Source organism: Equus caballus, chromosome 28 (genome assembly GCF_041296265.1).
Source record: "Equus caballus isolate H_3958 breed thoroughbred chromosome 28, TB-T2T, whole genome shotgun sequence".
NCBI lineage: Eukaryota > Metazoa > Chordata > Mammalia > Perissodactyla > Equidae > Equus > Equus caballus.
Window position 1 is genome coordinate 20,124,889 of NC_091711.1, and position 144,179 is coordinate 20,269,067.

Consider the following 144,179-nt stretch of genomic DNA (forward strand, 5'->3'; position numbering starts at 1 on the left):
ATAGGAAAACATGAGTCCATACTTTTTGATGAAGGATAAGATATCACCAGTCTCAAAGTAACTCCCCATAGAATACTTATTAGTGACATAGAATACTTCACATTCTACAGTGAAGAATTGTGGTAGCCACCACCTTAACCAAGTGATCAGAGAGCATGAACAGTAATGGACAAACTGAACTATGTGTCACTTGTTAGGATACAATGAGAAGAGCACAGTGTCTCTTCCCTAATGTTCTTGCCAAAGATGCATAACCTGAATCTGATGATAAGGAAACATTGGGAAAACCAAAATTTAGAGTCATCCTACAAAATACATGGCCCGTAACTTTCAAAAATGCCAAGGTTCTGAAAGTCAAGGAAAGGCTGAGGAACTGTTCAAGATTTAGGAATCTAAGGAGACATGACACACATGTAAAGTGTGATTCTGAACTGGATCGTCTGCTCTTAAGGATAGTGCTGGGACAACTGAGAAAACTGAATGGATTAGATAGTACTGGTGCATCAATATTTATTCCCTGATTTTAATGGTTACATTGTGGTTTCGTAGAAGAATGTCCTTGTTTATAGGAATTATACACTATATTAGTTTTCTAGAATTGCTGAATTAAATTACTACAAACTGGGTGGTTTAAGACCCAGTTTAAAAAAAATTATTCTTTCAGTTTTGGAGGCCACAAGTCCAAAGCCAAGACTTTAGTAGTGTTGGCTCCTTCTGGAGGTTCTGAGGGAGAATCTGTTCCATGCCCCACTCCCCTCAGCTTCCGGTGGCTCCCACAATCCTTGGTGTTTCTTGGTTTATAGATGCGTCACACCTATCTCTACTTCCATCTTCACTTGAGTTTTCCCTGTGTCTCTTCTTTGTATCTGTGTATCTTAAATCTCCCTCTCCTTTCTCTTATAATAACACTAGCAATTGGGTTTGGCTTCATCCTAAATCCAGAATGATCCCACCTCAAGATCCTTCACTTAATTACATCCACAAAGACTCTATTTCCAAATAAGCACGATCACAGGTACCAGGGGTTAGGACTTGGACAAATCTTTTAGGGGGGAGTCACTATTCAAACCTCTACACACACTAAAGTATTCTGAGGTGATCAGATCATCATGCTGGCAACTTATTCTCAAATGGTTTAGTAAAAATGTTCTTTGTTATTGTACTTGTTAGTACAATTGTAATTTGTTAGTAAGTTGAGGCTGTTGAAAAATTTAAAAAATTAGAAACAAAGGAATAAGTTTTGTTGACTTAGTTTAGTGGTAAACAGGGCAGATTAGAGTGAGAGTGTCTGGGTTTGAGCTCCACCGCTTACGTCACCGTGTGAATTTGGCTAGTTCACTTCACCCACTTCAACCTCAGTTCCTTTATCTACAAAATGGGGATGGTAGTACTTACTTCATAAATTTGTGAGGATTAATTGAGACAGCAGTCGTAAAGAGCGTAGCAAAGTGTTTGCCACCTAGTAAACAGTTAATAAAAGTTAGTTATTGTTATCATCACTATTGTCATCAACAACATTAAAATGATCTAACATTTACAGAATAACTGAAGGTCAGAGATGTGATTTCAGTGTGATTCAAAATTCCTAAACTTAGCAGGCCAGTAAGACTTGCCCTTCCTATACTAGTTTACTAAAACCATACTTTCTTGCTTTCTTCTTGTAGTTGCAATTAATTGTGTCATGCCTTTAAGCACTGAATTTGTGGGATTTTGACCTTTAAATGTCTTAATCTGGGGCTGGTCCCGTGGCTGAATGGTTAAGTTCGCGTATTCTACTTCAGCGGCCCAGGGTTTCACCGGTTTGGATCCTGGGCGCGGACCTAGCACCGCTCATCAGGCCATGCTGAGGCGGCGTCCCACATGCCACAACTAGAAGGACCCACAAGTGAAATATATACAGCTATGTACTGGGGGAGAAGAAGGAAAAATAAAATCTTTAAAAAAAAAGTCTTAATCTAGCCGTCTAAAGATTTGGAGATTTTCAGAAGTCCTGCTTTACGATTACGATTAGCTAAGTGTCTCTGTCTCTGTGGGTTGTTGCATCATTTAGGTGTGTATTCAGCTACAAGTAACATAAAGCAAAGCTAGAATGGCTAAAACCAACAGAGAATTTCATTTGTTTCAATAGCAAGTCAAGAAGTAGGTAGCCCAAGGCTAGCGAGGCAGTTCACTGATATCAGCAAGGACCATCCTGGGCGTGTTAGCTTCTGTTCTTTATTGTCTCATAGTCACAAGATGGTTACCTTATATTGAGGTTCTATATCTACTCTACAGTCAAGAAGAGAGGAGCACAAACAGATGAAGGGGCCACACCATCTGAGTCTGTCTTTTACTCTTTTTAATCAAGGGAGTAAATTTTCCCAGAAACTTCTATCCACCAGACCTTCCTTACATCACCTCAGTCAGAAGTGGGTTACATGACGCCACAGAGATAAATGACTGTGGGCTGAGGGAGGGGGGAGAGGGAAGGCATTACTGTAATTAATTCAGATCATTTATGATTCATCGTTCAGAACTGGGACAGGGATTAACTTTCCCAGTAGACAATCCTTGGCATGTTAGCTGAATATACCAGGGTTCTATTTGCAGGGAAGAAGAGGAGGGGCAATGTATGTGTGTAGGCCATGGATGGTTGCTGTCATAATTAGCCATGGCCCTTTGCCAATCTTCACAGATGAAATCTCACCCTTTAAAAATGTAGCGCATCAATATATCACAGGATCCTTCTGAAAAACTCAACCTGAGATACATTAGTAAAATATGGCTCTAATTTGTTTAACATTTAAGCAATTATGAGCTATACAGAGAATTTTTTTTGTATAGTGTTAGCATATTTTGCAGATACGAATATAAAATAGGAGCACATAGAACCCTTTTCTATCGAAGATGGGCTAAAAACTATTGAAATAACCCCAGATTGAGGTTAAAAACTCTCAATGCTGAAAAGAAGGAAAAGTCTAAGATGAAATACAATCTAAAGTCCTTAAGGGGTGGAGGAGGTCATATTTCCGTCATCCTGATCTGGGAAAGACCTAAAATAAGTAGAATACAAATCCAAAAACTATACATCAACATGACCTTATAGAGATCATCTAGTCTTGCTCCCTCTTTGCGGATATGAAAGGACTGAACCCCAGAGATAAAAGGTTAGATATGTTTCCAGAGGTTGCACAATTGTTAGGGGAGGTCTAGATCTCAGACTTCCTGACCTCAATCTAGTGTCCTTTTATCTGTATCCCTCTGAGCCAACGATCTGGAAAAAGCAATGTGTAGTGAGTCATCTTGATTCCTGTTGTAAAGAGAAGAGAAAGGAAGCTAGAGAAATTCCCTGGAGAGTCTAACCTCCCAGCTAAGATGAGAGGACCAGAGCTGAAGTATTTAGATATCACAAACAGAGAGAGAAATAATATAACTATGAACATTTGGTTTTATGTAACCAGCAAGTTATTAAACCTCTAAACTTGTTCTCTCTCTCTCAACATATATTTATTGAGCACCTCTTTTCTATCTGGCACAATGGGATATAAAGTGAAGTCCTACCTTCTGTACAGACTAGGTTTTAAAATCTGCTTCTAGATTGTACATATGATCACAAAGAGTCAAAATTACGGCTCACAGTCTACTACGAATCAACTATCTTACCATAAGTCCAAGTCAGCTAGTTTTTCCTCCAAAGTTAGAATCAATTTCTGATCTCTCAGATCAGCACTAGATGAAAAGTTGGCTTTGGTTTAGGGCCCATGAGTTTTGTCAAATGTCTGTCTTTACACACTCAAGTCACACTCATTGTTGTGAGACACTCACACAGTGGAACAGATAGAGATCAAGGCAGATTTTGAGAATTAAACAGCAATGTCCAACCTCCTATCTCAAATTCAATCTAAAGCCTGGCTCACACTGTGAAAATCTCTATTTTTCAGCCTTTTTTTCTTTTAAATTCTTTTGAATAGAACATATATGTTAAATGTGTATACACTCCACACTGCTAAATAGAAAGTAGTGTGTATATAACTATGCAAATATAGAATTACAACTCAGTAGCTTACAAGTTGCTAAAAATGAACATCAATTTAGATCTGGAGTGGGAAGGCATAATAAGCAATTTGCAAATGAAGGATTGCTTAGAAGTCTATGGTGAAAGATAATCATTTATTAGAAGAGAATTAACGAGGAGCATCTCTCCCCTGCCAAGTGTTTTATATATCTTCTTTTAAGCCTCATAAGAATCTCATGAGGTAACTTCATTACCCCCAGTTAACAAAAAAATGGAACCAATTCAAGAACTTCTCCAAGATCATACAGTTGGTAAGTGGTGGAGCCAAGATTTGAACTCAGTTTTGTATGACTCTGAAATCTATGTTCTGGAGATGACAGGATCCTATTCCCCAACAAGACAGCACAGCTTAAGATCCAATGCCTGACATTCCTGTCTTTATACAGCGGCATGAAAGAAGCCTCGTTCCTGGTCTTCAGCCAGGAGTAGCTCATTAAGGGCCTCCTGAGCAACTGGTATGTTTTAACTTGAGGACACTGAGCATATCTCCTTATTCTAGCATTCCTGTTACAATACTTAGCGACAAATTTGTAGCCCATCTCTAACAAGGTCAAGGATCTATTCTACACATTTTTTGTTCAAATCTCACTCTTACCTTCATGTTAACTGTTCTTTCATTCTATACCTTGTCTCATTTTCAAATGCAATTATTTTGTTAGTTTATTTTATTGCATTGTTATGAAGTTAATTGCTTTAAGTCCTGCCTATAACAAGGCATGATATAAAGAACAAAATAAAAATCCAAATATATGGGGCCCACCTGGTGGCATAGCGGTTAAGTTCGCACTGCCGGCTTTGGTGGCCCAGGGTTCGTCAGTTCAGATCCCGGGCATGGATCTGTGCACCGCTTGTCAAACCATGCTGTGGCAGGTGTCTCACGTATAAAATAGAAGAAGATGGGCACAGATGTTAGCTCAGGGCCAGTCTTCCTCCGCAAAAAGGAGGAAAAGTGGCAGATGTTAGCTCAAGGCCAATCTTCCTTCAGGAAAAAAAAACACTCAAGTATAAGCTCATTCACAATCAGAGCATGACTTTAAGAATGAGGGATTAACTTTAAAATAATAAACTCATAAGCTATAGAAATGTTTGTAGCATAATTATACTTACCATTTTCTTCATTCTTGTTAATGTTAACCAAGCATTTACCTGTTATGTGTAAGGAAGGGGTGAACTAAGAAGGAAGGGAAATTTCGTCTATTTATAGGAATGGATATCCTTCTTCTTTTTTGTTTTACAACCAGTTATATTTGTTGTATGTCAGGCATTATACTATGCCTGGGGGTAGAAAGACGAATAAGACACATTCTCTACCCATAGTTATAGATAATTGCCATAAAGAGTGATTAGTGTTATAACAGACACTTGTAAAGACCTTCTGAGATTAATGCAGTAGAATGACTGAAAGCTTAGCCTTTAATGTCTGACAGATTTAAGATAGTTCTTCACTATATTATTTTCCTAGGGCTCCTGTAACAAATTACCCCAAACTGGGTGACTTAAGACCCAGAAATTTATTCTCTCACAGTTCTGGAGGCCAGAAACCTGAAATCAAAGCATTAGCAGAGTTGGTGTCTTCTGGACATTCCGAGGGAGAATCTATTCCACTCCTCTCTCCTAGTTTCTTGTGGCTCTGGGAATCCTTGACGTTCCTTGACTTGTAGATGCACTCCAATCTCTGCTTCCATTGTCATATGGCTTTCTTCCCTATGTATGTCTGTGTCTTCATATGGCCTTCTTCTAAGGGTCCCCCCTAAAATTACATCTGCAAAGACCCTATTTCCAAATAAGGCCATATTCTGAGGTTCTCAATGGACTTGAACTCTATGGAAACACTATTCAGCTCAGTACATTAACTTACTAGTTATGTGAGTTTAAACAAGAACTTAACTTCTGTATTCCTCATCTGTGAAATGGAGATGATCTCCTAAATTGTTAGGATATTTAAATAAAACATGTATAATATATTTAGTATATTGCTTGGCACAAGATAATTGCTGAATAAATGCTAGCTAGTAGTAATTTTGAGAACTATTGAGTTAGTTCTTCCTTTTAATGCTTTGTTAACTAGTATTTGAGAAGTGTACCAATTTAATTCTCCAAAGTCTATGATATTCCTCCAGCTGAATAGTTTAGATTACTCTGAAAACTTGGCTGTGGAAAATTGTTGTATGTTAGCAAGAACTCTCTGAGGAGTATTGGTGTGCCAAGTATTTCACAATCATAAGGATCAGAAATGCGAAAGTCACATATTGAAAATGTATGCATTTAGAAAGAGGTTACATAAGGTGATTTTTAGAAAGTGTATAACTATTTTCAACATCTCTAGCTTTAATTTACTTAAGCAATGACTCTTTTAGTCAATGTGATAAGGTTATACATGAGAGTCATTCTGATTTCCAAGACACAATTTCCTATTAAATCAAGAAAATTATTTCCTGAATACTTTAGTCTAATTTTTCGGTTGGTTTGTTTTTATTAGACCTTATTTTTTAGAGAATTTTTAGGTTCACAGCAATATTGAGAAGAAGATACAGAGATTTCCTATGTACTCCCTGTCTCCACACATGCCTTATTCCTCACTATCAACATCCTCCTCTGGAGTGGTACATTTGTTACAATTGATGAACCTACACATCATTATCATTGAAAGTCCATAGTTTACATTAGGGTTCACTCTTGGTGTTGTGTATTCTATGGGTTTGGACAAATTTGCAATAACATGTATCTACCTTGACAATATCATACAGAGTATTTTTGCTGTCCTGAAAATATTCTATGCTCTGCCTGTTCATCCCTCCTCCTCCAACTCCTGGAAACCACTCATCTTTTCACTGTCTGCATGGTTTTGCCTTTTCCAGAATGTCATAGTAGTTAAAATCATACAATATGTAGCCATTTCAGATTGGCTTCTTTCATTTAGCAATATACATTTAAGTTTCCTCCATGTCTTTTCACGTCTTCATAGCTCATTTCTTATTAGGGCTGAATAATATTCCAGTGTTTGGATACAACACAGTGTATTTTTCCATTCACACTGAAGGACATCTTGGTTGCTTCCAAGATTTGGCAATTAGGAATAAGCTGCTATAAAAATCAATGTGCAGGTTCTTTTGCAGACATAAGCTTTCAGCTCCTTTGGGTAGACACCAGGGAGAGTAATTGCTTGATTGTATGGTAAAATATGTTTTGTTTTGTAAGAAACTGCCAAACTGTCTTCCAAAGTGCTGTATTATTTTACATTCTTACCAGCAATGAATGAGACCCCTTGTTGTTCCACATCTTCACCAGCATTTAGTATTGTCAGTCTTCTGGATTTTGGCTATTCTAATAGGTGTGTAGTGATATCTCATTGTTGTTTTAATTTGCATTTCCTTGATGACATATGATTGGAACATCTTTTCATATGCTTATTTGCCATCTGTATATCTGTTTTGGTGAGGTATCTGTTCACATCTTGGGCCCATTTTTTAATCAAGTAGTTCATTTTCTTATTATTGAGTTTTAAGAGTTCTTTGCGTATCTTGGATAACATTCCTTCATCAGATGTGTCTTTTGCAAATATTTTCTCCCAGTCTATGGCTTGTTTTCTCATTCTCTTAACAATATCTATCCCAGTCCAGAAGTTTTTAATTTTAATCAAGTATAGCTTATCAATTATTTCTTTCATTGATTGAGCCTTTGATGTTGTATTTAAAAATTCATCACCATACCCATGATCATCCCGATTTTCTCTTATGTTATCTTCTGGGAGTTTTATAATTTTACATTTTACTCTTAGGTCTGTGATCCATTTTGAGTTAATCTCTGTGAAAGGTGTAAGATCTGTGTCTAGATTCATTTTTTTTGCATGTGGATATCCAGTTGTTCCAGCACCATTTATTGAAAAAACTATCTTTGATCCATTGTATTGACTTTGCTCCTTTGTCAAAGATCACTTGACTATATTTTATGTAGGTCTATTTATGGGCTGTCTGTTCTGTTCTATTGATCTATTTGTCTGTTCTTTCACCAATTATCACATTAGCTTTATCACTGTAGCTTTACAGCAAGTCTTGAAGTCGGATCGTGTCAGTCTTCCCACTTTGTTCTTCTCCTTCAATATTGAGTTGGCTATTCTGGGTCTTTTGCCTCTCCATATAAACTAAAGAATTAATTTGTTGATAGCTGCAAAATAATTTTCTGAGATTTTTCTTGGGATTGCATTGAATCTATAGATCACGCTGGGAAGAACTGATATTTTGACAATATTGAGTCTTCTCATCTATGAATGTGGAATATCTCTCCATTTGTTTAGTCCTTTTATTTCTTTCATCAGTTTGGTAGTTTTTCTCATATAGATCTTGTACATATGTAGTTAGATGTACACCTAAGCATTTAATTTTTATGTGTGCTACTGTAAATGTTATTGTATTTTTATTGTCAAATTCCACTTGTTCATTGCTGGTATATAGAAAAGTGATTGACTTTTGTGTAGGAATTAGAAGGTGGTCCCTTGGGAGGTAATTAGATCATGAAGGCAGAGCCCCCATGAATGAGGTTAATGCCCTTATAAGAGAGACTCCCACAGATCTCTCCTGCCCCTTTTGAGATTACAAGGAGAAGGCCATGTGCAAATCAGAAGGTAGTCCGCACCAGACACCAAATCTGCTGGTGCTTTGATCTTGGACTTCCCAGCCAAAAGAACTGTGAGAAATAAATTGCTGTTGTATATAAGCTACCTAGTGTCTGGTGTTTTGTTACAGCAGTCTACATGGACTAAGACGCTTGTATCCTATAACTTTTTTATAATTCCGTATTAGTCCAGGAGGTCAGTTTGCTTTTGGGAATTGATCTTATCTACCTAGGCTGATTAAGAAAAGAATAATAAATTAGAATTAATGTTTACTGAATGTCTACTATGTGCATGGTGTTGTTCTAGGCACTAGGGAGTGCATTAATAAAAATAGACAAATTCTCTACCCTCATAGTGTTTACTTTCTAGTGGAGAAGATAAATGTACAAATAAACCTGTAAGGTCTGGTAGTGATAAGTGTCATGAGAAGAAAAAGCAGGGAAGGGATTAAATGAGGAGACAGATATGCTCCTTGACATAGGTTGACCAGACAAGGCTTTATGGGGAGAATGTGACATTTCAGGAGAGTCACAAATGAAGTGAGGGAGCTTGCCATCCACATATCTGGGAAAGAGCATTCCACCAGAAGGGAGGAGCAAGATCAAATAGCCTGAGAGGAGAATTATTTGGAATGTTCTAGAAACAGCAAGAGGCTGGGACAGAGTATGCTAAGGTAGGGATGGAAGTGGGGTTAGATGGAATGGATTGGAGGAAATTACAGTGGAGATAGGGTCAGAGAAAAAGAATCTCGTAGTAGAAGTTATTGGAGGGTTGAAAGTAAGGGAGTGATTTTATATGCTTTACTTTTTAAATTTTCACAATACATAGTATCAATTGAATTTACATTATCAAGGAAAAAACTGTCATATAGTACACTGTTTATACTGTGATACAGATACTGCAATAAGAAATAAAATGACTGAAAATATGACCATAGGTTGAATGGGTCAGGTTAAAAAAATAAAAGAGTGAAGACAAAGTAAATTAGGAGACATTAAAAAATATATGAGGTTAATATAGAAGAGAAATAGAAATTGGAAACCGAAAGCTACTTATATCTGCTTTGTTAGGTTTTTGTTTTAAGCTACCATTTTATGAGTACTCACTATGCATGCACTCAATGGCCTGCTCACATCCTGGACCTAACCAGGGAAGGATTATTGGTCTTATTTTATATACATACATTAATTTATGTAATGGAGGAGTATTATTAGCTATTTCAAAGACAACGAAAGAGGCTCAGAGAGGTAAGGAACTTGATTGAGCTTACACAATTGTTAAGTGGCAGAGCAAACATTTTAATCAAGATTTGTCTGTTTCCAAAGTTCATGCTCTTTATTACCATCAATCTTCTTAAAAATTTATTTTTACAAAGCACCTTTCCTCCAAGAGGCATTTGAGTTATGCCCTCAAGATGCTGTTTATCCTTGTCCCAGGCATCACACCAAAGGCTCTTGTCCCCGTCAAATAGCTGCTATGCCCAGCACCTTTGCCGCACCTATCTATGAGGCTTTACCACCTTCCTTTATGGCCATCTCTCTGGCCAGGGAATTCAGTGTCCTCTCCACTGTCTCCTAAGCCTTTGGGGAAAACTTTTCATGATGAAACTAACCCTGCAGAAGAAACCTGTGTGTAAAGGAGACACGTTTCTCACGCCGTTGATGTTGGTCTCATATGAAAATAGACATCATTTCATTTCAAGCACATTGACCCAAAGATCCAGTAAAAGAAAGGAAAGACAGAGTGAGAAGAGACACAGTTACTACAAAACTAGGATTCTTCTTAGTGCAATCCCTTTGTACAAGTTTATACTGTATCCAGTTTCCATCATTTCCCTTTTGGTTGTCATCTCCCACTCTGTCCCTTCACTTGTTGATCTGTCAGAAACTTTTTTCATCAAGAATGTTAACACTTTTTTTTTACCCTGACTTCTAATAATTTTTCAACAACCATGATTAATTTTTGTATGTATGAATCATTTAATATTCTAGGTCTATTTCCTTGATCTATTTAACATTAATAACTATCTCCTCTAACCACTCACATGTCTATCTACACCTCTAATATCTTGAATCCTAAGATTTCTCTCTCTAAATGAATCCTCCACTTCTTCTCCTTTCTCAATTTTAATAAGTTTGCTTTTTGCTTTCATTGTTATCTTCCCTATTCTCGCCTTACTTATTATGAGCTTCCAGTTTATTAGAGTCTAAGCTTCATTTTCTGCTTACCTACTTTCTGCAGACCTACTTTCAACAAGCAGGTATACCCCTGTGCCTTGATGCTGGCATCCTCCAAGTTCTTTGGATCACACCCTACCTCAGTCTGCTGCAACTTGCCCAGATTTCTGAATTTATCACTAATTTTCACATTTATGGCATTGTATTACTTTCTGGGCTTTCAGCTCAGCACTGCCTTTAGGATCATGACCTTATTTTTCCTCTTGGGTCATAGACTGGATTTTCCCTTGGTCTGCACTATAGGCATCTGGATAAATATTCTTCCTGAAATTGTTCAATCCTGAATCCCGTGTTTGCCATAGCCTTAAAGATGAAGCTGTTACTGATTCCACCCACTCCCATATACATGATCTGGATAGCTTCCTACTCAGGCGGAATCCTAGGCTTCATCATGTCAAGTATAGACTCATCAAGCCACTTCATCTTCTTACTCTCTTGACTACTTAATGGAATGTATACTCCATTAATCCCTAAATCTGGATCACCCTACTGATTTGCATTCTTTAATTCCATTCCAGGATTTCTAAATACTACTAAAGAAAATTATGTAATTATGTTGGTCGGGATCCATTAAAATTTTACATTTTTCAGCCTCAATGAGATAAGCAATTCTTTTATTCATTCTTAGTCAGTCCCTTACACATCCCTTTCAGTAACAGTTAAAAAAATAATGCAGACCCAAAAATAACCCTTTATGGTTCTTCTTAAGCCCCTGATTCACAAAAAATGATAACCTTGTTTTTATGTAACCCAGAATTTGTATATCTTACAAGAACATCCTAAATTTCACTATTTACTCTTTTTTAAACATATTATTCTTTCATCATCTTTCTCTCTTCTTTCTGTATCAGCTAAAATTCTTCAGTTAGGGTGATAAATAGGCTCTCTCCCCCAAAAAAGGGAATTTATCAGAAAGATATTATGAGATCATAGTATCAAAAAGAAGCCTGGAAATATGGACTTGGAAATTTGCAGGAACCAAGGAAGCCCCAGAGGTAATTAAGAAGTTTCTTTGATGGCAAAAACAGCTTGGTGTTTCAGACCTGACCTCTAGGATGAATCCAGCTGTTTCTAGTCTCTTGTCACTGCTCCTGCTACTAGACTTTCAAGAAGAGAGCATCCAAATGACTTAGCTTCAGTTACATAAGTTGCTTCTTGACTAAGTGGAAGCAGGGCTTCCAATTACACATCCATCAGACCGTGATCAATGAAGAAGCAATACTTCCCCAAAAGGGAGTCAGGGTGCTTTGAAGAAGGGAAAATGAACGCTAAGCAATCAAAGCACAACAAAAATCCACCATACTTCTGTCTCTGACAAAGAATTGGTTCTACTCTTTCCCAATTCTCCTACAGTGTTTTTTTTTTTTTTTTTTAAAGATTTTTTTTTTATTTTTTCCTTTTTCTCCCCAAAGCCCCCCCGGTACATAGTTGTATATTCTTCGTTGTGGGTCCTTCTAGTTGTGGCATGTGGGACGCTGCCTCAGCGTGGCTTGATGAGCAGTGTCATGTCCGCGCCCAGGATTCGAACCAACGAAACACTGGGCCGCCTGCAGCGGAGTGCGTGAACTTAACCACCTGGCCACGGGGCCAGCCCCTCTCCTACAGTGTTCTTAATTCAATACCTTGTAGAATTTCTTCATAACCTTCCTCTCCAATATGCTCCTTCTAATCCTGGATCCTCTTTTTTTCTGTTGAAAACCATTGTATATTCTAGCCCTCCAAATTGTAGGCCTTAGAGTCATCTCTGTCTCTTTCCTCTCATTTATCAACCATCACCTAGTTAATTGATTTTAAAGTTTTATTGCTGTTATGTAAAAATGTTTCTCCAATTAAGTTTCTTTCTCTTTGCCTCACGTTAAGCTGCCGTGGTCTCTATTACATTAACATATTAAATGACTTTTCTTCCTACAAATTTTTCCAATCTAGTTTTCGATATTGCTTCTAGAATTCTTTTTCTAGAGTAGTCAAAATATCAAAGAAATAAACAAAATATCAGAGAAAGACACTTTCTTGCTTTAAAAAACATCACTGGCTTTTTAGGAGCTTCCTGGTAAAGTCTAATCTTTTTGTCCAGTTATGCAGGGCCCTAACTCATCTGGCCTCAGCTTACCCTTTCCAGAATCAGCTCCTTCCATTCTTCTTTAAGTATCCTTCTAAGAACACACAATGCCCATCCCAATATTTTATGTTTGTACCTACTATTTATTATGAATATTATGATGGTTTCTCCAACAGCCCTCTCACCCACTGGATAGTAATCATGGACTTGGCAATATGGCTGCACCCCCAGACTCAAAGATGGCCTTGATTAATTTAATCCAAAAATGGTAATCCACTCCCACTTGCCATTGTGATTGATTCATATAAATCAGGCGTAAACAAATTGGTCTATGGCATATCCATGGCCAAAGTGACTGACTTAAGAATAGGCTTGGGATCTGAGAAGAAAGATACCCACTCTTCTTAGAGCTTTCTCCTTTCCTCTAGTATTGTAATGTGAGGGTTTGACTCTTGGAACCATTACAGCTGCTTTGCTCTGATGAGGGAAGCCAGCCTGAAGATAAAACCACTCCTGAGGTGAGGTATCATAGAGAAAAAGAGCCAGGGCCACCAGAAGAAGCCAATCATGAGGCCTGCCTGACTTCAGGACCTCCAGTTACATGAGTCAACACATTTTGTCATTGACTCAACCGTTCTGAGTCAGGTTTTCTATTACTAGCTGCTCAAAGCATCCTGATACACTGTTCTCCATTATTAGGATACCTCTCCCCCTCAAATTTATAATTGAAAATGTCTGATCTTCTTTCAGAGCCAAGCTAAATTGTCACAAACTCTATGAAGCCCATGAGCAACAATCATTTGGGCTTTTATTCTCCCATTGCGCTTTGCTCTTACTTCTAGTAGTCATTCATTCATTCAACGTATATATTTATTGAGCATTTTGTATGTACCAGGTTCTTTCATAGGCACTAGAAACACAGAAATAAGCAAGTGGACAAACGTCTCAGAGCTTATATTCTAGGGGGCAAGACAGAAACTAATGACCAACAAAATGGTAAAAATGCAGAGGGATATAAAGTATTATGGAGATAAATAAATCTTTGAAAAAGACATAGCGAGTGCTCAGAGAGACTGCAATGTAAAATAGGGTGGTGAAGGAAAGTCTCACTAAAAAGGTAGAATTTGAGCAGAGATTTAAAAGAGGTAAGAAAGTATCTGTGGGGGAAAGTAAGGCAGGAGTGTATGCATCATGTTCAATGTCAGTGTGTCATTAAAGAGCAAGTACATCAGTGTGGTGGGACAGGAGTGAGAGAGTCAGGAGAGGGGGACAAATTAAAAACCTGGGCCAGATCATACAAGACCTTGTACGCCATTGGCTTAAATAGAGAGTTTGGGCAAAGAAGTGATAGGATCTGACTTCTCTTTCAGGCTCATTCTGGTTGCTAGTTTGAGAATAGACTTTGGGGAACACTTATCACATTGTATAATTATTAGATTATTTATCTCTGGCACGTCTTCTCCCTTTGAGTGCAAAAGTCGCATCTTCTTGAACTTAATATGCTCATGACTTGCAAGTATTTGAGAGACTTACTGAGCAGTCATGTATTTGTTGAATTAGTTCCATTTCTTTCATCGAACATAAAAGAAATGTATGCATTTCTTTTGTATGCATGCATTTCAGATTGTAAATGCAATCTGAAAAAGATTACATTGAGTTTAATTTCACAGCAGAGCAACACTAAATTGATAAAGGCAGTAGAGTGTGGAAAGGGAAAAAGAAGAAAGTCAAGTAAACTTCCACATAGGTAAATAAATATAGAGTACAGTTTTAAAATAAAGAAGAGTTTGCCTCTAGATTTTTAAATGAATTAAGAGCTAAGGGAATGCAGAATTCTAACTTAATCAAGGGTATCAATTAAACATCTAAAATGACACCAAATACTATAGTGCTGTGTCTCCATTAAAATTAAAGTATTGCTGAAACCTTGGAAAATTAGTCATTTCCCAAATGACTGTGTCTAACAATAGCATGGACAAATCATCAGATAAGTATCTCATAGTTAAATAAATCTATCCCTGAATTTAGATCAAATTATATGTTTGAGGCATGTGTGTTACTTCCTAATACAAATTTGCAACTTCATTGAATTTTCAGACAATTCATAGGTTTCACTGAACTTATTCTTTTGCACCATCATTTGTCTGGTGTTTGAAAAGCTGTATTCACAAGTTCAGCTGGAAAATATTTATAAGCGCTATGGTGCCAGGCATTGGCAAATGTCCTCCCCGGACATGTGCTGAAGGGAACAAGCCACACAACTGCTTCCCTCCCACATAATCCCTCTGGCTCATTGAAATTGGATGACCTTCCTGGGAACTCTAATTTACTATGGCCTCTGTGGGTGCCAAAAGCCTAAGAAAGCTTGCTGGGTTGTTCTCATTGAAATACTGAGCTTGCTGGGTTCTCATTCAGGCATCTTAAGACACACTTCCTTCTTGCTCAGTGAAACTGCTAATTGGCACAGGAAATATCCCAGCTTTGTCCATTTTCTATAGTAGTTGGAAATCCTTCTACCTGACTGTGCTGACGGAATTATATTTTCAATGGTGTGAAGGCCCCACACATTTCAATGATAACTTTGGGAATAAAATAATATGCATAATGCATTTGGTGAGGCTCATGCCACAGAATAAGTGGTAACAAGCAAGACCCTCCAAAATTGGGGGCTAAAAAAATAGGTGCTTGGAATAGAGTTATTTAAATTTGATAAAAGGTGAAAATAGTGCCTTTTTGTTCCTATGCTTTTTACCTTAATTAGTCCATTTGCACTTTTATATGTTTAATCTTTTTGCCACTAGTTATAAATAACAGGGACAGTTGTGGTCAGTTTCCAAGGAATACTTTTCCATCAACTCAAGAAATTATGTTACATTGCCAAGAGTGAAGAAAATTGTCCTTGTATTTGTCGTTGGCCAAGAGCCCATGTCTCCCATATGTATGAAGGAAAAAAAAAAAACCACTCTAATTCGTATTTTTAGGTCTTGTCTGCTTCTAATGGAATTGTGTAGAGCCGCAGACAAAAAGGAGACATAATTCTCATGAGAACACTAGGGCTTGGTGTTGAAATTATTTAAACCTTTTTAAGCCAGTCTTAACATTTTGAATGTTTGTTTATGTCAAATTGCCAAAAGCTACCATAAATTCTTTGCATATGTGCACGCATGTGTGTCTTCCTTGAATTCAAGTAGAGGCATAATTGTTTGGTTGAGTCGTTAGGGGATAATGATGTTCTTTGTGATGTTTCGTGCTTTAGCTGTGATATTTCATATCAAATAAATTGATATGAGCAAAGTCCATTAAATCATTAAAAATAAGAGATTATTAATATTTTGCTTTGTGTCTCTAATTGCATATTGTGAGGTTTTTGAGTATTCACTGATAACAAGATAGCAATTCATGATATCATTGTCCTTGTGTTTAAAAAGATCATGACAGGATGACTGAGCAGGATGATGGTTGTATCCAGAAAAATCCAGTCATCACTAGTCTTTACTGTACTTCATGTAAAGAAGTTTATTCATGCTGCCCTGTTTCCAGTGTTAGAAGTTATTTGATTCATTGAAATTCTATGTGCCCACAATATGTCCGGAACTGTGATAAATAGTTAAATGGATAAAAAGGAAGTCCCCTGGAGAACTTTTGTTTAGGTCCTCTTTGAATTGTGATTTCTAATTCTTGCCAAGTTGTTTTGTTGGAGTTAACTTTTAAAGGATAGTTTCAAAGGGTAATATTTTATGACCCCCCAAATTAAAGATCCATTAGTTTGTGAAACAAAACTAAAAACAATTTTCAAGATCACAGTAAGTCAAAGAGGTTGGTGCGTGAGAAGAAACAAAATGATGGATAAAACAAAATTGACAGTTCCAGAAATAGAGCCAAAATACACATGGGAATTTAGAGTGTGCAAAGCTGGTATTTCAAAACAGTGAGGATAGATCAATTATTTAATAGTCAGTGTTAAAACAGCCAGCTAGATCTTTAGATGAAGATCAAACTGGATGTCTATCTTAGAGCCCTAATAATTCTTGGTAAAATAATGATTTAAAATAATAATAATAATAGGAACCCTAAAAAAATTAGAAAAAATTTTGAATTCTTTTTCTTCATTTAAGATTATGAAATGGGCAAAGTCTGTTTAAACATAAAACATTGCTTATAGGCTATAAAAGAAAAGGAAATGACAGATTTGACTACGTAAAAATTCAAAGTATCTATACAGCAAAGTACCATAAAATGTCAAAAGTACCATAAAATGTCAAAAGAAAAAAAACAAACTGGTAAAAAAAAAATTTGCTGAACATATAATAAGCAAGCAAAAGGATAATTTCCTAGACCTGCAAAAAGTATTCACCAACCACGTGCATTCTGTCATGGGGGTGATGGTGGAAAAGACAATAAATTATACACTTAGTAAATTATTATGTAATATGTTAGAGCCATGGTTCCCAAACTATGTTCCAAGGCATCCTGTGGTGCTACAACAAAATTATAGGTACTATGCAGATTATCTAAATTTTCAAGGGAAACACAGCGACCTTTATCAGACAATGTGCAAATAATCAGCTGAGGGGGCTCTAAATATCAACATGAGGTCATGCTAAATTTCTTTCAGTGACATCATATCTTTTCAAAGCTAGCTTTTCAGTGGTTGCTGTGACAACGAGCAAATACTGTACAAAAATCAACACACATCAGGGATTGAGAGTAGTATTACCCATTATGATTCCAAGTTTTGACAAGCCACTCAAATACCAGGAGGCACACACATCCTATTAGTAAGTAATTATGATTAATTAAAAATGAAATATAAATATTATTTTCTTCCAACTTACGTGTGTTATTTTTTCAAATGGCTAAGTTGTTAGGATATAAATACTTATTAAGTTGTTTGGCCCTAACTAATAAATGGAATTATTAGATATTTCTTTTAGCCAGAGGTGTTGTGAAAAAGTTGAGAGACTAAGGGCACCGTGTACTGATAAAGTTTGGGAACCTCTGTGTTAGAAGGTGATAAGTGCTATGAAAAAATAATATGTAATCTCAAAGTTAATGTCCAAAACTGAACTTCTGATCTTACTGCAAAAAACCAAAAAACACAAAACCCCTGCTCCACTTGAGCTTTTAAAAGTCTTTTGTTGCTATTATCCAAATGAAGTCTTGGAAATATTATATTTCTATTAATTGAAAAGTGTTCTATACTGGTATTGTTTGCTATAGTTAGGATAAATCTTACACAAATTATACTTTGGCTGTGACTTAAGTAACTCACTCACTCTGGGAGCTATTTTTAAACAGTAAGTAGTGTTTAAGTTTACATTATTTTCTGAATGCTTTTAGAAGGAGAGTTATGCTCACACATTTTTAAATATTTTAAGTGACAAATATTTTACATTATATGACTATTTCAAGAACATGTTTAACTACATACATGATTTCCTTTTATCTGAGATTAAAATCCTAGAGAGTCTTTATGACCCAACATGAGTACCATACTTGAGTGAGTTCATCTCAGAATGAGAAGTAGAGTATTTCTAGACAAATAGGTACTAAAATCACTGTTTATATCTAGAAAAGAGCAATATACCTTGAAATGTACTGAAGTCAAAATATAATTTGTGTAAGATTTATCCTGTTTAACTAAAGCAAACAATACCAGTATAGAACACTTTTCAATTAATAGAAGACTAAACCTAGAGTACAATTTTTAATGTTTCCAAGACTACACTCGGAGATCAAAGAGGAGATGGATTTAGGCTGGATAAATTAATTGGGTGTATTTGCCATATCTGTATTATTTTTAAAAAGTAGACTGAATGATATCACCAAGAAATGAACATATTCTAGCAGAAGAGGGCAAAGATTGAGTCATGGAGCACCCCAACATTGACGGAACAGGAAGAAGATGAGGAAGGAAGAGGATGAGAAGGAGCAACTAGTGAAGGAGACAAACAAGGCTGGAAAGCGTGTACCAGGGAATGTAGCGCAAATGAGGAATCTGAAGCGACCACTGGAATTCATTACATAGAAATCTTGATAAGAGCAGTTTCTGTGGAGGGATGGAGCGGAAATCTGACTGGGTTTAACAAAGACTGTGAAATGGAGAGAATTTCTGCTCAAGTAATCCCATAGGTAAACTGGATGAACCCTCCAGATAAGGAAAACAAACTGGACAAAATGGTAAAAAAAAAAAAAAAAAAACCCAGAAAACAAAAAGACTCCAACTTTTTCAAGGTACTGGAGAACTAACAAAGAAAACTCAGAGAGAGAGGCAAAGCACTCAGGAATGCTTTTTTCTTAGGGATATCAAGTCATATGGGAACTGCCAGCTAAAGGTTAAATAAGAAGCTGAGTAGAACTTCAAACAAACGTTCAGGTCTGTTTGGTAGGCAAACACGGGACTTGGGGCTTGCCAAGGAGTATAAGGCCTCATAAAGCAAAACCAAACAAATACCCAAGGATTGAGTTGGGCCCCTGAAGCTGTTAGAGTGAATAGGAATAGAAGGACCCTCCGAGGGACCCAATTTAGTTTCAAAAGATCTCAATTGCTGTTTTAGAGTAAGGCGATCAATGGGAAGGTGGCCGATTTTCCCCTCAGAAGATATTAGGCCATATCTGAGATGTTTCTTATTGTTATACAGCAGGATGCTACCAGCATCTGGTGGGTGGAGACTAGGGACGCTGGTAAACATCCTAAAGTGCACAGGACAATTCCTGCAACAAAAAATTATTCAGTTAACAATGTCAATAGTGCTGGGGTCCAGAAACCCTGGATTAACGTGATCTGGAATTGCTAGTGCCCCTAGCTGCCTTTGGAAACTAATAAAATGTTAGGATAAAAATAATGCTACTCTGGGGCTCAAGTTATATCTACAATTGGTTCTATACAATGTCTGACGAGAGGTTAAAAATAATCAGGTACATGAGGTGAGACAATGAGATCAAAATGAAAAGAAACATATACGCTGACACAAAGTGATTAAGAATTTTGTGTTTTTAACTTTTTAATTATGGAAAATAAACATACACAAAAATAGAAAACAGTAGGCATGATAGAAAGAAAAATGAACACCCATTTATCTATCACCTACTAATAACAATAAACATTAACTCATAAACACTTTTTTCATCCATCCTGCTCCACTCCCACTGAATTATTCTAAGACACTTTCATAACATTTCACTTCTATGTCAGTATATATCTCTAAAAGACAAAGAATCTTTTTTTTTAAATACACTATGAACAGAATGCTTGCGTGTGCCCCTCCCCCCCAATTCATGTGTGGAAGCCCTAACGTCCAATGCGATGGAATTTGGAGATGGAACTTTGGGGGGTTTATGGGGTTAAATGAGGTCAGGAGGGAGGGGCCTTTGTGATGGATTAGTGTCTTTATAAGAAGAGACATCAGAGAGCTTATTCTCTTTCTCTCTCCCCATACACACACAAAAAAGAGGTTATGTGAGCATACAGCAAAATGGCAGCTGTCTGCAAGCCAACAATAGAGCTTTCTCCAGAATCTGACCATGCTGGCACCCTGATCTCAGACTTCCAGCCTCCAGAAATGTATGTGGCAAAATAAATTTCTGTTGTTCAAGCCACCCAGTCTGTGATATTTTGTTATTGGCAAGGTGAGCTGAAGAATCTGACACATAACAATAACGCTGTTAGCACTCCTTAAGAACAAAACCAGGACTTTTAATATAATCTATTATCCAGCCAGGGTTTTAATTTCTTGAATTACTTCATAAACTTTTTCTAGTTGGATTGTGAGACTCAGGACCCAAACATGTTCCTAAGACAGATCTACCAAGCACACATATTCACAGAAGTTTAGCTTCTTGCTTTTTCCTTCCATGGGAGGCAATTGTCTCCTTCCTCCATAGGTAGTTATTTAATTTCTTTTATGGTTTAGCATTCTGTATTTTAATAAAAGCAAAGACAGTCATAATTATATTCATAATACTTTTCCATTTCTAAGAGAAGTAATAGCATATTTACATTTTCTTTTACTGCTTTTGGTATGATAACACTTTTTGTCACAGTTTGCTTCTTTTTTGTGTGAGGAAAATTGGCTCTGAGCTGACATCTGTGCCAATCTTCCTTTATTTCATGTGGGGTGACACCACAGTATGGCCTGGTGAGCGGTGCTAGGTCTGTACCCAGGATCTGAACCTGTGCACCTGGGGCTGCCCAAGCGGAGTGCACAAACTTAATCACTATGCCACAGGGCCAGCCCCAGTTTGCTTCTTAACATGAGAGTAATTTAACTTTATTTCCTCGATCATCTTTATTAACTTTGTTTCATATCTAGTTTTACTTAAATGGTTTCTCAGTTCTTAAATAAATACAAACACGATAGAAAGCGATCCTTTATATCCATTTTATATGTTCTAATCAGGAGTTTGTAACTTCTCAATTGTTTTTTATGAACCATTCCAAGACATCCTTCCAACTGGAGTTAAATAATGTGTCTGAATTTTATCAACTTTTTTCTTCTCAGATGTTCTGACTTTTTGTTTTGAGTCTTTAAAAGCATATGTTAGAAGTCTTTAAAATGTCATTATGTCCCAACAGCCTTATACTGGGGAGACTATCTTGTTACACAAAAACTCTTCAGAAAGTCCAAGTTTGCATGTGTTTAAAATACTCTATCAACAAGAGGAAGCTGAAAAGAAAAAATATAACAGTTGTAAAATACCAAAGTAATCAACAGTTTCAGGTACTGTGGAGATTACTTTTACTCTGATGAGATTAAGGGAATGAATTGAGCAAGATACATACTCTGTGTTCTTACGTATGTTTTTAAAAATTGCTTGCAGCTGCCTTTTGAAAGACTTTGCTAAGAGAATGAAAAGACAAGCCATAGGCTGGTAGAAAATATGTGTAAAACACAAATCTGTTGGAGGAATTGCATCTAAAATATACAAAGAACTCTTAAAATTCAGCAATTAGAAAAAAATCCAATTTAAAAATGGACAAAAGATTTGAACAGACACCTCACCAAAGAAGACATACAGATGGCAAATAAGCATATGAAAAGATGTTCAACATCATTTGTCATTAGGAAACTGCAAATTAAAACAATAATAATATATTGTTATCCACCTATTAGAATGGCTAAAATCCAAAAAACTGACAATAACAATTGCTGGCAAGGATGTGGAACAGCGAGATCGCTCACTCATAGCTGCTGGGAATGCAAAATGGCACAGCCACTTCAGAAGACAGTTTTTCATTTTTTCACACACCTAAACATAGTCTTACCATACAGTCCAGCAATTGCAATCTTAGGTATTTACCCAACTAATCTGAAAACTTATGTCCACAAAAAAATGGATTTTTATAGCAGCTTTATTCAGAATCACCAAAAACTGGAAACAACTAAGATGTCCTTAAAAGGTGAATGGATAAAGAAACTGTGATATAACCATTCAATGGACTATTACTCAGTGACAGAAAGAAATGAGCTATCAAGCCACGAAGGACATAGATAAATCTTAAAAGCATATTGCTAAGTGAAAGAGGTCAATCTGAAAAGACTGCTGCATCTTATAGGATTTCAATTATATGACATTCTGGAAAAAGTACAAACTATAAAGACAATAAAAAATCAGTGGTTTCCAGAGGTTCAGGAGGAGAGGAGGAATGTTGAATAGACAAGGGATTTTTTAAGACAATGAAACAATTTTGTGTGATACTACAATGGTGGATATATGACGCTACATGTTAATGAAACTTTAGTCTTCTACTTACAATTTTCACACCAGGTGACTGTGATGATTGTGAGAATTTTCCACAAACTGGCATCAGACTCCATTAATTTTAAACCTTGTTTCTCCTCCATTAGTCACATACTTCTGGTGCCAGGTCCACAGGACACCTTCACATCAAGATACAGCCTCTGGCCGCACACTTTTGGGTCAGATGCCCTAGTGGATTGGCACAGTGGTCAGTAGGATTGTTGCTGGAAGCCATTTGCAGAATGACTGCTAACACTTTAAAGGTAAATGGAAGTAGCCACAAATTTAACAAGTACACGACCATGTGAACACATTGCTAGCCCTCTTCCTAGGACTTATAAAGAACGTCTATAAGTGAAGGGTCCAGAAGTTTGAGCTTCATTAGCCTCACAGAAAATCAGCCTCAGGTGCTAGGAGTCTTTAGCAGTTCTCTTTTATTTTTTCAGTTTTCAAGGTGAAATAGCAACCAAAATGATCAGCTAAGAGTGAGACTGGGGAATGAAGTGGGTGGTTTGAAAGAGAAAATAATGTATGAAATTGTCAGCCATGAAAATAGAAAAATGATTGGACTAGGGAAATTTGGTATAATTGCTGAGCAGTACTGAGGCCCACTTGCAGCTCACAGGAAGGAATTTATAGGGGACTGGTAGGCACGATGGTGTATTGTAGTCTAGCTGTGTTTAGCCATACAAGTGTAGACAACGAGTAGGTGGAAAATTGGATTTGAGCAGGGGTGTCATTTATTGGGAAGTGAGAAGGATCAAGAGGGAAGGTGTATGTGAGAGAGTGATTTTAATGTTGTACCATGAATTTTACCTTGTGTAAGGAGAAAATAGAGGACATCAAAGGTTGTTAGTGGAAAATCATGGAGTCAATAGATTGACAGGTCCAGTGGGTCAAAGGATTGTTGGGATTGAAGTCCATGAGAGAGTAAACTGGAAAGATACAAAGTGGTAGTCAGAGAGAGAGTGCATGGGATTGAGATATGGATGGGCTGCAGTTAATGGGAATGACAAAGGCTATGGGATGACCATCAGACGGATGACTAGGGTGGTGTTGACAGCTGGTTCATTGGGAGAAAAGTTCAAGGACCTGAAAGGACAGGATGTTGAAAGGATAAGGTATGTGCATGTCAAAATGCCAAGAATTAAGACAGGAGTACAAACGAATTGAGTGACAGCAATGAGGAGGAGGAACCTAGGAGTTAGTACTTGAAAGCAACAATGAGTGGCAGTGGGTATGTAATCATCTGATAACATGAGATTCAAATCTGGGAGGGTTTAGGGAGGAGAGAAGAATGGCCCAGCCCCAGGGACAGCTGTGGAGGAAACACAGCCGCCAACTGAAAGGGCCCAAGAGGCAGATATGTCCTCAGAAGAGAGCCTCATTTCAATTTTGAGTAAGATGATGAAAAGTTCTGAAAATACATCGGATTTTACTAAATATAGCCTGGAATTCCAAAGGGCGCACATTACATTACAACCTCCATGTCCATCTATAATTTCCTGGTTACCATGGTAGAGTGGATAAAAGTTTATCTGGGCTGATGCAAAGTGTTCCACATTCTTCTAATAAATGGAATAGGTAAGGTAAGAGCATAGTATTGCATATACATATGCATATATATACTTTGCTCATGTCCCCCCAGAAATTCCAGAAGTTAATAAATAGTTAGCAGTGTTGACCTCTAGGGGAACTAACCTTAATGTTGAAGGGAGATTTTTACCTTTGTTTTATACCCTGCTTAAGTGCAATATTGCAATGTACAATGATGTGAGACAATTAAAATGTGAATACTTACTGGCTCTTTGATATTAAGGAGTTGTTCATTTTTATTAGGTATGACAAGGGTATTATGGTTATGTTTTAAAAAGTGATAATTTAGAAATACACATAAATATTTACAGATCAAATCTTTTTAGGCATTTGCCTAAAAATAATATGAAAGGGAGAGTGTTATAAACAGGGCGCTTAGAAAAAGTAAGGCCTTTCAGGAGTTGAGTAAGGTTAAAGCTGGGTGATGGTTCCATCGGGGTTCCTTCCACTCCCCTGTCTTCTTTTGCATATATTTCAAATTGTCTATAATAAGTTTTAGAAAATAACTTTTAACTTATAGGACATTATAGTTGATTATAGCTATTCACATCAACTTTTGTTTCAATTCCATAAATTATTATTTACATTGAATTTAAGGAAGGCAGTGGTATAAGTATTCATGTCCCAGTCCTCATGTTTTTATGGCTTAAAAGGGGAAAACAATTAGCAATCCAAAAAACCCCACAAAACTATGAGATAGATGGAGCAGGGCCTTGTAAGTCATGTTGAGGAGTTTGCGTTTTATCCTGAACATAATAAAAATGTTTTAACCAGAGGAAAATATCGTTTCTCCATATTATTCACTTTAATTTGATGAATTGATTAAAAAACGGCCAAATAGTGGAGGAGTGTGATCAGTTATAGTTGTCTAGGCTTCTATTGGTAGAAGTCTGTAACACAAAGGGTGAGAAGAGAAGGGAGAATCAGCAAAAAAATTGAAAAGAAATGGTGGGTGAATAAGTGGTGGCATGAAGCTGGGAGATGGGGTCTCAAGAGTCAAACACCAACCAGGGGTTAAGTGGAATGATTATTTATTGCCTAAACCACATAAGCCATAATGGTATTTGATCTTGTCATTCCTCTTCTCAGAAACACACAATGGCCTTCCGTTACCCCTAAGAATAACGTCCACCCTCTTTGCTGTGGCATTCAGGGCTCTGGTCTCATCTCTCTGTATATCTTTTTACGCATTATATGCTCAGGACACACTGCTTTGATTTGATGGGGTAAGCTCAGACATTTTATGACTTCTTCCTTTGGCAAACGCTGCTCAGACTGAGTATAATTCTCCTTCTCTATCAAAATTGGTCTCATCCTTCTAAGTCTTAGTCTAAACACCAACTTCACCATGATCCTCCCTAGTCTGTATCCATTTCTCCTCCCTACATGCCCTAAGAGCATTAACTGAACCTCAGTTTTGCACTTGTTACTTCCATGTGGCTTTATGCATATTACAGTCGTTTTCATATCTTCTCCCCAACTAAGTTAGAAACCTCTTGAGACCAAACAATGTGTTAATTCAACTTTATCTTCCCTGATTACCTTACCTATTTTAGTGGCTAATAAATATTTATTGAATTAAAATGATTTCTTATCCCCTTGTGTACATATTACAACAAAATATAGATTAATGACAAAGTTTCCATAGAAAAATTTGATTTTAGCTTAATACGTGCTCAACCATGTTGTAAACGTGTGAAAACCTTAAGATATCAAATGACAGGGCAACTTTATGAGAGTGCATAAAATTCTTTATTTAGAACAATAAAGTATATGTATATATAATGTAATTTCAAATTCAAACCTGTATAAAAAAGGGTCAGGACATATACCTATTTTAAAAAGTACACATACAGTATATACACATAACACATCACATTTTACAACCTTTTTTATTTAATTAAACTTCAGTCATAATAAAACTATTTAGAATAGCATTGACATACATTTACATTACAATACGCAAACTCCAATCTATGACTGACTAGCAATATACCTGTGCATCCATCTAAATATCTGAATACTTTTCAAGTCCATTGACTTAAAAAACGTGGCAAGTGGGACACTATAATCACACATTAATCCTTAGACTACAGAATAGGATATTTTGATTGGAAAATTTTATTTAGTGAGTCTTATAGCTCAGAAATCAAGTAACTGAAAATACTATGGTTTTTAGTTCAAACTATTATTATCTTAATTTTATTTTTAAAAACAACATCATAAGGATGTAGTTGGAGATGGCAGTTATAAATTTACAATGCTTAGCAAACATTTTAGGATCATAAATATTCATTTTAATATGGATTATTTCTAAGACAACACCTTTTTAGGAAATCAAAGTACCATTATTTTATCTTTTCAAACAAAGGCATTTCCAGACTTGTTAATGGAAAGCAGCAACACCATAAATTGTATGATCAAATACCAAAAATGAACTAGTCAGAATTTCCACCTGAATGTTTATCTTTTAATGCCATTTCAAAATAATATTGTTTCAAAGACAAGCTGGCTTACTTTAAAATTCTTATCCCCCTTTTCAATTTTAAAATGTAATTTATGGATTACCCCTTTCCAAATGGATTCTAAATGATCTTTTGGCATTCAAAAATGTTATGAGCATCTTACATTTTCTGCTCTTAGCTTTTAATAAAATGAGAGCATTTAAATCCTTGATGTGGGGCATTTCCAAATGTTACACGCATCTTATAGAATCTCTTCCTGACTAAAATCACGAAAATGTACTACTGGTTTTCACTCTTCAGAGGTGATCCAAAAACATTTATTTAAGCAAAGAAAAAAGCCATCTCTTGTATACATGGTTATCCAATTCACCCTACATGAGACTGAATTTCACTTTTACTAATGGACCCTATTTACATTACAAACAAGAACTAACGGTAATGACTTTTTATGTTCAAATTGCTTATTCACAGAGATCAGAGTTGGATATTTTATATGGAATAGTTTCAGCTCTGTTTTATCTTTTTTGTCTGTCACATATCAATAGGTTTCACACCTAAGATGTGACCTCCAAGTTCAGTATATAAATAAAAGAATTGAGATCCAAAGAGGAGAGGTGATTTACCAATATGAGTTAACGGCAGAATAGAGCCTCCTGACGATTTTTCCCAACATCTACCCCACTAAGCCAAACTGTCTTTTTAAAAAAATACACTTTTTAGTTAAAGAAGCATAGATATGGAATGGCTAAAAGCTCTATATTGGAATTACATGTTGAAACAAAACCTAGCTGCAGAAAAACATTAAGAAATACCCATGAATTCTGAATAGATGTTTTTGTTAATTTAACTTCAATTGAATTAGAGCACCAAAAAATGCCACAACGTTTCTCCAAAGTACTTTAATGCTCAATGAAATGTGTTTCTGATTAAAAGCAAACAACATTTCATTATGGACACATACTTTTTCATATGTTTTCATTTTTCACATACTTAACCCTTTTTTAAGAGGATAGGTTACTTATTCTATTACTGTATTAAAAAACAATCTGACTCATTAAAAAGTGGCACTGTGGTAAGCACATTAGATTGTAATACAGAATCCAGGAGCACTTCCATATCACTGAGCAGGCACCATTTATCACAGAGCCAGTTTCTTTATAGACTTGGGTTCTACCAAAGAGGTGCAAAACTTTCAGTATAATTTAGAATCTGCAGACTTCTGACATCATTTTAAAAGGCAATTTTGAAACATTACAAAAGAGAATGATCAGATACATGGCACCAATTTAAAAAGTGATTTCACGGTTTACAATGTCAGTTGTGAGTTTTCCATGATTTATGAAGACGGATATTCAGAATACATATCAGATAACATAAAGCCTAGATATAGATATATTTCTTTTTATCTCAAAGCAGATATGACACAGTTAATGCCCAAGCAGCTAGCATCCAAAATAATGTCCAGCATTTTTCTATTGTTCACGCATTTTATGGAACTTTAGTGTTTTAAAAATTGGTAATCCATGTAACTCTCAATGAACCAATGTTTAATTAGGCAGAAAACATCTCCCCTCACCTACTATGCCAAATTTCATAACTTGCTGAATATGTCTATTTAACTGTATTGATTAGGACCACGTCCTTGAGTGTTAAAACCCAGCTCCTAGCCTTGAGAACAAAAGTACATTTACTGTACTCTCAAGCTCATTAAATAGCATATTCACATGCCTAAGAAAATTGAAACCACTGGTAAAAGAAACCAAACTATTAGATTGAGAAGTACCAATCTTCTCATCTACACATGACCTACACACAAAACTCATATTAATCTATGTCTATTTTCCTCAAAACGTCAATATCACACACTGAGACAGGTCCTTTCAGCAATTAAACTGATTTCTGATTTTCAATTAATCAATTGTACCATGGGATATCTGAGGGCCTGAATAAGTTAATGCAGCTTCCCAAAGCAACTGGCTTGGATCTTAGTGAAATGACTAGTGTTTGAAGAACCACAGCACTTTAGAGAAGGAAGGAATCGTAGAAATCATCTGGGCTCTTTGGTACAAAAAAGAGCAAAGGCCACTTACTGAAATTATATCTGGATTAGCTCTGAACGTAAGCTAAAATCCAAAGATACTAGAAATTCTTGGACTCTTGAAATCAAAGGAAAGCTAGCAGTTAGTTTGTTATGTTCTTTCATATCACTACATTGAAAATGGTCACCTGATGATGGTAGAACATGGCAATAATGTTATTACAAGGACTAAGTTAGAATGGAAAGCTTTGGACTCCTTTATGTGTATGTTCGTGATATGCTAAAAGAACTTTCATCAGAATAAACCATAAGAAATCATTCTTTGACTTTAGTCAGATGTTCCTTTGACTGCAAAAATAAATTGGCAAGGGGAATTCACATGATGTCTTATAAATTCTAGTTTAAAAGCGCAAGTCCATCTTGGAAATTCTTGCCAAATTCACTCTTAATATGACAAATGCCATCACAAATTTTAAATAGCAAACTGACATGCATAACTACATAAAGCTCTCATTTTTAATTCATAAACCTTAATGAATATAGAGCGCCTGATTTTAAATAAATGGATCCTTTAAACAGATAATAGTGATTATACTATAAATAACTAGTTTCCTGATTCTTTGCATTCTTGTAAAAGCCAAGTAACCTAGTTTTCAACACCCATATTAGCATGTGGGTGTGGTTTTCTACCCTTAGGTACTAAATATCATAATTTATTTTTACTCTCTCCCATGGCAGAAATTGAAAATGGGACCTTCATACATTCAGCAATTTCTCCTAAGTCCCTTTACATAACTCTGTAATAGCTTTAGAATATAAACATTTCGTAATATATTTTGCAAGCACAGTTTATACACTTTATTGTGGTCAAGGGAAAAGGTCATCCTCACCATGGGTGCCAGATGTCCTCCTCGGTGACTGTCCCACTGTTCAATGTTCATAGCTGCTTTGTGCGATGACTCTTTTGGAGTCTCTCCTCTGCAAAGGTGTCACTGTTCTAATTCAGTACTGGCTCCCCTGCATGGATAGATCCAGCCAACCATGCCCATTTGTCTAGTGGGATATAGGTGGGTGTGGCTTATGTCAGGAAGAGACCAAGATCAGACCCATATCATTAATCCGCGGCTACAAGGCTGACACGTTGCCTGCTCCAATCAGTTTGTTGACACTGTACAGTGGCTGATGCTATAAGTTTTTGTTTTTAAAATTTTTTCCAGATCCCTTTGAGAAAAATTATTACCCCGACTATCCAGGCTGAAATCTACTTGCAGAGACCAAGATAACTACGGTTGTAACTGAAAATAAAGCTATGTGGCTTTTCAGTAATTAGACATTTCTGGAGGCATGCAAGATGGTGCATGCAGTCTGGAACACATGCTTTCTTTTCCAACATCAGTTATAAGTTCTAAATGAGACCACAAGTCCCCCAGGTCTTAAAATAGAGTCCTGCTCCATGCAACTTCTTCTTTACAGATGATTAATTCAGTGCCAGTTTCACAGTAAAATACTTTGTTCCAATTTCTGAATCATCCATACAGAGTTGTGGGTAGCAAGAACAGATAAAGATGCAGTCTGTCACTCCAGACAGAATATGAATTTGTTTAAAGCTGCTTCATTTATGAAGCAAACATGAACTGTTACCCGCCTAGAAAAGAAAAAATAAAAAGAGATTATGGCGTATCTGCTTTCTGCCTTCTTCTCATTCTCAATGGCTGAATTCACACGACTACAGAATGAGTAATAGATTTACAAGGCATGCTTCACTTACACAGCCTACAAGAACTTGATAAATGTTTTCCTAGATACTCTGATCAGTCATTCTCTATGATCTCCCTAGTAGCAGTTAACATTATCCGAAGTGATCTTGCTCAGTTTATTGATTGTCTCCTCCCATTAGAATGTAAGTTCGGTGAGGACACAGAGCGTTGTCTATCTTTTTTACTGCTCTACTCCAACCCCTAGAACACTGCCTGGTACAAAATCCATACTCAATAAGTATTGCTTAAACAGAAGAATGGAGGAGTGAATGCTGTGGCTTTCATACCCCCAGGCATACCATAGATTATTGCCATTTGTGATAAGAGGGTTATCAATCTATATAGCCTTAGATTTCTCTAAGAAGGCTCTGAAAAGACAGTAGACAGGTGGTGAGGGGAGAAGGTGTGAAGGACAAAGGCAGTGTCTAGAGAGAGAAGATGTGGAGATAGATGGAGTCGCATGAAAGAGATATGGGGCAGGTGGAGAAGCTGGTCACAGGCCACCAACAAATAATAGCCTCCTGGACACTGAGCAGCGCCAGCATCTTGACCACCTACCCAGGTTCTAGCAACTACTTCTCTCAAATGAGGAAACAGCAGCAGCAAGATCTCATTCAATACTCTCAGCCAAAAAAAGACAGAAATCCTGGCACCACATCCTGACTAAGCCTCTGGGGAGGTTCATTTGGCCTCAGGACAGCTTTGGTGCTTGTTGAAGCATGAAAGCCAGACTTTGTTTTAGTTGTTCAGTGTGTGTTAAAGCACTGAGCTTTGGACTCAGCTTTCAGACTTCTTGACTTCCAAGTGAAGTATTTGTACTTCCTTGACTATTCTTTCTTATAGATAGTATCTTCATGCTATCTTCAATCACAACCCCTCAATGTGTATCTTGCATTTCTTTTCTTCCTGACTCACTATTCTTTCCCTATCTTTGTCTTGATTTATCAATCCCAGAATCACAGATCGATTGGTTTTAAAATAATTGGGATCATTATACAAAATAAGGACAGTATTTTTTCCAGTCTTTCTGTATGTAATCTATTAAAAAACTATATTACCTAATAATTTACCCAACAGAGAACTCTAGAAACTAGAGAACCTGTATTTGAGAAAGTAGAATTAAATCTTGAAGGAAAAATTAAGAAACATTAAGGGAAAACTTCAGAAATCCAAAATACATGACAGATATTTCAAAAATAAAGCTTGGTTATTAAAGCAAAAGAGAATCATGAAAAAGCAAAAGGATTTTTTTTAAAAGCTATGAATAATTTGAAATTCTAAACTTGATCAAATGCAGAGAAGAACGATTGGAAATTTATTTCTGATTTTGTTGCTGGGTCATTTAGCAAAGAAAATAAACTTGAAAGCTCACAACTCTTTCCCCATAGAACAAAACTACAATTTTTGTAATGATACCTCGGATTCTTGCAACAACCCCAGGAAATAAGCAGAGTGAGTATTATTATCCCCTCCTTATAAATGAAAAAGCAAACATTGACTCATCCAGGAACCCAGAGCTGGTTAAGTTGCAGAGCCAAGGTTTGAATTCAAGTCTAATCTCTTCTAATTCTCTGCATTATAATGTGTCTACAGAAAGAGAGCTCAAAAACAAAACTTTCAAAGCTCCAGAAATTCTTAGAAAATGTCTGGTAAAGAGTCATAGATCTCGCCATTTGGTAACCAACCATTCCCAAGTTCTATGCACTGAACGACCAAACTTGACTTGAGCTCATCTGTATTCCAATTATAGAACTCTTTTCTTCTGTCTTAGTTGAGATCTATCAGAAACTTCCAGGTTGTGTTTCCTTTATGAATCTCTCCACCAGCCTAATTATACAGCCTAATTATAATTATTTTCTGCCCTTACCATGCTGGGGTAAGTCAATAAACACTGCTAACTGAGTGCCTACAAACTCCTGCTACTTACTGTCAACCAAACTGGGCCTTGTCTGTGACTAGGCAGTCCTTCTCCCAAGGTCTCAATTACAATTCTTTGTAGATGACTCCCAAATCCTAAACCTATTATTTCCAACCCTGACTGTTCTCTGAAGTTCCAGTCTTGGAAGACCGGCCACTGGTCAATATTTACTAACAGCTCCTTGTCCCATTTTCTTTTAATGGCATCGTCATCTAGTCAGTCCCATAGGCTCCGAATCATCCTTGAGTACTGCCTGTGATGTCAAGCCTCACATATCATCAGTAACTGGGCTTTGTTGATTCTTTTACTGAAGTGTCTCCAAAATGGTCCATGCTTTCCTATTTCTATGGCCCTGACCCTAGTTCAGGTCATTCTCTCACATCTATTTGGAAGACTGGCCTCCTAAGTGGACTCCCTGATTCCAGTTCACTACTCCCATCCATCTGCCCACATCAACATCTGATTTCTTTCCTAAACCCTCCAACAATTCCTTATATTACTCAGTAGAGTGTAAGCCCTGTACTTGGAAGTCAGACCCTTTTTCAAATTGATTCCCACTCTTTCTTCTCAGCATTTTAACCCTTAATGTTTGACTTCTACTGGAGTCCAGCTGTAGAAACTGACTCTTAAACACAGTCTGTACCGGGGCCTCCCTGACTTAATTTACACCATTTATAGTATCTGGATTACTCCTTCTCTATTGCTAGTAAAATTTCACCAATCATCCAAGATCTAGCTCAGTACAAATGCCACCTTCATCATCTACACAATGAAGCCTTTCTCCTGTTGGTAGTGATTTCTTTCTCCCTTCAAATAACGCAATTGTATATGTGTGCATGCTACAATTCTAAGGGATGCCACCCATTCCAATGTCTAGAGCTATGTTGAGGACACATCCTGCACAACAACATGCAGTGGCCTTGCCTTTGGTCTCACTGCATTTTCTTGGTAAGTGCCTTTTGTTGCTTTGTAAACCTTACAAACTTCCAGTTTCCTATATAAAATAGGTTATCATGCTTATATCTTATTTCCTCTTGTAGGCTTTAAGCAATTTGAGGACACAACTAGGTTACTTTAAGCTCTGTATCCAACAATGCACCTACCAGAGTTTGTTGGAGTCATATTTGTGGAAAGAAGGAAGCATACAATTTTCCTATGATATACTCTTATTTTATTTCTTTTCTTAAACTGTGCTACACAAAAGCCAACAAATGAAAACTCCTTATGGAATGCCACATATGGATACTTGGCATCAGTTAGTTAACTAAGGGGATTTTTAACTTTTCTTCTATTTTCATGCTTGATGTCAAAGAATCACAGCCTTAGCATATTTTCTCTTAGAGGCAACATCTTTTGTTTCTAGTTCATTATCTATATTCCTTCCACATATTTAAAATATCAAACCCTCCTTTACTTCATTTTCCAATTACAGCTTGGAGAACTAACTATTCCATATGCTTCCTGGTCTAGTGTTCCAATATTTGTCCTGATTTAATTTGTTTTAGTTGGTGAAATTTCCATTTCAGGGAGAAATTCTTGCCATAAACCTGAGTCATTCCCTGCATTTTTCCCTCTCTTGTTAACCAAGGAAATGACTATAATCCAAATTACATCTAAATTTTTAAATATATAGTTACAACTCCACATTTCTTTTCTATCTAGGTATTTTTCACTACTGCTATTCTTGTTTCTTGGCAGATTTCCCCTCCTACCAAATCATAGTCTGCTCTCCCAAATCTTTCCCTCCACCACATCCCTCTTCTCAAATTATACTCAAATGTCCTTGGCATGTTTTAAACCTCTGTTGGTACAGGGCCAAGTATAAGGCTTTACTCTATACAACGGGTACTCAGTAAATGACTAGAAATGATACATACACATTTTGACTCTGGGGTTTGAAGATTCATGATAATGAGCTGGTTCTTTTTTCTTCCCTTTTCCTATCTTTCTGTCAATGTTTGAATTCTTATTTACTTCTACCTACATAAGTCTATCTTTGTTTCCATAAATTTTATTCTCACATTATTGCAATTCTGAGATATTCATTCATCTCTCCATTCATTTATTCAACAGCTATTTCTTCATCACTTACATGTGCAAAGTATAAGCTCTATAGTTTGGTGGGATTCCAAAATGAAATTCAGAAACCAATTCTGCCCTCTAAGAGCTTATGGTTTAGAAGAAGACGCGAAATGTCTATCTAGGTAAATATGATGTCCTACTAATATATTAGTATTATGTGTCATATGAAATATAATTAGAGAGCCATAAAAAGAGATTACTTTCATTTGGAAAGCCAGTTTTTTTGGATGTGCTGGTACCCAAGCTGAACTGTTAGAGAGCTTTGAAGAGATGATGAGTAAGGTATTCTATGAAGGAGAATGCCACTTCTTCATTCATCTGTCATCCATTTCACACCACCTACTCAATGATATATGAGTTTATTTCTAAACAATTTGGGGTTTCTTTAGCCTGTCTAATTTCATTCATTTATACATGAGTAATATTTCATATTTTAAGAAAAATAAATGAAGTTAGTAATTTCCCATGACTGTATTCCCCCTTGCTGTCCTATTGACTAATATCATCAAAACACATTTAATTTTATTGCAGTAAGAATATTTAACACGAGATCTACCCTCAACACATTTTTAAGTATACAATACAGCATTGTTAACTATAGGGATAATGTTGTACAGAAGATCACTAGAACATATTCATCTCGCAAAAAAACAACAAAGCCCTACTTCAGAAGAACTATCTTCCTTACCACTTGGTCAAACTTTCAATTGGGGTTTACTCATTCACTCAGTTACTCATTCAACAAACTTTGACTGAGAGCTTACATAAGCACAGGCAACAGGTGAGGTGATACAGTAAGAACCAGACAGACTCAGTTTCTGTCTTTGAATGTTCCCTGACTCGTAGACATATGTATAAGTTGCTTGACTATGGTAGCTTTAAAATGCCATCTTTTTTCTCCTAAACAAGTACGCTGGGTTTTCCCATCATAATCCATTCTCCAAATGTCACGGGACAAATGTCACAATTAAAAACCACACGACTAAAGACTTATGTGCTGAAACAGGATCCTAGCAATGCAATCCAAAGCCAAACAACAGAGACATTACTTGAGCCTTTAAAACTCAACCATTTAACGTTGGTTTGTGGATGTCTGACTTAAAGGAATAGAAACGGCAGATAGGGAAGATACAGAGAGGCTTGTGTTGGGGTTGAAGGGCAAAGAAATAGGTTCTGGGAAAAACAGTGACTTCAGCTTGGAGAATATGGCTCCAGAAAAAAGTTGAGCAAACAATCTACTCACTTACATTATCTGACAGGAAACCTGAGCCCAGAGAGAAGCTAGGATGGGGAGTAGAAAAAAAGGGAAGGTGCTATTCGTGTTTTGGATACGGGGATCAAGGACACAATGAAAGGCAAAACTGAAGAAGTCTGTGTCACAGCAGGGTTCACGTGTTAGAGAAAAATGTGACACAATTATTATTGTATCATGTTATTTTGGGTTGTTGAAAAATGATGTTCCATAACTATAAAAGTGAGCTCCCAGGGGAGGCAAGAGGCTCTCTATGACCCACTTTTCCTAGGGAAGTTTCAATCTAGAGATAAATCTCTGAATCTGGGACAGAAGAGAAAGCTGGAAGGACAGTGGTCAGTAGGGAAAGGGCAAAGCTCACCACAGACCATCTTTGCAATAATCAAGGAGAGTAAATGATCCTCTGACAATGAGGAAGTATAGGGAAGAACTGAGGATTTAGGAAGGTGAGAGAACACTCACACATCACTGTTAGAAATGTGCTTGGGATTCCATGGGCATAACAAAATTAACAGCCAGGTAGCAGAAGTGAAGGTGAGAAGAGCATGAATTGATCTTGGATCAAGTTAGTTCCATTAAGGGTGATTCCCAAAAGTATCTGGAGCTGAGAGAGTCAACAAAGAGGAGGGAGGAATATCAGAGCCTTCTGGCCACGCTTTCTTACCCTCCTTTCTCCACAAGCCCTCCATGAATCCACATAATCACAATAGCTCTCTGTCAGCGGTTTATACACAGTGCATCCTGGGCTCTGGACTGTGATGAGGCACAATTATTACCAGTCACGTGGCAGGTGGCACTTTACCTGACAATTTCCCTTTCCTGACTATAAGATATTTTGAGCTTTTCTCCTTTTTCTAAAAAAGCAGGGAAACATTTTTGGCTTTTCCTCATTTTAGCATCTAACAAATGAGATACTTTTTCTATTATGTTATAGTAGTCACACTTAATTGAAATTGGTTTTATTTACTCTTCCTCTAGCAATAATATTTTATTTTAGTCCTAATTTGCCCTATACCCCTTTTGTCTAATTTGTTCTCTGGTCTCAAAAATAATAAATACTCAACTGTTAATTTTTTGTATATCTTCCATACAAGATAAATCCATTAATCAGGACTAATACTGCCTACCTTTCAAAACTCGAGGACACACCATGAATTAGATATGTACAATTCAATTATGTAACAGCTTCACTGAATATACTGACATCAGCTTGAGAGAAGACAATACATTTTGACATCAAAGATGCTGTATAGTTCCTGTTAAATCTTTCAGCTTGAATTCTAAAAACTTACCAATGTATGAAAGTAACAGTGTTGACACAAGCCACAATTACACTTCTTGAAACTCTCTCTCTTTTTCTTGCAACATACTGAAAAACAACAAGAAAAATGCTTATTTGATTTTGGACAGAGATTCTGAAGTACACCATGATCTGGGCATTGTAAAAAGCAATTTTTTTTCTGTAACTATAGTAGCAAAAGGTTGCAAAATTGAAAAAAAGCTTACCTTCATAAGTATTACTTAATCAACATAGTCTCCCAAAGTAGTTTAAAAAATTCTCTACGCATATGCATATATACATACTAAAAAAGTTTATACGCACTTAATATGTAAATATGTATACACAGGCATGATATGAGAGAAAGCAACACGTCAAATGAAAAGTACAGCTGAATGTAAAATCAAAGTATTGGTCCTGGGGCAATTTGGAGTTAGGTAAAAAGTGATCAGAGTCAGCTACAGTAAATGGAAAGTTATCTTAAAACAAATTTTGTATTTGGCTTTGGAGAAAATACTGAATAGGTTGAGAAAAGTTAAGGGTTCTGAAAGCCAGCATGAAGTCAAATATCTTAAGTATGCAAGAGCAAACCACTGAAAGTATCTTTACCAGGAAGTGTTATTACGATCCAGGATTTAAGGAAGAAGGAGACAAAGATGGAGTTTAGAAGAGCCGAGGAAAAGATTCTGTGGCAGCAACTCAGCCAAGACATGACGAAGATATGGATGAAGATAATGACTATCGCCAAATACAGAGCTAAGCTTGGGAAGAGACTCAGGGAGAAGAATAAGTATGTCTTGTAACTGTGTGTAAAAGAAGGAGAAGCAGCAAACGCACCTCCAGAGCTCCGTGATCCAGGAATTTAAGCAAGATTCTGCTGCTCACAGAAATAAAGAACGCAGAGATAACCAGTTATGATGCCTTAAGAAGGGTTATGAAGACAGTTATGTGAAGGTATTCTACTGGTAAATGGAGATGGAGAACTGAAGAGAGCGGGAGAGATCAGATATGTAGATAAAGACTTGGAAGACACTGGTTGGGAGCTGCCATTCTGGGAGTGAATAACTTCTTAAAGACGTTACGAGCATGTGCTGGTATGTGAAATGGCAACGTCAAGCTTACTTATGAACACATTTAGTAAAACAAAATACCTTATCTCATTATCCTCTTCGTTAATCTGTATATTTTCAACTGCCCTTGTAAGATTTGGTTGTTTCTTCTGGGAAAAGAATGACATTTTATGTAAGAATATCAATGAACAGTATAATAGTTAAGAGGTAAATGGTCTCCACTCTTATATCAATAACTCCAATAACAGTTTTCTTCAGCATGCAGCATGTAAAATATTTTGCAGTAAGAAATTATGAAAAATGTGCAGTATTATCAATCCAACATTTTTAGGATGTTGGAGGTAAAAGAGTAATAAACAAACTGAAAGATTTAAATAGTAATCAAATTGAGAAGACATTTCAGAAAGCTGAGTCACAATGAGTTAGCACATTTAAAAATTTAGACAGGCTTCAATAGGAAGAGAACAAAAGAGTAGATATTCAAAATAGCAGATAACACAAATGGCCTTTGTATTTGGTTTGAAGTACAGTGTAAGATTTTCAGCATATTTTCTTCCTTTTTACATTTAGTTTAGGCTATTAAAACCAGTTCCCGTCTCTTAAGTGTGCATTCTCAGCTAGAGGAGTTGTCTCCAAAGCATAATGAAGAATGGGGAAAAATCTTTCTAAGATATACATTCTATTGGAACTATAAGTTAAGGTAGGACTTAACCTATCTTATTTTCTTGTTAGGATCTGTTCTCGAAAAAAGGGCAGTTTGTTATCACTTATGTAAATATGGTATGAATAAGTAAATATATAAAGTCCAGAAAGTTTTTTATCAGGAAAAAAACCCAGCAACACTCACCTTCCAGTATAAGGCTCCAAAAGCAAACCCAATTACAAGAGAAAAGAATGCTGGCAATGCCATGGCTGCCCATTGTAGGTTGGAGTCTCCAGTGAAATTTGAGGCCTTCCCTGTAATTTAAAGAGGACAGTGGTGAAGAAAGCATATCCATGCTAGAGGTTTTGCTCTTATGCTGTGGTTGTTCCCAACTGTTTCCATAACGCACTCTTGATCTATCTCTGTTTAAAATATCTGAAATGCGGATTTTTCTGCTGAGTACTGTTTTGGGACAGCAATACAAGTCCACGTGGTCTCCAAAAGATAAACATCTTGAAGGAAGGAAATATCATGAAGAAGGAAAGAAAGCCCACAGACAGAAGATTTGACTTGCTTAATGTTGATACACGTGGAACACAGACTTGACATATTCCTGGGGAGAAAATGATTTATACTATAAAGCAAATCAAGCAGTAGCCAAGTATTAGGAGTCATGCCCTGGAGGTGCAAGCCAGCCTTTTCTGATAACATTGTTTTTCTCTCCCTGCAAGAGTTATAAGATGGGATTTGGTATAATTGAAGTGGTACTATTATTACAATAATATAGCTGTTTTAAGGGTCATATAAGATTACATGTGCTAGTCTTGGACTTAACTACTATTTATAAAAGTGTTTTCCTGAGAAAATAGGTTCAGAGTTATAGGCAATTCCTACCATTTTAGGAATTTTAATGTCACTATCTGGAAATAATTTGGCTGTTTGTTTGTATTCCTGTAACATGTTTGAATTCTCTTTGATGGCCAACCTGCTATAGTCCACACTGTCTCCTGGGAGTGTTGGTATATAATTTTGATAGATTTGACCAGGTAACCTCCCTGAGGGGCCCTAATCAATGTCTACAGAGAGAACAAAGGACGCTATTGGTATTTGGTCCCCAGACCCCAGTGGAACACTAATGAGCTGGGATGCTGCTGTGGAGAACTGCATTACTACCTATGTTTGGGCAGCCAGATGCCCTGGAATCCAGGCAGCCAAACACCCTGTTCTTCCTGTTCTGTCCCTGGAATAGCACCATTCAGACCAGAGGAAAGACCACGCCCACTAGCAAAGAGCAGAAGGCGCTTTCTAGAGAGTGAGGTATTCTGAGATTCTTTACTCAAAATCCTTCTCAGGTAGGAGGATGGTCCCTAAGGGAGGTGCTCCAAACAGCCCCGGTAAGGAAGGCTCACCTCGCACTCCAGAGTACTGGGACTTTTTAACTACTTTGAAAGGTCCACCCTTAGGACTATGGCCCCAAACGAAGTCCTAGAGTCTGAATAGCCTCAGTAGCAGTTAGCTGCCTGTAGGAGATAGGGAGGGAGAGGCAAGGTAAAGACTGAGAGGATGAAGGGGACCACAGGAAGTGAGCTTCACTTCCTAGAGAGATCAATGTTACCTTGCTTTTGTTGTTATTTCTCATTAATGCAAATGGCTTAATAGCCAGGCCTTTGGTTGTCTCTGGTAATACTGCCATCCCTCTTGCAGGGAGGGAAAAATGATGTTATCAGAAGAGGCTGTTATTTCTTGTCTTGTTAATTATAGCCATTCTGATGGGCATGAGGTGGTATCTCATTGTAGGAAACAACCTAAGTGCCCATCAAGGGACAAATGGATAAAGAAGATGTGGTATATATTACAATGGAATACTACTCAGCTATAAAAAAGATGAAATCTTGCCATTTGTGACAACATGGATGGATCTTGAGGGTATTCTTCTACTTGAAATAAGTCAGAGAGAGAAAGTCAAATACCATATGATCTCACTCATAAGTAGAAGATAAAAACAACAACAACAAACAAACATACAGATACAGAGATTAGATTGATGTTATCAGAGGGGAGAAGGGGAGGGAGGATGGTGAGAGAGGTGACTGGGCACATGCGTATGCTGATAGACAGTAATCAGTCTTTGGGTGGTGAACTTGATATAGTCTACACAGAAACTGAAATATAATGATGTACACCTGAAATTTATATAATGTTATAAACCAATGTTACCTCCAATAAAAAGAAAAGAAAAAAAAAGAAAAGAATCCAAAACCTAGAAATAGCCTTACACGTAAAGATGACTATTGCTGTATTATCTGTAATGGTGAAAAAAAATTAAAATAAGTTAAATGTCACACAATGAGAAAATTATAATTTAATTTGTAATAAAGCCACTTGAAGTCAAAAAAAAAAAAAAAAAAAAGAAAAGAAAAGGCTGGCCTGCATCTCCAGGGCATGACTTCTGATATTGGCTACTGCTGCTATCCACCAAGGATCAATGAGATTTGAATTGTATGCCTCTAGGCCCATATAAAGGGCATTTGGGACCAAAGCCCAAGCCAGTAACAAAGCTTTGCTTTTATGTAAAGATTGCCCAAGAAACCCTGTGCAGTAGGGAGCTCATCTGGACAGGATTTAAGTAATCTCCAATTCATGCGTAGCTTTCCATATTAATTGTATCTCATTATTACAAAAACTGTCCACTGTCCAAAATTCGTGGGAACTGACTAGTTTGGTTTGACTTATAATACCCGACATCTGTACAAACATAGAAGACAAAAAACTGTGCTACAATTTTGCTGAACTCCTTTTTAGAGTGAGTCTGATTATTGGCACTATGGCTGTGAATGTGGATCTCTTGGTGCTTAGATAACATCTAATTCGGTACTCCTCCTTGATTCAGATTCAAAGCTCACAGTAGGCTTGCCCCAATTACTTCCGGACAGCCTTGGTGCATCTATGTGTGCTAATAATTAATGGTGAACATGTACTATGCATCAAACATGGCTCCAAGTACATGTGTGCTAACTCATAGAAACCCTATGAAAGAGACATTATCATCCTCCATTTGAGTGGGGAGTCCAGAGTTCCAGAGTCCAGCTCAAGGTCATGCAGCTAGCCAAGAGCTAGAGCTGGGATATAAGCCCAGGCAGTACGACTCAAACTATATTTCTTGAAGATGTGTAAGGTAATGTCAAAGTAAGGATTTACTTCCATATCATTTAATACTGCAAGGATCTCAACCTTAAACATTTTTTAAACATCCTTTTAGCTTAGTATGAAGGATATTATTACGATTACTTTGAAAACACAACTCCCTTTGGATAACTTGTATGCTTTTATATTGCAGCGTGATTTTCCCTTAAAAGCTACAGAGAGGACACTCACATTTCTGGACTACCCCTTAACATGCCCTGGTTCTCTGGCTAGTATGGCCACTTTTGGGGTATTATCCCTGAAAATAACATGCTTTCTTCAAATTTCCCAGATCCTACTCCCAAAAAAGTCTTACCTCTTTTATGCTACAATTAAAAAGATTTACATACTTCTATTATTATACACATTATAATATACATATGTTATAAAATACCATGAGTACTTTATGTCTGTTTCTCTTGTGAGAATGCAAGCTTCATAAGAGCTAGTCTTGTGCATGGGTATCTAGGCACCATATTCATGAGTGATATCATCTGAAAGCTGCTGATTACGCAAAGACCCACATATTTTACAGAAAGGAAGAAAAAAGAAAGCAAAACATAAAAGAGGGCTGCCCATTCATTTTGCAATTTAAAAAGTACCTTCAGACTCAGAGGCACAGGGCTGAATAGGAGTTTTACATTCAGTTTGTCTTTTACAGTAAGTAGAAAAAACTTTTGCTTCCAACCATGATGGGAGATTAGCCTTCCCAACCTAAATTATTATTATACTAGACAAATTACATGAGGCAACTTTTTTCAGACATTAGCCAACAGCAGCACAAGAGCATAATCCCTGAGAGAGGTCCAAGATTGCCTGTTTCCTGGCTAAGAGGCAGCTTCAGACTGAGGTATGAAGACAGAACCCAAGTAGGGCTTAGTAGTTTCACTGAGAGAAGGAACCAGAGACTGAAGTTCAGGGTCATTGATGTGACTGAAGTTTGTGAGGCCAAGTTATTTGCAGGAAAGAAGTTACGCAGAGAAGATCACCAGAAATCTCCAGAGGAGTTTCCTTAAGTCATTGGTCGAATACTAAGCTGTACATGTACAGGAAGAGACTTCAGAAAACCTGGGAATAAATAATGCTCTGGAAGCTACCACTTCAACAGAGACAGTAGCAGTCATACAGAGACAAAGGCATTCTGACAAGCAAGACTGGAGAGATTTTCTTGGCACTCAAGAGATACCTCAGAAATTCCATGCTATAGAAATAAGGCTACTCTCCCTCCTCCCTCTAAGAAAGCTTAAAAACAAGCCTGGGAAAGAGGATAAAGCCGATCTGTCAGTAACTGAACTGCTAGCACAACAAAATTCAAGTCTCTAAAGGAATGCTACAAAATCCAGATACTCAACAATTCAGTATCCATAATATCCAGCATATGTTAAAAAATTACTAGCATCTAAACGGAAATGTGACTCATGATCAAGGAGAAAAAAGTCAGTTAACAGAAACCAGCCCTGAGTGCCGGCCCCATAGCCGAGTGGTTAAGTTCACACACTCTGCTTCTGGGGCCCAGGGTTTCGCTGGTTTGGATCCTGGGTGCAGACATGGCACCGCTGGTCAAGTCATGCTGAGGCAGCATCCCACATGCCACAACTAGAAGGACCCACAACTAAAATATATAACTATATACTGGGGGGATTTGGGGAGAAAAAGCAGAAGAAAAAAAAAGAAAGATTGGCAACAGCTGTTAGCTCAGGTGCCAATCTTTAAAAAAAAAATAAAGAGAGGGGCCGGCCTGGTGGCACAGTGGTTAAGTTCGCACATTCTGCTTCTCAGCGGCCTGGGATTCACCAGTTCGAATCCCGGGTGCGGACATGGCACCGCTTGGCATGCCATGTTGTGGTAGTTGTCCCACATATAAAGTAGAGGAAGATGGGCACGGATGTGAGCTGAGGGCCAGGCTTCCTCAGCAAAAAAAAAGAGGAGGACTGGCAGTAGTTAGTTCAGGGCTAATCTTCATCAAAAAAAAAAAAAAAAAAGCCAACCCTGAGATGAGCTACATGTTGAAATTAGGAGACAAGAACTTTAGAGCAGCTATTATGACTATATCCAAGGGCCACAAAAAAAAATATTGTCATAATGAATACGCAGATGAAAAATCTCAGCAAAAAAATATAAAATATAAAAAGAATCAAACAAATTCTAGAACACAAAGTACAAACTTAGAAATGAAAAAATGTACTGGATCCAAACCCATAGAATATACCCCAGCAAGAGTGAATCCTATGTAAACTATGGACCTTGGGCAATTGTGATATGTCCATGAAGGTCCATCAATTTTAACAAAGGTAGCATTCTTGGTGGGGAATGTTGATAATGGGAGAGGCTATGCACATGAGGCATTGGGGCAGAGGATATGTGAGAAATCTCTGTGCCTTTCCTTCAATTTTTCTGTGAACCTTAAACAACTCTAAAAAAATAAAGTCTTAAAAAAATAAGCAAAAAAAATGTACTGGAAGAAAAATTCAGATGATTAGAGAAGGCAGAAGAAAGAATCAGGGAACTTGAAACAGATAAGTAGAAACCATTCATTTTGAAGAAGAGAGAGAAGTTGGGGGAAAAAAACTGCACAAAACCTCCTTAATCTGTGAGACAATATCAAACTGCCTAATATATGTCTCATTGATATATTTGTGATTATATATAAAATATGTGTGATTCCTCTCAGAAGAGGACAGAGAATGAAGAAAAAAGTATTTAAAAGCGCTATGGAGAAATTTTCCTCAAATTTTGGGGAAAACAAACTTACATATCTAAGAAGCTTGACAAACAACAACAAAGATAAATGCAAAGAAAACCACTCCCAGATCATCTTAGTTAAACTGCTAAACAGAAGAAAATTTTAAAAGGCAGAAGGAAACATGACCCAGTACATACGAGGAAAAACATAATATAAATGCCAGTTGCCTTTTTGTCAGAAACAACAGAAGCAGGAAGAAAATGGAGTGGTATCTTTAAAGGACTAAAAGAAAAAAATTCTGTTAACCCAGAATTCCAGATCTAGTAAAAACTACCTCAATACTGAAGACAAAATAAAGACATATTTCAATTAAAAGAAAAAAATGCGTTGTCTGCGATCTGAACTGCAACAAATACTAAAGAACATTCTGCAGCCTGAAAGGAATTAACACCAGATGGAAACCTGGGATTTACAAGGGGGAATTAAAAGTACAAGAAATAATAAATACGTGGATAAATATAAAAGACAATATATTTTTCTTCTTACTTTAAAAGACATATGATAGTTTAAAATAATTTTGAGACTGTATTGTGGGGTTCATAACCTATATAGATATACATGTCCACAAAGCACAAAAAATGGTTGTGGGTAAGTGGATCTACCCTGTTTCAAGGTTCTTATACTTTTTTATGAAGTGCTACAATATTAACCCTAAGTAAAATGTTACAAGTTAGGACATATATTGTAATTCCCAAAGCATTCATAAAATAATGCCAAGAGATGGTGTTGAAAAGCCAAGAGAATAATTAAAATAGAACACAAAAAAATTAATCAAAAACAGGGCTAGAAAAAAAGAAGAGAGGATCAATAAACAAATGGGGGAAATAAGAAACAAATAACAAAATGATAGACCCACATTCAACCAAACCAATAATTGTATTAAATATAAATAGATATGACACTCTAAGTAAAAGTTAAAAAAAGACTAGATATAATAGCAAGGCTCAATTATATCATGTCTGCCAGAGATGTACTTTAAAAATAAATAGGTTGAGAATAAAAGGAAGGTAAAAGATAAACCACGAAAACAGTACGTCTAAGAAAGACCGACTATACTAATGTCAGACAAAATATACTTCAAGACAAAGAGCATTACCAGAGGTAATGAGGGATATTTCAGTAAGATATAAAGGTCAATTAATCAGGGAAGATATAACAATAATAAATGGACAAGCACCTAATAATAGAGCTTCAAAATATATGAAGCAAAAAACTCAGAACCAAAAGGGGAAAGGGCCAAATCTACAATCAAAAGGAACAATTTTTAGTTGCCCCTCTCTAAGTAATTGATTAAAACATTAGACAAAAAATATAATAAGGATATAGAAGATCTGAACAGTACCAATCACTTTGATCAAATTTGAGAATACTACACCTGATATTTGAATAATACACATAAAATAAGTTTCTATAAATTTCAAAAGATTACAGAGAATGTTCTCTGATAATAGAATTAATTTAGAAACCAATAACAATAAGACATCTAGAAAAACCAAATGTTTTTAGACAACCCACTTTCACATTACCTATGTATCAAGGAAGAAATCATAAGGAAAATTAAAAAATGCTTTTAAGGAAATGATAATGGAAACACAACATACCAAAATGTGTGGGATGCAGCTAAACCTGCTTATAAGGAAATTTATGCCTTTAAGTGCTTATATTAGGAAAGAAGAATGGTTTGAAATCAATGACCTAATTTTTCCACCTTAAGAAGCTAGGACGTGTTGAGCAAATTAAATTCAAAGTAGAAGGAAGGAAATAATAAAGATAAGATTAGAAATCAATGAAATATAAACAGAGAATTGAAGAAGCCAAAAGTCGCTTCTTTGAAAAGATTAATAAAATCTGTAGTTAGTAGGAACGACCTTAATTGACTAACACGTATACAAAAACTTTTCAGATATGATGTGTCACTTAATTCAGAATTTTAGATTTTAGAAGGTCTATTTTGCAAATATTGTATATTCTATAGTATCCTCAGTGAGGTCTGGGTAGCACCCTGTAATCAAACACATTAATATGTCTGTAGTGAAACGTATCTATGTTCACTTTTAGAAGGATAAAGACTATAAATAGCCTCATCTCAGTTCAGGTCAGGTTTTGGTGGCACAAATTCCAAAACAAATTGGATTTTAGGGTTTTTTAAAAAAAAAATTGAATTATAGAATTGCATTTGTGGATCTGTACTAAATTGACTACTCCTTCTTACAGTTAGGTCTTCCACGTCCCTGAATATATGACAGTGCTCCATCACTAAGTCTTAAGGGATGATTTTCTTAGCTAAGACGACAGGATCATTTTTTCCTCCTACAGCTTCCATGAGACTAGAGGGTCAGAATATTTAGTAATTCCAATGACCTATACCTAAATTCGAAAAGAGGACATTAGATTTCTAGGAAACTGGGTTCTTGGCCAAAGAGGACAGAAATTTCAGGGAAAGAAGCATATTCTCCTCCAACATATAATTTTATAGTCAAGTAATAAAATCATCAAATCTCCAAACATATAATAGTAACTACTGATAAATACAAAACTGAAAATATCCTTGGAATTCTATACAATCAGCATTTTTACTTTCCATTTTAAAATTCCATTTTTCTCAGGCAAATTCCACACAAAATATATTTTAAGTTAACAATAAAAAAAGCTTAAATCATATCTCTAAAAGTAAGTTCATGCCTTATTTAAAATAATTTTAGCAGACAATTTATTAGCCCAGTTCTCTAAATATTATCTCAAGCCGTAGGGAAACCCAGTTTTATGAGGCTGATATTTAATTCTCAGGAAGACCATAAGAGGAAGAACAGTAACAGAACAGTATTAATAGTAATAATTGTAGAAATTTCCTTTAAAGCCCATGCAATACTCCTACAGATGCTAAGTGGAGCCATGCATGCAGTAAATCAGATATGTGTACTTACTATTACTGCTACTGCTGTCATTCCTAAGGGAGCTGGCTGCAACAGGGGGTAACATAAATGGTTTTGTGACACTGACTCTGGAATCTAAATAGAAAGCAATAACGTGTCAGTGTTGCGTGGCGATTTACATAAATTACAGAGTCCCCAAAAGGCCAAGTGCAATACCAGAGTACTTTCCAGGTACGCTTCCCAAATCTAGATTATTCAGATCCTATTTATTTTATACTGGGTCCTGCTGTTGTATCGTTATTAAGAAATTCACCACAATCACCTTATAGAACCAAGATTCATTGCTTCTGTCTGCTAATAAAAGTAAATAATGCAAATTTGTTGTTAACGGGCTGTCTTTTAAAAAAAGTAATGAAATTAAGATTTTGTATTATAGGGACCCAGTGGGGGAAAAAAGAGTCTCAATACAGAGTAACTGGTGAAGATCAGAATTCATGACTCAAGAATTACACCCTTAGTGAAAAGATTTGAGAAGAGGATATTAAGAAGACTGGAGGTGAAGAATAATTGTATATTACTAGAAAATATCAGATAAAAAAATGAGTGGCTATCTTATTTATTGTTTACTCACACACAATTCTTTAATTTGAAAATGATGAATATTGTTTTGGCTTGAAAACCAACAAATCTACAACCATTTATTTCTTTCACACAATTGATATTTGCTTTTATTAGACATATACACATACATCTTTCTCTAGCTGTGCATATATTTGAGTCTGAGGCAGATTCTGATCTACACACATAAGATTCAAGCTTGCCTGTTACATTTAAATTAGAAATGCTTATATGTCTTACCTTTTTCAGGACTTAATGTTGAAGACACCACACATTCACTAGTTTTAGATACCACCATCTCCAAGTCCTTGAAGGCATCGATGGATCTATTAAAAATTCTAAAGAATTCTTCAGGAGTAAATAGCCTGGATTCTTGGCTCTTATATGATTTTTTTACATTCTAGAAGAAGAAAAAACAGGATTATATTTTTCAAATAATCTACAGATTTAACTGATGCCAAGGTAATAGACTATAAATATGTCCTTGAAAGATTCAAGTAAAACTAACACTTTTAGACAACTCTTTTAAAACACATCATTCAAATTGGCACTGCAGGATAGTGATCCCATCCAGTTCAGTCTGGGCTCAACTTCAGAGAAAAGGATTGGGGTAGCGGTGGGGGTGAGTTAGGTGACTATAACACCAAAACAACAAATTAGAGACACTGTTCTTTAGAGATGCTCATTAAAATCATTATTCCTCATTAAAAAACATACCCCTCCATAACACATGCTCCAAATAGCCAAAAATTAAGAAGTCTGATGATACTAAATATTGGCACAGATATGGAGCAAAGGGAACCCATACATTAGTGGAATCATGTAAACTGGCACATCTGATATAATCTAGTAAAGTTGGACATGTGCCCATCCTGTGACTCAGAAATTCCACTCCGAGGTAAAGACCCTAGTGAAGTTCTTGCACATATGACCAGGAGACATATAAGAACGTTCTTAGTAACAGTGTTTATAAACCCTTACATCAATCAATAAGAGAGTGGTTTAATACATAGTGGTATATTGAATCAATGGGAAACTCTATATGCGCTAAATTAATTACAGCTATATGCATCAAAGTGGATAAATCTTACATACGTAATGCTGAGTGAAAGAAGCAAGTCACAAAAGATTAAAAAGAGTATGATTAATTTCTATGAAGTCCCAAAAAAAGCAAATCAAAGCTATACTTTAGGAATTCATAAATGTATGATTCTCTGTAAAGAAAAGCAGGTAATAATAAAAGTTAACACGTATGTAGCACTTACTATGTATTCCTCTAAGTGCTTTATATATATTAACTCGATTTCCAAAACAATTGAGAAATACCACCTGGTATGAATCTCCTGGGTTCCAGCCAAAGTGCCAAGATCAGTAAATGCACATTCTTCAGCATTTGGAATATTCTTCCTGAGACCACCATTTACTGAACACCTAACTCATCTTTCAAGCAACAAAGTGTATATTTCCTTCATGACACCTTGTCTGACATACCCTACTTTTTGTGACCTTTTTGTCATTGTTGTTATGTCAAATTGGCTCCAACTCCCGGTGACCCCATGAATGAGTCATGTCCATAATGTCCTGTCCTCAACAGCCCTACTCAACTTCCATAGATCCATGCCTATGGCTTCCTTTATGGACTCAATCCATCTCAGAGTTGGTCTTCCTCTTTTCCTGCTGCCTTCTACTTTTCCCAGCATTACTGTCTTTTCCAAAGAATCCTGCCTTCCCATGATGTGCCCACAGTAGGAACTCTACTTCTTATCAATGCTATTAGCACACTGTTTGAACTAATATGATATAAAAGAGATGTCAACTGTAAGATGTCATTGATTGTAATATACTTTCTGATTCATAAATTAGAAAGTAAAACAATAGAAGTGATAAAATACACTGATTAGAGGTTATTATCATGATAAGAATTCTGAGATTGGAGAACACAAATGGGACTGATGTTGAGTCTTAAACGATAAGTGGAATTTGGATGGGGAGGGAATATTTGAGTATTACAGTACAGAATCATGTTTAAAACCTTGGGTTTAAACTTCTAGAAGGTCTCTAGGCTAAACCTCAGCTTGTGAACTCAGTGTCAAAGCAGGTCTCCTGAGACCTATTCTATTATGGACATGGTGTTATAAAAACAAAAATAAAAGTATTTATTAACATTTATTTTGCCAGACGTGGTGCTAAAGCACTCATCATGAATCATCTAATATCAACTCTATGAGATGGATCCTGTATTGTCCCTATTTTAGGCATAAAGACAGTGAGAACAGAGGGGTTAAGTTCACAAAGCTAAGTAGTGACAGAGTCAGGATTTGAACTCCAATACCACCTCCTAATCTCTAGGGGTGCACTGCTGGCTTCTTCAATATGCTTAGAACCCAAAGCACTGCCATGCCCATATTCTGAGGTTGGTGACAACTAATGACTTGGAGATGTTAAAATGCATTTCTTTGCTGTGACATGATTATCATGGATAGGAGCTCAAGTATAAGTGTTCATTATGGACAATTTTCCATTTAAAGGTAACTAAACATTTGTAATCTAATAGAAAGGTTATGAGAACTTCATCCAGTTATAAAATAAAGTCAGGCCTGTTTTTATGTTGAAGTGTGAATACATTTTATTTGAATATTGACAACATATAAGTCAATGTACATTTCAACACTATGATATAACTAGAAACACCTATTTTCTGTAGCCATCTTAAAAAATTTTTTTAAATTAAAAGTTTATGAATTAAAAATCACACTAATGAAGACCCCTTCACCACCACCACTACTCAGCACAGGTTTTAGAGAAGAGTAATAAAAAGCCCAATCCCCATGAATGCAAGCTTACCTCAGATGAGTGTTCTTCCATGCACTCCACAAGATCATCCACTATTTTCACAAGTTTGTCTATGATAGAATAATTACTCAAGCCTTCAGAAATATTTGAAAACTTCTCCAAGAGATCAGTCAAGCTGACTGACAAGTGTTGCACCATCTCGCTTATCCAACAATGACTAGGCTGCAAGAAATTGAAAGAAAAGTAGATAAAGCATCTATTTTAAGTACAGTAAACTCAGAGCACCCTTCAAAGCCATCAATGTTTCAGTCATTGAGTGCTGGACAAAGGATTTTCTTATATCAGAATAGGTCAGTTCTTGTGTTTTGCTTAAGTCAGATTTACAAATGCATAAAGATCAGAGGAAAGTGTTGATGGTAAAGATTTTGCTTTTCCATGGAAGTAAATTAAGGCAAGACAGATCCAATTCTTAGCCTTGACAAGGTTCAGATGTTAATGGAATTTAATTCTATTGAAGAATATTTATTGTTTACTCTGTTCTTAAACGAGCTTTAGGCATGGAGGGAATTACAAAAAATATTATGGGAGAGAGTCCTAGCCCTCGAAGAACTTCCAGTCTTTTGGTGAACTGAAATATGAAACAATGAATTAATAGCTTATTTTTCTAAAATGCTTGATAGATTTCAAGGCTTCTTCAAGGATGAATTTAATGTGGGTGTTAAAAAAAAAAAAACCTGGCAGGAATGTAGTCTGAGAGAGAAGCACTTTTGCCTTAGTGGCAGGACCACCTACATAATTTGTGGGGTCAAGGGCAAAATGAAAATGTAGTTATTGTTCAAAATACAATTGAGATGGTGACCACCATTTCAAGATGGTGACAGCAGAGTATTGAACCAAGCATGGGGCTCTGTCCAGGGAGCCAGTTCTGCCCACTGAGCTAGAAGCTCAAGCCTTGGAGTCCTTGGCATAACTGAGTTTAATTCAGCTGAGAGACTCCAGGCAAGCTACATAAATTCTCTGAACTTCACTTTGCCTGTCTACAGTTTGGGAATAATGGAACAAGATAGTTGTGAGGAGATAATATATATAATTTGAATGTAAGTTTCATGAGGGCAGAATCTTTATAAAATATTATTCCCTACAGTGACCCTTGTGCCTAGAACAGTGTCTGGCATATGGGAGTTGCTCAGAAACTATTTGCTGAACTAATGCATGAATAAATAAAAAGTGAATGAATGAGAAGTCTCTGTCAGGGGATCTATACTTTCTGTAAAGGGTTAGATAGCAAATATTTTAGGCTTTGTATGCCAAAAGGCAAAAATCAAGGATATTATGTAGGTATGTTTATATAAGAGAAAATAAATTTCCATAAAATTTTATTATAGAATTAAAAATGTAATAATAATTGAATATATATTCTTTTGCATAATAATGCATTTAATTTCTTTTGCAACACAGGTCTATCAACAAGAAGAATGAAATTCTTTATTTTGGGCCAATTTCACTTAGCTGGGATTCAAAGTCAGCATTCTCTATCATCAAGCAGATTCAAATGGTCATTTGTAAACACCAATCTCAGCTAGCTGGCCACACAAAATCAGACAGTGGACTGGATCTAGCCTATGGAGTATAGTTTGCTGACCCCTGCTATAAATGGCTGTGGATCAATAAAGGTTTAGATTATTAGGAAAAACTTCTCGGCATATTAGAAAGGATTTTAATTTTTTGAAGAAGAAGATTAACCTTGAGATAATATCTGCCACCAATCCTCTTTTTGCTGAGGAAGATTGGCCCTGAGCTAACATCCATGGCCATCTTCCTCTACTTTATATGTGGGACACCTGCCACAGCATGGCTTAATAAGGGGAATGTAGGTCCACACCGAGGATCCGAACCAGCAGCTTGGGCTGCTGAAGCAAAGCACGTGATCTTAACCACTACCCCACTGGGCCAGCCCCAGGATTTTAATATTTTTAAAATAAATATGACATTACTCAAAATACAATAGTTGGTCATAAGTTCACATACTTCATATATTTTAACATTATCTTTTATAAAGATCTTTAAAGTAAAGGCTCTGATTTATTTTTTTAACTCTGCTGAAGTGTTACAGTGAGAAAAATAAGACAATTATTAAGGATAACTCAAATTGACTTGGCTTATTAAGATACTAAATAATTTAATATAACTCCTATTGTAATAAATATCTTGTAATCATAGAGAGTAGCAGATGCTATGTAAAACAAATCAAACCACTAAACTTTCTCTACTTACCAAGAGAATATCTCTGTGGGGGAAGGTCAAGCAACTTATTTATTCTAAATTATACAAGTAGGCCATTTTATATTCATTTAAGAGAACAGTCTTAATTAATATAATATAGCCAAAAAAAGAAACTGGTTTATCTACAAATAGGTAAGCCCTAATTCCTGGAAGCATTAAATGGCATTCTAAACTTTTAGCATTGTTGGCTCTGACTTCAGATAAGTAGAATAAACAAGTCTCCAAATGGGAATTAGTTCAAATAGGTCATTTCATTTAACTCATCAACCAAGTTCTCAAAGACGGTGTGTTTCCAAAGTATGTTCAGAATGCATTCTTTGCTATGTCAAATCAACGCTTATCTCAAGCACATGCAAGTTCATATTTGTATCATTAACAAGTCTGTTGTCAAGCTGTCAGTCTCTCCTTTGCGGCTGAAATGCTCTCCAAGTTTCACTCCATTTAGGGAGGGTCAATTCCCTTTAGACAGTCAGCCCTATCAGCAAGAGGCAGATTTCCTAGAATATGGGATACAGCACATACTGGAAATATAGTTTGAATGGTATTTATATGGAACAGCCTTCATCAATTAGTTCATTCTGTTGTAATTGAGCAAATTCTTCTCGTCACAATTAGCCGCATACTAATGTATACAAACTGTCCTTGCTCCACTTTGTGAATATGCTTGCCTATTCTCTCGGATCTTCAGACATGTAGGAACCAAAATCAAATGCCCTTGTTTTGAACTAAGGTACTCCTTTTGTTTCTGTAGTCTTTGACTTAAATGAACAGGTTCCTTTTTTTTTTTTTTCTGTTTTGCTTTTTTATGGTTAAAGTAGAAAAGATGTGCTTATATGTTTCTTATTTTTAAACTGGGGAACTCTAGGGTGCTTAGTGCCACTTCTGTTTATCTCTCTCTTCAACTGAAGTCTATGTTTACATTCTTTAGTCAAGTTCTCATTTAGCCATAATTGTGCCCTCACCGCCACCCACCCTCTGTTTTCACATACCTCATCAACTGTCCAAGTAGTCAACTTTTTCTACAAAATTTTCAACGTAACCCTGTAATTTCTTACACAATCTAATTGTAGCCCAATAACTTCCCTTTTAAAGTTCTCAATTTGTTGATATGAACTTCTGGTCTACACTGCTGAAAAATATATTTCTAAAAGTCCTATAATTGTATTTCCTTCTTCACTTTTGCCATAATTTCTTTGGAAAAGACTGTATAATAAATTCAAAGTTCTATCTTTTCATTAATCTGTTTAAATAGTTATATTTTATGCTTTTATGTTTCTTGGATTTATTAAAGATAAAACTGAGGTAAACAAATAATATTAAATATCACCCAGTTTTGACTTGGCTGCCTGCACGAGAGGGAACCAGTTTTGACTAGAATATTAAACAGTTTTGCATTTTCTTTTTAATTAAATACAGTCAATGATTTGCAAAGAGAACAAAACACGTGAACTAAACATTTCATTTACGAGATGATAGGAGGTCGTTGTTTTTCAACTCTTCCAAGATTATGATTGGGAAATGGCTGATTAAGTGTTGTGACACTCAAAAATGTAATTTTTTCCTTTGCCTTAATAACAGGCTTTACCGTCACTATTTCTTATCTTTCAGAGACCATTTTAAACTTAAATAGATCTATATAAATATTAATTCACAACATTCATTAGAAGAATATAAAATATATTAAATATTCTCTATTTCACTAGTAGAAGAATGTGAAGCACTAGGAAAATTGACAAATTCACACAGGATATCAAAGAGGTGATGTAAAGAATAACTTTCACATTCCTGTAGTACATGTAATTCAATGTTTATTCACTACTATACATTCAAAAAGATATAAGTGGGCCTCCAGTATCTGTGAGTTCTGCAACCCTGGATTCAACTAACTACAGATTGAAAGGCCTATGATGGTTGCGTCTGTACTGAACATGCGCAGACTTTTTTTTCTTGTCATTCCCTAAACAATATAGTATAACAACTATTAACACAGTATTTACATTGCATTAGGTATTATAAGTAATCTAGACATGACAAAGTATATGAGAGGATGTGCACATACTACGCCATTTTACAGGAGGGACTTGAGCATCCATGGATCCTGCCTGGTACCCACAGGGCAGCTAGAAACAATTCCCCGTGGATAAGGAGGGATGACCGTATAGTTCTTGCTTTGAAAGGAAAAACTTGTCTGGATTTTCCTTAACTTCATACTCTCAATTTCTTTCTTTCTTTCCTGTTAGCTTCTTTCTTACATTCTCTGGGTTTATTACAGAAGCTTTAACTAAGACTACTGGAACAACATATGCTTTCTATTTCTATGTATTTATAACATGTATCATTCTAGAATGCTAACTGAATCAATGCTGCATCAATATCCTTGACGTACTAGCACGCCACTATCACTGAAGGTTTGGTTAAAAACTGTGAACTTCCTTAGAGATTTCAAAGTCCTATGAGCACCAAATTAGTGATTTAACTAAAGGACTAAATAAAAAATATAAAAACTAATATAATTAAAAGTATTCTAAACATAGCTAGAAACATGACTATTTCTGAAAACCAACAATGAAAATACCCATGCACATTCTAAGACTACTCATAAACTTAAAATAGATGATATGTGAATTTCACAAGATGTATGATATAACACTTCTGCAGTCTGAGAACTGGTAAATTTGAAACCCTGGCTGAAATAAATTGTCTGCTTTAAAAACATTCTGGGGACTTGCTAAGTCTGGCCTGCTTTCTCCTCTCCGCTCCCTGCTTCATTCAAGAAACTGTTCTGGTTTGTTAGCTGAAAGAATTTGACACATTATTCTGCATTTGTCTTAGATGCAGAGAGAATCTCTAAGAGCAGTCACCATAAGCTTTATGAATTTAGAAGGTAAAAGTGGACAAAAATCAAACATTTCTTCACGGAGGCACTTGGCATTGCTCTCCATCTGGTAGCTATTCATATAGAGACACCTGTGCGCTTCCTTAGGGCGCCTAAGGTAGGGATCTACCCTGTGAGGGAGTTGTTTACAAAGGAGCTCAGGTGAAACACCCATTGGAGATTCTGGGGGAGAGAAGCCCTGGCTCATAAACTCTGAGGCCTCTGAGGACTATTCACATGGATTATTCACCCAGCCTTGTAATGCAACTAATCTAATTACTAGCATGACCGCCCAGTTTGATTATTTTTGTTTCGTTTTATTTAGCATGCGTCAATCCTCGGTCTTGCCTTGCCGAATGCCCAGGGCACAAGGCATTCCTTTCTTGTGCTTCCAGCATTTACCTCCTGGCTGAGCAATCAAAAGAATCTAGAGCCATGCCATTAGAATCACAATAGTTTAGATATGGAAAGAATATTGAAGACTGTCTGGTCCAGTCTCACGAATTTCATACATGGGAGAGAGCAGTGAAGTGGTTTGTCCAAGGTCACACAACAAATTTAAACCAGAAACACAAGAAACCAAGACTCCCCCACACTGACCTAGTTCTTGCACCAGTGAGTACAGTCAAAGCACATGCAGCTGAAGTATTTTTTCTGCCAGGTTCACCATGACTCTTGTGGTCTCACATCTGGCCCAGGCACGCTGGTTCTCAGGCTCAATTAAGAGATTTCTTGGGAATGGAAATGACTCTTTCTGCCTCATTGCAATGAGTCCAGAGTTATAGTGATGAAAGCAAATTTCTCAGAGCAATCGTCACCACCAAAGAGCAAATGCCAATTGCCATTAGTGGACTCTCTTTACTTCCTTCTGGTTTTTACCATCAGGACTCGAATCAAACACCCCTGCCACTCTCAAACATTCCACGGCAGGCAAATGTACAACATTCCTATAAAAGTACTTTGCAAAATAGTGTGTGCTCACATTACTAGTATAGTCTCCAAAGCTTAACTCCTTGTTGGATGAGCTGGGTTTTCTCATGATTTATTTTAGTCCTTTCCCTAAACAATTAATTTGGGTCTTTGGTGTCCACTTTAGGCATCTAACTTTGCATTTTCTTGTTTGTGTTAAAGTGATGTAGAAACCTCAATCTGATTAAGATGGTAATCAGCCCAAACACTGTAAATATGTGTTCTTTCCCAGGGCCTATAAATGGCCCCTGAGCCAGACACAAAATAGCAGAGTGATGGAGGAACAGTGTGGGGAGATGAGGGTAGCAAAGATGAACCAGAGGCTCAGTTTCCACTCCCAGCTCTGTCAACATGCATTGTGATTTTAGGCAAGTCACCTAATCTATTCACAGTCTCCGTTTCTCTATCCTCAAAATAAAGTGGTCTGTCCAATCTGTGCTAGCCAACATGGGGGCCATTAGCCACCTGTGGCTACTTATCCTTCAAAAGGTGGCTAGTGTGACTGAGGCACTAAAATTTTAATTTTAATTAACTTTAACTTGGTTAAATTTAAAAATCAATACTTAACTTGGTGACTGGAAAACTTCTAAGTGTATTTGGAAAAGCTTAGGTATGAAAATCTGCATTTTCAATAGTCAATTTTATGAAAACCGAATATGGAGTAAATATTTCCAATGAAAATTTACCATCCAAACTGGAATGTGGTGTAGGTATGAAATACACCGTGGATTTTGATATGAAAAATAAGGTAGAATATTCCAATCATAACTTTATATTGATTATAAAGTGAAATGATATTTTGGATATATTGGACTAAATAAAATTAATTTAACTTAACCTGTTCCTTTTTACTTATTTTTTTGTGGCTACTGGACATTTTTTAAGATTACACATGTGGCTTCCATTATATTTCTATCAGACAGTAATGGTCTAGATCTTCTGAACAGTGTCTTAATATATTCACTTAATTATTAAGATAGGCCCTGTAGTTTCAGTACACAAAATGATAGTATTTAAAGTTATATTTTAATCATTTAACATTTTATATTCACTCCTTTCAAATAAATACTTTCTTATTATATGGGAGGTAGAAATAAGATAAGCACAACGTCTATCTGGCTGACTTCTATTTCTACAGGAAGTACCCCAAATCATAGGGGTCAACCCTCAGGATCCATACTTACAACTGGTGAACTTGCCCTGTGGCCACAGCTGATTGGACAATGGTAGACCCCTGAGCCAGACAGGCCAATCAGAAAGTCCCTCCTCAAAATTGGTAGTGGTGATAGGAACTGACAATCAGTCTCTGAGGAGGGTCTAAACTATAATATGTAAATTTGGAAGCTCTGAGGCAGTTAACATTCCACCAGGTGACTGGAAAAGAGGAGAAAAATTCTGTGCAGATAGAACAGAATGAGGCAGAGATTCAGAGATGGGGAAAGGAAAAGCCAGCATCTTCCCAGTCCTGGTTGGAGTCCCTTCATGAGGGCTGGCCGCATCCTTGCCCTTGACTGGAATGCTGTTCTTAGATATCCTTATAATAATGGGACTTTTATTTGTTTGTTTGTTAAGCTTGAGTTCATTACTGTTAGTGAGATGCAATGTCTTGTGGTTAAACAAACAAGATGGGCTCCTTCGAGGTTTGGAAATTAGACCTTTTTTGCCAATAGTTAAACGTTTACTGGTAAGTAGTTTTTGAGTAGCTACTACCTGCTCGAACGGTGAGGAAATACAAAAGAGTGAAAGATTTGATCCTTAATCTTTAGATAAATAAAATACAATACAGAGAGAAAACATAACAACAAAATAATGATGAACTCTGACAATTACTGAATGTATACTGTAACTTGGACTTTCCATATTTTAATTATTTCTCACAAAAATACTTTGAGACAAATACATAACACACACAATTTTAAACAGCTACGTAAGCAATATCAGGTACCCAAAACGAATACTTTCGGGATAAAGTCTATAGAAATTCAGAGATAATGATAAAGGTAAGGCCCACAGGACAGATACCATGTCAGTGTTGCTGACCACTGCGTCCCTAGCGCCAAACAAAAACACAGGGTAGGGGTGATGTCAATTTTTACTGGCCAAACGATACAGGGAAGAGAGAGCATGGTCTGAAACAGTAGAAAACGGCCTTGTGAGAAAGAGGGATCTTAGGCTGACCTTGGAGGAGATGATCACTAAGATGTTTTCAGTCGCAAGATATTTCATGATTCTGTGGGTAGAATTTGGATGAGTGGACAGGAGAGGAAAGGGCATGCCTGGCAAAGAGAAGTAGCACTAAGCAAAGGCTTGGAGTTGAGAATAAGCACGATGATGTGAGGAGGCAGAGATGCATTTGGCTGGGGTGGCGAGTTGTGTTGGGGAATAATGGGTATTAAGATGAGGTGGTTAGGGTGGGGCAAGATTCTTGAGAGTCATGAACATCAGATTCAGGAATTGGCTTGCAGCCTTCAGTCATCAGGAACAATGAGAAAGTTATGAGTATGGAAATGACTCAAAAGGAGTGTAACAGAAGGCTCAAGGAAACCATGATTCCTCAAAATTGCATAACACTCTTACACCTTTTCTCTCCCGTCCACTCATCCAAATTCTACCCACAGAATCCTGCAATATCTTGTGGCTAAAAGCATCTTAGTAGTTATCTCCTCCAGGGTCAGCGTAAGATCCCTCTTTCTCACAAGGCCATTTTCTACTGTTCTATTTTTTATAAAATGCACTTGTATCCAAGAGAACATAAGAACGTAGAGGTGCAGATATTGTGTGAGGAGACCCAGGAATTCACCTCATCAGAATAATCTTGTGGATTCTCAGGGAAATTACAAGTGAAAAATATGTTGGAAAACTTTTCTCCTTCTCTGCTTTCACTCCTTTTCCTTCACTTTCTCTCAGCAGATAATTCCTTAAGTGCCTATCCTCCATTAGGCACTGAGGATATGACAGAGCAAAAATATACAATTCCTGTGCTCATGAAGTTTACAAATAAATGGGAGATTATTAAATAATCCCACAAATAGTGAAAAACTGCTACACTGAGGAGTGCTATGAAAAGAGTTTCTAATAGGAGAATTTGGCTTCACCAAGGAGGAGCGAGAAGGCTTCCTTAAAGAAATGAAATTGGAACTCAAAGAGTTAGGAGTTCCCTAAACAAAAGGACCCACCAGGACTTCAGGTAAGAGAAAGCCAGGTGCAGAGGAAGAGCGGCAAGAGGAGGAGGGGCTGAAAAAGGATTTGGAAAGGTGCCAGGTCACAAGAGCCTTGGGGGACCTTGTTTAAGGAGTGCCTGTTTCCTAAGATCAACAAGCAGCCATTCAAAGAATATGAAGGAGGGGTGAAAGAGCAGGTGTATTTAATTTTTTTTAAAAAATCACTCTGCCTACTCAAGAAGAATCAAAACCTCAAATGATAAATCCTGGGATGGCAAGGGAGATGGGAAAAGCCCAGAAGCAGCAGGGCCAGGCAAAAAAGAGGAGAATACCTGAGTAAAGAAATTGTACATACCCCAGGAAGGCAGCTACAGAGAGAAGACGGCTGGGGAGCTTATGGTTAGAGTGACATTACATATAGCCAAAACTTCCATGTTTGAACTTGCCCTTAAAAAACAACTGAATTAAAACTGACATGACAGTAAAGACTGGTTCAGGTAAGAATCATCAATATATGCTAAATCTATAGGAGAAAATTTGATGAGGAGCTAGATGTTTATATGGTCTTAAAGATTGCTTATTAATTGATTATTAGTTGCTAGTGAGTAAATACACAGAAATTGTGGAACTTCATAACTAGGTGATCAAAACAAATAGCACCATGAGGGGAAGATAGACTTTGTGTGTCTCTGGATGGGATAATGTGAGGACACATCATCACTTATGTAATACCTTGGCTTGGAATGCATAATCTGAACACAATTATTAAGAAATGTCAAAGGGAAACATTTTTATTCAAAAATTTCAACATCACAAAGACAAAAGAAGGCTGAGGAACTCTTCAAGTAGACTAAAGACACATGATGTATTAGTTTCCACGAACTTAGTGGCTTAAAACAGTACAAATTTATTATTTTATAGTTCTTGAGGTCAGAAGTCCAAAATAGGTCTTACTAGGCCCAAATCAAGGTGTTTTATGGGGCTGTTTCTTCTAGAGGTTCTGCAGGAGAATCCCTTTCCTTGGCCTTTTCCAGCTTTTAGAGGCTGCCTGCATTCCTTGGCTTGTGGCCCCTTCCTCCATCTCCAAAGCCAGCAGTGTAACATCTTCAAATCACTCACGCTGGCTCTGATACTCCTGGCCCCTCTCTTATAAGGATTCACATGATTAGATTGGACCCACCTAGATAATCCAGGATAATCTCCCCATTTAAAATTCTTAACTTAATTATATTTGCAAAAGCCCTTTTGCCATGTAAGGTAAGATATTCACAGCATGAGACATCTTTAGGGAGCCATTACTCTGCCTATCACACATTACATCAAAATGCAAATCAAGATCCTAGATTGGATCTTGTGCTGGAGGAAAAGAAAGGCTAAAAAAAAAAAGATAAAATTGAAATACAGCCAATAGACTGAAGTATTTTAGTTACTACTAAATTTACTGAAGCTGACAACCATACTGTGGTTACATAAGAGAAAATCCTTTACTTAGGAAATACACACTGAAGTATTTAGGGGTAAACAGCCATTACGTATGTGACTTAACAGGTTTAGAAAAATAATAAAGCACATATGTGCACACAAAGTAAGCATTTAGTAAAGTAAATAAGGCAAAATGTTAAAAGTAGATGAATCTGGATTAAAGGGTATAAGGGTGTTCTTTGACTACTCTTACAACTTTTCTGTAAATGTGAAATTATTTCCAAATAAAAAGTTAAAACTGATGAATAGATCATTTATTTTAATTAAAAATTGGTGAAGAATTTCTTACTCAAAACCATAAGCAATTCATAGTTTATATCATTTTGTAGACATGAGAATGACTTCAGATGTGTGGCACAAATTCAGCAACTCAATTTTTGTTCTCTCTACAATGCTAGTAAATGGAGAGGATCAGAAATGTTAAGGATTTTGAAGGTTAGGGACTTAAAGCAAATCCTAATGGTCTGGAAATATTATAGTTTTGAAGAGTTTAAAATAGAATTGGTTATTATCATTGGATTTAAATAGCAACTGTTTGATCACACCCTGCTATTTATTTGTGAGAGAGAATCTGCTAGGTAATTTTCTAAGGCCCTTAGAAAAGCAGCCTCTCCTTTTCAGGAGTATTTAGCTGATTTTTAAAACAAAAGCAAAAAATAAAGTGCATTCTATTTTAGAGCTTTCTTCCACCTAGTGCCTCAGGCAGAATTTTATTGCTTTGGCCCCAGAGAATCTTTTTGGTGCCTGACTACCACTCCACCCTTTATTGTTTAAAGACAAAAGATAAGGCAGCTGGGACTCTGACCTCTAACAAATAATCAGGGGCCTCTCCACTGGGAAACTCCTCTCGTCTTGGCAGAAACTAACATTTTAAAATGAAGGTAAAACAAAGCAAAAGATCCCCGTTTCTGCCCAAAGCCCTGTGCACGGGTTGTTTTTCCTGCCAACTGTGGGAGCCAAGAACAGAGTTTCTCCTGTTGTGCCAGGATGGTGTGCCAAGATCAAATAATAGTGGACTTTTCTCAATTATAGAAACAAGAAAAAAATACGTGGCACTGAATCAGATTTATTTTTACAAGTTTGGCTCTTGCTATTACCAGCCCATACTGAAATCTATGATTTTGCACAATCTAAGATTACACCAGCACAAAATAATCTGTTTCATTATTTTCAGTTTAACACTTGTTGTTTTTCAAAGAGCTGCATGATTTCTTTGAGCAATCAGAGGCCTAAATGCTTCTACAGGGTGAGCAGGGTGTGTCTTTATTACTTACCTGCTTCACTTAGAATACTTTCCGTCGCTATTGTAATTATTTAGATGCTCACACTCTGTTAACTTGGGGTTCAGAGTCAGATGACCTGTGATTTCTCTTTAAGACCTTCACTTTCCAGTTGTATAACCTCAGGCGAAATACTTCTGGGCTGTAAACCTCAACGTATCATTTGTAAAATAGGAACCATAGAAGCTATCTTGCCTTCCTCACAGGGCTTTTCTAATCATCCAAGGAGATAAATATGTGAAATCATTTTGAATATAAAAAGGCCAGAAAATTTCCTCATCAGTTATTATTAAAGGTTTTGAACATCAGTCTGATTGATGTGTATTTATTTCTTAAAGTGTCTGGTAAAGTGCTTTCTCCCTAGTTTTTCCTAAACAAGTACTTGCTGACTGAGTGATTGAATGACTAGATTAGTTCATTTTCAGGCTGCTATAATTTTATATTCCTATTTCCAGAGAATTCCCCCTAACTCAGTAGGACAGACATTGACCTAGACTTGAAGATAATTGATTCAACATGAAGATACGTGTTCTAAGAAGTTCTAAGGAACTTTAGATAGTTCATGGTGAAATGCTTACTCTACTAAATAAAAAGAAACATGCCTTTCACATTGTCTTGAAATAACAAACATGTAGTCTTTGAAAGACTTTTCAAGCACAAGCACTTAGTGATGTGCTTAACACACTTAAACTGGTAATAATTTGGATTGACTAATCCCCAGAAATTACTCAAAGCCTAAGACAACTTGCAAAGATGGATGTGTAACAAGCATTTGGTAAATTATGGAAAGATGTTGACTTGCGGAGCAGAGAGTAACCCAATTGGCTTAAATTAACTCAAGGAACACAATACAGTAGTTAAAATGGAGCAACATGGTACATGTCACAGGCATGTTGCAAAATATAACCTAGTTGCAAAGTGGTATGTGCAGTATAACAGCATTAACATAAACTATGAAAACATGCAAATATCTTACGTATAGATGCATAGTTTGCAGTAAAAGTATAAGAGCATGAAGGGCTACTATGCACTGTCAGGCTCAACACAACTCGGGGCGATGCTCTTCTCATGTCAAGCCCTGAAACCATGCCTTGGAATTAAAATTTCCAGCTCAGAATACCTGCCCTTAAGAGACAAAGTATTGGGGGCCGGCCCTATGACCGAGTAGCTAAGATGGCGCGCTCCACTTCGCTGGCCTGGGGTTTTACCAGTTCGGGTCCGCTCATCAAACCATGCTGAGGCGGCACCCCACATAGCAGAACTAGAAGGATGTACAACTAGAATATACAACTATGTACTGGGCGGCTTTGGGGAGAATAAGAAAGAAAAAAAAGGATTGGCAACAGACGTTAGCTCAGGGCCAATCTTTAAGAAAAAAAATATATAAACAAAGAAGGAGGTGCCAATTAATCAGACTGAAAGTGCGTGTGAGGTGGTTGACTCGCTATCTGCAGGCTCACGACATTAGAAAAAAAATAAAGAGACAAATTGTCCCTAACAGACAAAGTGAGGACTAATGGAGATAGGAAAGGGGCATACAGGGGACTTCAGTTATATTTTTAACGTTTCATTATTAAAAAATATATTTGAAGCAAATATTGCACAATGGTAAGGTTTGACAAGCTGTGTGGTGGGTACTCAAGCATTACATGTATGAATTCTGAAACTCTGTAATGAGAAAAATAATTAAAATTTCTTGGTTGCAGTAATAAGGAGTATTTATTTATTAAACATACCCACATATTTTTATTGTAAGGTTCTAGGAATCTATCACACTACTAATAAATTCTGAGATAAAATATTTTGTGTTCTCTAAATAAGAAAGAGACTTATAGAGGACCTTTTCAGGTATGAAAAGAATTTACATAATTTTCCACTCAAGCCTTTTTGGGGTAGGCTAAAGGAAACAGAAATTTGTGGCTTGCTCTAAGGAAGACAATCTTATTTACTTTGGGAGAATAGATCTAAGACACGTATTGAAATGTTCAGCTGGAATCAAAGTTTAGCAGCTGCTTGAGGGAAAAAAAAAAACTATGCAAGTCAAATTCCAAAGATATCTTCTGCAAATCCTGACAATTAGCAAACTCCTAAAGGGCAGATAATTTCCTGTCTCAATGCAAATGATCCCATCTCTTTTGTCGGTTCCTAAAATGAAACTCTTAGAAATGCACAGTTTACATACCAAAACGTCCATCCCGGGGACATATTTGAGGGTTATCTTATAGTCTTTTGGAAGATTTGCCACCTACAGAAACCAAAAAAAGAAAGAAAAAAAAATCGGTGAGAAAAATCCATACATATCAATTAATCATATTGTTTTTAGTGGTTTGGTGAAAAACACATACAAACCTGTTATGTTTTTAAGCTACCACTGAATTTCAATATTTACATATATAGTGACTTTTCATTCTTCATTTTCCTTTGTAATCAAAGGCACTCTCAAAAAATAAAGTAAGTGATAATACAAATCTTTTGGACTCCAAATTCAGTAATGGGTGGCTAAGTACAACCTACTGAGTTTTGGGAACATGATCTGAAATTCAATTTCCATCTGTGGTCTTGGAATTCCTTTCCAAGTAGTTTGTATTCCTTTCCAAAATAGTAGGACTATTTTCCTACTTGTTCCTTGATAGAATTAGTAATGCAAAGTATTTTCTTGTATATTGGTTCTCAAAATGATGTCACCATCACCAAGGAACCTGTTAGAAACACAAATTCTCAGGCCACACTAGAGCTACCGAGTCCTACATAACAAGTACTTTAGATGATTTCGATGCTTGCTTAAGTTCAAGAACTACTGTTCTTTGTTGCTCCTAGAAAAGTCAGTGAAACTTCAAAAGAACAACACTACTAATGAGATGCAAATGGTTTATAACTTAAATAATTTAGAAACATTCAGTTCTGTGATATAAGCTAATTTACTTACCCAGGACTGAACATTTGAGATGCCTCAAATGTTTACCTAGTTTCTTTTAAAGGCTTTAAAAAATATCTTAACACATTTCCATCAGTCATTGTGGCATAAGTTGAACAAGCACCCAATTTGGAACCAGGGAATTTAGAAAGAATCTAAATTCTGTACTTTGCTTTCTCTCATCTGTAAAATGGAGATAAATGTACCAATGCCAAATAGTTTATGATTGAGATAAGTGAATATGCCAAACATTTCATAAACACCCAATCCATATTCTCTGTTGAGAGCTATGTTGGCAGCTGACTTCCAAGGCATATATCCTGCTAAGTTACAGAGTTCTAGGTTCTCTTATCTTCTTTCTTACATACCATACCAACTCTGTCATCTCACCCTTCTAGCACCGTTAAAATTTCCAGCTGAATAATACAGCCAAAAACTGATTTAGTCCATTGAGTCTCAAAACAATATACAACATAAAATGTCATTTTGCACCCCTACATCTTCAACAGACCTACCTTGCTTTTGCAGACTTATTTTCCCCTTCATCTATCTCTAAAAACTTTACTGGTCCCCATAGTACGCCGAGATCTTGTGCCTATTTGCTGGACTAGGTCATCTCTGACAAGTCTCCTATAAACAATCCATAGGTTTCTTCTTGGCCTTGCCAATAGCTTCTAGAATCTGAGAACAATTTGGTGAGAAAAGAATCCAGGCAAAGGCATAAGTAGGCGGAGAGGAGCCAACGTAGGAACTGATCCCATTATGCTCACTACCATTCAACCTCCTATGGTACCAGCTCACACTCATCTCAGCCTTGAGCCTAACACTTACTGAATATTTACCATGTGTGGGCATGGTGCTCACTAAGGGCTTATGTCGCATGATTACATCCAATCCTCACATGCCTGTGACATATTATCTCTATTTAACAGATGAAAAACTTGAGGCTCAAAGAGGTCAAGTAACTTGACTAAGGTTACACAGCTACTATGCATTAAGTCTGGACTAGAACTCAGGTCTCTGACAGCAGAGCCTCCCTCGCCTCTTAGCTCCACTACATTTTCATCCACGCTCTGGACACTTGTCCTGGTATTTTCTACCCACAAGGCTCCCCATCATCCCTCCTCGTGCCACCCCCAATAAATTAGTAGAGTCCTTGCTGCTTCTTGAAAACTCATCTGGGCTGCCACACAAGGTGGCATTTTTGTTTTTAATTTAGGGGGCACTTTCCTGCTCTTTACATTTAACTTTCTTCCTCTCGGTCAAACTTCCCACCATGCTTCCATAATTTCTTTTGTCTTCTCGATCTTCACCTTCATCTTTGAAAAGCAAAATGGACCTAGTCATTTTATGAAAACCTTGGTGGTAAAGACACAGCTGACATCTTTGCAGGTACAAAAGCTGGAATGAGCTAAATAGTAACATTCTATTTTGTTATGAACCAACCATGTAAACTAAAGCCATTCCAGATGGAGAAACATGGCCAGAAGCGGCAGGTGTTCTGGACACAAGCTGCTTGACAATCTAGCCCCTCCTTAAGCATAATTTACATAATAAAAAAGTAAAGATAGCATCAATCACATTAGTATTCAGAAAACTTAGGGCCCAAGTATATATCTAAAGAGCAGAGAAAATGTAAAGGATATGCTGACCAATTCCATTGTATTAGTAATTTATATATAAAAGTTGGTTCAAAGACATCAAAGAAACCTTACAATAAGTTCTCTGACCAACACACTGAAATCTCCATACTTTACCCACTTGAGAGGTATATAATAATAAAGTAATTTCTGCATTAAATAGGTTTACTAATACTTAATTTTTGATGGGACTAAAAAGTAGGACTATTTTTGAAAAATACTTTACAATTCATAATAAGTTTTGATATACAGTCTTTACTACAAGCCCATGAGATATATATTATTAAGCCTAATTACAGAAGAAAACATGGAGGTTCAGAGGTTAAGTGGCATCCCAATGCTAGAGGCATCAGGAGTTCTGGTGGGCAGGATGCAAACCCTGTCTCTGTGTGCTGTCTCAGCACAGTTATCCACAGAGCAGTCTCCCCTGTATTACTTTCTTGGCTTGCATTGGTTTCCTTCCAATTACATTTGGAAGAGAATTTAGGAAGTCTAGTTGTAGATTTTTATGGTTGCTTCATGAATTATTATATTACTTTTTAAGCATTTATACTATATTGAATAGCATTCCAAAAGCACAGATAACCTTGTGATAAATTTGGCTTCTCTGATGTATATTGATCATTGTGGAAACTTTGACAGAGTAGAGGGAGCCTTTGGCCTGGAAGTTGGAAGATGTTCCTTCACGGCAACTAGTTTGCTGTAGAAGTCACAGTGCAGGTTCTGGGGACACACTGCCCAGCTTGGATTCAGGCCCTGCCATAGGCTAACAGAGATGTTGGGCAAGTTACTTAACCTATTTAACCTCAATTTCCACATGTGTGAAATGGGAATCATAACAGAATCCAGAGGCTTTATAAAGACTACACAAGGATTAAATAACTTGTTTAAAATACTTTGTGCTTGAGCATGGTGTGTGAGTGAGCATGAGTTTTTATTATTATTAAATGCAAGGGAGTGGGACATTCTGGATAGAGGAAGGGTCATATGCAAAGACAAAGACATGGGAAAGCACAAGGTGCATTTGGAGAGCGGGACAGATAATGCAGGTTCCAGCAGATAAGAGGTAAGAAATACACCAGGAAAGCCACATTCGAGAGGCACCTGAATGCTAGGCTAAGGAGGCCAAAAGGGAGGCAGTGAAGTCCAGTGGGACCAGTTCTACCACCAGAACCCTATGGCAAGTCACTTTTGCCTCAGTCACTCTGCTTCCTCTCTACAGAACTTCTACTCCGCGTCTGTAAAATGAAGAAGGTGAACTAGACAATTACTAAAAACTCAGTCTGCTTTAAGCAGCAGTACCACACTGTGTTTAAGCAGGGAGGGAACACAATGGTAAATTTAGGAAGATTTGTCTGGAAGATGAATTAGGGCAAGGAGAGAATAGAGACAGGGAGCAGTTTAGAAGGAAAGTGCCAAACACGGGTTCAATATTTATACAGAGACTGGAAGCTGAAAGAAGGAGAAATGTGGTTTAGGTTCCAGGGAAGTATGCTATTGGTAGGGTTAAATGGATAAGTAAGCAAGGCTACAGATTTTTATCCCAGTAAAATAAGTTCAGGGCAAAAAAATAAAATAAATAGAACATAAATGATGGAAAATTTTACCAAAGGCCAAATTATTTCCATGAGCTTTGTAGTTTGTAGCATGAGGATGTCAACACTATGCCAAACAGTAAAACGTACAAACTGCAAAAACAAGACACTTGATGATGGGCTCACTTTATTAGGGGGACCCATTTGCTACCTTCTTTGAACGTCTTAAGGATTGACCATACTCAGTGACACTGGGGGGAAAACCCCACAAAAACGCATACGGGAACAGCATGCAGAAATGCTAGAAACTCAGCCAAGAAAAAGTCTCTGCAAGCCAAACAGGCACCGGCTGCATCCCACCCCCTGCAGGTATCTGGACTCAGGAGAAGAAGAACTCAAAGTCAGAACATTTAACTCCCTCTCTAGCCCACTGATCTAAAACCTTTGGATCTCATGATTCAAATGTCTTTGAGGTCTCTAAATCTCATGAAATCAGTGGCTGCTCAGACATATTTGGTGAGACACTTACTGGTCTGGCTGTCTCTTCGAAGTTCTAGGTAAGAATCAAAATGCAGTAGCAACTCATGATTCCTTTGACATTATACCTAAAATGTTGTGCATATATGAACCTTTTTGGGAGAAGGAATCCACAGTTTTCAGTCTCATCAGACCCAGAGAAGTTTAAGAATCAATGCTGTAGAGGAAAAAAAATCTCCACTTGTACCTAAATATCCCAGTTGACTCATGAACAGCGGCTTAGCATAATGTTGGTTGTTCAGCCTTCAGAAATAACACAGGAGAAAGCTTTTCGCTTTTTAAATTTCTTCTAATAAGTCATCTCCTGTTAATACTGACTAAAAAGCTAACCAATTAGGTCAATTACCTTTAGTTTTCAAACGTATCTGGTTCATTTAAAAAAAAAATAACTCAATTAGTGATTTTTTAAAAAGTTAAGATGACAACCTCGTAAAACTTTTCTATGTTAGTTTTTCTCAGTGAAGAATACCTAAATAAAGAATACCTAAATAAAGATGATTCTTGTCCCCTTTCAAATAGAAGAGATTAAAACCTGTTTTGCCTATTTCACAGACACACCATTTAATGATGATTCCAATTAAATAGCACTAATTGAACTTCTACAATATGATCAATTCCTAATGATAAGATGACTACTACCTAAGAAACAAAATTCAAGAAGTTAGAGCGATAATTCCTAAATTGCAGTTGACATTCACATCTTAAATTAAGACATCATAAATTATAAACTGGGTTCTTGTGCTCCAGAGATAGGTAGTTATGTGTTCAAACTTCTGCTCCTCTTCCTATTTCCAGGTGAGGATGGTCAGGTTATTTACCATCACTAGGCCTCAGACTCCTAACCAATAAACTGGTGGTAAAAACAACTACCTCCTAGTGTTGCGAGGTTTAAGGGGAGAATCCCTACAAAGTGTTTTGCATGGTGCCTGAATATAACACACTCACCACTGCTTTAAAAAGTCAAGGAGCAGGAGACATGTTATCTAAGTGGTTTATCCTATGAAGGAAGAGCAAGTTTTCTTCATGATAAGATTGACGTGCTTGGTAATATAGCAAGCCATCTAATTGTCAGTTTTTACAAATATTATTTCTAATACACTTCTTTCCTTTCTTTGAATACTAAATTTGAGCCTGAAATTTAACCTTGAAATAGAGAAAGAAATACTGAGCACAGGAGCAGAAATTAAAATGCTAAGTATTGCAAACTAATAAAAACAAACTTTAAAAACATTCCAACTATAAAACCATTGTTTTTCAAGGGTCAAACAGAACTATATGAGACCTCAACTTTTAAAGAGAAGATATGCTTAGAAAAGTTTAGAATTCACCTAAAAATGGAAAGACTCAGAGACTCTAATCCTCCATTTTAATGCGGTGGATTCTATTTAAAGAACACTGTATTTTAAGAAGAATAAAAATCAGAATTATTGAAAACTATCCATTCAAAGTGTGAACATTTGTTATCTGAGGATATTTTTATAAGCTCCCATTATGTTAACCTCCAAGAATCACACATTAATATAACATACTTAAAATTAGTGCCTATCACAAGATGAGAAAGACCATGAATTCTCAGGAGAGTTTTAATTCTATTTTGATTTGTAGACTGAATTTGAAAAGACAGTCATTTCACCTTTACAAGGTGAGCTGGAACAGCAACCTGCCTTAAGCATTTTGAGGAAGACAAATAATTATTCAATAGATATTTAAAGATAGAAAGGTTTTTAAAAAGCAACAAGGTCACATTAAATTGAATTCCTCCAAATGAAGGAAAAATATCACCAAAAATGACAGGAACAGTAGGAAGAACAAAAGTGGACACTAATTCAACCATTTCAATACGTGATTTCCTCCTTACATCAACACAGCCATTAAAAGCCGCAGTCTTTCCTCTAGATACATGTTTTTAAAGTTGGATTCATCCTCTTCCCAGATACTTGACCCTTCCTTAAGGTAGGTCTGAGTTTGCCATTTAAAACAAGTCTTGCAACATTTTTTAGAAACAAAGCAACATGTTCTGTAAATAAATGAACTATTATGCTGAGTAAACACGTCAGAAGGATTTAAAATGAAAACCATAGGGACCGGAAGGGCAGTACAAAGTGTCCAAGCAGAAATTAAAAAAAAAAAAAAATGACAGTAAAGTCATAAATCATGTGCTTCTGTGACATGAGAATCACCCCGAGCAAACACACTTAAGGTTTGTGGGCACTGTGTGAGTTGCTACCTATTGCAAAGACGGAACTGGGAGAGACTGCAGAGGAAGGAGTTCAGTTGAAGAAACTATTGTGAGCACGAGGCACAAAGGTACTGTCAACCCACTTTCCCTTAAATAAAACGTACCAACAACATTATGCCTGCAAAGCAAAGCTCTCCCATTATACATAACCTCCTTTAGTCAAGGCATTACTGAATTATTCCAAAAGGTGCAATCTGAAGAAGTATCATTATGGAATAAAAGAACTTCAGAGCTAAAAAGGGGCCTTCAAAGTTATCTAATTTAGTAGTTCTCATCTTTTGGGGGGGGTGGTCACAGACTTCTCTGGGAAGCAAATGAAAGCTACACACCCTCTTCTCAGAAATGCACACATGACACACACAGGCACAATCTGGAGTTCCATTTGCAATAGTCTGAAGTTTATGAACCCTAGATTAAGAACTATTGATCATGTCTTTGTTCCTCATTTTAAAAACCAGAAATTGAATCCCAGAGAAGTTCAGGGATTTATTTGCCCAAGGCCACAAAGCTAGGTAACAGCAGAACTGGTATTCAAGTAACCCAGTATGCCTGGTCGACTTCAAGATACTTTGCCCATTGTCCTTTAGAGAGAGGCTGTGATCATCTGTATCCATAAAACTCAAAAGTCATCATGATCCTGTTTGAATGCGTGAAATTAATGAGTTTTAGGCTAAGGATGGAAACCCAGCTTTTTTCAAACATGAAAAGAAAGCCCGACATTCTAAGTATTAGGGCCTAAGCAGTTCCGGCACTTCTATGCAAATAACTATCACCTGGGACACTAATGGGACCTACTAAGTTCCAACACCCATCTCCACAAGCTGAGATTCCACATTTCTGCAGTATGGCCCTGACAGCTGTACTTTTAACAAGTACCCTAAGAGACTGTGATTGGACGGGCGTCAAACGACATCCCACAAACTCTGGCTTAAAGCAGTGGCTTTCATACATTTTCTCATAAGCTCGATTCTTTTTTCAAACCAAGTCTTATTTGGAAACCCAGATACATAAACCAAAGCAGAGTGGCTGGGTGGGCTCTAGGAGCCAGTTTGAAAACCACTGTTCTAGAAGACACGTCACTGGTAATGGGACCAGGAGCTGGGCTTCACTGCTCTTGGATCTCACTTTCCTTATTTATAAAATAGTTTGTCTAGATTGTCTCTAAATTCCCCTCCAGCTCCAGTATCTAATATCCCACAAACACCACCACCACCACCACTCCTAATAGCCAATATTTAGCAGGCACTTGCTGTGTTCCTAGAACTGTCCTATTAACTTATTTAACCCTCACAATCACTCTGTGAGGTTAAGTACTATTAACCTATTATACACTGATGAGGAAACTGAGGCACAAAGTGGTTACGTGACAATAATTGTGGTAAAAAATGTATATACACATTTTCTTATTTAATCTATACCACAAGATTGGGAGGTTAGAACTGAGATTTAGAAAGGTAGTTACTGACCCAAGGGCAAAGAGCTGGGATTTTAAACTCAGGTCGGCCAGATTCCCAAATCCATTCTCTTAACCAATATACTAGCACAGGTTGGGTCCTATGTTATACCATGAAATCTTATAAATGGCACCCATTTGTGTGTTGTTATTATGATGTTAGTGATATGCATTTACATATTCATAGAGATGGCTTAGCTCCCAAATGAGGTTATAAACACTGAGATCAGGGATTAGGGATTATTTTATAGTTTTCTATTTCTTACTCTATAAAATACAGGCTGTGTAGTATGTAGGTCTTTATTCAATTAGAAGTGATCTTCTGAGTCCTACTTTTTATTACCTTGATCTTTTCCAATAATTCAAAGTAAACACACTAATTTCACTAGATCAACTCTTGAAATTAAAAATTTTCCCCCTGAGTCAGTTGCTGGAATGGAGAAAAAACCCTTTTCTCAGTTTAATCATTTCACGTTTGCCCTTGGGATGAGAAATTATATTTTTGTTTCAATATTAATAAGTATCCCTTTTCTAGGAATTCTTTCTCATTAATGCTTCTTGCCATTTTTCCTTGTATTGACTGATACGTAAGACTGAAAATAAGCAGATGGTTAAACACAAGAATGGAAAATCTTGGCAGGTGCTTATAATACCTTCTTACACCACTTGAAAATATCAGTTTGGCATTTCACTGGAAGTCGTGCTCATTAAGTAGTATTCCTCAAACACTTAGCAAACAATAATATCTACAAGTAATTTTTCTTAAATACCATGTTAATCTTGGATATGCTCAGTCTGTGGTCAGATACACCATCATCTTCCAACTATGATTTATTGCCCACATACTTAAAATTGCTCCCTAGGATCAGAACGGATCTCCCCTGCTCATTCTCACATCCATGGTGACACCATCAGCTACAGGAGAGCTGTTATTTCCCAGCTGTGACTTATTTTAAGCCGATTTTGGAGACATATTAATGTGACATCCATATAAATCTGTACAACATAGATAAAATTAGTCATAAAAAGAATGGAGATCAAATTTAGTTTCTAAACTTTGACAGAATAGATCATCCAGAACTGTAGTTCCTAAACCTCCTTTCAGAAATGTCTTAAAAATATAGATGCCTGGAGCCCTTCCTCAGACCTCTGGAATCAGTGGGGTCCAGACACCTGTAATTTCAAGAAGCACCACAGGCGATCACAGTGACCACCACAGTTGTGCACATGATTACTTCACTCATCAGACAAACATTTAATGAGTGTCTTCTATCAATACAAAATTCAGAATATAAACATATATTTTCTTTTCAGTACAGTTTTTTGGGTCACAAACCAACAAGCAACTTGAGGAAAAGGGCCATGATCTATGTTTTTTTTAAAAAAAACACTTCCTCCTCACCTCCATCCCTATACCCAATACCTAGCTGGGCATCTAGCAGGCAAATGTTCCACTGTCGTGGCAACAGCCCGTCGAATAAAACACATTGACAAATCTTCAGATACTGCATCAAAGGATACTTTTAAACCTGGACCCTCCAGGTATACTTCTAAGGAATCTGCATAAATTGTGTATGTGTGTGTGTTCCTAATTCTGCATTGAGGTTACGCTAGCAAGATGCTGATCATAGCATTAAACTTATTTTGAAGTTTGGCTATGAACCCAAAATAAAACATATAAACCAGGAAATGTATATCGAGAGGAGGGAAAATAAATATCTCAGTAAACATACTTTTCTTTCTTTTCTATATATCACGACCCTCATTTCTTTCCTATTCTCACATCACCTCTGTTCTCTAGACAATATTCAAGTAACTGAGTGCCGCTTGGCTATTTTGAACCAGGAACTCACAAAAAGGCTTCTCAAACTTTGTTCATCCTGAAATCATCCTCCGTAGCTCAAATGAGCATGTCCAATCTCCCCTAGATTGTGAGAGTTGGGAAGAGTGCAGTTCAGATGTCTTAGTATGCTTTCCCCCTCTGTGGGCTGCATCTTAAGAGAAGCATGGAATGAAGCTGGCAGTGACCAAGCAGCACCTGTGTCAAATGGCTTTTGTTGACTGAAGAGTTCCAATGTGACGAATGTGTGAGGTGAGTCTGGTCAACATTTGGGAAACAAACCACTCCTCCAACTATGTCCACTGAGAGAGCAAACAACAACGCACGTGTGACAGAGTCTTTATGCTGTTGGAAAGGAGAGAACGGCCAGCCATCACAGATCTGTGTCTTCTTTTTTTGTGAGGAATATTGGCCCTGAGCTAACATCTATTGTCAATTTTCCTCTTCTTGCTTGAGGAAGTTTGTCCCTGAGCTAACCTCTGTGCCAATCCTCCTCCATTTTGTATGTGGGATGCCGCCATGGCATGGCTTGATGAGCAGTGTGTAGGTCCACACCCAGGATCCAAACCCAGGAACCCCAGGCCACCGAAGCGGAGCGCTCGAACTTAACCACTACACCACAGGGCCGGCCCCACAGATCCCCTTTTGTTAGGCTTGTTCAAGAAGAGTAGGAAGACATGTGGAGGGAAAATAAGACACGCGGAAGAACCCACTAAAGAGATAATGGGGAAGAAGCAGGTGCTGGCACACGAGCACACAGAGAACTCTCCAGCGTCCTTCACTGCCTGTGAAAGAGATGAAAAGACCAGCGAAGACACAAAGCCACTGCAGTGGTGAGCAGTGGGTTAGTTCTACCAACAGGTTCTCCATCACCTTAAATATCTCCTGACCTGCTCTCTGTAAACCTTCTGGAATAACTCAATGATTTCTTTCCTTGTCTTAGAAAAATACTAATTTCGGGCAAGAAAAAATGAGCTCTTGTTCAAAACACAAGAAAGAGTCATGAAAAGCAAGGACTCACCAATTTTGTCACGTCTTTCACATCATCAGTCACACGGTTTTCACAGATTCCTTTGGTTTTGACGAGAGGATTAAATAGGAGCAGTTGAAGATAAATGCAAGTGATAATCCAAGTCTAAATAAAAACAGAAAAATTGCTGGTGTTAAAATCTGTAATCACTCAAATTATTAACAACTACATCTTAATGTGGAAACGGCAATCTATTATATTTTTTAAAAAATGCTACTGGCTTAAATACAATTAAATGGTGGGCATTCAAACCAGGCTAACCAAATTTTTAAAAATTCTCTTAAAATGTGGTTTGGATTTTTCATTTCAATGACATTATTGTTAACTTTTGTCAAAAGCTTTCTACAGCCAATTTCCTAATGGCAATTAGGAAGGAACTTGTAGCAACATGGAAAGGATTTCTTACTGAAGATGTTTTCTAAAAACTAGGGAATGCATAAAATTCATACCTTAGGGCACCAAAAGAAACTTTCTCTACTTTTTTTTTTTAAAAAGGTATGCTTTTTGGTGAGGAAGATTGGCCCTGAGCTAACATCTATTGCCCATCTTCTCTTTTTTTCCTCCCCAAAGCCCCAGTACATAGTTGTATATCCTAGTTGTAGCTCGTTCTAGTTCTTCTATGTGGGCTGCTGCCACAGCATGGCTTATGAGTGCTGTGTAGGATCCGCACCCAGGATCCGAACCAGCAAACCCTGGGCCGCCAAAGTAGAGTATGTGAACTTAACCACTCAGCCATGGGGCTGGTGCCTCTCTTCTTTAAATGTAGACTGTTTGGCAGGTAGTAGCTTAACCCTGAACAGTGCTTTAATCCAATAGTCTACAATAGTATTATCAGTCAAAGTAAAGGGGAGAGAGGTATTTTTAGACCTAGGACAGAATGTAACCTAATTTGTGAGACATCAAAAGAAGCATTGTTTTGAACCACAGCTTTTTAGACATTTAATAAGGAAAAATATTTCCTTAGTCAATAGGAAGACAGTCTTGAGTCCTAGTATGAAGTAATCACACACACACACACACATGCACTCATGCACACCTCTTTGAAGATAACACTTTCAACCATGTATTACAGTTACTTTTATGCTGACTTAGTTTTTCTTGTTAAAGAATATTTTAGGTTTTTAAGAAATTGGGCACATGATTTTTTTATCAGTATCTTTACAACACATAACACAGCACCTTGCATGTAAAAAGCGCTTAATATTTGCTGGATGAATCAGTGACCAGAGTAAAAACAGTCTACTGCCCTGAATTCAATACCTACTTATTGAGCACGTGTTATGAGACAGGGACTGTGCCCATCACTAGAGAAAAAATGGTAATGAAGATGCCCTTGAAACTCAGAGGCAGGTAAATAAATAATACCCGCACCTTGTGATAAACGCTTTGGGAGCACCAAGGAGGAAGCAATTAATCAATTAACCTTAAGGGGAAGGACTCATGGCAGGAAGACAGTGCCAAGGAAAGCCAAGGAGAGAATGTGACTCTGGCTGGATTTTGGAGGACAAGGAGGAATTTGCAAGAGTTGACAAGAAAGGGATGAGCATTCCAGGAAAAATAAACAGCAGGAATAAAGGCACGGAGATGTGAAAATATTTCAAAATGTGACAGTTCTACCCCCTTTTGAAATATATTTCTCTAAAACCCTCTTTCATGATAGGATTTGGGAATCCTCCCTAAGGATCTCTGTAAACGGACATCTCACTAATAACCATATTCATACTCTAGGCTCTAAGAAATATAAAGGCAGAAATTCTGTTACTTCTGTTCATCATGCCTTATGCCTGGCATTGAAGAAACACTGAACAACATTTGTTCACTCACTCATTGAGCAAATACTTACTGAGCACCTAGTACATGCCAGCCATTGTTCTAGATACTTAGGCTATACTAGTAAAAAAAAGCCAAAAATCCCTGCCTTCATGAGGCTTACCGTGTAGTGAGAGAAGGCAGACCACAACCAATAAACATAATAAGTAACTGGATTATATAGTATGTCAAAGGTGTTAAGTGTCATGGAAAAAGAAAAGTTAGACCAAGCTAAAGGGGATTGGGATTCTAATGCCTACTCTGCTCTACTAGCAGTAGTGGTTTTAGGTTCAAGTTGACAACCACACTCATGAGGCACTGGAGGGCTCACCCAGCACCAAGTGTACTTCTGAGCTTTAAGAAAGGACATAGGACAGGCAACAAAAGAGCACACAGAGCCCCAGCAGAGCAGAGGTCTCCTGACTCCCAGGCAGTCTCTAATGGCCACTTATCACTGCACACTTGGGATGTGTGTGGCAATGACAGGTGATGTTGAGTGGACAGGACCACTTCTCATGCTTCTGCCTTACTGGTTGAGTAGCCCCATCAGGGGCATGTGATGAGCTTCCATTCATTCTCCATCACAGTCACCTCCCACTAGCACCAGCCTCAACAATAAAGTACATATGGGTGCTTGTTCTGCTACCTAATAACTTCAGCAGGATTCTCTTGGATGAAGTATAGGAATACTCCCATAAATTTCCTGTTGCAAGGAGGATTATAGAGAGGGTCAAACCCCCAGGCACCACTGAGTCTAGAGAAAAGGCCATGAACTAGCTATTACCCCTTCTTTTCCAGAGCCTGCTTGAAATTTTAAACAGCGTGATATTTGGTGGTGCCTCATTGAGATGGCACTATTTTATCAAAGATTGGATGGAGCTAAGGGAATGATCCACTCAGGGGTCTGTGGAAAGAGTATTGAAGACAGAGAGAAAAGCTGGTACAAAGGCCCTACGGTCTAAGGAATGCACTTTATTGAAGGAACAGCAAGAGTAAACCACGGGGCAGTAGATGATGATGATATCAGAGAGAAAATGGAGAGGTCAGATCATGTAGGGTCTTGCACCCCATTCTCTGGACTTTTGACTTTTACTGCGAATGCAATGGGATTCATTGCAGGATTTTGAGGAGAGGAGAGATATGAACATATTTAAAATTTTTTTAAAAAGATTTTTTGTCAGTTTCTTACAAAATTGAACATACTTTTACTATATGATGCAGCAATGACACTCCTTAGTATCTAACCCCAAGGAGCTGAAAATTTAGGTTCACACAAAAATCTGCACACCGATTTTTAGGGCAGCTTATTTATAATTGCCAAAACTTGGAAGCATCTGGGATACTTTCAGTAGGTGATTGGATAAAAAAAACTGTGGTACATCCAGACAATGGAATATTATTCAGCACTAAAAGGAAATGAGCTATCAAGCTATGAAAAGACATAGAGAAACCTTAAGCGCATATTTACTAAGTGAAAGAAGCCAATCTGAAAAGGCTAAATACTGTGATTCCAACTACTATGACATTCTGTAAAAGGCAAAACTACAGAACAGTAAAAAGATCAGTGGTTGCCAGGGGTAAGAATGGGAGGGACGACTAGGTAGAGCATAGAGGATTTTTAGGGCAGTGAAAATACTCTGTATGATACTGTAATAGTAGACATATGTCATTACACATTTGTCCAATCTCAGAACGTACGATACTAAGAGTGAACACTAATGTAAACTATGGACTTGGGGTGATAATGATGTGTTGGTGTAGTTTCATCAATTGTAACAAATGTACCTCTCGGGGGTGGGGGGGCGGATGTTGATAATGGGAGAGGTTGTGCATGTGTGAGAACAGGGGGCACATGGGAAATCACTGTACCTTCCTCTCAGTTTTGCTGTGAACGTACTACTGCTCTAAAAAAGTCAAGTCTGGTTTGTTTTCGTTTTTAAAGATCACTTTTATTACTGTGGTGAGAACAGACTTTAGGGTAACAATAGATAGAAAGAGAGAGACCAGTTAGGGGCTTTTGCTATAATCCAAGCAAGAAAGGGTTGTAGCAGTGCATTGACCAGCAGTGGTTAGATTCTGTATGTCTCCTGAAGGCTGAGCCAGTAGGATTTCCTGGCAGTTGGAATGTGATTTGAGAGAAAGAGTCAAAGACGACTCTAAGGATTCTGGCCTGAGCAAGTGGAAGGATGGTGTTGCCATCAGCTGCTATGGGGAAGGCTGAGGGTAGAGAAGGTTTGGAGGGCAGATCAGAAGTTAGGTTTTGGGTATGCTAAGTTTGAAATGTCTCTGAGATATCCTGGTGATGACACTAGGTCAGGAGATTTGAAGCTGGATTTAGGAGAGAAGCCTTTGATATATAAATAAAATTTTAAGTAAAAGAGTGGGTGAGATCATCAAGGGAGTGACTCCAAATAGAAAAAGGGGAACAAATGACTGAATCCTACGGTGCTCTAACCTTAAGTGCTTTTAAGAGCTCTGGCAAAAGACGTAGAACTCACAAAGGAGCCTGAGAAAGAAGCCAAAGGAGTAGGAGGAAGCCAAGTTGGGAAAAAAAAAAAAAGGTACCTTAAGGAGAAGGAAGTCAACCTATGTCAAATACTCGAAACAGGTCAGGTAAGATGAGGACTGAGAACTGATCACGGGATTTAGCAGAATAGAGGTGAATGGTGACATTAACAAGAATACTTTTATTGAAGTAGTTATGGGGAAAAGCCAGCCTAGAGTAGATTCAAGAGAGCACGAGAGGAGAGTAATTAGAAACAGTGAATATAGCCAGTTGTTTGCTTGTTTGTTTTTATGACGAAGATTGTCCCTGAGCTAACATCTGTGCCAATCTTCCTTTATTTTCTATGTGGGATGCCGTCACAGTGTGGCTTGATGAGTGGTGTGTAGGTCCACACCGAGGATCTCAACCTGAAAACCCCGGGCCGTGGAGGCAGAGCGTGTGAACTTAACCACTACGCCACTGGGCTGGCCCCCAGACAGCTCTTTTATTTTACTTTTATGCAGTGGGGGTGGGGAGGAACCTAGACAGCTCTTTTAAAGAGTTGGCCTTCAAAGGAGGGCAAATAAATAAACAAACAAATAAAAACAAAGTGAGGTGATCACTGGCAAGGAATTGAGCGGAGGGAGAGAGTTTTATTTGTAAGACAGTAGATATACTGGGATTTCCAAATGCCTACTGGGGATGATCCAGTAGAAGGGTACAATTGGTGATGTGGGTCAGAAGAGAGGGAACTGCTTGTGCAATGTTCTTGAGAAGGCAAGAAGGCGGGGATCTAGCTCTCAAGTGGAGGGCTGGCTTTAAATAAGAGCATGCAGAGTTCGTCAGTGCTATCAGGCAGGATGTCCCAATACATGAGCGGAGATGCTGGTGTTTTTTGAACGATACAGTGAATAACAGCTACCATTTACTGACCATTTACTATGTACCAAACATTGTGTACATCTTACCACAAACAAAATTTAAATTTCATATATTATAACGCTAAGGACAAAGAAATTGAGGTACAGAGAGATGTGGCGACTCTTAAGTGGTGAAATCAGGAGAAAAACCCAGATCTGTCCAATTCTAAATCCTATCCTTGTCACCACCCCCTACCATCACAGCACTACCAGAAAGCTGTTATATCATTGATGATGACTCCAGTAGCATAACTCTAAAACTTTAAGTAATAATTTTTCAAATATCAAGCATATGGAGACAAGTCTGTTCTGCATTCCATGCCACAGCTGAATATTCTACACTTTTCAGACTACCATAATTTTTATTATATGTTCTTTGATAGTTCTTAAAATATACTTATATAGACTTCTATAATAATTGCAAAATAAATTATCGATGATATTTTGCATCAGTTATATACAAACATCTGCAAAAATATGATTTTCCTCATTTTATAGGAAACTATTTGGTCAGGGCTAAAATTACATCTGTTAACTAAATACATTCAAATATACTCAAACCTGCATTTCTTGAAGCATTTATTTTAAAGCTATTAAACAAGTATTTAATAAATTCATGATTTAATTTTGTATATACTTTGCTACTGGAAAAGAATATTCGTTTTTCGTAAAATTCAACAATTCTCTCTGGCATAACTAAACATTAGGATGGAGAAGGAGTCAAGGTCGAAATGTACTGAGAACTCCATACAGCAGGAGCAATCCCTCCTTCATCAGTATTCTCAGGGGACAGCTGAAATGCAGAGCTTACTTCTTTATATGGAAAAGCAATTTTTCAGTATTATCCTATACAGAAATCTTTCTAATATATAGTACACAAACTTCCTTGATTTCTTAAACAGTGGGCAGAAATATCAAACTTTGCTTTTCTTTGATGATTCAAGTTCATCAAATAAAGAGAAGACAAACTGAAATAAACCAGACACAGAAAGACAAATGTTGTATGATCTCACCTATATGTGGAATCTTAAAAAACAAAAAACAAAAAAAACTTGAACTCACAGTAAGAAAGGAGACTAGAACGGTGGTTACCAGAGGCTGGGGGTGGGAGAAAAAGGAAGATATTCATCCAACGGTAGAAACTTTCAATTGTAAGACGACCAAGTTCTGGAGACCGAATGTCCAGCATGATGACTATAGTTACTAATACTGTATTGGATACTTGAAATTTGCTAAGAGACTAGATCTCAAGTGTTCTTACCACACACACAAAAGAGTAACTGTAGATGATAGTTTGATTGTGGTCATCATTCCACAATGTATACATATATCACAACATCACATTGCACACCTGAAATATAGACAATTTTTATCTGTCAGTCATACCTCCATAAAGCTGGGGGAAAAAAGCATTTCAGTTCCGTAGTTATGACTGCTCTCCTCCAAGTAGCTCCAAATTACTGTACTTGTTTGATTGTTTCTAAAATTTTATTTTAGTTTTTGTCACTTTGTTTCTCAGTTTACCTGTTGCTCTCAGAATGTCAGGTCATGACTTGCAACATATTTTTATTGCTATTTCTAGACTTCTCTAGTCTTAATGGCAAACACAACACACGGCCCATGGTAGGTACTTATGGCAGGCAGAGTAATGGCAAAAAGATAGTTACGTCCTAATTCTTGGAACTTGTGAATATATTGCCTTATATGGCAAATGGACTTTGCAGATGTGATTAAGCTAAACTCTCCTTAAGACGGAGGGATTATCCTGGATTCTCTGGGCCCAATCTAATCATACAGGTGCTTACAGGCTGGAAATCTTTTCTAGCTCTGGTCAGAGAGATGAAATGATGGAAGATGGGCCAGAAAGATGTGACATGACAAGGATTTGACTTTCCATTGCTGGCACTGAAGATGCAGGAAAGAGGCCAGGAGTCAAGGAACGCAAATGCCTTCCAGAAGCTGAAAAAGGGCAAGAAAACCGTCTCCCTTAAAACCTTCAAGCAAGAACACAATCCCACCAACACCTTGAGTTGAGCTCAGTAAGCCCCATTTTGGACTTCTGAATTTCCAAAACTGCAATATAATAAATTTGTATTGTTTTAAGTCACTAACTTTGTGGTAATTGGTTACAACAACAATAGAAAAATAAATCAGGGCTCAATAAACTTATTTTCTGAATGAATGAATGAATGAGTGGTGTAGTATCGTGATGTTCAAGCTGTTCCTGGTAAGGAAAATAAGCTGCCCCTGTCCGTATTCTGGGCCCCAACCCCTGCCTGAAGTAAAGCAGCTCAGTCTTTTTTCTGTTTTATTTGTTCATGCTTCTGGGGAAGATTTTGTTTGAACAAAGGTTTCCAAGGACAAGAAAGAAAGAAAAAAACACGCTTTTGAAAACTGGTGGTGTGATGGCAGAGTACAGTACATGGATCCAGGAAACCTCTGAGCCCTTTACCGTGTGACCTCAAACAGGCCAGTTAATCCCTCTATCTGTTTATCTGTCTCTCAAATGAGAACAAGAATAATCTTTGCCTCACTCACCTCATGGAGTGCTTGTGAGGATCACATGAAAACTTTTCGAAATATAGGTTTGAACTACAGGCAATGATTCCCTGTGTGGTTGATGGGTTTGGGATCGCCTAGGAAACCAGAGAAACAAGTGCTTCGAAACCACTTGAATAAAACAGTCAGAGAAAGGACTTCACAGAGTCAATCTTCCATGAACAAAGGGTAAGACCTTTAGTGCATGGGTATTTTGACACTGATTTTGGGTTCAGATGCCTTTTCCAATTTATTTCTTAGTTCTCAACTGTGTTTAAAGTAACTTCACTTAATAGACAATTGACTTCCAATTAAGTGAGGTGTTCCAATATATCAACAAAATATTTATCTTGGTTTTCTCTCTCTCTTCCTCTCTAACTTCTAGAAACTGCAACAAGGGTATACGGGTGTCTAAATGTGTGGGCGTGTGCACACGCACACACCCTACTGGAGATAGAAAGCTGAAGCAAAATGTCCCTGCGTTTGTGACTTCTGCTCTAAAATGTATCTTTTCAGTTTGGGTAATCATCTCACTGCTTTTCTGTAACATTTTCTGCTTCTGCCTATGACATTTTTCTTTGGCTACTTTGTTTTAGTGTCCTACAACTTTTCTCTCTAGGTCACGCTCATTGTGTGATAACCTCTCATTTCATGATAACCTTTCATTGCACAGACACATTAAACTAATCTTGTCGTCGGCAGTTCTAGATTTTATTATTTAGAGGCATGCGTCAAAAGTGTCCCCCACACAGTCCCCACAACACACAAAATTCCAATAACCCTTTCATTGCTAAAAGTTGCCTTCAAATTATTTACGTGATGAAATAACTAACAGAAATCTGTATGTACTGTTAGAACTAAGCCATGCAATAGAAACAGTCCCGGTAGAGGGAAGTAATAGTGACGAAAATTCATACTCAGTTGTGAACGACAGATATAGCAGGTTTTAACAGTGGCAGATAGTACTGGGCAGGTACTTTAAAGAAGGGGGAAAAAGTGACCAAAAGATGAGAGTGGAGACCCTGAAGGCAAAGGTTTTACCTCAATCTCATTTTTGTTGAGAACCAATCTCATCAGACCCCAGTGGAATATTCTCCCAGTCACCAAATCTTCCTCCTAAGAGGCTTCCTTATAATAAAAAGCCACATGCCAGGAAAAGGAGCTGCAAAGTCCTCCTAAAGCAAACCATTTGCTTGATCCGAACATGTGTTGAAACAGAGAAGTCACTTTGCAGACTTCTTTCCTTTAGTAGAAATTAACATGTACGCAGCCCAAGAAACATCAGGGGAACATATGTTGTTCAAGAAACCAGAGGATTCCAATCTTCTAAACTTGAAAAGAACCCAAACTTTTCTATGAATGTGAGAAGTGATTTGAAAATATGCATTGTCAGGGTCCACATTACAGACTTCTCAAAGTCGAAAAGGTAGTGGGGTGTCCTGTGTAGCTCATTTCTTTATGCACAGACATACAGAGTGGTATTAGGACTGCCCTGAACAAAACAGCAGCTGCTGCCAAAAACAACATCCATCTTCTCTTTAATCTGGAATGCCAGCTAGCGAAGCAGGCAGCTCCCTTGTAGCCCAAATGTGCTTTGGAAGAGAGCCAACTCGCTCAGATACCCAGACCCAGTAAAGCAAGTTACCAAGATACAGGTACAGTAATTAGTCCGGAGTTCAGGTCTTCTGAGGTCATATTCACCATATCCTTCAAAATTAATCTTAAGTAAACCAATAAGAGATTCTTGTTCAGTGAATAACCATTGAATTCTACGTGACTTCTTCAGATTTCTTTATTTTTCAAAAATTTACCATTAAACATTATAGAGAAAATACCTAATCAACCTTACACAGACTCAAATTCTTCTCCAGTGATTCTCCAGTAATCTCAAAAGGGCAAAGGAAACACTTAGCAGGTTTGTTTTTTAAACTTCACTGCTATGAGGAAAGCAGATGTTAACAGGATAGCTAACTGAAACTTAAACCAGCTTCAAGTCCAAATTCGTGCACGGAAGTCGTGTAAACATACTCTTCCACCTCTCCCCATGTAGAGCCTTTTGTGAAGAAGTGAAACAGAAATATTTTAAAACATGGAGGCCAGCCTGGTGGCATAGTGGTTAAGTTTGCATGCTCCACTCTGTCGGCCCAGGGTTTGTGGGTTCAGATAGTGGGCGTGGACCTACATACTGCTCATCAAGCCATGCTGTGGTGGCGTCCCACATACAAAATAGAGGGAAGATTGGCATAGATGCTAGCTCAGGGCCAATCTTCACCAAAAAAAAATATATATTTTTTTTAATTATGGATGATCACTAAAATATGTGGCTAACGTGCCCTTATAATAAAAACTGAACATCCTAGAAAGGAATTGCTTAATATAAAAAGGCAGATAATGGCTTTAATATAAAAGGGGATTTTAAGGATTTCAAGGTATTCAATCTACAGGAAAAAATTGGGAAAAATCACCCTGAGATAGTCAGTCTGTATTCTAAATGTAAATGTTATTTAAAGGCGAAGGGACTGACATAATATTGACTCCTACTAAGGGCCACACAGGGAACAGGCAGGTTGCAGATATTATTTCATATAACCTTCCTAACAACCAGGTAGATATTATTACCCCATTTTGCAGGTGAGTAAAACATGATTCAATGAGATTAAGTAACTTGCTTACGGCCATTCTGCTAGTAAATCTCTGGGCTGGATTTAAACCAAAACCTACACTTCACTGAAAAGAAAAATACTGGGCCAGTCAGATAATAAACTGATTTTACAGATATTTAATGAACTATTCAATTTTATTTAAAATGCCTATGCTGTGCACAGCACAAAGTAATAACTGAATCAGTTTCTAATTGAAACCACAATGTCAAGTTATTCCTAGGCTGGGTAAACAAGAAGTATAGGTAAATCAAGTTATACTTCGTGTAGCTTGAAAAAATTACATAGCTAGAGGGAGGGGAGAAATCCAAAAAATAAAGTCATAAGTTGCTCCTTCTGATAAAAACAAAATTGAGTGCTTTCAGACTTCTAAGAAGAGCTACTTATTCATTCAATGAACAGGTATGGAGTACCTGATAGGGACATAAGATAAAGACACAGAAGATATGGTCATTGGCCTTGGGAAGCACAAGCTACTGATGATCACAGTAGGGAGACAGACCATCTGAGAGCAGAAGGGCCCAGGAGGGACTGCTAAACCTGACTCTGAGGACAGAAGACGGGGCATGGAGGGATTAGAGATAGCTCCTGGGAGGAGATGACACCTTCTTCAGAGGTAAGTAGGTGGCAGCCAGATCAAAGGCAGCTGGGGTGAAGACTCCTGATGGAGGAAGGAACAGGTGCCCACAGAAGTGAGAGAACAAGGCATTTTCATAGAACTTCATGTTTATGATATGATTGGAAAATGAGTTTCAAGGAATAAGCAATAATAGATGACACTAGAGAGATATACAGAGGCTCTCCCAATTTTGCTAATGGATTTGGATTTTTATCTTCAAGGCACTAGGGAGTTCCTGAAGGACTTTAAAGCAGGGGAGGAGCAAGGTCTGATTTATTTTTGAAAGGTTTATCAGGCATCAGAACTGAAGGATAGCTTGGGGGATGGTGGCAACAGGCCTGGGGGCAGGAGGCTAGTTAGGAGTTCACTGAAGTCATCCAAAGTCAACAAGATTACAGCCTCAACTAGGGCAGCGGGAATGGAGAGAAACAGACAAGTCCAAGAGGAAATGGAAGTAGAATGGAACGGCTTGGGTGACTGACAGAAAATGAGTGGGAAAGGAGGAGGAGAAGCCACAAACAACTTCCAGGTTCCAGTTTAGGTAACTGGGTAAAAGTGCTGCTATTCACTGAGCCAGGAGGTGTAGGAGATGTGGCAGCTGGAGATTGGAAGTTTATCACCAAGAACCCTGGAGAATACCACCATTTAAGGAGGAGAAAGAACTATTTGCCTAGGACACAAGACAATGAGAAGCAAAATACATGAGAGGCAAGTCAACTGATTGTGGGATACTGTGGCCAGTGGAAAAAGAAAGTACAAAAGGGAGAATATGATCAATGAATAAGCAGTAAAAGATGTCAAGCTGATAGTTGCTGAAGAGTACTTAATGGACTTGACCTTGATGAGGACAGCGCCCATGGAGTGATAGAACTGGGAGTCAGATCATAGTGCATGGACCACAGCAGTAAATGAATGGGGGGAATTTCTAGGGCCTACTAGAAGAGGTTGTCTAGAAAAGGAAGAAGAGATGAGGTAACATCTGGAAGGGCTAGAAAGTTAACTTCAGTCCCGGTAGAAGGGAAGGCAGCTCTGAAAGAGTGGGGCTAAAATGAGAAAGTAAGCCTTCCTCTTTCTTAAATGGTCTGTGGATGGGGAACGACTCATCTGTGGTTACTGAGAGCTATGTAGGCTCAGAGACTTCGCCACTGTATGAAAAGCCCTGCAAAGGACTTCAACCTCAGCTAGAGTCTAGGGCAAAGGTGTTCAAGTTTTGCTGTTATTATTAATTTTTTGGTGAGGAAGATTGACCCTGAGCTAACATCTCTTGCCAATCTTTCTGTTTTCTTGAGGCATATTGTTGCTGAGCTAACATCTGGGCCAGTCTTCCTCTGTTTTGTACGTGGGACCCTGCCACAGCATGGCTTGATGGGCAGTATGTAGGTCTGCACACAGGATCTAAACCCATGAACCCCAGCCCGCTGAAGCAGAGTGTGTGAACTTAACCACTACACCACTGGGCCAGCTCCTTGCTGTTATTATTTTTAACAGAGACATACATAATAGAATAAACATTTGTGCCAGCAGTAAGATTGGAAACAATGATAAAATATAGGTCATTAGATATTCATAATAAAGCTCTTTAGCAGTCATACAAAAGCAGAAGGAAAGAACCCCCTAAACATTATAATCTACTGTGCTTGAGGGAGAAGCTAGATGATGACAGACTCTAACCAATTTTATGATGATATGTATTTTGCTACCAATTTTATTAAGATGATATGTAACAAACCAAACTAGTCTACAAAAATGGTGGGTGCTAGTTCAATGTTGAACCTAGATTTACCTGCCTATTGCCAATTCTTTTTGCTATAAGTATGTATTTTCAAAGAAATAAGAGAGACAGGCCCAAACATTGGCCAAGCTATAGAAACACAGCAAAAAAATTCATGACAGTTCTGAAATCCACATACCCAAATTCAGTGTTCCATGGGCACTGGTTCTTTTTGGATGGCATTGTTCACAATTATGTCAATTATTTGCTCTTAAAAATGAACCACCATACTATGCAATCTGAGGGTTATAGCTTTCCAAAAACAGCTATAAAAACCTAAACATGATTTATATTCTTCCAACTATGTGACTCACTTCTGAAAGAGTGATCTCATGTAAATCAAAAGCTTTGCAATCCTTCAAAACCTGTAAAATCTTTTGAACACCAAACAATTGACAAATGAAAAATGAATGTAGGCTCCAGTAGCTATCTGACCCGATGTGCTGAATTTGGACTGAATGCCTGAACTTCCTAGAATTTCTTGGGGTTTTTTCCCCGATGGTTGCAATTAAATGTGCTCAGATGTCTGGTCAGATCAGCCACTTGGAGTCTGACAAGTTTGGTCTCACAAGGCCTTTTAATTTTTAAGAAAACTTAATCTGAGGAAGCAGCTCAGGAAATCTCCAGCAAAGTTTCTCTCCCACCTGGGTTTTTAACTACATTAAAATAAACTAAACCTTTATATTCTGCTTGAACTGCTTCCAAACAGGGTCAAAACCAGTGGAGTTAAAGGCATGAGCTGAAAGAACACTCACAATCTTGGTCATTTTCTCCATCACATCAGATGACAAGTCCTATTTGCAAAGGTCACAGCACGAGCTTTCCTGATTATGCAATGTGTGCTGGACACACCAACTGCCTTTGGTTGAGCTGAATGAACTGCTGAAATGTCCCCCTCACCCTTTCATGGAAGCTGTACCAACTGAAACAAGGGGAGTCGACTGTCTTACATTTAGATGAAAGTGTAATCATCTGGGGCTTTTACTAAGAAAGTAGATTCCTGGGCATCATGTGGAATCCAAATTTCTGAGGGAGCATCGCAGGAATCTGCACTTTTAACAAGCCCTTCATGCGATTCTTAGGTAGTCTCTGGAGGCTGAGACAGACTATTTTAGGTTGTGCTAGCCCATGAGTGCTATATCATTACGGAAAACAAACAAAAATGTCTAAAAAGGTATACAAGGTTGCATTTGGTTCAAGTGCTACACATTAGATGCTCCTGATCTACAGCAACTTGAAAAAAGAAAAGTTAAATGTAGTGAGTGTGGAGGATACTGCCAAGTGATTCTTTCAATTCCCCTTCCCATTCTGTCTCGGCATATGCTTCAGAACTGGAGTGGCTGGAAAACTAAAATCTCCATTTCTCGAACTCCTTGGCAGTTAGCTACAGTGGCAGATGTGACTGAGGTTCCACCAGTCAGGCACAACTCTGCAAGATTTGATATGGGAAGGAAATCCTTGAGAAGAGAAGCTGCATGCTGGGTAAGCATTTTGCTGGGTGGTAATGGGGGACAGTGAGACCCTCCAGTCAGCAGTGTGACTGCTTCCTGCACTGGCTGTAGCAGCTTTACAGACTGTTGCGAACTCAACTGGGTTCTGGGTGATGAGAGTGTTCTGGAAGCTCCGCCTGCTCTTCTAGCCCTTCTAGTGATTTTAAAGCCATCAAATATACTTCAACGTGTCTTTTTCTGTTTGAAATAGCTAGAGTGGACTATATTGTCTGCAACTAAACCCTAAGCAATACTAGGAGAAAAGAGTAACACAAGTTACCAAGCATTTATTTCTCATAAAGATTTGTCTAAATGCTCCTTAAGAATTTTCCATTATTATTGCAAAATTCAAATTTTAAAATAAGGACTATTTAAAACAATTTTTAAAAGAGTAATTTTTGATTGGCAATCCACAAGAATGTTAATGTAATTCTACCCCTTGAAGCACAGCAAAGCATTCACCTTTGACATGCCCAGGACATGTTCCTCTCCTAACAAGACACTTCAGATGCAAATTCATTGCTTATGAAAGAGATGGTGTTTAGAACAGAACATCATCAGCAAATTAGGACATGGATTCACATCCTGGTTCTGTCACTTACATGCTGTAACCTTGACCAAATTATGCAACCCCGGAGCCTCAGTTTTCTATTGGTGATAACATTTCTTTGGATTTTTGAAAAGATTGTATAAGACAATGTTACATAAAGCAACCACAAGAGGATTGGCACATCATAGATCATGACATGATTGTTAATGCCATAGTGATTAACTTATCATTATTATTAATCCTTTAGGTGTTGAATTCATAATTAAAAGGGTTATGAACAGTGAATGTTGCAATCCCCTTTATGTTCTGCCTCCTCCATAGATTAAAGATCAGCACAGGAAGGTGATAAAGAGGTTGTGAAACTGCCCCCTGGGCTTAGATTCGGATCAGCTCTCCCAAAGCAGGCAGGCTCATCTCTAGCTGGTGCAAAAGTGAGGCCGAATTGTTTAGGCAATAGGTGAATGTTAACCTAAAGAGCAGAGTTTCAAAAGTCAACTTTAGTTGCAGTAATAAATCCAAGACAGCTCTAGAAAACAGAGTGTGTTTACTCATGCACAGAGAAGCAGTATAGAGCGGGGCCTGGGAGGCCTAGATTCTAGAACAGGGCTACCCAGGTTTTCATCTCTACTCTGCCATGCACTAGTCTTGCGGCCTTTGGAAAATAATTCCATTTTTCTGTACTTTAGTTTCCTCCCTGTAACATGGGCATGATAATAGAACCTACTTCACAGGCTAGTTGAGGACTAAATGGAGTTATGTATGTAAGGCACCTAGAAAAGAACTCGACAAACAGCACACCCTCGCAAATGTGCACTATGGTTATGATCATTGCTGTCTTTTCAATCAGCCCAGAACAAGCATCCCCAGTAGGGTCATTTCCAAACTTGAAGGATGGTGGTTCAAACCAAAACTCTGGGCACCATCCTTGCCCTATTTCCACATCCAGTCTGTCAAGTCCTATCAGTTCTACCAGGAAACATTCACTTCTCCCCATCCCATCTTGTACCACTACGGCTTGTACCAAGCTCCATCACTCCTGCCTGGAAGACTGCAAGGATCCTCTAAATAACCTTCTTTGTTTTCATGCTTGCTACTCACAACAGTGTGGTCTTCCGAGAATATAAAACATCACTACCTACTTAAAACCTCGGAATGCTTTCCACTACATTTACAGTAAAATGCATACTCTTGACCAAGACCTACAGGGCCCTATTTAATGCAGACTTGCCCACCTCCATGCTCACATCTTACCACGCTCTCTTCTCCCCACATTCCAGCTACCCTGGCCTCGTTTCCCTTTCTGCAACATCCAAAATGTACCTGAAGCCCTATGATCTTGCTGCTGTAAGCATTCTCTCTCCTGGGCTCTGCAAAAGGCAAGTCTTTCTCATTATTCAGGACGCAGTTCAAATACCACTTTCTCAGAGAAACCTTCCCAGGTAAGCTGTCTTAGCTCCAGGACCCTCACATCACAGTTTTATTTCCACTGAAACACTTTTCATCAGAAATTATCTTGATAACCCAATTAGTTTACTCTTTTATCACGTGTCCTTTCTGACAGAAATGTAAATGGTGTAAGGTCAAAGATTATAGTATTCTTGATCATCATTCTGATCTCTAGTATCTTGAACTGCTCCCCACTCATAGTACATGCTCCTTCACATTGGTAGACCACATGCATTGCAAACTGCTACTGAAGTATCCACAAAAATGCTCCTACAATCAAATTTTCTTTTATATAGTACAGGCCATGGTGGTAGCAATATCTAAATCGTTTGAATAGAGAATAAACTCAGGTATATGAGACAGGCACAGATGAAGTCTGGAAAATGTATGGTTCAATCCTCAGCAGATGGTGTTCATATACACACAGTGGAATTGCAACATCACCCACTAGTTTTGCCTATTATTTTTCTCCTACACTTGAGTTGAGCACCATAAGGTAGGTACTTTCAGCCACTCACTGTTTTGTCCAAAGTGGGTAGAGCAGTGCCAAGCACAGAGAAGCCTCTCATCAACATTTTTTAAAAGAATGAATGAAGGATAAACAGAAGAGTTTTTCTCATCAATTAGGCATAAACCATTGCCATACTTCTCACTGTTGGGTCCAATAACTGCTAAGTCCTAAGGATGGCCAGTGTGAGAAATGTTGCAACATTCTCTTAATTATCCAAAATGCGACATTAGCTAACTGCTTCTCTGTTTGAACTTTTAACCATTTTCCTTGTACCTTTAAAGACTTCTCTAGCTCCAAGAAAACGGAAAATGAAGATATAAAACCTGGGATAGACTGTAAGCTCCAGAAAGAGCAGAACAAGGTAACTGTTTGGCTCACCATCGTATCTCTAGCCTGTAACACAGTACCTTGCTTGTAGTAAATGCTAAATAAGCAATTTTTAATGGATAAAAAACCAGTGGAAAATTACTTTCCTAGCAGATGTGGCCAAGGATGATAATAAACTAAAGTGCTGACCTGCCTATAAAACCCCCAGAGCTCTCTTTTAAAGGAACTAGATAAGTATAATGTGGAGTTACTTTCCTTTATTGACCCAACGGGGCATATTGAAAACAAAAAAAAAACAATTACAGACCTGGAATCTACACTTTCCTACAGCAAGTTCAAAGGAAGTCTACAATTCTGTACTTTATTTAGAAGTCAGTATAATACGCAACTGTAAATTTCTCCCTGTCATCCCTGTCATCCCAGTGAACTGCAATCCATCAAAATTCCTAAAGCAGCCATTCACAAAAAAATTGTTCATAGTGACTCTGCACTGGAAACACACAGGGAACATGATTTTGGGAGCAGACACTTTCAGAAGTGATGACATAGATTAAGTTTTTAAAAGCTAATCTTATCTCCTCCCAAAGCATTAGTTGACTCTTATCTGTCATCCCCGCTAAAGCAGGCAGACAAAAAGAAGGCTCATAGAAGTTTTTTGTGTCATCCAGACCCATTCCTAGTCTGACTAAAGAATAAAACCGGCTACCTTTTCTTCTGAGTCACACAGGCATAGTATTGCTGCTCCCCCTCACACGACTTATTTGCAAGAAACAGAAAGTTGCATGCTAGCCTACCCATGAGCTGACTCAAATGACACTCCCCGACTCCCCCCAAATAGGTTTTATTATTGTATTTTTATGCTAATGAGCATGATTAAGTGGCAAGGTCTTTTATTCTAGTTTTCATCATGATATCCATGGAGTTATGCTTAGCATTCTCCATAATACCACTATGTAGGAGGAGACTCCAAATTCAGTAGAGAAAGGAAGATGTACAACAGAAATAAAAAAGGAGAAGACTTTACAATGTATCTGGATGTGAGTACAGGCATCATACTTTTTATTATTATTATTATTTTTAACAAAAGGTTCTGAGTTAATCTTCAAAGTAAATGTTAATTATTTTGTGTTCTGAAATTGTTCCTCAAAGAAGAGTTGGGAGGATTATCAATTAAGCTTCCTAGTTTAAAAAACAAAAGAAGAATATGGAAAATGTACTTTAAACCCTCAGGTCCTTAGTCTAAATAATGCCAGGAAAAGAAGAGAGGAACTTTCTCTTCGGGTCAGGAAAGAGGGTGAGCGGGTAACCACTGCAAGACAATCTCTTGGGTTTCTTTTCAAAGCAGCTGCTTTGCTGAATCAAAGAGTGGAGGAAAAAATGTAAACAGAAAGACTGCTTGGATCGCAAAGAGACTCTCTCGCCATATGGGAGAGAAGGGGGATCTTTTACTGAGGAAATGAAGAGATGACTGTGCGAGCAGTGTGTTCAGCTAAATGAAATTTAAAAGATATGCTTCAGCTGCTGTATGAGTCGAGTGTCAAATCAGGACAAATCATTTTGCACATCCACTTCAGTGTTGAAGTTTTGTATGTTATCTCATCTCATTTATGGTATTAGTAGGACATTTTGTTTGCCAATTGAGACAGGAGGTAGACTTTGCTCGGTGATATAATAATTATCTAAAACTTGACAGTTTTATGGGTTCCAGAAACGTTAACCTTTCAGTTCTACACCCTAAATCAAGAAGCTTACCTGATTTTTAAAAAGTAAAATATACTCGTGCTATGTGGTTGGATAACTTTAAAAACTGTAGAACTTTGAAAACTTGGCATCAAAAGTTTTATGAATTTTTTTTTTTTTGAGGAAGATTAGCCCTGAGCTAACATCTGCCACCAACCCTCCTCTTTTTGCTGAGGAAGACTGGCCCTGAGCTAACATCCGTGCCCATCTCCCTCTACTTTATATGTGGGATGCCTGCCACAGCATGGCTTGGCAAGAGATGCATAGGTCCACACCCAGGATCCGAACCGGTGAACCCCGGGCCGCCGAAGCGGAACGTGTGAACTTAACTGCTGTGCCACTGGGCTGGCCCCCAAGAGTTTTCTGAGTTTCTTAAAGTACGCAAGATCTACACATCGTTATTTTAGAGCACTGTGTTGTAAAGCAGTGGTATTATTGCCTTGGGTCACTAAAATGGTGGCTTCTAATCACAGATGAAATTTGAAAACATCACTTCTTGTTAACCCTTCTCCAACCTTCTTCCTCTACACTTAAATCTATCTTTGATCTTAAGTACTGAAACATCATTTTTGCTAAATTCCTTACCCACATTTGTCTTACATCCTTAAATATCATTCAAATTGAACCACCTAAAACTTCTCATATTGCCATATTTCTGTCTTTCATCACTTTCCAGATAAAGATTATACACATCAGGATCCAAAACTACATAACACCTTGTCCTTGTCTACCGCACCAGGTAACTATTAACAGGCACAAACGGGGGAAAGAAAACATGAAAGGAAGCATCTTGAACATGGGTGAGCTGGGGAGGAAGAATCCATTTTCTCTATTTATAACAGTCTTTTCATTACTATATATCCAAAAAATCTTATCTGGGCAAAAAAATAGATGACAGCAATACTAGTACCAAGCAAGGGATTAGGAGCAAAAAGACCAGGTTTGTAGACTGACTAGTTGTAAGATGCTGAGCAACTTGTTCAACCTCGCTATGCCTACATTCTCCTTCTGCAAAATGGAATATTTACACGACCTCCCTCACAGATGGAGAGAATCAGGGGAGATAAAGTATGTAGCACACTTAGCTCAGGATATGGCACATCGAATGAGCATCAGAATCAGCATTTTCTTCATCATCATCAACAGAATTATATCCTAAAATCTCTTCTGGCTCTTAAACCCTCTATACATCTTGAGTCAGCAAGCACCAACTGGTGCTTGCCATTCAACCTACTGTGTTATTTCCTTAAAGATGGCCAGCAACTTACCCCACCTTCCTTTTTTTTAATCCAGTCTCCACTCTCTTATACAGCCCCAAGTGGCCGATTTATCATTGCTGTCTCCGAACAGAATTATGTTTGAACAATGCATGTACATTTGTGCGGGTGGTGTTACACACACGGTTACATGTGTTTCCAATTGGCATCAATGCATAATAGCAATGTTCTCAAGTTCCTCTTACCTTCCCAATCACCCTCCCAAGTGCCAACCCACGTGTCAATGAAGGTCAGCAGGTATAAAATCGATAAATACCCAGATCCATGCTTAAAATGCTGATAAGCACTCAGAATGTTGATAGTCAAAGATTTAGTCAAGGCGCCAGCCCCGGTGGCCAAGTGGTTATTAAGTTCGTGTGCTCCACTTCAGCAGCCCAGGGTTTTCCCAGTTTGGATCCTGGGTGCGGACATGGCACCACTTATCAGGCCACGCTGAGGTAGCATCCCACACAGTACAACCAGAAGGGCCGACAACTAGAATATACAACTATGCACTGGGAGGCTTCGGGGAGAAAGAAAAGAAAAAAAAAAAAAAGATTGGCAACAGATGTTAGCTCAGGCACCAATATTTAAAAGAAAAAAAAGATTCAGTAAAAGATATATCTTGCATGATTCAATAACTCATAGCTTGGTTCAGAAAAGCTTGACCAAGATTTTGGTGCTATGCCACTAGCTGGGGATACCAATGTGAGGCAATTCAGCCAGGTAGACAGGTAAGTAAAAAGATAATTTCAGCATAATATTTTCAGTATATGATTTTTTTTTTTTAATGTTATAGAAGCACAGGGTAAAATCACTGAACACAGGGGGAATGGGAGGCGGGGAAGAATGGGAAACAGACATCAGGGAGGGCTTCCAGGAGGAGGAACCATCTCAGCTAAACAAGTGGAGGATGAAGAGGGGCTGTTGGCCGTTGAGACCAAGTGCAGTGTGGTGGGTATGTCACTGTACCACTGCACTTCATTAGGTGACACTGGAATGAAATTTACCACTCAGAAAGCGGAGGAGATCAGCAACAGCCAAATGACAGAGAACCGTGTATAGTGTGCTGAGGGTTTGGACTTTAACCTGCAGGTAATGCAGAGTCAGTGGAGGATTTTAACCAGGGTAGTGGCACAGTCAGACTTCCATTAATAACTCGAGATTGTGTGCATTAGAGCAAATCTTTAAAATTACAGAATTCACCATTCATTTTGTTGGATAATGAAACGGACATCCTCAGAGGGACTAAACGACACACCAACACTACATAGTTGAATTGAGGACATGGATCACCTGTGTAGTCAGCAAGTTCTTGTTCTGATTTTCCCACATTACCCCTCAAATGACAGGACAGCAATTTTCAGGAAAAGATGCCAAACTAAGCCCCTTGGTAATCCAATTCTTCTACTGAACAATTTATAAAAATAACCCATGCCAATGATTCTGTCCCATTCTCCTCTGAGACTTAAAAGAATAGACTTACACTTTATTTTTCTTTTTCAACATTTAAAAGAGATTTCACTTCTTGGTTTCACAGTCTTGGTTCAAGTTTTTGTGTTACACACTAGTCTGAACCGAACCCCAAATTACTTCACACATTTCTGGGTTGGTAACTGAATCACTGAGGGAGCAACAGTCAAAGATTCAGTCAAGAAACTGCTAGAAACAGCCTTACGACCATACAATGTTAGAAAGTAGGAGCTGTTTTTCGTCTTTCACAAGTGCTTTGAACAAGTCAGCACTCCATCAGAAGGAAATAACAGTTTAATATTCTGTCAAAGAATGGGATCTTTGTTTACCTGAAGAAACGGACAGATAAAAGGAACTTGCGTCTGTCTTGACTGGTACAAAACCTACCTGAAGATTAACCTGGATAATCAAGCCCTTACACTCTAATGACAACCACTCACAAGAAAATAAAACCTGAATTCATAAGGAAGACATCTCCAATCTGTTGATCCTACACACTTACTGAATTCAACACATGCCAAAAAAAAAAAAAAAAAGGCTTTGAATGCAAAAACCCATTCTGCTTGAAAGCAGCTAGCTAGCATTTACCTAGGTTTTCTGGGTATCTGGCACCGTACTAGCCCTTCTTGGGTACTGGCTCATTTAATCCTCACAACTACCTGGGGAGTTGGACACTATTATAAGCCTCATTTTACAAATGGGAAAATCAGAATGTTAGGAGAATCAAGTGACTCAAAGTCACCCAATTTGAAGAGATGACACCAGATCTATGAGTCTCCAAAGCCATTAAAATATACTATACATAAAGCAGTTTGGGGCTCATTTTGGAAGATACTAATAAACACAAAGTTTCATGTATTTAGAAAGTTTGAGGTTTTTTGCTGTTGTTGAGGAAGACTGGCCTTGAGCTAACATCCATTGCCAATCCTCCTCTTTTTGCTTGAGGAAGATTGTCGCTGAGCTAACATCTGTGTCAATTGTCCTCTATTTTGTATGTGGGACACCATCACAGCACGGCTTGATGAGTTGTGTGCAGGTCTGCACTGGGATTTGAACAAGCGAACCCCGGGCCGCTGAAGTGGAGCAGCAAACTTAACCGCTAATGCCACCGGGCCGGCCCCAAAAGTTTGGGCTTTTCATCCCTAAGACTTAGAATGATAATACAACCCTAGGTCTGTGAATGGAACAGCACAGTCTACAGAGCACTACTCTATTAATTACCTTTCAACTCTCAAAACAACTTGTGTGTGTCAGCATCTTTCTTTACAAAGGAGAATGCTAACCCCGATCCAGACCATTTACTAATCTCAGTTCAGGGTTACACAATCCTATTCTCATAACCTCCCCTAATCTCGTTCTGCTTTTCAATGACTACAGGTTTTACATTATTATAGCCATCATCCAAATGGAGCAAACTGAGGCAGAGAGGACAGTCTGATGCATATTGATCTGTTTGCTGGCATAAGCCAGTCCCTAAAGATGAGATATACCACTTGTTGAACATCAGTTCTGGGTCAGCCAATTTCCATATATTATCTGATTTAATCTTCCTATTCTTCCAACCATGGACTATCGCCCCATTATACATATGAGGACATCGAGGCCTAGAGAAAGAAAGTAGGAACCTGCACATGGTCTTGGTGTATAACAGATCTAGGATGTAAGCCTCACTGTGTCTAACTCCAAAGTCCATGCTCCTTCGAGTGTCTATGAGGCCAATGAGTCAAACACTTTGCACAAACATAATTTAGTGCTTAACAGCATAGCCGGAAAACATGTGTTAAGTCTCAAAAATTTTTTCATAATAACCCAATTCTGTGAGTGACAATCACAAAGCAGGTATACAACATACTAGTTCCAGGTTTAAAAAGTAAGAAAAGGAGGGAGGAGGGAGGGAAATGGGAGGATGGAGGGAGAAAGAAAAGCTGCAAAGTGTTATTATTCTATGTTACAGAAGAGGAAGTTAAGGTTAAGAAAAGATTAAGCAAAGTTAAACAATTTGCCTAAGATTCCTTGGTAAGCTGGAGTCAAGAGCCAGAGGTAAAACCTAGATGCTTTTGACACAAAAGCCCTGTGCTTTCCATTTTCCCTTGATGAGCGGCTCTATTTCTCTTGATGCTGAAAATGACTTCTCCCCGGAGAGAGGGAAAAGTAGGAAATCACTCACCAATTCATGGGAAGGACCCATGTTCTGTCCCCCCAGTTCGAGGTATAGCACAGAGTTTAAAAACGCAGGCTCTCGTTCCAGACCGCCTGGTTCACAAGCCAGCTCCAGCACGTATTAGCTCTGTGACCTTGGGCACATGATAGAAAGAAGTAACTTTGCTCTAGGTAAACTATCTTGCGATTATAATTATACACATTTAGCTCTCTTTTAGTTTTTGTTAAAGTAGGGAAGGAAAACAATTAAGTTATCCAGGACTAAAGTGAATTTGAAGCCTGAGTTATTTGGATAAATGGCCTCAATTTTCCCTTTCATTCTGATGTGGAGACTTTGCAATTAAAGCCACTTTCTTTAAGAAAGGAGTCATCACTGTTGATAAGCTTACCACTTGTTCAATGCTAATGACAACAGCAAATATAGTAAATAATAAGTATAGTAATAGTGACTGGACTAAGGGTTTTTTATGGATTATTTCATTTAATCTTCATAACTACTGTTAGAAATGTACCATTGCTCTCCCTATTTGGCAGATGGGGAAACTGAAGCTCGGAGGATTATGTGCTTTAGCCAACCAAAGCAGGACATCCAACTGCAGTCTGTTTGGTTCATCACACCTCTGCTCTGTTGTCTCCTTCACACTCATTCAGATGATGCCAGGACCTTCCAGGCAACGCCTTCATTTCCACCAAACTGCTGATGAGAAAGTTACATAGCGATGCTGCTGATAAGGGTGCTCCAACAGTCATTCATTTAAAAAATTGCAACATCAATACAGAAAATGCATTTTTACTATTCATGCAGTTGGACTGACAAGGAATTACAAAGTAAAGGTCAGAACTTAAATGGCTGGTGGTTCTAAAACCCAGACAGGAGCATAAAGACATTATTCTTAAATAGTTTTCTAATATGATCACAGTCACTTAAAACTGTCTTCAAAAATAGCCTGAAAACAGGGTCAGAGCAAATCGATTAAAGTAATCCCTGAAGCATCTTCTTTTCCAAGAAGTTATTATGAAATATAATTTTAAAGTATTTTAAAACCTGCCCTCTGCCGACAAAAGTACCATTTTGTATAACACACACCAAAGTTTGGACAGTAATTCTTAATTCCATAAAGTCAAATGGTAATTTACAGGTTATAAGGGTCCTCCCTCACAACAGTCAGATGAGGCAGGCATCTGACAGGTAGGGTGATGGAGGTGGCAGAGGCTGGGGACCAAGCCCAGGCTCCCTGGCTTTGGGAGTGATGTTGCTCTGCCACAACCATTTACTCTCCTGGGTGGTACTGACGAATTAAGTCAGAAGCAACCTGTCACTCACCCAGACACTCAGCTTTGTCTGCTCTCAGTCTTCTCCATATAAGATTAAAAGCCATCATCTGCACACACAATTAAAAAAAAGAGCTCAAGCCTTACAGATTGTAAGTAGACCTAAATATGGGCGCGTTCTATGCAGTGGTAAAGTGGAAAGTAGTCTTTACAATTAGACAGCCTCGGCTTCAAATCCAAGCTCTTCTACTTCTTTGCATTTCTTTTCCTTTAATCCTGGGCAAGTTTTCTTAATCTCTCTGAACTTTAGTTTCCTCATTTGTTAAAAAAGTGATATTAATAATAATACCTGCTTCATAACATCTTTTTGTTAGAAGTCTGTGGCATGGTGCCTCATCCATGGTCAGTAATCAACAGATACTGACTAGTCTTATTACTTCCCTTTTCAATAAACTGCTTTTTCTCTTCGTAAGCAGCTTGCCTTTTGCCTATTTTGTATAACCGTTTCCTTTCACAGAAAGGGGAGAAAGGTAAAGAAGTTAAAATTGAGGGAAAAACTTGTTTAATTTGCTAAGAGGGCTGATGAAGGTTCAAGAAAGTAGATAATGTATAAACAAGGCAGTTAAGGTCCTAATCTCTAAAGATTATTTTAATTCATTTATTCCTGTAAGCCCCACAGCCAAAACCAGGAATTGCTAACAATGAATTTATTTCTTATAGCATGTGGATTTGCTGTAATGTTTTGTGATTTGCTATTCTAGCAGAGAAGGAAATATTTACTAAGTGCAAGCCACCGTGCTGTTAGACGGTCTCTCTCAATCATCACATCAATACTACTACTAAGTAGTTATTTCTGCACCCATTTTAAAGACTGGGAAAGTAAACACCTACTGAAGGTCACACAGTTAGTAAGTAGCAGAACCAACACCCCATTTGATCTATCACTCAATACAATGTTTTCTATTTTCTCACATGGCCTTCAGTTTCGCTAAATGATTTTGCATATCCACTGAAATCTATTGCTGTAAACGTTGAGCAAAGTAACCTTTCCAATCGTCACCCATCACATTTCTGTGTATAACAGATCCAATACAGTAGCTAAAATCTGCCTTCCATTAAAAAAAGAAAACCTTCTAAAAAACAATATATCAACACCTAACAACCTGAATCAGGCATTGATTCATTCCACAAAATTTAATATATATTTATTGAGCATCTAGTATGAGCCACTTGAATCATGAAATTTTTGTTGTCCAAATTCTATTACTGGCAGCTGTTTTTAGTATCTGAGTTGCATTTATTTGTTTGTTTATTTGAAGTGACATTAACTTTTTTTTTCTTCTAGGAAGATTGGCCCTGAGCTAACATCTGTTGCTGATCTTCCTCTTTTTCCTCTCCCCAAAGCCCCAGTGCTTAGTTGTATATCTTAGTTGTAGGTCCTTCTAGTTCTCCTATGTGGGATGCTGCCTCCGCACAGCTTGATGGGCAGTGTGTAGGTCCACGCCTGGGATCTGAACCCGCGAACCCTGGGCCACCAAAGTGGAGTGTGCGGACCCAACCACTATGCCGCCACCCTGCGGGTCCCTGAATTGCATGTGTTTTGATTCAATGTTCCTGTAAACAGAACGCATATCTTTGACGTACTGAATAAGCCAGACAAATGCACTGTGGTTGTGCCAGCTACATCTCTTTGGATATTAATCTTGGTAATAAACACTTGGAGTTGGCAGAGGAAAGACCTTACCTTAGTTGCCTTATCTGTGAAATGGGATTAAAAAAATAGTACCAATCTCCCAGAAGAAAAGTCCTATGAACTAATCTTGGAAATGTTCTCTACTAAGTGCCATTTTGGCATGATCTTATTATCAGGGTGATTTGATTTTATAAAACAATGATGGAAGCTATTTAAAATGGCTACACATTTAAATGTCAAACACTGGACACATACAGTAGGCCCCCGTTATCTTTGGTTTTTGCTTTTTGCAGTTTCAGTTACCCACTGTCCATGAGATCCAAAAATATTAAATGGAAAATTCTAGAAATAAACAGTTCATAAGTTATTGCGTGCTGTTCTGCATAGTGTGATGAAATCTCGAGCCATCCCACTCCATCTCGCCCAGAATGAGAATCATCCCATTTCCAGCGTTATCCACGCTGTACACAGTACCTGCCATTAGTCACTTAGTAGCCACCTTGGTTATCAGATTGACTGTCATAATATCACAGTGCTTGTGATCAAGTCACCTTTATTTTACATAATAATGGTCCCAAAGCACAAGAGAAGTGATGCTGGCAATTTGGATATCCCAAAGAGACCCTGTAAAGTGCCTCCTCTAAGTGAAAAGATGAAAGTTCTCAACTCAAGGAAAGAAAAAGAATTTTATGCTGAGGTTGCTAAATTCTATGCTAACTTTTATTACAGTATACTGTTATAACTGTTCTATTTTCTTAATAGATATTGTTGTTAATCTCTTACTGTGCCTAATTTATAGATTAGACTTTATCATAGGTATGTATGTATAGGAAAAAACATAGTATATCTAGGATTCAGTATTATCCTGGTTTCAGGTATCTACTGGGGTCTTGGAACATATCCCCTGCGGATAAGGGGGGATTGTTGTACTGTGATCATTTATCTTTCTAATGAGCAGTAGAATGACATGTATTAGAGTCAGTCCTCCACCTGACAGAACACATCGGTGATCTCTGCATAGGGCCGACTGAATACAGCTTTCTAAAATCACCAGAGACCCAAACTAAAGCAATCATAGAGGTTTTAATTGGTCATCAAAATGGGAAATCCCTAATGTATTGACTATTTCAGAAGCATTAAATTGTAGGTTTACACAGAACCACAAACAATGATGGGTGACCGCTGAGGTTTGTTTTGCAATCTTTAGGTTTTCTAGATCACATTAGAAACCATTTCATATGAAACATCTCTTTTCTTCTTCCCTCTGCCCATCTATAGCTCTGCAGCTAATACAAATTTTAGCAGCCATCCATATGGGCACATATCCCAGAAGGGGGGGCAAGGCCTTTATAACACAACCCACTTTCTCTGCAACACTCTTCTTGGAAACCATAATCCGTGTTTTCACAAGGCAGTTGTCTAGGAAGGCAGTGAGAAAGGGACTCCAAGGAAACAGTGGAAACTCAGCACAAGGGGCTCCTTCACAAGACAGCCACTATTAAATTGTAATTTTTAGAGGCAACCTGGTTTATTATCACTCAAACATTCATATTTAGATGAAACAAGCCAATTACGAGATGTGATTCAGTCCTGGGGTTTGGTAAAGGCAATTAAATGAAAAGGTTCTTGGCTTTCAAGCGATTTTACTTCGAGGCATAAGAGAGGCAAAAGTTCTAAGCACCCACAGGGCTTTTGTTCAGAAGATGAACTTATGTCCCTGAAAGGGCAACAGAGTATGCGTATACAAAACAAACACAACAACCCCCTCCGGGCCGTGCTCTTTCCTCCCAGGTCTGCAGCGGGGGCACATTATTCTGTGGGGTGCCATTTCTGGAAAGGTGAAGGAGGCTGAAGCTTGCTTTCTCAAGTGAGCAATGACGATAGGTTTGCTCCCGCTGTCATCTTTTACACCCTTTTGCATGGTCACCCTAGAGAGCAAAGGCATTCTTTGCAAGGCAACTGCTGGATTTTTGAGCTGCCGTCTGTGCACCCAGAACACAGAAAAGGCACCTAACTGCCAGCATTAAGGCCACATTCTAATGAGCAGCACTCAAAACCCCAAGATGACAGCCACACCTGCAAAGTCAAGTGCCGAATTCTTGCACCCATATAACCAAAAGATGGCTGCAGCTGCTTACTTGACTGTCTGGATCATTGTCTCAGTTCTGAATTTTGTTTTAATGGGTGCTGACTAGACTTTGCCAGTGCTTAGAGGAGGGGAACATTATCATCATTGTCCAGGCTCTATTTTCTGAGGAATCCATGGTCTCTTGGCTGGAGGAGGGGTCCAGCTAATCTTTGAATATTCTTACGTCAACAATGAGAAAAGGACTGTTGTGGCATCTGACTTCTAAAGAAAACCTGCTACTGGGCTTGCCCCAACTCTCAGCTGATGTCAGTCCAAGAAAGAAGTTAGGAAAGGAGGAAGGCGGAGGTGTTCCAGAAATGGTATTGAAGCTGCAAAAAGCCAGATCAAGGAGAGGCTTGGCCAAGTGTCACCCACAGGAACTGTCTTTCTCTGAGGCAGAAAGACTGCTCCCTCCCAGGCCAGCCTCTGTCTCCAGCTGCAGACCCGCCTCTTTACTACCTTCCCAGGATTAACTCTAGGGCGAGATTCAGAGATACTGCTTAGACCCAGTGACTTGCCTAAGACTTGTCCCAGGCCTCTGAGACTCAATGACTGGCAATGGAGCCAGAGCCAAGTGCAGGACCCACCCCTCTGCTCCTCCTCACTAACGCTCTTTCTACTACATGAGCAGACTCTCCATTTCTACTCCGTGCACACAGATAGTGGAGACTGCGGGGGCAGAAAAGACAAGCAAATATAGGGAGGCATTCATTACCTTTCGTAAGCTTATCCCCTCTGTCTGACTTTGTCTTATGAATCTTCCTCACTTATAGAACTTAAAGATTAGAAGAAAGAAAAGATACTCTTCAACTGTGGATATTGCTAAAATAGGAAAGTGTTGATATCATTCTTGTTATAGAGAAATATCAAGCAGCAGGTGAAATGCTAAAAGTAGAACAGTCTAAATTTAAATCTCCTTCATTTCTCCGGATTGGCTGGTTCATAATTATAAAACAATGGTTATAATTTGTATTCACACGAAAGCAATGGCTACATAAATCTCAGAACCAAAGGAAGCTTAAATGCCATCTCGTTCAAACCCCTATTTCACTTGTATCTTAGAAATAGAGAATTTTAGACCTGGAAGGGACTTAGAAATCTCATAGTCCTACTTTTTCATTTTACAGCTGAAGAAACTGAGGTTCAGAGAGATTCAAATACCTTCTCAAAGTCACACAACTTAGTATCCATGCTAATAAAAGAACTCCATCCCGTGATATCCAGGTCAATGTGGCAGCATAGAAAAATAGTAAGATGTAACAGAAAGACAAAGAGAGCTCCATAAAGAAAAGTCTTCCTTTAGATGATACACATTGTGATTTTAAAAGAAGAATCATGAGCCTAATTATAAGAAAATCACCTCCCAGTACCTCCTTTTTTCTGGACAGAAGGAAATAGGTAGAGATGGGATAATGACAATTCTCTCAAATTCCCAGCCCTTGTAACAGTTCGTAGCATGCTCATAATGAAGTGAAAAGGAAAGACACCTTGCTGCATCTCTAACTCAGTAAGGCTACGGTCAATGGTTTCTATGAGACAAAGTCTTTTCCAAATTACCCTGAAAACAGCACCTATTATAAAAGCATCCTGGCATTCTCTCAATTTGTTTCATAAATTGTTCTGACTACACAGGTGACTAACACCCAAAACAGAGTCTCCTGCAGCTGCTTGTGATTCATGTACTAGAAAACAAAGATAAAAAAGATCACACCTCAGAGATCTATATCCAAATGCCTTACCCTGATTTACAAAAGGGACCATTAAGGTAATCAAGAAAAGGAAAAAAAAAAATCTCCCAAACTTGCATAATGAAAAAAAAAAAGTCACTGAATGTTGCCTGGTAAAGACAATAAAGACACCCTGTAGAAACGAATGCCTGGCTCAAGGGCAAGTACAAGAACACCAGGGGATAGGAAGCTGACCAAGTCTCTTTAGTCTAAAATAAAATCAAATAAACCCTCAGAAATGTACAAGGGGAACTTGGAAAGCATGAGTGTGGAAATATGGAAGTGAATCAGAGACTGATAATATTTCCACCTTTTTGATTTCTATTTTCACTTCTAATTCTCTCATTCATTTTCACTTTTAAAGAAAAACTGTAAAGAATTTAATATTTCTCATGCCACGTATAGCCTCTGTTTTCACACATTCCTGGTTTGATGTGTGTTAACTACAGTCCATAAACAGATACCAGCCTCTAACAGGAGGCAATCATACAGATTCAGATGTACAAAACCTTGGTCTCTGTGATTTGCTGGGAAAGCATCGTTTACCTGCAATTGCCAGTTTTTCTCTGGTTTGTAAGTTAGCCAGCAGGCAATTCTTTTCTAAGGGACAATAAATTCATACTGTAATTGTAGTAAGCCACTGTCCTGGGACAAAGACATACATAAAATCTCTTTAGTCTTTACCACCACCATGTGAAAAAAATCTTTATAACTATTTTATAATCATTGTACAGATTACAAAACGGAAATCCCAGTAAGTTTAACCATTTGCCCAAGGTCATCTGTCTTACCAGCGGTAGAACAGGAATTAGAATCTAAGTCTTCAAAAGCTAGAGCCTAGGATCTTTCCACTATTTCTTAGGTGCTCTTCAGTCACGGATGGGGAAGGACACGTGCAGTAGTGTGGGGTTCAACAGATCATGCAAGAAACCTCCAATACTCAGACCAGCTATTTGGGCAGGGATTTTTTTTTTCTATTATTTATGAGGATGGAAAGATTTCAATCACCTATCATTAAAGAACAAATGAGACTCACAATTTGCTATCTTCAAAGCAGCAGTTACATAAATACAATTTAGCAATTTTAATTGGTTTGGTTCAGGCCTTCCGATTTCCATATGGTTATTTTCCTTGTTTTATGTTCAATGTAATCGACAGCACTTGAGTTTTAAAGTCTTGGCAGAATGTATCAATTAAAAGCTACATAAATTAGAATTAGTCAAAGCACACATGCCAAATTGAGTGATTTTAAGGACAAGATTAAAAAGTGCTCTTTTCATAAATGTTAATTTTTTTTCTATAAACACACATCATTATCCAGATGACAAACTTCATACAGACAAAAGAAGGATATTTTCGTTGGAATAACAAAAGCTAACAAGCATTCTATTGCTTCTTCTCTGAGCACTAATGTGTGCCTAAAATGGCCTTTTCTATACTGTCTGTGAGATGAATTTTTCCTGTTTTAGTATTTCTAAAACTGACAGCATTCATGAAACTCTCACAAATCATCTCAAAACTAAAAAATAAGTACAACATTGATAAAAATGGTGCCAGGCCCATTAAACTGATAGCATTTTGCCAATTGATCTTGTAAAATATGCTACCCAATTATTATTTAATATACCAGTATATCAGAGGATTATGTTGACTAAAATGATTAAACACTGAAATAGATGTTCTTTCTAAGCCAGAGCCACAATTCCCTTCAGAAACTGTAGAACCACACAATATGAATAAAACAATCAGAAATGTGAAAAATGCAAAACACCCACTTCTACAGACTTGTGATTAAATTTATTGTTACAATTGCTCCTCCTGTAGTTAAGACTACTACTGCCCATGTAATTATTTTCCAAATACTGAAGTCCACCACACGTGCTAAATAAATGAAAGAATCATTTATCAAACCCCAAGTGGTTATGGATGGAATTTCCAAACTTATTTAGCTTGACTGAAAGGCCAGAATGCCTGGTGTCCCTGTGACTCTTGGACACCTGCATAATTCAAGTTAAAGTTTATTATTATCACTATTATTAAATTTTCTTTTTATATCTTGGGTGATGGGAGAGTACAGAACCATTTGCCTTATAATAGAATATTGGTAGTGATGCCATCTTTATAAATGACTATTTAAACTACTGAATATTAATAGATACTCCTCCCTGGCAAGGATACCATTTGATTCAGTAGAACAAGTGATCTGACTTAGTGTCTGATTTTCTTATGCTACTCTCCATCTATACAGAGGTGCACAGTTCATTTCTTTGTAACTTTTGCATTAGGAAATTTAACAATATGAAGGAAGATCTAATCCCTCCCCCAATTCCACGGATTATTTTATTGATTCCGTGCCATTTCCAGTGTCCCCTTTTTCAGTGGCAAGAATGTGGAATTATTAGAAGTATCCTTAAAGGAAACCTTGAAGGTCACTGGATCCCAGGCAATGAATGCCTTCATTCAACAAGGACACTGCCCTCTTTGCCTGCAAGCCCTTTAACATCAGCAAGTCCCCCCAAAGGGCTTGCACTTTAACTTGGTCCCAGCAGGTCACATTTCTAAAATACTTAGCCGTCTCAAATGTCCCTGGTCGGCAGCACTGAGTCACCAATGCCACAGTGTTTCAAGCTAGATCAACCTCTAGCTGTCAATGGAATTATTCCATGTAATCCGATTTACACAGCCATTTAATCAAAGTGAGAAAGGAGATTACAGAGCTCACATTTGTTTTGCAAAGCAAGGGTGCAAGGATCAGCCATCCTCCTGACTCTCACAGTGACTTGAGGGCACATCGCCCCCCTTTGGCGTGTTGGTCATTAACCTGATCTGTCTCCAGTGTTCTTGTTTAAATAGGAAGGGTTAGGCTCTTTCCCTGAACTAGAAGGTAGCGGTTTCTCCATCCAGATCTCACCACTACCATTCACGTGGGAAGATGCTACTATTACAAGGATTTGGTTCCCCGCCCTCGCTTACCTTTCCACAAAGCAGAATGCTTGTACAAATCAAGGAATTACATTAAAACTTTCGTTTTGTTGCCAGAGTCCTTAACATTTGCATTTTAACAGCACACACTGCTGATTTCCAAGTGTGGCGTTCAGGGCTTTGCCAATAAACTAACCTGCCTGCAAGAGAGGAATCTGCGCTTGTCTCCTCTCCGTCTTAGGCTGACACTCTAGAGACGACACAAACCTCTTTTCTGCCAGGCCATGTCCCTTCCCCCTGCACACCGGTGCAACGGGCTCGATTCTTCCTACTTCCTTCTGAATGTGTACATTTCCCAGACCTAGATATCTACTTAAAATACGATACGAAGCAGGTCATTTAGTAGAGCATTTTCAGCACATGGATGCCTTCACTCTAAACAGACGATTTGTACAAACCCCCAATTTCCCTTTTTCCCCACCACTTCCACCCCTTCGACACATTTCAGGAACTGCAATCTCCGACAGAACCTCTGGGGGGTGAAAGGGCAGCCTTACCCAACCCGCAGCAGATACACAGAGAAATTCCTAAGGGGAGAAGCGGGAAGAGGTAAGAACTGCAGCGGTGAAAGAACCACTGATGGAAGCACCGTGGCGGCCCTTCCTAAAGGACAAGCCAGATATCTGCTTCAAGGGAAAATAAAATCTAATTGTAACTCCGGGCGGTGCTTTACTCACAGTGTTTATGTAGAATGCACAATTTAGCAGCATTGGGAATTACCGCAATAACTATCATTAGAGGTGCCCATTGGAAAAGAAACAAAAAACTTTTTCTCTTCTATAAAGGAAGTAAGTGGGCGCAATGTGGAGGTATTACCCCGTCTGGAGCTCTCTGCGGAGCTCACCCAGAGCCGCTAACCTGCCAACCCCGACCGGAGCCAAGTTTCTCGGGCCGGCCGGGAAGGTTCTCAGCCCCGCGGAGCGCTGCCGCTGAGGAACTCCGGGTTGGCTTCGCTCCCGGGGCTGCACCCGCGTCCCTACCAGCCCCGCGCCTGGCTGCGGGCTGCACAAAAACCTGGGTGCGAGAGAGCGAGTGTGGCGCGCGGGGAGCTGTTTTTTAATTTCCCGGAATCCACGGGAAAATGTCTCCCGTGCAAAGCCATGCCTTCCTGTGGTAACTTAAACGCCCCGGTCAAAGTGCAGATCCTTCCATCTTACGGGAACTGCGGTTCCCGACTGACAGCTCCAAACTTAACGGTGGCGCCTCCAAACTTGACGCCCGTTCCCTCGCATCACTCCCACTCCTCCTCCTCCTCCTCGCTCGGGCTCACCCTGGGCGGGCGGCTCCGGCTCGCACGCCACGCTCGCCTCCCCCGCACCCTCCTGGCTCGCCAGGCAGGTCCAGCCCGGCCCGGCCTGGCAGCCGGTGCCGGGACGCGCCGGCCTCTCCCGGGTCCCGGGCGCGATTTTCCTGGAGAACCGGCGAGCTCCCGGGCGCGCCCTACTCACTTGTGTCTTCTTCATAAGGAAAGGCAGCGCTGCGATCCAGCCCAGGCAGCGGTGTGGCGACTGCGTTTAGCTGTTCTGGAGCTCCAGCATACTGCACGAGCAGCGGCTGCAGATAGTCCACGCATTGGGCAGCCCGAGCGCAGCGCCCTCTCTCCGGCCCGTGATGCCCGCGGCGCTCCCGGTCCCGGCGCGAGGCGGCGAGTGAAGCCCGGCCGGCCCGCCGCCAGCACTTTTATATAGCTCCCTCCCGCCTGCTCCGGACACGCCTCCTTCCCTTCCGGAGCCCCGGGGAAGCGAGACGGGGCAGGGGCGCGGGGGGAGACCAGGGAGGGCGGCCTGAGCACTGTGCACGCCCCAGAAGTTGCACAGATCTGGCCCAGCGCGTCCCCCCGCATGGGGGCCCCGGGCGCTCACCGGCGGGAGGCCACGAGGGCGAAGCCTAACAACCTGCAGCCGCTTCTGGCGCTGCGCTCCCGGCGCGGCGTGTCCCAGCTCGGCGACTCAGCTCCGCCGGGGCTCACCTGGCACCGCCAGGGGACGGACGAAATACATCGCGCGCTGGCGAGGGTCTGGAGCTCCTGCTTTTAAGAGGCGGTGCGGGAAAGGAGTTCACCGTGTGCCTAGCAAAGAACTCACCCCGCCCCGCCTTAGGGAAATAAAAAAAGCTTAATTAGGATCTATAGTTAGGCCATCATCTTAAACCGCCCTCCCCATTTTTAAACAATTACTTTAGTGAATGAATATTTAATAAAAGAGTTGTTGACTCTTGGTTAAGTATTGCTAAGGGAGATGCTATTTTCGGAATGGTTTACTGCTCCTTCTTTAGACATTAAGATTGAAACAGAAGCGATAGATTACTACATGTGCAGGTCGCCAACACAGCAACGGTTTTGAAAGCTGTACTTTTTTGTTAGAAAAGTTTTTGAAATCGGAAAGATAACGCATCAACAATAATAATAGCTAACACTGTGATGCGCTTAATTATACACCAGGCTAGGACTTTACCTAGGTTGTCTTACTAAATCTTTCCACAAATCTACTGTATAGGTCCTATCATTTTTATTTCTATTTTATAAATGATGAAACAGAGGTTTATAAAGCTTAATTTTCTTAAACCACAGCTAGTAAATGGCAGAGATCAAGTTGAATCCAGAGCCCTAGCTATATAGCCTTTAAAAAATACTTAGAACAAATCTTTTATTGATTCTCCAAAGCCCTTCTATATTTGTTCTTCTACCTGAAAACTATTAAAAAGCATTTTATTAATTTTTAAAAAGAAAATGTTAACTAGACATTAATGTCAGTAATCTTTGGGAACAAGAATAATGCATAAATTTAGGAATTGTGTACTTTAATGAGAGTAGGATTCCAAATTTGCCCTAATTAGTTTGGCCAGTGTGCTTTTGTTACAAATGAATATGTCAAATCTATAACTGTGCAAGAGCAAGAAACTAGGTAAAATTTGAAGCTGTGTTAGTTTTCTATTTCTGCTGTAACAAATAACCGCAAACTTAGTGGCTTAATACAACACGAATTTATTATCTTACAGTTTGAGTATCAGAAGTCCAAGATGGAGCTCACTAGGCTACTGTTGGCAAGGCTGCGTTTCTTATAGAAGCTCTAGGGGAGAACGCCCCTCCTTGCCTTCTCCAGCTTCTAGAAGCTGTTCACATCCTTTGGCTCATAGCTTCCTTCATCTTCAAAGTCAGTAATGGTGACTTGAGTCCTTCTCACATCAAACCACTCTGACCCTAATTTCTGCCTCCCTCCTTCTACTTCTAAGTGCCTTGTGATTACACTGGGCCCACCTGTTTAAGCCAAGATGCTCTCTCCACTTTAAAGTCAGTTGATTAGCAATATTAATTCTATCTGTAATCTTAATTCCCCTTTGCAGTTTAACATAACATATTCACTGGTTTCAGGAGTTTACGATTGTAAACTGTGTGAGAGAAACCTTGACTAGATTGGAGTCACTGAGGCCTGTAGGGGGAGCACTCACACCCTATCATACATGCTCAGTTACTCCAACCAGGAAGAGAGACAGGGCTTCCATCTCTGTCAGGAAGTACAAGAGCTTTACTATTGAAGGAAGATTCTCTCCCCGCCTAGCAACAGCCCAGCCAATGAGAAATGCCACAGCTCAGCCAATGAGAAGCCGTTGTGGCCCTGAACTGCTTTCCTCCAATGGACCTTGGGTTAGAACAGCCTCTCTCTACGCCCCCTTTTCTTCATGAAAGCACGCTCTCCTCCTTTATTCTGTGGGTTTACCTGCGGTTTGCCATAGCATGCACATCCTGAATTGCAATTTTTTTTGGCTATTCCCAAATAAACATGATTTGAGGGTAAAATAACAGGTGCATTTGCTTTTTAAGTTGACATATATGGTGTCAGGAAAGTGAAATTTGAGGGTGGCAACTCCCAGAATCCAGCGAGGTACAAGCGCTAAGCCCTGTGTGCTCGTCCCTTCTGTGAGTTGCTGCCTACTTTCAGTTGAGTGAGTCTTCGCTCGGATTCTAGGCTCTGGTTTCCTTGAGTTTTGAGTTCTCTGACTTTATTTGGGATTGGGAGAGGCTTTGTCCTTCCAGTTCAAGGCTCTGTACTTGGGTTCAAAGCATCATCCCTGGTGAGTACTCAGTTCTTTTCCCAAGGTAGGACAGCTCCTTTGGGGGTCAGGCTTTCTGAGAATCCAGGAGTTTTTCTTTGGTTTTCAGATTCCTTTTGGAATCAGGGCTGAGAACCCAGCAACTCTCTTTTGTTTTTAGATTTCTTTGGGGATCAGGGCTAGGACTCTAGCAATTTTCTTGGGTTTTCAGAGGAAATTTCAGAAATGAGATGCTGGTTATCTAAATGTTCTGAGGGAAATCCTCCTTCAGGGACCCTGGCCAGGTTTATGTTTAAGAACTCTGGGCCCCCTACATGTGCATTTTTAACTAAGTGGGCCAAACTGACCAAAAGCAGTCTGGAATTGCAATGACCATTATGGGGAACTTTTGATCTCCCCAAAATCACTTTTCTTGAAAGCAAACTCGAAGACCACAGCTCTAAAATTAAGCAAAACAAATGGTACATGTATTTTCACTGGTGTCTGGAGGCTTCTGGGTGCACACAAAGTTCTAAAGTCAGCTCACTACAAGATACCTTGTCTAAATTAGTCAAAACAACTAAAACACTGAGGGAGAACAAAATGGCTTCTGAAACCACATGTTCCCCTCCCCTTTCTTCTTTGTCTCAAGTGCCATCTTGTTTGTCTTCCTTGACTCCTTTGTCTCAGACCCCAACCCAGCAGCCATCTTGTGCCTAGGTGCCCCTCCAACACCGTCCTCCTCTCTTACCTTCTGCAAAAACCTGTCCCTTTAAAATCAGACTCTCTGAGAATTCAAATGCTAACCCCCTATTATTTCTAAGTTAACTGGAGCAAATAAACAACCAGAAGGAAATATATAAATAGCAGTTACCCTAGACTTTTGATAATAGACAAAAACAGCTCTAAAAGAATCCTTACAGCATGCAAATAAAATTCTTTAGTAAAAGACTTTAGTCGTCTGAACAAGTAACCTTAACTTAGTCCAGTTAACTTCTGCCAGAAATACATTTTGGATCCAACTATTCTTTTGAGTTTTGTACCTGAGACATGGCTAAAAGTTTTTAAATGAAGACTATGAGGTCTCTTGTGTGCCTGTCTCTACATATGTCTATGTACATATGTTATAGAGATGTGACATTTTTCTACCCTGGACGGTGTTGCCAAAACTAATTTGTAAAGAGCCCTATTTAATAGCCTCAAAATTAAACACCTATAGATTAAGTATTCCTAAACTTCAGAAATATAATGGAAACTAACTCAAATGCTTTTCAAGTTTATATGATCTAGGATTAATCTTTAGTAAATAAAAGCTAGCTTACGGTAGTTGGTTTAATTGAAACAGATATAGTTTTAGAGTTATCAATGCTAAATATAAGGCAGACACACAGTTTCATTCTACCTGGGTTGTTAAACTCATGTTATCTCTGTTTCAGAATTTGTCAGAAGAAAGTAACTTAAGATGATGGTTGGCTGTTTAATGACTAATCTAAGCATGGCTGTTGAAAGCAAATAATTTAAATAAATGTAAATAAGATCAAAGTTCTTACTAAGTTAAACTAAATGATGGATAGTCATTGAATACCTAAATCATTTCCAAATAAGATAAACATTAATTACTAAACATGGGTTCATCTACTTTTGGCTCTCTATTGTAGAGAGGCTAATCTGGAAATTTATAAAAGGTATTTATAAGTTGGCCAAGCCAAAGAATGCTAATATAATTCACGATTGCTTACTTCTTAGTTTTCACCAGGAATTAACGATTCTAAGTGTAAAGATTTCTAATATATGTAACTAAAGCTACTATGAACAAAAACAGAAACAGCTCTGTACACAAGGAAAGTAGGATGTGTGTTTCGGTAAAAGAAGGTATGAGGAATGGAAATGTATTTTGCTGAGGAAAAGGAAAATACTTTTGTCCTAAAGAGAGGCTGGTTATTTTAGAATGGGAAAGAGAAAAACATAGGGCAAAATCTGAATGTAAAAAGAGAGTTGTAGAAGGTTTATGGAAAGGAATCTTAGAAAAGGAATTTTACGTGTGATCAGGACCGGCAAAGATTAAAATTAATGAGTATTAATATCAAAATAAGTTGATGCAAACTTAAAATTTGGCTTTGTTTTCTGTTAAAAGGACAGACTATTGGACTATTGGTCTGCTGGTGAAACAGATTGTGGAAGCTTCTTTACCTTTAAGTAATATGCCTAGAAAACAGAGATTTTATGTTTTATTAAAATAATTTTCTGGTTTTTTTTTAAATCGCGTCTTTACTTAGGGAAACAGTCTCCTTAATATTAAAAGAGTTAAGTTTTACTTACAACTATGTGGCCTTTTGTATTTGCCTTTGAAACCTGTTATTGTTACTTTGGTCAAATAGATCCTTAAGTATTATTTCATGATGATGTGTGATCCTATTTGGTCAAATGTCCAAACCTTCTGATATTATTAACAAGCTTCTCAAAGTATTCAAACTCTAAATGACATCTTTTTGACCTGGATGTAACTTTGGGAGTTTCCAGAGGACACCAGGGACATCTCAAAAGATTTATCTCTCTCTTTACAAAAAGAGAGAGATTATGCTAATTAGGCATATTTGGTATGTCAAGTTACATGAGAAGCATGTTTGAATAAGCGATAATAAACCTTTTTAGAATGTTACTAAAATGTGTTCTAGAAATTGTATAAAATTCCCCCAAATCCGATGTCTTAATATAATGTTATTACCTGTAATTCTAGTTACTATCTAAAATATATGTCACAGAAATACCTAAATTTCCTTGTCAATTGCTTTTACTCATTGACTTTTCAAAAAGTCTTTTGTCAGTTACAGTTATTGTCTTACTCTGATGCTTTTACAAATATGTTTCATTTTTATAGAGATTCATGGAAAAGACTTTGACAGGTATTCTGTAGTACAGGCTCGGCTAACTTTAAGATCATAACACTGAACTGGGTGGGAGTTTCAGGAACTTGAGTGAAAAACTGATTGCTTTGATGTTTTGTCTTTCAGATGTAAAGACCCCTTTTTCTCCTCTTCTTTAAGCTATCTATAAATTACAGCAATTTGGTAAAGTATATCTTTGCAACAAGGGTTAAAACATTTATCTTTTTCTCTCTACTTGATCCCTCTAAAATTCGGAAACTCTTAAGTATTCTTTTCATGACAATATAAGTATTTGCAAAGGTTCAGTGAAGTCCTCTTCTCCTTGTAACAGGACACAATTGGAAATATTGGCTGCATTACCAAGGCTTTGACTATAACATCATATTCAAGAAAGACGTAATTTTAATTTAACCCCTTGGGAAGGGAAAACAAGATCTTTTGAATATTTGTATGAAAAGTTTTGTAGGACCATCTATGTAAGTTGAATTAGTTGTATCTTTCTTAACATGTCCACGTATTTAGGCAACCTCTTGGCATGTAACAACAGTATCTGAGCCACAGTTATGTGATACTAATGACTCTATGTCAATGAACAAGTCTATAAATGATATCACTTATGTGGGAGCCTTATGTACGCCCTCAGGTTACATCTACATCTATGGAGGTTTCAGTAATGGCCTTTATGCTTAGGCAACTCATTGCCTTAACAGCTGGAGAATAAAGATGATGTGCCTTTGCTGTATTCACTGTCCTATTCTCTCTACATAATGAGAGGCCTCTCACTGGTTGGTTCTATTATACTTCTATAACTACTTTAAATGAGAAATTCCAGGAGGCATGCGTGATTCTTGGTTTGTCTTTGCAGGGAGAGTTTTCTTCCCGTGGATCAGAGTGACTGCCAATGAACAAATGACCAGGAATCTCTCTCTGACACTAGAGGAATTGACCGACTCCACAACGAAGACAGTTTCAGCTCAGCAACAGTTGCTTAACTCATTGGTCAAGGTAGCTTTGGATAATCATATAGCCCTTGATTATATAACCCTGATCAAGGAGGTGTCTGTGCAGTGGCAAACACCTACTGTTGCACACAGATACATGCCTCTGGTGAAGTAAAAACCCAGTTACCTAAGATTAGAGAGCAAGTGCATTGACTACAACAAATTTCACTTAACAATCTGTTGTCTTTTGTTTTGTTGGACTGGATACCTTCAGGTCTGGGCTCCTTGTTTAGAATCATCCTACAAATTGGGCTTATAGTATTGCTTTTAATCCTACTCTGTATACTTATTGTAAAGTTCTATACCTATTGACTGTTGACCCTCTGTAAAAATAACCCGCTCTATAAGGTGATGCTGGCTCAACACTTCAAGATAATCTCCAACACTTATGACTTTAGTGAAATATAGACTTTAGATAAGAAATGCCTGAGAGTTCTCCCTCCTAACCTTCCTTGTTACTCAAATTTGATCCAAGTGATTTCCAACTACTATGCACCTTCCCTCCAATGCAGGACACAACAAACAGGAAAAATTCTTCCTGGCACTGAGAGACAAGGCCACTATGTGCAGAGAACCTGAATGTTGATCAGCGATGCTTTTGGAGAAAAAAAATCTTGATCAAAAGGGGAAATGTGAAGTGAATAAGAGAAACCTCAACTAAACTGGAGTTGGGAAGGCCTGAGGGGGAGCTCTCAAGCCCTATCACACATCGTCAGTTATTCCAAACACAGAGAGCTAGGCTTGCATCCCTGACAGGAAGTACGACTACTTTACTACTGAAGGAAGATTTCTCTCGCCACCTGGCAACAGCCCAGCCGATGAGAAGCTGTTGCCGCTCTGAACTGTTACTCTCCCCCAAAGGACTTTTGTTTAGAACAACCCCACCATACTCCCCCTGTTTTCTCTACAAAAGCAAGCTCCGCTCCTTTATTCTCTGGATTTGCCTATAGTTTACCATAGCATGCACATACTGAATTGTGATTCTTTTGGCTGTCCCTGAATAAATTTGTTTTGAGGGTTAAATAACAGGCAAATTTGCTTTTTAACTTGACAAGATAGTGACATTTTTGGGGGGCCATTATTCTGTCTATCACACTCACTGAGTACCAAACAGGTTTGGGGAGAACACGGAGTGATATGGACTTGGTATGTCACTGTGCATCCTTCATCAAGTGCTTCACTCAACGTGGCTCTGGAGCTCCCAGCTAGAAGGCTGCCTCCCCCTCCATAGTTACAAAAATAAATATTTACACAAAGGACACTGGTTGCATATTGGTTAAGTTTATATGCTCTGCTTTGGTGGCCTGGGGTTTGCCGGTTTGGATCTCGGGCACAAACCTACACACCACTCATCAAGCCACACTGTAGCGGCGTCCCACATACAAAACAGAGGAATATTGGCACAGACGTTAGCTCAGCAACAATCTTCCTTAAGGAAGAAGAGGAAGATTGGCAGCAGATGTTAGTTCAGAGCCAATCTTCCTCACTAAAAAAAAAAAATCACACCAGACGTTCAGAGTATTAAATAATTGCTTTCACTTTCAATCAAAATGGTGCTGTAAATCCTTTTAAGCAGAAGTGGAAAGAAGTCTGAAAACAGAAACAATTATGACAGTATTGGAAAATTGTTTAACTAGTGACTCTTTCCTGGTAATCTCAATCTTAACACAACCGGCTCTTAAGAGTAATTTTGCTCTGCCAGAGTCTCAAACAGTTGCATATATATTGTGCACAAAGGAGCTACATGCCTGAAATGTATCATTGTGGTCTAATGGAAAGTAAAATGAATTGGAGGAAAGTTCATTCTATTTCAGATTCTGCTGCAGACTCTATGACCTTGCCTCAAATCAGAGGTTTAGCAGTGTGGCATGCATAATTGTAAAGGTGCCCAAAGTTACTTTAGGTGGTACAGAGATGAACATTTTTGTTTATTTTATCAAAGGAATATAAATGTATATTTTAAAAATGTATACTATATACATACATTTATAATGCATATATATCATATCAAATATATATATCAAAAAATATATATATGATATATATATAGTGCACGTCAAGCAGATGATTCCAAGTTGATTGTTTCTTAGAAAAATATTGTGAAGGGTCAATTTAAAGTCAGTTTAATGTGTAACATTAAATAACAATAAATGTAACATAATATAACATAACAATAAATAAATAATAATTAGTACTAAAGGAAGGCGTATGTGATAAAAATCATGAAGTTGGTAGAATTACTGAGGCGTGGAAAAATTTAATCTAACTGTACTAATTTTATGAAACCAATAGGAAGGAATGGCTTAATAAATTAGACCAGGTTATAAGAAAGCGGGGAGTGGACCTATCAGAAATTCAATTCAATTTTTTTTCACTCAACTCAATAATTCATCTCAATACTCCATATAGTCATCTCCTACAGTGTACTGTCACTCTTCAGCATCCAGTCCCTCAGCAAAAGAAAACCAAGAGCTACTTAAAAGTGAACAAGAGGCAGGGATATGTCCTAAGTGGATAGGAGGCAGGAGGAATTTTTCCATTATAGGGTACAGAAAGTACAACATTTGGTACATTGGGAAGAAAGTCTCTCCATAATTATCTGGTCTTTACTTGTATACTTTCAACTCATAATATTTTTTATTAATCTAATTGCTGGAAAGCATTTTTTTTAGCTTTAACATTTGTTGTTCTTAAGAGACAGGTTTAATTTAGTAAATCAACTTGTATGTTTTGTCTTGTGCACATGAAACACCTCATTCATTTACCACTTTGTGGCTGCCCTCTGTTAGACACGTATGTTGTTTTCAGCCCTGTTTTTTTAAAAAAATGACATCCCAAACTGAAATCCATATTGTCTGACCCCAGACCAGACCAGGGGGAGGCGGCAAAGGAGAAGGATAAGAATCACTCTTTGATCGTGTAACTTCCTCTGCTGAAAACTCTCTGGAGACTTGCCATTGCTCTTAGGATAAAGAAGCAGATACCTTGGCAAAGGCTTCAGGGCTTCCAGGGTGTGGGCCCTTGTTGGCTGTCCAAGGTCAGCTTATACTCCCCTGTTCCAGAAGCAAGGACTTTCTGTTCCTCAGAATTCTCTCCCATTTCACAGCCTTTGCACATACCCTTCCTTCTGCCTCTGCTTGGGCCACTTTGCTCAACCGTCTCCTCTTTGCCAAGTAAATATCTTCTCATTATTTAGATCTCAACTCAATATTCCCTATATTCTGTTCCTCAGGCAAACTTTCCCTAACATCTGCTTTGGTTAACTCCCCTCGTATTATAAACTCAAGTATGAATTCCCTTTCTGTTGTTGTACATGCAAAACAGCAGCAATTTAACATTTGTTTGTGTGATTATTTGATTAAAGTCGCTGACTATGACTGTCCTCACTCATTATTTTATCTTCAGTGTCTAGTACAGTGAGCAGAACACAGTGCATCTCTTAAATACTGTTCTAATTAGGTTACTGATGCCAGACATGAGGCAGGAATTGGGCCAGGCCCTTAGCTATCCTATGTCACTTACTTCTCACAACAGTCACATAAGGGAGATAATTTTTCTATTTGATAAATAAGGAAACTGAGGACCAACAAGGTAAAGTAACTTATTCAAGTTCTCTCAATCGGTAAGCAGAAAAATCATGATCTAATCCAGACATATGGACTATGGTTAGGATTTTTATCTGCCCATCACACTTTCCTATTCCTCTTCCTCTGTTACCAGCACCCCACTTTCTTTTGTAGAATTCACACTCAATTCCATGTCTTTCGGGAGGGGTTGTCTTTCTAAAGGCTCTGTTTTCCCTCCTCTCCCCACCTCCACTATAGGGGTGGATTTAGCATCCAGGTCTGTCTAATCCCCTGATTGGCGAGGGATGGGTTGAGGTGGGCCACTCAGAATCCACGTGGGGCTTACCTGTTAAAGTTAATTGGAAAGATGATCTCTTTTCTATGGAGTAGCCAAGCTGCAAAATTGGAAGCTTCCTTTATCCTCCAGCTGTGTGGTTTTACCAGCCTTAAAAATGATGGAAGACATCAGTTCAGGGAGTACTCTTTGAATAACCCAAATACTTGAGTATTCAGGGAATACCATCAAACCCATTTGATTAGTTCTTTCTTGATTATGGAATAAAGATTAACAAAGATTGCCAAGAATAGTAAATACCTAAATTATTGGTAGTCGACCTTCTTTTCCCTTTATACTGTGCCTGAAAATTAATCACAGCTCCAGTTTACAAATAACAGTAAATAATTACATTCCTGAAAAATGTTGAGCCTATATAATAGCAAATCAGAGATTTTTTTTTTTTAACATTTTTTGTGGAATTCTAGAAATGCTCATAATATTAATTCAGAATGTCCTAGTGTTATCAATAAATATTGATCACATATCAAATGGAATTTGATTGACAAAAAAAAAGAATGAGTGTTCCATGGAGATAATTATAATACAGATAGATCGTTATACTCTATGTCTATCGAATAATCAAGAAAGTATTAGCCATCATGGTCCAATGAAAAAGTGAGATTATCAAGACATTCTCAAGGAATAAACTTATTAAAACATTCTCGTAGGAACTTGAACAAAAAGAAATCCAATAGATCTTAGAGAGAGAATTTCCTGGTATATTTAAAACCGTTAATTCAACTTTTCAGAAATAACTCATATTATTTATTTATTGATCAATTCATTTGACAAGTATTTTTTAATACTCCAGATGACATTAATAGTTTCCTCTAAAACATGTTCATTTCTATAATCACTGCTCTACTTCAGTCTCTGAATCTCACCTAAACTATTTCAGCAGATTCACCAATGGTCTCCCTGTCTCTGGTCTTCTCTTACTCCAGTCCATTTCAACGTCACTGCCAACAGTACAGTGGAATCTATAAAAATCTAGTCACACCATCTCACTGTCTACAAAAGGATTTTGATTCTTGGCATCTAGAGAATAAAATCCAAAGCTCCTTGCAATTTGGCCACAATATTTATAGTTTCCTAGACTCATCTATTGTACTAGCCACTTTCTTCCAACTAGCCATATTGGACTTCTCAACATCTTCTGTTTGACACTTTGTTCCTGTGTTCGCATTGTTCCTTAATGTGGAGTAACTTTTCCTCTATTTTCTGCCTTAAATCTCCTTTTCATCATTCAATTCCTGGTTCAAATAACACTTCTTTTTTTAAAGCAGAGTGTTTGCTCATTGCCTACAACTTTAATTAGGTTTACAGTTAATGGGAAAATTCGTTTCTAATACATGAGCCTTCACTCAGTGAAGGAGAGAAGGATGTTGCTCAAAATGTGCTGAGTGAAAGGATAAAGTGAGCTGTGGGAATTTGATGGGAACATTCTAGAGAAAGAATATGCATATAGGGCTTAGTAAAAGTTAACTATGTTTTCATGTTATATTTTTACTACTAAAAGTTTAACGAGTATTTTTTGACTGAAAATTTATTTTTTAATAAAAGAAATATAATTATTTCATTTAACTTTTATAAACATTTTGTGTGTGTTTTTTTAATCCTTAGAGATTTCAGAAACTGAGTTGTTTCACAAATACATAGGTTTTAAAACTAGAAGACAATTTTGATAAAATGTAGTTTACACAATTAATCTACAGATAGAGAAACTGAGATCATAGGGCGGCTAATTGGAATGAGGGATAAACTCACGTCTCTGGAACTGACTTATGAAACACTTTCTGGCTAGTCCGGAAGCAGTACTTCCAGGCAACCAAGACCAAAGAGTAAATGTTTCACCTTTGTTTATAGTAAAGAGTGATTTATTGTTAGTAAGACAATGACTTTTAGATATTCACAGGAGAATTTCTAAAGAAGAAGAAAAGGTAGAATTGATTTTCTAAATGATATATATATTTCTGGATATATATTTTCTATATTCTATATTTCCAGAAGATAGGAGACTGTTGAATATACATATATATTTTAGATGCTCAAGTATCATGAAATGTTACAACTTTTATATTTACCGTGGGTCCCTCTTCTCCATAATATTTAAGAAATATGTCATCTAATTTTACATTTTTGCATAATTTTCCTGGTTATGACTTTCATATATGTCTCATAACTTTTATGTGTACTGGATAAATTAATTTAGGTTGCTGTTTTTGGCAGGGATGTTATTCTCTTCAGTTAGGTGATTTTAAGAGATTTGTGGGCACTGGCCCCGTGGTGTAGTGGTTAAGTTCGCACACTCTGCTTCGGCAGCCTGGAGTTTGCAGGTTCGGATCCTGGGTGCGCACCCATACACCACTCATTAAGCCGTGCTGTAGGAGCGTCCCACATATAAAATAAAGACTGGCACTGATGTTAGCTCAGTGACAAACTTCCTCCGGCAAAAAGAGGAAGATTTGCAACAGATGTTAGCTCAGGGCCAATCTTCCTCACCAAAAAAAAAAAGAGAGAGATTTGCGGCTCCAACTGAGGTAATGTTCTTTCTCATGTTCTACTTTTGAAATGCGTGTTCTCTAATGAATCATAAATGAGAAGTTTCTAGAGCATGGCTTATTTCCTAATAGACAAGTTTGTTCTGTACAACTCTTGAAGGGCACAGTTAATAAAGAGACACAGACAACTATACTACTTTGTAAAGCTCTATCACAAGATGTAATGCGACTGCCTGGTTATCTCTTCCTATAAAAATTATTAACAGGGAATGGCAGAGAAGCTGCCTCATATTTGGGATTTTCTTTCTTTTTTGGTGGTTGGTGGGTGATAAAGAATGGACTTGACCTTAAGGCAGCTGGGGAACAGATAACTTTACTTTTTGGGTTCCACAGTCTGAAATAAGCATTGTAGATACTTTATTTTTTTTTTTTAGTGGATGTACAACTTGCTTAGACAAGTAGCAGATTTTTCACGTCTTCTTCAGCGTCATCAGACCACTTATCAAGTTTGGATAAAAGACATTTGTTAACAATGTACCTCATTGTCTGTGTTTTCCCTCAGCTAGAAACTGACTGTCTGCAATGACCCTATCTTTAGAGGTTATGGGGATCTTGACCAGTTTTAAACCTATTCTCCAGAGGCCGTGAGGAAAGAGATGGCTTTCAGAATTCAGAGATCCAAACTTAGAATGGCTAGTAAGCCCCGGACATTGTCATCATCAGCCATGTACACCAGCTACCTTCCCCCATCTTCCTTTATTCTATTTCTATTCAAAGCCGTCATTCCAGCTCTGGAGGCCCCTACGGCAAATCCCAGATACCAGCCTTCCTTGCACCCAAGGTAAGACAGTAGATAAAAATAAATTGATCACTGGGCCTGGCCCAGTGGTGTAGTGTTTAGGTTCCCATGCTTGGTTTCTACGGCCCAGGGTTCGCAGCTTCAGATCCCAGGCGCGGACCTAGCACCGCTCATCAGGCCAGGATGTGGAGGCATCTCACATAAAATAGAGGAAGATTGGCACAGATGTTAGCTCAGGGCCAATCTACCTCACAAAAAATAAATAAATAAATAAAAATAAAGTGATCATTGTCATAACCATTGATTTTTAAATGTGTATTTTCTTTTTTCATTTATAAAGGATGCATGCTTAAATTAAATTGACTATTGCTATGATATCTTCCATTTACCTTAAGATATGCAGTGTGGTGTTGTGTGTGCGTTATTTGATCAAGAGTACATCTCAGGTGCTGTAAGCATTCTATTCAACAATTTCAGTCCAGGGCTGGCCAGCTAAGCTTTCTAACTAGAAGTTCCATGCTCTAGAGGCTACTGATGCATGCACTTCCATTATCCATGTTTATACTATACAAATCTAACTTATTCATAGATGTTAGAAATATGTTAGAAATAAGAATATTAGATATTATTTATAAATAGCCCCCTATATGGCAAAATAATTTTTTAGAGGTAAAAATGGTGGTTTATTGACAAATATCACTAATGTAAGACGAGAGCTCTCATTGGTAAAATTAAGGCTCTTCAGGATATGTAGACTGGCTAAAATCATTTTAGAGGCATAGACATGAACAGGGTATAAGAATTCATGGAGGCTTGAAGCCTTTAGCCATAGAAATGATGCTTGAGACTTGAGACCTAAGCAGACTGGTTCCAGCCATTGGTGTAGGAGGATTTCTAATGATGTCTTTATCTTGAGTAAATATTTCATGCAAGATGTTAATGGGAGCACTTAACTGTACCAAGAGCTGGGAATTTATCAAGCTTTAAAGAATATTTTCTATGACCTAAGTTAGGGGTCTATTTGTCAGTTTATTGCTCTATATGCGTTGCAGAATTTGGTCTGTGATTTGCTTTTACTGTAATCTAGGGGCCACATAATCTACCATAAAGAACCTAAGAGTTGTGCATGTTAAATTGGTTTGAGGTCAGTTCATAATTGTTTCTGGAACACTGACCTAGTGCTAAGTACTTTGCTTGTATTTTTTAATCTTTATGGTGATCTATACAATAATCCTCACAATACTCCTCATACAACTGTTATTGTTCATTTTTGTTTTTGGTAAACCATCTATGCATAAGGTGGTGCTAATCATTGTCATTATTTAGAGAAAGAGAAGCAAGATGATCAAATTCACCTCTGAGGTGAGTACAATAACCCTGTTTTACAGATGAGGAAACTAAGGCACAGCATAGTTAACTGACTCCTCATTATCACAGAGCTAGAATGTGGCCAATCTTGGATTTAACCCGTACCTGAGTGACTTTAAAAGCCCATCCTTATAACCATGATGTTTTACTGCTTCCCTTAATGATTCTTTCTTGTGAAATAGAAGAATTTATGTGCTAAGATGTGAGTTAAATATTTCTGATAATACAGTATTTACATTGCAGAGTTTTCTTACGTGATTGAAAGGTAGAAAATAACTTGTCAAGTCCCAGGGCATGCTGGGTAGCTATCAGGACTATAGGATAATTAGACACCTTTCAAGCAGTCCTCTCAGTGTGGAAAATGTCCTCAAGGACTTTGATTCAAATGACTGATTTCATGACAATGAAGGGCTCCAAAGGTGGAACAAGTTTCTTTTATGGAGAGCAAAGGAAATAGTTAGGCCAGCACTGAGTCTTTTCAGGGTAAACATTGGAAGCTGAAGATTATCTGTGCTGATTTTTCCCCTAATCCCTGTTATTGGGTTTCTGCTTACCCAACCTTAGTATAGCTGGTATAATATCATCTCAGTAACCTTTGTGTTTGCCGGTTTATCTTGATCAACTATCAGTGCAAGGTGAGAAGCTGCCTTTCATCTGGTTTCCAATGGTGCTAACTAGAAAAAAAGAAACTAAAAAGTTTGCATTGAGCAGAAATAGAGTAGTCAAGGTATTAAACCACCCACAGTGAACCTAAAGAAGGTGTTTGAAGAAGGAAGGTGTCCTAGGGAGAAAGTTCGCTAAAGAATATTGACACCATGGGACACTGTGAACAAAGAGCGTTGGCTAAAATCTTGATTATTCGCAGTGATACCAAGTTTTCTTATTTGAACTTTGATAACGAGTTTTTGTCAATTAATCCTTATGCTGAAGCTATTCTCCTAAATCTGATACAGCAAATATTTGCATTGTTAAGGAAGATAATCCTTGAACTCTTAGCATTACAAGCAGAGCTAGCAAAAAAATAGAAAGTATAATGCTACATAAACCTTCCTCTGTAGAAAGAAAATAGAACAAGTGTGATTTTTGGAGACGAGCTAAATCAGACAGAAGAGCAGAGAGAGTCTTCAGGGCCAAGGAGGGAGGAGAAAGTGAACAAGGAAGTTGTAAAGCACAAAATGATTTATTTTATACCTGCTTATTAAATGAAAAGAGAAGGGGCTTCACTTATCTAACGTGCTTCCTTTTACAATGTGTTGTAGTGGGAAGAACATTCCCTTTGTAGTCAGCAGACCTACGTTTAAATCCTGGCTGCGCCACTTTCTGCCTGGGAAATTTAGGGCAGTTTCTTTAGCCTCTCTGAGCCTCAGTTTCTCGATAAGTTAAATGGAGCTCTCAGTACCTGTCTCTTATCAGTGTTGGAGCCTGTATCTGTCACTTACCTTCTGTCTAACATTGGGCAACTCAACCTGAGCGTCAGAAGCTTCATCTGTAAAAAGGGAATAATAATGCTTCCTGGCTCCAATCTAGAACTTTTTCCTGTACATGTGGACAAAACATACAGGACTATACACTTGATGGTTTTTGTTTTGTCAAATCAGAAAAATAGTGACTACCTAGTAGTGGCATTCTAAGAATTAGGCAGTAATGTATTTCAAGTTTCTAGTCCCTAGTAGCCAGGCAATAAATGGTACACAATAGACATATTAGAAATACATTATTAAATTCACACAAGATCTTTTAGTGGCATTGGCTTATTTAATTCTTGCTTTCATGGGGGAAAATATATGCCAAAGCAGACAACATAAGAAACTAAAGTTTCTCACATTTAAATTATGTTCTCCATTTTTCAAAACATAATCATCTCTTCATGGAGAAGGATACACATACATCATACTCCCTGTTTTCCAGAAAACAAGGCTGAGATCCAGAGAAATTTAAGTGATATTTACCAGAGATGATGTGAATTTAAGTAGAGGAGTCAGAGCTGGAGTCTGGATTCCTGAGTTCTGTCCTGGTGATCTCCCCATTTTACCACATTCTCATTGTCCTGTGGGTCTGGCATACCTTTCTAGAAATACTCTTTTAGGGTAAACTGTAAGAGCAAGAAGTAAGCAATCAAAGTAGGCTTTCCTCTTAGGAGTTCATGATGTGTTGACATCCTTGGCTTATTGTTTCAGTTTTTTTTTTTTTTTAAGATTTTATTTTTTCCCTTTTTCTCCCCAAAACCCCAGGTACATAGTTGTATATTCTTTGTTGTGGGTCCTTCTAGTTGTGGCATGTCGGACGCTGCCTCAGCGTGGTCTGATGAGCGGTGCCATGTCCGCGCCCAGGATTCGAACCAAGGAAACACTGGGCCGCCTGCAGCAGAGCACGCGAACTTAACCACCTGGCCACGGGGCCAGACCCTGTTTCAGTTTTTTAAATGTGAAAAAAAGATGAATTCTCTGTAACATTTAGATACGAACAGAGAGAATATGCATTTTGCTAAATTGAGTGGACTCATGCCACTATCAGTGTTGAGCCTTGAACTTATTTCAGACCCTTGAAAGGTGAAAATTAACAAAATATTTTGCCTTTTTTCAAAAAGGTTGAAGCTTTTAAGATCACAAATCAAATTCATCAACACTAAACACCTAAGGAAAATGATCAGCAAAGAAAATTGAAATACTAACAAAATTATTAAATTTTCTTTGAAACATATCTACTTACAGTACATGGTTACCGACTACACAATGTTTAAAAGCACTGGGCTTGTAAGAATCAAGCCCAAACTGATTTAGATTCCATAATATAGTTTATTTTACCCAGCTAAATATTTTAATTTGGGTACAAATTTTTTCTTTGCAGTATTAAAATGCTTTTAGAAAGTACCAGAAATAAAAAGCATTGTGTAGATGTAATTTACTATTTATTTTAGTTCAGCTCAACCTACATTAATTTAACGCAACCTACAATACTCATGGAGAGCCTACTCTCTAGGGCATGAGGCTGGCCCTGAGATAACTAAGGACTTTGTTTTCAAAGAACTCAGTGTCTGAGCTTTATGGTAATAAAAGCGTACAGTTGCTAATGTTTATTGATCTCTTGCTATGTGTCAGCCACTCTGCCAAGACTTTTGCCTATGTTTTCTTATTTAACACCCCCACTTAAGTCCTTTGGAGATAACATTTTATTAGCCCCATTTTGAGAATGAAAGAACAGTGGCTTAGATTAAGGAATTTATCCAGGGACACACACAGAGCTCATAAATGGTTTAATCCATTCACTTAATAGATATACTCACACAAATACACAGACACAAACCAACATACACAAAAGTAAACCCAAATACTTGCAACTTTTATTTTTTAAAAAACTGCATATTATTTTTCCTTCTTTAATTGAAAAAAAGGTATTTGCTGTTATTATTGTTTCTTCTGCCAGCTTATGCTTAGATAATGATTGTGCAATAGGAACATTGTTGTTGTGCAGAAAGGGCAATGCATTGACAATCAGAGAGGGGTGCAAAAGTCTTTAGTGGCTGTTAACTCAAGTCTCAAATGCTTTGACCCTAATACTGTATTTTGTTCATTTTTCAAAAGATAAATTAAGGGCTGGCTGTGTAGCATAGTGGTTAAGTTTGGGCACTCAGCTTTGGTAACCTGGGGTTCGCGGTTTCAGATCCTGGGTGTGGACCTACATACCATTCCTCAAGCCATGCTGTGGCAGTGTCCCATATACAAAATAGAGGAAGATTGGCACAGATGTTAGCTCAGCAACAATCTTTCTCAAGCGAAAAAAAAAAAAAAAAGATAAATTATAACCAAAATGATATTTAAACTTTAGGTTGACTTTATAGTAAAGCTTCTAATCTTAAACCATATTTGTATTTTTCCTAGGAAATTGTGGTAATAACATGCTTTGAATATACCCAGAACTGTCTTTTATAAAAGGATCCCAAACATGCAAGGCCAGAGAACCTTAGAAATGAGTGCATGGGGGACACATGTATAGGAGGGAAATTCAGGGAAGCATGAGGTTTTAAAAAGAGTAGTATTGCCCCCGTTTTATTTAAAGTTTGTAAATAGAAAACTCTCCATAGAATATTAAGAAAAATATTAGAAATATCTAATTCCATTCATGCATTGAAATAGTAGATTGAGTAACTATATTAGCTTAGTAGGTTGCCATAACAAACTATCACTGACTGGATGGTTTATACAACAGAATTTATTTTCTCACAGTTCTGGAGGTTGGGAGTCCATAAAGTGCCAGCAGGGTTGGTTTCTTCTCGTTGGGCTCTCTCCTTGGCTTGCAGATGGCTACCCTCTTGCTGTGTCCTCATTTGGTTGTCCCTCTGTGCGTACATGCCCTGGTATCTCTTTGTGTGTCCAAATTTGTTCTTCTTATGATGACAGCAGCCAGATAGGATTAGGGCCCATACTGTTGGCCTCATTTTAACCTAATTACCTCTTTAAAGGCCCTCTCTCCAAATACAGTCACATTCTAGGTACTGGGTGTTAGGGCTTCAACATATGAACTTTGAGGGGACACAATTAAGCCCACATAAGTGACCTCTAACTGCAAAGAGCTGAGAGTTCTTCCAGATCTGGACTTTCATGCATCTTATTCAAAATTCTCACTGTATATAAATTGACCACAATGTGACTTGCTAATATAGTGCTTTTCTTTATGTATTAAAAATGACATTCCTTCTTTTCCATGCTACCCAGAGAGGGGTCCATACTGTGGTGTTTTGGTTTATTGACGTAACTTAAAGGGAAATTTTCACAAGGTCCAGAGTCCTTGATGTCCTGCAAATGAAGGAGGAGGATGGCCTCAAATTTCTTGCAGCTGGAACCCATTTAGGTGGCACAAACCTTGACTTCCAAACAAAACAGTATGCCTATAAAAGGCAAAGTGATTGTATTACCTCATAAATCTGAAGAGAACCTGGGAGAAGCTTCTGTTGGCAGCTGGTGCCATTGTTGCCACTGAAATCCCAGCTGATATCAGTATCATATCCTCCAGGAATACTGGCCAGTGAGCTGCGCTGACGTTTGCTGCTGCCACTGGAGCCCTGCCTATTGCTGGCTGCTTCACTCCTGGAATCTTCACTATCCAGATCCAGGCAGCCTTCCAGGAGCCACCACTTCCGGTGGTTCCTGATCCCAAGGCTGACTACCAGCCTCTCAGAGGCGTCTTCTGTTAACCTGTCTGCCATCACTCTGTGTAACACACTCTCTTCTGAGGTATGTGGATATTGTCACATTACCATCCCATCCATCAACAAAGGAGCTCACTCAGTGGGTCTGACATGGTGGATGAGGGGCTGGGAACTTCTGTGCATGCGTGGCACCATCTCTGGTGGTCATGCCTAATGTCTACTTCCACAGAGCTCCTGAAGGGATTGAAAAGGATGATCAAACCGCTGCTGAAAAGACTGTGGCCCAGGAGGTTAATGGACTGCTCCACCTCTGGAATTTACTGCTATTCAACCTGAGGTCACAGATTGGTCTGCACGTGCCCTCTGTGCCTATTCAGCAGTTCTCTACTGAAGGCAGGAGTGCTCAGCCTGCCACTGAGGACTGGACTGAAGCTCCCACTGCTGGGGCCACTGAATGGGTAGGAACAACCACTGAGTGGTCTTAAGCTGTTCTTCCACAGCCTCTTAAACAGCAAATAGAAATAAGGTTGATGGAAAATAAACAGTTCCTAAAAAAACAAAAAGACGTTCCTGAATTAGTTTTAGTAGGACGTTATATGTATATCTGTGTGTATACACACACATATACATATATGTGTTTGGACCTATATATCCATATATATATCACTGTATATATATGTATATATACATATCCACACATATATATGTATGTGTTGGGTAATAGGGAGATAGAGAGACAGCTGCGGTTGTATCTCCTTTTTATTCACTCACACATTTACAACCAAAAGTATACATCCACTTATTAACCAATTAGATGTGACCAAATGAATAACAAAAGACACACATTTTCACCATGCTAAAAGCATTCTTTGTAAAAATGCATTTGAATAAGTTTCTCTTTTAGATTAACCTATGATTTCATGCTACGTTCAGCCTGGTTTTGGATATGTGTGTATAGAATAAAATAAACTATCTGCAGTTGTACTGCAAGTTAAAAGTCATTGCAAGTACGTTCGATAAGAGCCCCACTGTTGTGGATTATATTTTCCAAAAATGGCTGCAACAACATTTCCAATCCCACAGACCTTTGTACCTTCCAGTCAAGAGGTGGAGAAATGCCTCTCTCCCCTCCCCCTCCCCTCTTTAAGACTTGGTGGGCCTTTCCAACTGCCTTTTAAATAGAATGCAGCAGAAGGGATACCATGGGACTTTTGAGAACAGGTCATAAAAGGCAACATGGCAGTTATTTATATTTGCTTAGTTGACTATTTTTAGGCATGTTCTTAAACTACATGTTTGATTTTATTTTGCTGCATATAGTTCAAAATTTTACTTAATTTCTTGAAAATGATTCATATAATAAATATCAATATTTTCATGTAATATGTTCATTTGCCATTCCGTAAAGAATAGCCATCTGTTTTTATTGTGGAGATAATATCTTATAAATCTTGAATTATTCTATTTTCTTAAACTATGATATAAACCAACCTAACATGCTGAAAAATTCATTAGTAGTCTCAGGTTGGCTGTTATTAGCTATCAACATTTTACTTCTCTAGACCAGTTCCCTCATTTGTTAAAAAATGGGAGGTTATACCAAATCAGTATTTTCCACACCATATGACCACAAAATTACCTAATATATTTGTTATAATGTTCTAGGTCCCTCCTTGTGAAGATTCAGTAAGGCCTGGAGAAGTAATCCAGACCTTTATTTTTTAACAAGACCCAGATGTGACTCTTACGGTTAAGCAAGTTTTGGAGTAATTTCTAGTTGTGCAAGTCTTTAACATATGAAGATTTCAAACTAAATAGAATTACATTTAATTCTTAATCATCATCAATAATGGGAGCAGGATGTTAATAATTCAAAAGAGTGAATAATCCTCAGATTTTGTACTTTTGGATTCCAAATGAATTTTGCATTATTTTGTCTATTGTATAATCATAATTATTCTTTTTCCTTGAGATATAAAACTTAGTATTAATTGTAAGATCTTTATCAACCATATGTAGTTCCATCAAAAAATTTTAAACAGATACACTTTTCATATGATTCAATTATTCCACTCCTCAGAAAAATGAAGGTATATGTCCATACAAAGATTTGTACATAAATCCTCTATTTGTAGTAGTCAGATAGTGAAAACAACCTAAATTTCCAGCAGGTAAATGGGTAAACAAACCATTATATATCCATACAATGGAACATTGATCAACAATCAATAGAAACCAATTAATGCTACACATAAAATCATGGGTGAATCTCAGAATAATTATATGGAGTGAAAGAAGTCAAACAAAAAAGAGTACACTCTGTGTGAATCCATTTATTCAAAATTTTAGCAAATGCAACGCAATCTATGGTGACAAAAACCAGATCAGTTTCAGCCTGGGGACATAGACGGGAGTGGGTGAGAGGGATACAAAGTATATGGGAAAGTTATCATGTGATGAATATGTTCATTGCTATGATTGATGGATTCATGAGTGTATACTTATGTTAATACCTATCAAATTGTATATGTTAAATATGTGCCCTTTTTATGCTAAGTATACCTCAAATAGCTTTAAGAATAATTTTAAAAACTTTAACAAATCAACAAAAAGTGTGCAAGAAAATTTTAAGACCAAAAAAATGTATAGCATGTGTGGGACATTTTACTAGATTCTTTGCAGAATTGTTATGCCTTTACTGGATGGCATGAGGAATATTTGTTTCAAATTTTTATAATTATGCATTGTTTATTTTTTTGCAATGACTTTATGTTAATTCAGGAATAAATATTTGAAGAATAATATAAATCTATGCTCATAATGAATAATAATAGATTAATAATAATACATAATTAAAAAATCCAAGTATAACCAATGTAAGTTTATTGCCACAGAAATATTCACTTTGCTGTCTTGCTAAAAATTGTTTTCTAACTTGATTTAATGCCAGTTACTTACTCAGCATGAATGTTTGAATAACGTTATGATATGGCTTATGGGTGGTGAGATAATGTGTAAGAACTAGAGAAAGTTTGAAATCAGGTAAAGTAGTGAAGACTCTTACAACTATAACAGAAAGTTCTAAATGCCTTAAAAGAATTACAGAAATTAAATTACAAAAAGAATTATTAAAAAAAAAAAGAATTACCATAAAAACCCAAATGGATTGCCTGGGGCAACTCATCCTTTTCAATGTATGTGTGTTGCATTCCTATAGATCACTCATATATGAGAAGATCAGGGATGGTTAATGGTGAAAAGCCTACTTGAGATGGCACCTAAAGGCGGAATAGAATTTGAACAGTAGGATGTGGTTTGGAGGAAGAACATTCCAGATAAAGGGAACTGAATGTGCAAAAACAGAGATGGCCAAAAATGCCAGAAACCTGCAGCAAATTTTGACTAGTTCAGGTTGGCTTGAATATCACCGTGTGAGGGCCAGTACTTAGAGTATAGTTGGAAAGGTAAATTGGGATCAGATCAGGTCTCAAAAACTGATGTGGTTAGACTTGAGTTGGTAAGCTATAGGGAACCGTCAACTGTGCTGAGCATATTCATGTCATGATAAGGTCTGTATCTTAGGAAAATGACTATGGCAGCAGAGTGTAGGAGAAATTGAAAGAAAAAGAAAAAATATATATTTTCTGCTCCAAGTAGTTTTTCCTCCTTGAAATGGTTACCTATGTTGCCAAAAGATGCTTTCTTAAGCAGATAGCATATTGTCTTTGCTCAGGGTGGGTAGAAAGAGCAGTTAGTTACTAGAAATGGGATGGGGCGGTTAAAGAGCCAGTGACTGTCTGATCCACCTATAGACTCAGGCTTACTCGTACTCTGAAACCAGATCATACCATCTATGAGAGGGATATTTATCTGCCCTGTTGAGGCAGCTTTTTCCAGAGACACGGACAGCAGCAGGAAAGGCTAAGTTAAAAGGCGCAAGACTAACAACCTGGCAGACGGAAAGGGTCAGGTGGGTATGAAGGTACACCTGTGGAAATTCGATAAAGCAGGGATCAGCATCCAAGTTCTCCAAGTTAAACCAGGCAGTGGGTTAGAAGCAGTGATGGGAGCAGAGGGGTTGGGAGAGGAGAGGAAAACGCCCTAATTTGTAGCATGTGCCAATTACCCTGGTGTAAATACTCCTACCATGACCAGATTCGAGTTACCAAAATTAGCTCACTGGGCTCACAAAATTTTTGAAATTTTCACAATCCATTCTTGTGAACCAATATGGGCCAGTTTAGCACACTACCAGTATTGCCACAGAGATTTATAACTCAAGTAGGGATAATGGACCAGGGATCAGGGACTGAGGCCAAGACACTGGGTGAGAAGTTGTCTGCGTCCAGGCAAAGCATCGGGATGGTGTGTATTGCTATCATCAGCAAGAAAAAGCTAGCTGTCATTGAAAATCATCTGAGCCATGGCCTCTCTCTGTTCTCTTCTTTGATCTCTGTGGGGACAGGTCAGAGGCAGGTAGAGGAAAGTTGAGTATCTGCCAGACAGGGAGCAAGAGGCCTCAGAAGCATCATATGGCAGTCCCTGTCTTCTTTCTTCTGGGTAGGTATTCTGGGTTTCTAGGTCCTTAGTGGGGCCTTGGCTCCTTCTTTTGATTAGATGCTTCATTTCTAAACCCATAGCTCGACAGGTGTGGAAAAGGTAAAGGTTGTTGCTGAAGGAGAGCATTTCTCTGACTGTTAGCGAGTCACCTGCTTCTGACCACCTTCAGGAATGAGATAAATGAGAAGATTTGTACAAAAATCCTCCAGCCTCTCTCTCTCTTCTTTATAAATGTTCTGCTTTGCTTGAAGCAATCTATCATTTCAAGTGATGCCATTCACAAATGTTAGGTATTACAAGAATATTCTTTATCTCACAATCTAGGATGGGAGTTTTCAGTGTCTAGATCTGTGAATTTATATCATTTTATTTCCCGAGGAAATTTTTTTTTATTTCCAGAAGAAATTTACAACCTAAATAAGAGTAAAAAGAATTCCAAATTGACATGATGACTGTAATTTTAATCACTTACTAGATCCTTTAAAAATAGCTATCTTTAACATGCCAATGCCTGTGAGCCCGGCCTTTGGGTACAGTTTTAGTAACGATACTCCTGTTGATAATTTCTGCCAGTTAGTTATAAGGCAAGAGAAGCCCAGAGAAGCCTTCCAGAACGTCAAGAAAATAATTAAATATGGTATTTAAAAGATCCAAATTTTGCTAGAGAACAAAACTAAAAATTTCTTTATTAGAATATTCTCTTTCCTTTCAAATGATTTTTGTTAGTTTTAACTAAATATCATTATGCATACAATTCTGGGAAATAGTGTTTTCTCAAGATACACATCAGCCTTATGCCTTTGTAATTTTTGACACAATTAATGTTTCAAAAATTTTGACACAATTTAAAAAATGGAATATATAAAATTAATTTTGTAAAATCACCAAAAGTCATAGAATTGGAAATAGTTTGTCATTGGGTTCTACGTCTCCTGTGGAGGGGAAAACGAGATAAATAAACAAAAATTTAAAATATTAGTTTAAAAGGCTCCCTGCCCAAGCCTACTGTCTGTTTCATTTCTCATTCCACAACTCTTAGCGCTGGGCTACCACTGCTTTTTCATGCTGCCAAGTATGCCTCCACCTGACTGAAGAGTTCAGGTCCAAGCCCGTCTCTCATAAGATACCCGAGCCTCTTCTCCAAAGTGCCCGCCAAGGCCTTAGGGCTTCAAGACTTCTGTTTCTTATAAAGTCCAGAGGTTCTCCCAAGAGAAGGATGAACTCACAACTGTATGCCCAGGTTGACAACATTTCTCCTCGTGAATCCACAGCACATGGTAGAATGTAGGCCTCTTTGTAAGTTGTAGGCTTCTTTGTTTACCACATCATTATAGGCTGTTTATTCCCCACTCCCCCCTTTTTTTCTCTGAGAAGGGACTGGGGAGGTAGCTTTGGTGCCCCATTTCCCCTGGATTCTGTAAGAAGCTGTGTAAGAAGCTGGAGTACAAACTAGAGTTACACCACCCTAAGCCATTTCTTGACCTCTCTATTTAAAATTTCCTTCTCTCAGACCTTTAAGCATGCTCCTGGCAGTCTCTATCCTCTTTTCTGCTTCATTTTCCTGCCTAATATTCATCACTGACTGGAATGCCATATATTCTGCTGATATATTTGACTATAGTTTCTTTTTTCTACTAGAATGCAAACTGTAGGAGATCTGGGTTTTCGTCTCTCTTGTTCACGGCTGTATCCCTGGCACCTGGAGCAATGCCTGGTACACAATAGGTGCTAAATAGTTGTTGAATACATGAATAAATAAAAGAATGAATGAATAAATTCTGGAGGATAGGGTTCAGAGCTGGCAATAGGGTTAGAGTATGGCTTTCTACTGGCAAACTTAACAAGAAATAAGATGGAGATAGTTTTCATTCAGGGCTATTATATATTGAAAATATATATTTCGTTCACTCATCCATTCATTTAATAACAAAGATTTGTTAAGAACTGTTGTATACAAGGCACTGTTCTATATTGTGGAAGTTGTGCAGAGTTCCAGGATAGCAGGCTTATAAGGTTTTAGAAATGGTGGGTTTTATGATGATATTCTGTTCTAGATTCTTGCTTACATACTTGCTGAAGGAATATGTGAATAAATGTGAGAATAAGTGTCCTGATAGAGGTAGATGCAAAGTGAGAGCACACAGAAAGATGTGAGTGCCTTTAAGGAGGTTGTAGAGAGGTGTTGCTGGGCATGGATCAATGGAGAGAAAACATTATTCTATATACTGAAGGAGTTGTTGGCAGAGTTTCCTCTGGGTTGAGGGAACTGAATGGTCAAAAACATAGATGAAGAAGTTTATGGCTTTTGGAGGGAATTGCTGAGTTATTTGTGACCAGAGATAAGGGTGGAAATGTGGGTTAGGGCAGAATTAGAAAGCATCTTAAGGATTATAATTTTATATCCTGTAGGTTATGGGGGACCACTTAAGGTTATTAAGTGGGGAGTAACATATATGTTATATGTCTCAGAAACATGAACATTTTTGGTACAAAATGTTTGAGATTGGAGGAGGAAAGATATTTCATATAGGGATGCCTGCTAGGGAGCCATGACTCTGGTCCAAGTGGAGATGATGAGGACCAGGGTACTAGCCATGGGAGCAGAGAGGAGGTAATAGAGCAAATAAATATTTTGGAGGTGGAATCCATAAGATTGGATGACAAGAATAAGGTAAAGGAAAAGTGAGGAATGGCGATGAAGTTGCTAATTCAGGGAACTGACGGATTGTTTTATCTTTAACTGAAATGAGTAATACATGGGGTAGAGGGAACAGCCTTGGTGGAAAGATGGGGAGGGAGACACTAGTTTGCTCTTAGACATGTCATGTTTGAGTTGCCAGACAGTATTAAGAAGGTGAGCTCTGAGCTCAGTGTAAAGTGGGGCTGTAGATGAAGATTTGCGTGTCATTGCTGAGGCTATGGTATTTTAAGATCTCCATCAGATAGAGGATACAGAGCAAGAAAAAAAGTACTCCTAGGTTGGAATCCTGAGGTATACGAATGTTTAAGAGAAACTGATAAAGTTGGAGAATGAATACTCAGTTTCACCAGAACCAGAGGAGAGAGAAGGGAGGGGAAATCTTTGCAGAAGGAAGAAATGGTCAACCAACAAATGCTGCAGAGATCAAGAAAGTGAGGTTCAGCAATTAGGAGTCTTGGGTGACCTTAAGAAGAGCAATCTCAGTTGGGTGCTAAAAGTAACAGCAGGATTGCTGGTTTTGGCAGGTGAGAAAGCAGAATGGATGCTGTACATTTTATATGAATGCATAGCAGCATCCCCTATTGCACCCGTTGCCCCACCCCATGCATCCCTTCTCACAGTAACAGAGTCTCAGTTATGCAGGGCTTACAATGAGCTGAATTAATTTGGCAACTTGTGTTCACATAACTCTATAATAGTATTCACACGCTTACACGATGTGACTGCCAGCCCTTTCCTCTTCCTTTAGCATCCTCACAGATATTTATTTACATGACTGAAGAACACCACTTACTGACCAAAATGTATTTGAGGAGATAAGTGAGGTCTAGGAAGTCTTCACTTAAAAAAATCAAGGGCGGATGCTGCAATTTCCAGTAGCAGTCGTGCATCCTGAGGTGTCCTTGATTTAAGTTTGATTGCTTCTGTGATGGTGACAACATCCTTTCTCAGCTATGTGATGAAAAATAATTGCCAAGATCATTTTATAAGCAGAACTTTCCCAAAGTAAAAAGGCAAAGAGTACATATATGCTTATGAATCTATGTTTGTAACGTATAGAAAAACCCGAAGGTTACGCACGTAACAGTTAGTAGTGAGTAACTTTGGGGAGAGGAGTGAGATTTGGGGAGGGATAAAGGCAGAGCTTCACTTTTTATTTTATACTTTTCTGCACTGTTTACATTTTTCAATGAGCATATATACATGCATTGCTTGTGCAATTCTTTAAAAGAGGTACTATCTCCTTATGTGTCAGACTGTCCTTCCTACACCTACCTGAACACAAAATACTACATAGAGTTTATAATGCATCATGAGTTTAAACATGACTTATACTTGTTGATGTTAGTCTTCATCATAAGCCCATTGGCAAAGGGAGAAATGTGAGAGAGGCTAACAGACGATAGAATAAAAATGTGTATAAATATCATGAGCAAAATTTGGTGTTCTTTTTGGCAGCCAGATTGTGTAGAACACTTTCCCAGATTATGGTCCACTTGCACTGGCATCACAAGGGGCGGGGGGGGGGGCAGTGCCAGTAGAAATCAGATTCCCAGGTCCCACTCTTGATCTACCAAACAGGATGCTCTGAAGATGAGACCCAGGAGCTGGCATTTCTAAAGAGCACTGTTGGTGATTCTTGGGTGTACCAACATTTGAGGTTCACTGGTACATATAAAAAAGTGCTAGAGGCTGGCCAGGTGGCGCAGCAGTTAGATTTGCAAGCTTCACTTCAGCGGGCCAGGGTTTGCTGCTTTGGATCCCACATCGCTGTCAAGCCATGCTGTGGCAGGCATCCCACATATAAAGTAGAGGAAGATGGGCACAGACATTAGCTCAGGGCCAATCTTCCTCAGCAAAAAAAGAGAAGGATTGAAAGTGGATGTTAGCTCAGGGCTAATCTTCCTCAAAAAAAAAAAAAAAAGTGCTAACTTGGGAATCTGATGGCCTGAGGTTTAGTCCTAACACTTTCCATTTGTGTGTCCTTGTACAAATGGCTTGTCTTCTCTGTTCTTCACTTTCTCATCTGAGGATTGAGCATTCCCTTCCAGTTCTAGGATTCTATAATTTGTGTGATTGAAAGCGTGACTTTGCACTGTGAAGAAGAAATATTCCTCCAAATAAATCTCATTGTCATGTTTAGATTTGTGCTTGGTCCTGCCAAGTCAGAAGAAGCCTTTAATGATATAGTGTTTATTGTTTGAAACTTTTAAAATCTGTGCTTTTCAAACCCTCCAGTGCTCACCTCTGACAGGAATTCCTGCTGCTAATGGTCATGGGTGTCAGTCATAGGGGGAATCCTTGGCAGTATGGTAATACAGCAGTCATTAAAATTTCTCCTATTTCTTCCTAATTTGTAAATATTTGGATGCGAAGTGTCTGTAAAATGGCTGGGGCAGGAGATGGGGTTGGTTGAGGAGGCATGGGGGTTAGATGGAGTGGTGTAAACATAAAGAAATTGAATTTCTTGACATGAAGGTCATTGAAATACTAAGTTGTCTTTAGTGTAGATGTAGGACTTGAGTCTCTCTTCCTTTCCATGTTTAGTAACTGGATAGTTAGGTCTCCTGCAAGCTTGCTTTGCTCCTGTTCTGACAATTTGGACCAGATGCCCTGTCTGCTGGCAACTCAGTGATGAAGGGTTAACCTGGTGAAATGGCCTGGGGTTACACCCTAACGTGAGAAAACTGGAGCAGCCAGTTGTTGAATATCAGGATAGAGATTCTCTTCTGCTGAACTTTGCTCTACTTCTAACCTAAAAGAGAAAAAAGGAAGAAGGAGATTGGTGTACTTTTGGTATTTCACTGTACAGAAATTTGTGAGAATTTCTTACATTTGTTTAAAATTACGATTGTTAAAGACATAAAAATGTGGTTTCACTGTTGTGTAAGTACTCTACTAAATTCTGCATAGCCTGGTATAGCATAACCACATACACACACAAATGAATAATACCCTAAAATTTCCTAATGGTATGTAGGGTATCAAAGTCCCAGCTGTATTTTGCAAGACCTTGTGTCCTTTCTTTGCTGTTTCTCTTTCTTTTCCAGCCCTGGAACTATTGCCTTCCTTTCTCTCTCTCTGTTTCTCTCTTCCTTCCTTCCCCCTTTGAAAATTGACATATCTAATACATTTGAGCCCCAATAGCACTTTTTCAGAGATTGGAATGACATAACACATGCATTAGAACAACGTTTTAAAAAGTGCAATTGGGCCTGGCCCCTTGGCTGAGTGGTTAAGTTCGCTACGAGCTCTGCTCTGGCTGCCCGGGGTTTCGCTGGTTTGGATCCTGGGCGCAGACATGGCACTACTCATCAGGGCACGTTGAGGCAGCATCCCACATGCCACAACTATAAGCACTCACAACTAAAATATATAACTATATACTGGGAGGATTTGGGGAGAAAAAGCAGGAGAAAAAAGAAGATTGGCAACAGTTGTTAGCTCAGGTGCCAATCTTTAGAATAAAAAAAGCACAACTATTTATGAATTCTATGGTGAGAGGAGGTTGGGGGTAAGCAAGATTTAGTTTTGAGTGGAGACTCAACTTTTCTTTGGAAAAATCACCCTAAGAGGACTATCGTTTATGAAAAGCAAAGTCCAGGGTATGTGTGATGGGAGAGGTCTGCAAAAAGAAGAAAAAATTGCTATTTGATGAACAATGAAAAAGACAGTGTTTATTGAGTAAGCAGGCAATTCTGAGAGATTGTTAGGCTGACTCTTTGCTTCCTCTGGGTGGTGGATGGTAGGAACGGGAGACAAGGATCATTGGGGGATGATAAGAGACAGAATAAAAGATCTTGATTTGCTGAGGTCTAAGACTCAGTCCTTGGGACCAGGGGAAAGGAGGGAGATTACAAATAGGGAACACCTCATGGAAGGGCATCACCCATGAACTTTAGGAGCACTAATAATATCTGATCCTAATTTGTTTCATTGTTCTTCTTCCTTTACTTATACTTACATTTTCAACTAAGCTTTATAAATCATTGAAGCCTGGATTAAACTTTGCTGAGGGACATTACGAGATGGTTCATTGTCCACACTTGTATTGAGTTCATGATGGGAATGTCACTGTTTCTTCTTCTGAGGCTAATTTGCAGGTGACAGCATCCTACCAACAGGTGTCATCACTCCTTGAATTCTCTGAGTCCGCCAGTAACAAAGAAAGTGAAGTATGAAAGAGGAAGAAATGAGTAGTGACATCCAAGATTGGCCAATAGAATGTTCAAGTATTCTCCAAGATTCTCTGTAAAATTAAGAAAGGGGAATGTGAAGGAGACATAGATATCTGCAATCATGCAAGATAGAGAGTTGAATGATTTTTATTTGGATATTAAAGATCTCCAAAGTCTTGCAAATTGGGGACTCTCAGGTTAGTCACAGTATATTGCATTTTTGAAATGCCTCACATTTAAGACTATCCATTTTGTAAATGTGACTATTATACTTGAACATTCTATAAGTTAGAATTTAAACATTTCCTTAAGTTTAGGGATATCCTGTTAAAAGTGATTTCATATAATACTATACCCTATGTGATGGTGTAGGGGTTAAATTTTATCCAGATATACAAGACCACCATTTGATTGCACTGAAAAAGATGGGTAATGTTGGCGAGACTGAACTCTTAGAGGTCGTCTAACTTTTATAAGATGAATGGAGTTTACTTGATTGACAGAGCTCATAAAAGAGAATTTTGATGGAAAAACAATCTGACTTTGTAATCAGTCACAGTGTTGTTTTCACTATCACCCTAGAATTCTGCCATTGATGCAATGCCTGCTTTGCAATCCATTGTTTCTTAGTCACTGCTTTATTCTTCAAAATTCTCTTCAGATTAAGAAATACAAAGCCACACTCAGTAACAGTGATTCATGAATAAAAAATTTACAATCCATAACTTCTTCTAAAACTCTGAATTTTTTTCTCCTCCTTGAGCTTTTTTTTTGAGTTTAAAAGTTAAATAGAGGCAATTCTGGGAAGATTAAATTAATTTGTCTCAAATTGTTGTCATCAAGTTAAAAATTATTCAATTCATATTGGCCTTATTCTATCCCAAACAGTGAGGGTTTTATAGGTAATATTCCTTAAGGATAGTTAGTTTTAATCTTTTAGGAAAAAGAATCTCCATTACTAGCCAATAGTCCAGTTCCTGGGAGTAGAAGGACGTGCGTATTAATTAGGGCTGACACTGAGCACCCTACATCAGTGACTATATCAGGAGTCAGGGGCCTTAAAGGGAGATATAAATTGGTGCCACAGACTTGGCGCCAGGCACAGACAGGGCCTGGCTCTCAGTCATGACCGATGTTGAGCTGTCAAAGTGATTTCTGGATGTTGTGACCTATTACCAGCTCCCCTGCCCTGAGATGCACAGCCAATATTGAATAAACTTGCTGTGAATTTGTTTTTTTGCTTTTGTGTTCCGTTACTTTTGTGGCGTCTCATCTTCATTTTACCTCATCAGTAGCTAAC

The 144,179-nt window shown here is 38.1% G+C and overlaps 1 protein-coding gene and 1 pseudogene across 2 annotated transcripts; one reads left to right on the forward strand and one right to left on the reverse strand.

Moving 5' to 3' along the window:
• Positions 1 to 26,172: 26,172 nt before the first annotated feature.
• KITLG (KIT ligand) lies at positions 26,173 to 111,816 on the reverse strand. Of its 2 annotated transcripts, NM_001163962.2 has the most exons (10): positions 111,257 to 111,454; positions 76,243 to 76,356; positions 65,246 to 65,308; positions 51,065 to 51,235; positions 48,461 to 48,620; positions 47,654 to 47,737; positions 39,008 to 39,117; positions 38,242 to 38,309; positions 37,104 to 37,180; positions 30,086 to 30,447 (listed from the first exon to the last, which is right to left on the reverse strand). In NM_001163962.2, exons 1-9 carry the CDS (start codon positions 111,269 to 111,271, stop codon positions 37,141 to 37,143), a joined length of 825 nt encoding a protein of 274 aa, NP_001157434.1. In that variant the 5' UTR covers positions 111,272 to 111,454; the 3' UTR covers positions 30,086 to 30,447; positions 37,104 to 37,140. The 2 variants fall into 2 exon arrangements, with proteins under 2 accessions (XP_005606525.1, NP_001157434.1); XM_005606468.4 differs by lacking the exon at positions 47,654 to 47,737 and having other exon boundaries at positions 26,173 to 30,447; positions 111,257 to 111,816.
• A 13,000-nt stretch (positions 111,817 to 124,816) lies between these two features.
• LOC100062955 (small ribosomal subunit protein uS2-like) lies at positions 124,817 to 131,925 on the forward strand (annotated as a pseudogene).
• The last annotated feature ends 12,254 nt before the right edge of the window (positions 131,926 to 144,179 follow it).

What these genes read in the sequence shown, in the direction of transcription:
- KITLG (NM_001163962.2), bottom strand. An exon ending in TCCCCGGGATGGACGTTTTG is followed by an intron (nt 51,236 to 65,245) that starts GTATGTAAACTG and finishes AATTTCTTGCAG; the next exon opens with CCTAGTCATTGTTGGATAAG. An exon ending in AACATTAAGTCCTGAAAAAG is followed by an intron (nt 47,738 to 48,460) that starts GTAAGACATATA and finishes CTTTCTATTTAG; the next exon opens with ATTCCAGAGTCAGTGTCACA.